This window comes from Mixophyes fleayi, chromosome 4 (assembly GCF_038048845.1).
Source record: "Mixophyes fleayi isolate aMixFle1 chromosome 4, aMixFle1.hap1, whole genome shotgun sequence".
NCBI lineage: Eukaryota > Metazoa > Chordata > Amphibia > Anura > Limnodynastidae > Mixophyes > Mixophyes fleayi.
The window spans coordinates 4,172,720-4,316,898 of NC_134405.1; the positions used below are offsets into that span (position 1 = coordinate 4,172,720).

A 144,179-nucleotide genomic window follows, 5' to 3' on the forward strand; every position below is an offset into this window, starting at 1 on the left:
CTATTGAATTGAGTTCTATTGAGAAAATGTGACTAACGGGGCACTCAAAGGTTTTGTTTAATGTTGATTGGTACAAATTACTGTTAAGATAGCAGCAAACAGCTGCTAACGCAAACCACCTAGACTCCTACTGAATTAGTAATCTCCCCATTACTGCTAATTGAGATATCTAGTATTTTACTAGGGTTTTATAGGATAAGGATTATAAGGAGTAATGGGGAGATTACTAATTCAGTAGGAGTCTAGGTGGTTTGCGTTAGCAGCTGTTTGCTGCTATCTTAACAGTTAATTTGTACCAATCATTAATCTTTATTCACATTTCTTTCTTTTACTATTTCGCTAAGTGTTTTAATAGCACAATTTGTACAATGGACATGATTTTAATGTATATCAATAAAGCTAATAGCATGTTTTATGAAAAACATTAACAAAGCCTTTCCTGTCCCTTTTCTCTCTATTCTTCTCTTTTTTCTGTATAAAAATCTCAGGTCACTCATTTTCTGTATTTAAACATGTAACTGACTTTTTGGATTCTATGTTCTGCGCGGGTCGCAGTCCATGTGTGTTAAACCTGTTTTCTTCAATATGTGAATTCATACAGTCAACTGTTACTTTTTGTTAACGTGACCGTGCAAAAATAAAACTTTAAAAACAAAACAAAACATTAAACAAAACCTTTGAGTGCCCCGTTAGTCACATTTCCTCTTTTTCTCCCATGCACATTTCTGCAAGCACAGTCAATAGTGACTAGAATACAATCCTCCTTGGACTGGGATAATCCACTAGCTGCTCTATTACTAGTCATTCGCCCTAGAAAAAAGCTATATCCATATATTATAAGTTCCTGTGTGATCCATCCGATCATGCAAATGCTAAATCAGGCCTTCCACAGTGGCATGTACATTTTCCTACACGGGAAATAGATCAAATATTTAAAACCCATGGCCCTCAACCAAATTACTTCCTGCATCCACCTATGTGGATATGTTCCTTCATATCTTTCACATAAGTTACCTTTCACAACACAGAAGCTTTATAATAGGCTATCAGACAACTCAAGTTATTCTAAGTGTCAGGAGTCATTGGTTGATGGCTGTTTGTAGTCGTGTCCAATAATAAGGGGTTTTTGAATTTCAGTGTGGAGATTTTTATAAATCTGGGAGAGCTTTATAACCACACTGTCAGACCCTATAAAGGGGCAGATCTGGAAATGGTAACATCAAACTACTTGGTATGAATCACGCATCTATCTGCAAGATCCACCAATGTCTCCCCATACCTCATCACCTGTTCTAGGAAACCATGCTACCTGCTACGAACCCTTGACGTGCTTCTGACCTTCCGCTACCATCCATGACCTTCCGCTACCATCCAATCTACTGCCTATTTCCCTCTCTGCGGTATTGTTCATAAGCTTACACTATGCTTTAAAACCTGGGGGCATCTGAATGAGCGCAACAAGCTTTACAGGAAAGGCGGCTGATATAGGCGAAGACCTCTATTCCTAGTTCTGCAAGCATTTGACAATAGTTGCTAGCTGTAACATTATAACCGGCCATAACGTAATTGGAGGAACTCGCTTTGATGGATAACAGCATGACTAACCCTACCTGGTTAGTCAAAACCAGACCCTGTCCATGGTTGTCCAGGAACTATCACAGTTTGTCAGCACAAGAAGAAGCCTCTCGGGCTCACAAGTCACCTTGGCACCTGCGGTGGAATAGAAGTTAAAATTACAAGACAGAGCCTTTGTCAGGCACCGGACCGGCTGACCACCTGGTTGGGGTTCGGCGCACCCACCTACCTCTGACTGCCACTCTCCTCTCTGTGGGTCCGCGTGGCTTGCTCTGGTGGGCGCCATCTTGCCTGTCTGAACTGCGTATGTGCAAAACCAGCACTTTCAAAACTCCTTCCATTCACCTGATTGATTAATTGCCTGTCAGCCCTGACCTGTCTCCTCACCTGAGTGCCAGATCTTCAGGTCTCCTATCCTATCTAGATGTGTTCCTGTCTGGCTCCTGATCTCCTGCTACTGCAGAGTACTATCACCAATACCTGCTTCCAGCTCTTCAGTGTTACAGCATTATCCTGCTGCAGAGTATTACCACCAATACCTGCTTCCAGCGCTCTGGTGTTACAGCATTATCCTGCTGCAGAGTATTACCACCTTAACCTGCTTCCAGCTCTTCAGTGTTACAGCATTATCTTGCTGCAGAGTATTACAATCAATACCTGCTTCCAGCTCTCCCGTGTTGCTGCAGGGTGTTTCTACCAGTCTCCGTCCCCTGCACATCGGTGCTTATGTTCTCTATCTACCCGCAGCCATTCCTGAGACTGCAGTCATGAAGGAATATGTGCCGGAAAACCTGCACAAAGTGTTTATTAGACCCTCCAAGTCTCTGGTAGGGGTCGGCTTCTTTTTTGTTTCCAAGAAGGATAGAAGTCTGAGGCCCTGCATTTACTACCGTGGTCTGAACAAGATAACATTCAGAAACACTTACCCACTTCCCTTAATTTCAGTCCTCCTTGACCAGCTGAAACAGGCCATGATCTTCTCCAAAACTGGCTTACGAGGAGCTTATAATCTTGTCCACATTAGAGAGGGGGACAACTGGAAACCGCCTTTAATACCCATTCAGGGCACTATGAATATTTGGTCATGCCATTCGGTCTCTGCAACGCCCTGGCAGTTTTCCAGGACCTAATTAACGATGTATTGCGGAAGTTCTTGTGCAAGTTTTGTAGCGTTCTATCTTTATGACATTTTAATCTATTTGCAGTTCCTAATACAACATTGTATGCATGTTTGTGAAGTGCACCTTAAACTCTGTCAAAATCAGCTTTTTGCCAAACTAGAGAAATCCGAGTTTGAAGTCACTCAAGTAACCTTTCTGGGATATATCATTAATCACAAGAGTTATTGTATGGATCCCAGCAAGGTCCAAGCAATCATCGACTGAGTGATTCCTACAAACCTAAAAGCCATCCAGCGATTCTTACGTTTGCAAACTATTATAGGAGGTTCATTTGCTCCATTTTCGTGCTGGTAGCTCCTATCATTGCACTTACCCGAAAAAGGGGCCAACACCATCAACTGGTCTTCTGAAGCTTTGGCATCTTTTTCTGCATTCAAACAACAGGCAGTATTTAAGTGCACACAGGTTCACAAACTAGACTATTGAAACTAATGTGGCTGAAGCTGCTGAAGATCTACAGGAAACCCCAGCCTGTTAAAACGCATTGTATATGAGCTAACCAGCTGTATTTTATGATTACATTCCTGGTTTTATACTAACATTGTTTTATCCCTTGATATACCCACACTTTCATTTGGATTCCAATACCCTAAGTTGGTTGATTGAATAGGTGTAGTAATCATCACATAAACACTCAGCTTATATTCAAGCTGTGGTGCAAGCTAAGCGACATCCCTTACACATAATTCAAGGAGTTTTTCTATGTATTATTTTCGGCATTAAAGGAAGCCTTCATCTCTGCTCTGGTCCTCACACACCCAAATCCAGAACTGCCCTTTGTAATTGAGGTGGATGCTCTAAGGCGGCTGCTATCCTTTCCCAAAAGGATCACAGACTGCACCCATGTGCTTATCTTTCTCAGAAATTTACCCCTGCAGAAGCCAATTATGGCGTCACTGGTTGGAAGGCGCTACGCATTTCATTAAAGTTTTTACAGACCACAAGAATCTCCAATACATTCAACCTGCTAAAAGTCTGAACTCTAGGTCAGCCAGATGGGCTCTCTTCTTCACCCGTTTTAACTTAATCATTACATACCCTCAGGGTTTCAAGAATATCAAGGCTGACGCCTTTGTCACGGGCACTGGGAGTCTTTGCCCAGGATATCACCAGATGATGGACTTACCAGAGTAATATAGCTGGTATTATGGTTCTCTGGTAGCAGGGTGACAACGGAACAGGAGAAACAGCAGATGGTGAGAGAATGCTCAAGGAAAGTCTATGACTAGCAGCAACTGGTAATGAGTAGATAAATGTACACGAGGAACCAGATGGACAAGTAAACGTGAGGAAAGTCAGTGGTCTGCGTATAGCAAGTTGTACCACTGCTACAGTGAGGAGGAATGTCCAGGAGTAGCGAGGAGGTAGTGAGAGTCAGTGGTCTGCGTATAGCAAGTTGTACCACTGTCTATAGTGAAGGAATGGATTCCAGGTGCAGGTAGGTAACGGGGAAGTCAGTGGTCTGCGTATAGCAAGTTGTACCACTGCTTATGTGAGAGGATACTTGAAACTGGTGTCACAGGGAACAGGAGTCAGTGGTCTGCGTCAGCAAGTTGTACCACTGCTATATATATGTGAGGAGGGGCACAAGGAGATGAATGTAAAGCAGAGTATACACGGGGCACACAGAACTGGATCCCACGATGATATCCACAATACAACGATAACTGACAAGCACTGCTTGAAGTATACAAAGTCACACTAGCTATCCAGGCAATAGGAAACAAAGTCAATGGTAACAATAGCTTCAGTGGATAGGAGGCTCCGGAGGAGAACACAACTCAGTCCAGATGGATATGCAATACAAAAGCAAAGTCAATGGAAAGTATGCATACCGCGGTTCAGGAGATAAGGCTGTCAGAGAGACGTGCAGGGATACCTGAACGGCTGAAGGCCGGCAGGAGGAGAGACCACTGGAGGGTAGAAGCGGTAATCAGCGGTAATGCAGTTTTTACTAGGAGGAAGATCAGTAACAAAGTAATATGGGTCCACGGCTTGGAAGGAATGGGTAGTGGTTGAAGCAACCCCGCTGGAGTTCTGCGGGGAGTCTTAAACTGGGAACATAATTCACACGCAGCCACAAAATCTTTGACATCTCTCCTCATAGAAGGCCACCAGTAACTTCGAGAAAGAATTTCAAAGGTCTTGCGTTCACCAGAGTGTCCAGAAAAACGAGAAGAGTAAAACCACGAAAGGATTTTCTTCCTAAGAGCAGGAGGCACGAGGGTTCTCCCAAATGGTAGCACCTTAGTGGAAGAAGCAGCCAGAGAAACACATTTGGGGTCTAATATAGAGTGGTTGGGACCATCTTCAACGTCTGAGGACGTCACAAAAGCTCGAGATAGGGCGTCTGCTTTTTTATTTTTTGCAGCTGGTTTGAAGGTTATGATTAGTTCAAAACGAGAAAAGAAAAGAGACCATCTTGCTTGACGAGGATTCAAACATTGAGCAGACTGTAAATATGACAAATTTTTATGATCAGTAAAAATTGTCACAGGATGACGAGCTCCCTCCAACAAATATCTCCATTCCTCTAATGCTACTTTTATAGCCAGCAACTCCTTGTCCCCGATGGTATAATTCTTCTCCGCAGGCAGAAGACCCCGAGAGTAAAAGGCCCAAGGGTGGAATTTTTGTTGCTCCGATCTTTGGGAGAGAATGGCTCCTAAACCAACATTAGAGGCATCTACCTCTAGGAAGAAGGGAAGCGTCACATCAGGCTGTCGAAGAACAGGAGCAGAGGAGAAGGACTCTTTGAGAAACTGGAAGGCTTGAAGAGCCTCAGAGGACCATTGTTTAGTATTGGCCCCTTTACGAGTTAGGGCCACAATAGGAGATGCAATCGAGGAAAAATCTTGAATGAAGCGTCTATAGTAATTGGCAAAACCTAAAAAACGCTGAATTGCACGAAGAGTAGTTGGCTGAGGCCAATGTAACACAGCATTCACCTTTTCTGGATCCATCTGAAGACCAACTCCGGAGACAATATATCCCAGAAATGGAATCTGGGGCAACTCGAATGAACTTGATCCTGCGAAAAGATCAATATGTCGTCCAGATAGACGACGACACAAACATATAACAAGTCCCGGAAGATCTCATTAATGAAACCCTGGAAAACAGCGGGGGCATTACATATCCCGAAGGGCATTACTAAATATTCATAATGCCCGTCTCTGGTGTTGAAAGCTGTCTTCCATTCGTCACCGGACCTGATTCGAATTAAATTGTAGGCACCACGAAGATCCAACTTGGTAAAGATCCGGGCTCCCTTGATACGATCAAATAACTCAGTAATTAATGGAATGGGGTACCGATTTTTGATAGTTATGGCGTTAAGTCCACGGAAATCTATGCAGGGGCGTAATGACCCATCCTTCTTTTTTACGAAGAAAAACCCTGCTCCAGCGGGAGAGGTAGAAGGTCGAATAAATCCTCGCTGGAGATTCTCTTGGATGTATTCAGATGTAGCTTGAGTTTCAGGTAACGAAAGTGGATACACACGTCCCCTGGGAGGAGTCTTGCCAGGTTGAAGATCAATCAGACAGTCCCACGAACGATGAGGAGGAAGATGTTCAGACTGAGTTTTATCAAATACATCGGCAAAAGAAGCATACTGAGGAGGAAGTCCCGGTGAACAAGGTGAAATGGAGGATTGCTGTATTTTGAGAGGAACCACTTGAGAGAGGCAACGATGATGACATTCAGGCCCCCAAGACGTAACTTGAGGAGTGTGCCAGTCAATCTGGGGAGAGTGACGTTGAAGCCATGGAAGGCCTAATACAATCGGACTGGTAGTAACAGGTAGAATTAAAAATGAAATTTCTTCCTGGTGTAATACACCAATTTGAAGGGTTACTGGAGACGTACACTGGGTGACGAGACCATTAATAATGCGTGATCCATCGATAGCAGTCACAGTAATAGGTATTTTCAAAATAATCACTGGTAGAGACCATTGATTCACAAGGGATCTAGAAATAAAATTTCCTGCAGCTCCAGAGTCAATAAGTGCTTGGGACTTAAAAGATTTGGTAGTAAAGGAAACCGTAACATCAAAAGCGCAAACTTTTAATTTCGTAGAACATGGAGAGGACTCCAGGGACCCTAACTTCACCTCTCCAGAACTGGTTAGGGCCTGGCATTTCCCGATTTTTTAGGGCATGAATTGAGCATATGAGTAGAATCAGCACAATAGATACAAAGTCTATTTTTTACTCTTCGGTCCCTCTCCTCTGAAGTTAATTTGGAGCGACCTATCTCCATGGGTATCACCGGAGATGAAACTGGGCGAACTTGAGGACTTGAGCGAAGAGGTGCTTTAAATGAAGTTGTTTTTTCAGACTCTCTTTCACGAAATCTCATGTCTACACGGTGGCAAAGAGAAATCAAATCTTCTAGAGAAGTAGGTAATTCTTGAGTAGTCAGTGCATCTTTAATTTTATCAGAAAGCCCCTGCCAGAGGACGGCAATTAACGCTTCAGTGTTCCACTGAAGTTCAGAGGCTAATATCCGAAATTGAATGACGTACTGGCCTACAGTACGAGAACCCTGACGTAGACGGAGGATGCTGGATGCAGCGGAAATAACACGACCAGGTTCATCAAATACACTTCGAAACGTGGAAATAAATTTGGCACTATCTTGTAATAATGGATTATTTCTTTCCCACAGAGGGGAAGTCCATGCGAGAGCTTGTCCGGAAAACAAGGAAATGAGATAGGCCACTCTGGAACGATGAGTAGAGAAATTGTGAGGTTGAAGCTCAAAATGAACTGAGCATTGATTTAGAAAACCCCTGCATGTTTTGGGGTCTCCATCATATTTTGACGGAGTAGGCAGGTGAAGCGTGGAAGCAGTAGACACCTGGGATGGCACTGGGGAAACGGAGGAAGGCACAGGAGCATCAACAGTAGCTGTGATAATTTGCACAGCCGTTCTTTGGGAGGCTAACGCCTGGCAACATTGCAGCAAATGTTGTTGGCGAACATCCTGTTGTTCAATACGGGTAACCAGATGCTGCAGCATCTCTTTAGCTGTAGGTTCCGCACCTGGGTCTGTTTTGCCTGTTCTTACTGTCACGGGCACTAGGAGTCTTTGCCCAGGATATCACCAGATGATGGACTTACCAGAGTAATGTAGCTGGTACTATGGTTCTTTGGTAGCAGGGTGACAACGGAACAGGAGAAACAGCAGATGGTGAGAGAATGCTCAAGGAAAGTCTATGACTAGCAGCAACTGGTAATGAGTAGATAAATGTACACGAGGAACCAGATGGACAAGGAAACGTGAGGAAAGTCAGTGGTCTGCGTATAGCAAGTTGTACCACTGCTATAGTGAGGAGGAATGTCCAGGAGTAGCGAGGAGGTAGTGAGAGTCAGCGGTCTGCGTATAGCAAGTTGTACCGCTGTCTATAGTGAAGGAATGGATTCCAGGTGCAGGTAGGTAACGGGGAAGTCTGTGGTCTACGTATAGCAAGTTGTACCACTGCTTATGTGAGAGGATACTTGAAACTGGTGTCACAGGGAACAGGAGTCAGTGGTCTGCGTCAGCAAGTTGTACCACTGCTATATATATGTGAGGAGGGGCATGAGGAGATGAATGTAAAGCAGAGTATACATGGGGCACACAGAACTGGATCCCACGATGGTATCCACAATACAACGATAACTGACAAGCACTGCTTGAAGTATACAAAGTCACACTAGCTATCCAGGCAATAGGAAACAAAGTCAATGGTAACAATAGCTTCAGTGGATAGGAGGCTCCGGAGGAGAACACAACTCAGTCCAGATGGATATGCAATACAAAAGCAAAGTCAATGGAAAGTATGCATACCGCGGTTCAGGAGAGCAGGCTGTCAGAGAGACGTGCAGGGATACCTGAACGGCTGAAGGCCGGCAGGAGGAGACCACTGGAGGGTGGAAGCGGTAATCAGGTTGGTGCAGCGCACGGCAGGTAATCCAGAATCAACGAAGCAATACTCCGGAAGCAGTAGTAAGTGGAACTGAAAACATGAAGAACACGGGAGAGTTGAGGCTGTCTGATATCCAGTAGTAGTGGTGGAGGCAGCGGAGAGAAGGCACGCTGAACACGGGAGAGTAGAGGCGGTCTGGAACCCTGTAGTAGTAACGGAGGCAGCGGAGAGCTGACACAAGAAACACAGGAGCGTTGAGACGATCATGAACTCTGTAGTAGTAACGGAGGTAGCGGAGAGCTGACACGATAAACCCAGGAGAGTTGAGACGATCAGGAACTCTGTAGTAGTAACGGAGGCAGCGGATAGGAATAAGCTGAGTGCAGGCACGATGAACACAGGAGAGTTGAAACGAACAGGAGTCCGGTAGTAATAGCAGATAAGAATCAGCTGAGTGCAGGCACGATGAACACAGGAGAGTTGAAGTGGTCTGGAAACCACAATAGCAGTAAACAGGAATCAGCTGGAGCTGAATACACGAGGAACACAGTTTTAATTTTTATTTTACATACTTGGGTGGATTGTATGTGAATCAGCGGGGGACTGCTTCAATTAGTCCGCGCAGATATACCTGCATATTATTATATTCCTAATACCCCTGATGACAGGCTATTCATTCCTGACCATCTTCGAACAGTGGTTCTCATTGAGCCTCAAACTTGCAGACCTCTGGTCATCCTGGAGTGTCCAAGACTATCGAGAATGTCTCTTGTTGTGTGGTGGCTTTCCTTCTCTGTGGATACCAGAGAGTTCATGCTTTCCTGCAAGGTCTGCGCCAGGAAAGAATCTGCTAGTAGTTATCCTGCAGGACCGCTTATGCCTCTATCCATTCCGGGGAGACCCTGGACACTTGTCCAAGCACTTTACTGTGGATCATCCCACGTCTTCCGGCTATAACACCATCTGGGTAACTGTGGACCGATTCAGTAAAATGACCCATCTCATAGAATTTGATTTGATGGCAGATAAGAACCACTTGGCCCATCAAGTCTGCCCATTTCTTTTTTTATTAACCGACGGTAGCTTAAACCCTGTTTGATCCTTTATTCTTTATAAGGATTGTCTTATGTCTATTCCAAGCATGTTTAAACTGTTCTACTGTATTAGCCTCTACCACCTCTAATGAGAGGCTATTTCACTTATCCACTACCTTTTCTGTGAAGTGGTTTTCCTCAAATTTCTTCTGAACCTACTTCCCTCCAGTTTCAGTGCATGTCCTCGTGGTCTAGTACTTCTCTTCCTTTGAGGAATGTTTCTCTCCTGTACCTTGTTCAAACCCTTGATATATTTCAAAGTTTCAATCATGTCCCCCTTTCATTTCTCTGCTTCAAACTATACATATTAAGTTCTTTTAGTCTTTCCGGGTAAGTTTTGTGCTGTAGACCATGCATCATTTTTTTGCCCTTCTTTGTAAAGTCGCTAACGTATTTATATCTTTCTGGAGATATGGCCTCCAGAATTGAACACAGTATTCTAGATGAGGCCGTACCAATGACCTATACAGTGGTATTATTACTTTCTTCTTTCTGCTACTGATTCCTCTCCCTATGTAACCAAGCAACTGACTTGCCTTCCTCATTGCTTTGTTACATTGTTTACCTGCCTTTATGTCACCTGAAAGAGTGACTCCTAGATCCCTTTCCTCTTCAGTAGTTCACCTTTTCATCTCGTACCACTAGCCGCACTACCATGTGCTAGAACTTTGGCCTCTTTGTTTACACAGCATATTTTCTAGCTTTATGGACTCCCTGTCAATATCGTATCTGACCATGGCTCCCAGTTTGTTGCTACCTTCACTGAATCAAGCTCAGTCTGTCGTCCGCCTATCACCCACAGTCAAATGGTCAAACCTGAGAGGGTAAATCAATCCCTAGAACAATTTCTCTGTCTATATGTTTCTAAACTCTACAATAACGGGCTATACTTCTCCCATGGGCAGAGTATGCCTACAATAATGCTTGCCACTCACCTATATGGGTGTCTTCTTTTTTCTGCAACTTCGGCTTCCATTTTCGTGCCAACTCCTTGGCCAACTTAGTGCCCTCAAGCTCGTCAGATGTTCACAATACTGCCATTTGGCTCATCCAGATTTGGAAGAAGGTGCATGTGGCCCTCAAGCAAGCCTGGTTCAGGTCTAAATATTTTGCTGACCTGCAACGGAGACAATGTCCTTTTAAAGTTGGTGACAGAGTCTGGCTCTCTGCACAAAATATTAAACTTCGTGAACCCTGCAGGAAACTTGATCCCAAGTTTATTGGACCATTTGTCATCATCAATCAAATCAATCCTGTGGTATTTGGGCTGGATCTTCTGCATTCTCTCAGAATCCAGAAAAACTTTTATTGTTCCCTCCTCAAACTGGTTTCTTTGTCTCGTAAATTCAGACCTCACCAAACTCACAGACCTCATCCTGTGAAAGTCAAAGGCCATCAGGAGATCATTGTTGAAAAGATTCTTGATTCCAAAAGAGTCCAGGGCCAAGTTCACTTTTTGGTGCACTAGAAGGGTTATAGTCCGAAGAAACGTTCTTAGGTACCTCAGAAATATCTGTATGCTAACAAGTTACTCAAGGAGTTCTTCAAATGATTGCCTGTTATGAGCAGCCACACTACTTGCGGCGGCTCAGCCAGGTCCTGACTGTCTGACAGCCAGAACATCACTGTCAGTCAGAGCATTCCGGTTGCCTAGGCAAAGGCCAGGACGCTCTCTCTGCTCTAAAGCCGTGCCCGGCAAGCTGTTAGACTGCCGGACGCACGGGCACAGTCTTCTTCCTAATTAATTACCAGCCTGCTGAGACTGATTACACCAACATGGTTGCCCTGCTGTGGTTGGTCTTGACCAGTATATAAGGCAGGAAGGGCTTAGCCTCCCTGCCGGTTATAGCGTTGCTAGCCTGCTTATTACTGTGACCAGTGTACACTCTGTTGCTTTCTAGTTGGACCACCTGTTGTGACCCCTGGCTTGTTAATTGGACCATACCTGTATTCTGATAGCCCTGACCTTTGGATTTGTTCTTGGATTAACTTGCTCGCTGCCAGCCCTGACCTTTTCTCATACCCTGACCATTCTACCTGCTATGGACCCCTGACCTCCACATGCTTCTGACCTTTCGCTACCATCCAATATACCGCCTTCTATTTCCCTTGCTGCGGTATTGTTCATAGGCTTACACTACCATAGAGTTTAAGACCTGGGGACATCTGTGTACCTGTGAGCGTGACAAGCTCTACGGGAAAGATGGCTGCTATAGGCGAAGACCTCTATTCCTAGTTCTAGAAACTTATGACAATAGCCACTAGCCATTACAGAGTGTCAGGGTTCCCAAGGTAAAACCACGAAGAGAAAGTAAGTGAACAAAGTGGTTTTATTAGAAACACAAGTAATACAGGTTCATGATGCAATAACTGGTAAGGCAGTAATATAACCTTGGATCTTAACAGCGAAATAGGCAATACTGTGAAGCACTGGTGAGAGACAGTAGCCAGCGGGTTGCAGGGTGGATACCACTGGAAAAGATGGAGAGCTGAGTAGTCTGCGGATTGCAGGGTAAGATACCTCTGGAAAGGTGGAGAGATAAATAGCCTGTGGATTGCAGGGTTGGATACCTCTGGAAAGGTGGTGAGTTGAGTAGCCTGCGGATTGCAGGGTTGGATACCTCCGGAAAGGTGGCGAGTTGAGTAGCCTGCAGATTGCAGGGTTGGATACCTCTGGAAAGATGGAGAGATGAATAGCCTTGTGGGTTGCAGGGTTGGATACCTCTGGAAAGGTGGTGAGATGAATAGCTTGCGGATTGCAAGGTTGGATATCTCTGGAAAGGTGGTGAGATGAATAGCCTGTGGGTTGCAGGGTTGGATACCTCTGGAAAGGTGGTGAGTTGAGTAGCCTGCGGATTGCAGGGTTGGATACCTCCGGAAAGGTGGCGAGTTGAGTAGCCTGCAGATTGCAGGGTTGGATACCTCTGGAAAGATGGAGAGATGAATAGCCTTGTGGGTTGCAGGGTTGGATACACCTCTGGAAAGGTGGTGAGATGAATAGCCTGCGGATTGCAGGGTTGGATACCTCTGGAAAGGTGGAGAGATGAATAGCCTTGTGGGTTGCAGGGTTGGATACCTCTGGAAAGGTGGTGAGATGAATAGCTTGCGGATTGCAAGGTTGGATATTTCTGGAAAGGTGGTGAGATGAATAGCCTGCGGATTGCAAGGTTGGATACCTCTGGAAAGGTGGTGAGATGAATAGCTTGCGGATTGCAAGGTTGGATATCTCTGGAAAGGTGGTGAGATGAATAGCTTGCGGATTGCAGGGTTGGATACCTCTGGAAAGGTGGTGAGATGAATAGCCTGCGGGTTGCAAGGTTGGATACCTCTGGAAAGGTGGTGAGATGAATAGCTTGCGGATTGCAAGGTTGGATATCTCTGGAAAGGTGGTGAGATGAATAGCTTGCGGATTGCAGGGTTGGATACCTCTGGAAAGTTGGTGAGATGAATAGCCTTCTGTGCTATTTCCTTTATATAACTTCATACAATAAGTTATTTATAAGTGATCCAGATGTTAGTCTGCTTAACTCCTGCCCAGATCCGTTAAATTATCCTTTTACACATATCTGCAGTCGACTATTTGGGCTACAACAGTACCGGCAACATAAAGCACCCTAAGCTGAACACTGTTGCCCCTTTGTTAGGTGATGTTGGAGGGACCGCTCGTATGCTGTGACCGACAGCAGGGGGCATCAGTGAAGTGCTAGCAAGTAAATCAGCCTTGCTATTCAAAAAAAACCACTCTGTCCGTTTAAAAACTATTAAAACCCTCCCTATTTATCCCACACACTAACATACCCTAACTAACCTTACCAATTATGCTACCAGCAAGGATTTTTTGTGAAGAGCTTACAATCTTACTCAGGAAACCTTTGGTTTTCCCTTTATTTAAACTAATCTCTCACTACTTTATTTAATCAGAATTATCATAAACCAAATGATCTCCTTAGTTTCAACTAAATAGCGTTCTAATACCAAGCAAAGTCTGACATGTGAACGCAGAGACATTAACTCATTGGGCCTTAGTCATTAAGGAAAGCTTTTTCATGTAGCACACAAATACTTGATAGCTTTTCCTTTTTACACTGACATTTAAAGTTGATCTAGAACATGCCCTATCCCAACTATAAATCTGTCCCCAAATGTTAAATATACCTCCCCCTCCAATGCAACATGGTTTGGTCCAGGTGTAAAGTTACTCCTTTTTATGCTTTGCTCTCCTTAGAGACTCAGGCCCATTAAGTGTAATTTAATGTGGAAAATAAATATATATTGCTTAAGGTGCAAAACAACTAACAAAGATGACATACAAATATATAATACAATAGTTTCCTGCAAAATAAATAGGACTAAACACAGGAAAATGGTACACTTATGAATGATCAGATTTCTGCCTTCAATGGAACACTTCTCAATAAGAAATTGACTCCCAAAATTGTTAGATTTACAGGATATTTTAAACATACTGCAGGTGTCCACAGTCCCCCTTGAACTGTGATTTTAGAGCTATAAAGTCTGTGTACATGCAAATTCTTTTACAACCGTCTATTCAGAACACCTTTCAAGTCAGGTTTCTTTACACTGGCCTAACTTCTAACCAAAATGTACTAAAAATGATATTCCCTCCACACCACAGGTTATGTTTCTCTTCATTTACATACCAGACATGACTCCTGTAAATATGGTTGTCACGAACGCGCTCCCAGCTGCCGTGACGTTGGGGTGTTTGCTGTATGAGGTTGCACACGATTCCAGCCCGCAGTCTCTCTCAACTATCACACAGGTTATAGACCTACGGAATCGCCCCCAAACACAGCACTCTCACACCCCCAGACACTTCAGGTACAGCCACCACCTATTGAATACGGGCAATAGGACCCCAATATACTGATGCTGGCACACAGGCTTCTAGATATCCACAAACTAACAAGACCCACACCAGCAAACAAAGGGTTAACTCTTCACACCTGCAGACTGTTACACAAATGTAAATACAAGCACACACAACTTGTTAATCAAATGTATCAACAAATCACACACTGGCATTCCAAGGGTTAACTTGGTCCAGCTTTCTCTTCTAACAGGCTAATGGATTCGTTAGAGTATCAAGGACGCAACATTTAAATTATAGATTTAATATACAAAAGTACAGGGCATACAGATATAAAAAAAACAATAAAACAAAATAAACAATTAATAGATTGACATACACAAGAAAAAACAGTTTAAAATAAAAGGGGTTACATTCAGAATAGCACTTACTTGAGTTGCCTAATCTGTGCAATGGGAATTGGCTAGGAAGATGGACAGCTTATCAAAGTGAATTGATTTCCCAAAAAAGTCTGACCCTTGCCCATTCCCAACACAGGTTTTTTAAGCAAAAGAAAGGGGACGGTCTTCACAGGGGCAGTGTTAATGCTAATATGGGGGCAGGGATGTCCCCTGGTTGTATAGTTTTCTCACAAATATTCCCAAAGTTTTGACCTGTGGGTAATTCTTCACAGATATATTTAAGAGACATAACTCCCCCTTTAATAAACATCATAATCTCCTGCACATTTAAATACCAAACATGATGGAATCCATTTATATACTACGTTATATTTGCAAATATATTTTCTGGGGTGTTATTTCCTGTAGTTGTAGAAACCGGTGGTAGTCATTACACCGATGCTGAAAAATCTGACATGGGATACGCCGACATGACGAGACCGAAGACGTCATTGCCGACAGATTGGTAATAGTGCCGCACTCTGATTCCTGCTGTTAAGCTGATAATTTAACGAGGTGCCTCCTGTACAATGTTCTTTACAAAGGCTACTACAATGTACAGGCGGCTTCCATTATAAGGCAGGCAGTGTGGCTAAGTGCTTTACAGCAACTTCTGCCTTATAGCACTGGGGTCATGAGGTCAATTCCCGACCATGGCCTTATCTGTGTAGAGTTTGTATGTTCTCCCCGTGTTTGATTGGGTTTCCTCCAGTTGCTCTGGTTTCCTCCCACACTCCAAAAACATACTGGTAGGTTAATTGGCTGCTAACAAATTGACCCTAGTCTGTGTCTGTCTGTCTCTGTGTGTCTGTCTGTCTATGTGTTATGGAATTTATACTGTAAGCCCCAATAGGGCAGGGACTGATGCGAGTTCTCTGTACAGCGCTGCGGAATTAGTGGCGCTATATAAATAAATGGTGATGATGATAATGATGTTGATATGGTCTGCTGCACACACTTTATTGGGAGGTGTTGGGGTATACCCAGATTCCTCCTTATGATTCAACAATTTTGCCAAGTTGGGAAAGCTGGAATATACAGCAACCCGGATGAATCCAGGGGTCACTTCAATAAGAAACTGCAACAACTATTTTAAGTCCTTTCAGCAACTGAAATCAGAATTTAGGATTCAAAACACATTTTTGTTTAGCTATTTCCAATTGCAACATGCCTTGAATGCGCAATTTAATGCTAAAAACCTTGTCTTGCTGAACTCTCTTCAAAAAGCAATTTGAGTAAGTAGGGCTCACACGGGACATTTTCAGTCCTATACTCAAAACTCCTTTCTCATATTTCAACTGATAGTCCTGAAACCTTTCAAAGTAAATGGGCAGAAGATATAGGACATACAGTATATCAGATGAGAACTGGATACTAATGCTAAAGGCTAGAAGGGAGGCCACTACCTGTTTAAGATAGCAGCAGATACATTTCTGTATTTCACACCAATAAGTCTGCTCAAGATGGTCAGACTCTAACTGCCCAAAATACAGCCCCCCCCCCTCCCTCCCCCATGGCTACATTCTGGCATATGCTATGACCATGCCCCATGGTTACTATCTCTGGGTCTCAATCTGGAAATGTGTGGAGAGTACTCTCCCGGTTGCTACTCCTCTTCTTGCCCCAGGATTTGCCTTTTTGGAGACACTCTAGAAGAAACCTTAAATAAACATCTATTAAGTACATTTTTATCTTGACATCACCTGCTAAAGCAGTAATAGCAGAGAGGGCTGGCTGCTGAACCTCCCGTGGAACAAAATTGCGTGGGTTTGGTTAATGATACAATGAATCATGAGAGATTTATGTACACTAGTAGAAAACCCAGCAAGAAATATCATACAACATGGTGTCATTGGTATAATTCTAAATGCTACACGGGCCAAACAGATGATTAAATTATGTAGAGGTGGATTGCTCTGTCTTCTCTGCACCAATGTTAAATATCTAGGTTTCTTTATACCTGCGCATTTTTACGATTTTATTTACAACAATTTGTTTTGCTGATTGCAACGGTTTCAATAGGACTTGTTATTTCCAACTGTAATGTACAAATTTTGCGCTGAACCCAATTATGTTAATATATCTTTAGTTTGTTGTTAGCTCCTTTTTGGGCGTTTATGTAAGGGGCTGTTTTGCTTTGTTTTGTGTTTTTCTGGAACAATTTTAAGGAACAAAGAGTTCTCTCTTTAACGTAGCCGATCTTGGAAAGGGTCTACACCATCCCAACTCACTCCTTGTCCAAGGGTTACCAGGTGTCTCATAGCTGCTTTCTATGCACACCGGGGCTGCAAGTTGAAGTCCTGATAATTTTCCCAAATGTAAGGGTCACTTTTCTGGTGCAGACACGTTTTTTTATGACACTAAAACCACAAACTCTGAGGAAAGGCACCTATTAGCTACTTCACAGGTTTATTAAACGGCCTGATACCTGGAAGGCGGATCAGTTAATAAATAAGGAGTCAATAAAGAGGACTCTGTCCTAGCCAAAGGTAAAGTGGCTGTGATGATTGTAACACGAAATACACAGAGCATATAAATTAATAATGTAATTTGAAATAATGCAGAAGATTATCTGAACAACAGCACAATGATATGGCATTCAGTAATAACTTTCAATAGAAGAACCAGCAACAACGTTGGAGACAATTGTTGAATCAGCAATGACAGTGATAACTAGTTAGGACACATCACCCTGACTAACCACTCAAGCTCAGGGTGTGGACTTAATGTGGGCAATATTCACAGGCAGACCTAGAGGAACACACAATAAACTGACCAAAGTACCTTTAAGGAGACACGATGACATGGAAAAACACAAGAATAAGAAGAATTAAACTCTGGACATAAACCCATACTCTGAGATGAGCAGCGTGTTGTGGTGAGGATCACTGCAACAACTATAATATGAAGCCAATGACAAAGATATACACTGAACCTTTTTATAATAAAAGAAGTAGACCCTGAAATAAAGAATACACATTTATGTAGAAGATAAGGGAAATAGTAGTATCCCAACAGTGTAAGGCAGGTCCAGCCAAGAGCTCTAGCTCAGAAGGGGCACTGTACTGATGCTCAACCCTGGGTATGGTGCAGTGCAGCATACAGCAGGATCTTCACTCTTGTCGTGGACACTGGCCAGTTTTGGAAAACTTGCGAGCACTAGAAATGAGGATCAAAAGCCCCAGTGGCTCTCTTCAATAGGCCATAAGGTAGAACTGAAACTAATCAGAAGACTCTGTGAACAACTGGACTCCCACTAAATTGAACCTGTACTTCCTTTAAAATGAACCGGGACTCAATCTGTATAGGACCTAGACACCCCCTGGACTTCTTGCACCTTGTAATCCACCCCTGATGGCTTACTCTCTGGCAATGGCAGGCTCCTCTGTGATTTTGTAATTCTCTATATTAACAAGGCAGATTTACCTGTTAGATTGGTAACTCTTTCAGCAAGACTGCCTGATTTCTCTGTTAGACTGGCAGCTTTCTCTGTTAGACTGGCAGCTTTCTCTGTAGGACTGGCAGCTTTCTCTGTAGGACTGGCATCTTTCTCTGTTAGACTGGCAGCTTTCTCTGTTAGACTGGCAGCTTTCTCTGTAAGACTGGCAGCTCCAAGCGGTTGACTAACTCTTCATCTTCTTCAGAATTCTGATAATGGCGTTGCCCTTGATGGCTTTGCCTTTCTCTGCAGCACCCTTTTTCACAGTAATCTCTCTCCCAGGGAATACTATGCTCCATGGCAAGTTCAGTGGACTTAGCAGAAATGGTTCTAACCCTCCATTGGCTCTGTCTGGTAAGGCTGTGGTCCTGGCAATGGCTGCATCTCCATTCTCTCTGGCCACACTCCTATGCTTCTTCTCTGGAGCGAACCTCTCCTGAACTGGCAGGCTCTGATGTCACCTCCCACTTCTTTGGGCATGCAGGGAAGTGTAATTTCCAGTGCCCTAGTAAGCATTAGACTGCCTCCAGCTAGTGGCTTCTCATTCCCTGCCTCTACACTCAATGGACCAATCTCCCAGGACATGTGAGTGCTGGGTCTGGGAGTCACAAACACAGAGGCATCAATTGTATACCTTCCACTCTCTGATGGGGTTGGGTTGTAGCCATGGTTAATTCCTTCACCATCTTGACAGTATACAAAAACCTATATGTTTTACTTTGTTCCGCATGCTTATAAAAATATATTTTAATCCCCCAAAAATATATTTTTTGGGGAATATTATTAATTCTATTTTCATCAAAACGTTCTACGATTTTAATTATTATGTAAAATCCATGAAAATCCATTTTTATATGTAGGTGCTCCTGGAAGTATTCAGGACATTGCATATTCTTCTGCAATGTTTGACAAGTAAAAAATTAAAGGTAAAACCACAATAATGGAATCTACAAATGTGTTTAGTTTGGGTATGTTGTTACGTTGGATTGCTGTTGCTAACTTTAGCCGTGGATGTGACCACTATATTCTGCCTGCCTAACTGGCCTTTGCTTGAATTTGTTCACACGATTGTATGCATCTGTTCTCAATTAGTTTGATTTCAAATTTGTCAAACCTGCCTGTCGAATTCTGCAAAAAGCCTCTTTGACTAATCATTTTTACCCAAGTCCTGTAACCCAGGACTAAGGTGGAAGAGATTTAGCTGTCCACTAGATATATTAATTTCCCTTCTGATACTTATAACATGACTGAGTGTGTTGAGCCAGTGTCTTTTTGCCTTTAATTATCAATAACTCGTAAGATACCTCATATTTTCACCTTCTATTTGATTAAATTGCTTTGCTCTTCTCCAACTCTTGTCCAATATCTATCTTGGTGCAGGTGAACCTTAGAATGATGTTGAAAAAATGAATCCAAAATGTTGAAGAACAATTTTGAATATTCAATTCCTAGGAAGGAATATTAAAGAATTAGTAAGTAAATAAAGATCATGCTACCTGCTATAATATTCACCAGTGCTCCTTCACCTGCAATAAATGTTCAGAAAACAATCTGCTAAGGTTCTTGTGAATAATGGAAGTAAGACACGAAGAAGCCTGCACCTCAATTACCACACATCATCTGTTTAAGTCACAAGCATTTAGGTGCCAACTTTCCCTAGATACATGTGCTGTTGTTGACATTAGCCTCATTTCTGAGAACTGATTGAACTTCACCTGGATATCTGAAATTCGCCTGAATTTGTCCATGAGATTGACTTCTCATTCTGTGCTGTATTCATCCAATCTGGTTCTGTCCTTTTTCTTCTACTATTAGTTGCCAGATCTGCCAACGTCTATAAACATATTAACTCTACTGATGGGGACTCTGAAAGTGCGTAGGAAAGGTTAACTGGATCTGACATTACATTCTACTTATAAAACCAGGGCACGTAGAGACCATAATGTAGTTTATGCTGTGCCAAAACTGTAGACCCTCCCATTGGTACTTACTGGTTCAGGTGGCCACAGACATATGTGGGAATTCTCTATCAGTAACCTGCATTGTTTTTGACCCACGTATGACCCACAACATTATTGCTTGTTTTAATTAATCTATGCAGTATGTCAAAAAAATTCCACGGCAATAAGAGGATCACGTAGAATAGACGCATTCTCATTCATGTTACCTTCCCTGCGATCCCGGCCTGTCTGTCTCCAACAGCTTGGATCAGATCCTCTGTAACTTCTGCCAGTATCAAGCTCTCATTTACTAATTGTTATTACTTCCTGCAGGAAACACATTATTCGGAAAGAGAAGTATTTGGAGCTGAAAACAAACCCTGGGACACAGACGCCACTATTGTCTGGAGAGGGACAGAAATAAAAAGAATAGAATAAAGAGAATTAAAGAATGACAGATGACATGGAAACATAACATTTGACAGCATGTCATACATCTAGACTGCCTATTTCAGGGCCTAATCCTTTTTTAATGGGGTAAAGGATGGGTAAGGGGCAATAGTGATCTGTAATGGGATCAGATGTGCTGTATTCAACTTACATAAATGCTTACTTCTCTAAACTATTTGTTTTATTACTACTGTGTTTGTAGCATGAGATTAGTGGTGGTTAACTTCATAAAGTGGTCACATGACTCTGTGACCTTACTTCATCAATAGATAGAGGCTAAGTCTCCCAGAGTGTATATGCAGATGTATACAGCATAGTAAGAGAGGAACATTCTAGCTCCATGCTTCTTACAGCTGCACTTTTACTGTGACTTGGTTGTTTTATATTTGCTGCTTCCCATTTACCTTGATTCTCTAACTTATCCCAGTTATCACTCTCAGCCACTTCGTTCCACCTTCTAACATGTCTTAACTTATATAGTCCTTCACTACTACAGGCAAATGTCACTGTCACACCTGTGTATTACTCACCTGTCACCTATCTGTATTATCCTGACTACTTTCCATTCTCTTGTTGATGCTTTTTCCTCTGCATTTCTCTCCTGTTACATTGGCATTCTTTCCCTTCACTTGGTTTATTCTTTATCTCCATCATCACACCTCTATCCTCTCACTGCCCTTCTTTCTGAGTCACACTTTAAACTCTTTTTCTCATGCTTCTCTCTATCCTTATAATGCTATGCTCCTCTCCCTCCATCCTTCTGTTTACCTTGTCCAACCATCCTATAGTATCCCCTCTCTTCAACCTCCCTATCCTTCTCCTCTATCGCCACTCTGACTCACTGTTCCCTCCCTCATCTCCCCTTCGCTCCTCCTACCTTCCGCTAACCCTCTAGTCCCCCTTGCTGCTCTTATCTTTGCTTCCTTCTGTTCCTACAAATACCCTCCCCCCTGAATTTATTCCCTCACCCCCCTCCTTCTCACTCCTGTCTCTTTCATGCATGACTCCAAGATCAGCCCCATTTCTTCTATCCTGTGCTATCTGGAATGCCTGGCCCGTATGGCTCCTTGCATAATCTATGTTTTTCTCTAGCTGGTTCAACCTACCTGCCATCACTGAAACCTGCCTATTCCCTGATGACATTACAATTCCTGCTGTTCTTTGGAGGGCTTATCCTTCTCGTGGTGGCATTGGAATCCTTCTTTCTCCCACTGCTTGTTCCAGGTTATTCCCTTTGAACTCACCCTCTCTTTCTCCTCCTCTATACACTCTATGTGCCTCTTCCATCCAACCCAACCCCATGTGGCTATTATCTACCACCCTGTCAGTCCTGTCTCTCAATTCCTCTATCTCTTAGCTCTCACATTCTCTCCTCTGACATTCCATCCTTCATGTTGGGGAACTTCAACATCCTTATTAACAATCCCTCTAACCCCACTGCCTCCAAACTTCTCCTCCCTCAATGGACTTCTTCTCCCTCCCACAGCAGAGATCTAGTCTTTTCCACCTCAGTACTGTCCCTAACTTTAACAATTCACCTTTCCCTCTCTCTGAACACCATCGCCTCTTTGTTTGCAAAACCCCATCATTTTCACCTTCCCCCTCCAATATAGCTACATTTTTCAGGAGCATCCTGGATGACGTTGATCCTACGACTTTCTCCTCCTCCCTTCTCTCACTACTCTTCCCCATCACCATCCATTCATGGGTTGGGTACGTGTTAACGGGGACGAGAACCCCAAAAGGCTTCACACCTACACGAAAATTCTGATTGCAGCAAAAGGAATCTGGACAACTGCCTCATCGGAATGACTGCCTGTCTGCATGCGCTGCCGTCGGAAATCTTCGGTTATCAGGCAAGTCTCTTTATATTGGATTCGTTTTTTTGCTGCAATCTGTATTTTAGTGTAGGTGTGAAGCCTGTCGGGGTTCTCGTCACCGTTAAGACGATTACCACCGCCTTTCATGCTCTGATCTAGCTGTCTTCTTCTGCAATTACACCTTAACCACTGCTCTTGACTCTGCCTCCCAAGCCTAACCAATATCTTCAAAACCGCTCCAGTAGCACGGAGACACTCTCACTCCTTCATTTTAAGTTCATTCTCTCCTCTTACAGTTCTGCTTTATTACTCTCTAAACAGCCCTACTTTAAGGATATAATTTCCTCCCAATCCTCCAACCCCATCTTCTTTTTCAACTCTCCTCTACCCTTCTCTCTCTGCTCTCGATTTTATTCACACTTCACCTCCAAAATTGATTCCATACATAATGACACCTCCTTCCCTCCATTGCCTAATTCTCTACTGCTCCATAATCACCTTGTCTCCCCACCCCTCAGCTGATACTTTTTCCACTACACTCACCACTGCTAAAATCCCTCACAAACCACCTTAGTTAGGTAACAGTTTCATTGGTCCACTAAACGTTGTGTAGAGAACTGCTTTTCCTTATCTCACTTTCAAGTTTCTCTTGATCCAATATCACACTATGGGGTAATTTATCAAATAGCAGCAAAATGAACGATTTTCTATCAACGCTTATGGTAGAGAAAGAAAATCTTTTGCTCCTCTATTAATCAATAAAATATCGCCAAAGCAGCTGAGCGACGATCTGCTCCAATTCTGGCTAGTTACCAGTCGCCAGGCCAGTGCAGGGTCTCTTTGTGGAAACTTCACCAAAGGCTCCCGAAAAAGTCTGACACAGACTATAGTCTTCACCAGCCAGCAGGATTTGATAAATAGGTGGAAGCCATAAAACTGCATGCTTTAGGGCTTTTCTCCCTTTGACATATAGCCATGTTTGTCCACCTGTTCTAAAAATCGTCATGAGTATTACTCTGCTGCCTTCCTAAAATATTTTAATACCTTATATATGATTTTAATATAATATCTTCATTAAACTCTAAACTGCATAAGTAAAACTCTTAATCAATATTATTTCTTGATAAATTACACAATTTAATTGACCTTGGGCTTACAGTTCCACTAATAAAAAAAAATTAAATGAAAATGAAATAGTAATAAAAAAGAAAAGATAACATTATGTTAATATTTCAGAACTATAGCCTTCGTGAACAGATCTATCTAACTCTCCCTACCCATGGAAACATTTTACCACAGTCATTTGTACTTCAACAGAATGAGGCATCGGAATGGAGCCTGAATCAAAACTACAAAAATAGATAAAGAGGAGAGATTCACTCAGTCAGAATGTGATTCTCCAGGGAATTTAGTAGATTCCTTTAGTCATGAATCTGGAGATGAAAGAAACGCCTAGCATGTTTAATTTAGACAGTGTGGAGATTTTGCTTAAGCATATACACTGATCTGCTACAACATTGAATCCACCTGCCTTATATTGTGTATGCCCCCTCATACCACCAAAACAGCTCTGACCCGTCGAGGCATGGACTCTACAAGACCTTTGAAGGTGTCCTGGGGTATCTGGCACCAAGACGTTAGCAGCAGATCCTTTAAGTCCTGTAACTTAAGAGATGGGGCTTCCATGGCTCGGACTTGTTTGTCCAGCACATCCCACAGATGCTGGATCGGATTCAGATTTGGAGACCAAGTCAACACCTTAAACTCTTTGTCATGTTTCTCAAACCATTCTGGAACAATTTTTTCAGGGTGGCGATGTGCACTATCCTGCTAAAAGAGGCCACGACCATAATAGAATACTGTTACCATGAAGGGGTGTACTTGGTCTGCAACAAAGTTTGGGTAAGTAACATCAACATGAATGCCAGGGCCCAAGGTTTCATAATCATCATTATTTATATAGTGCCACTGATTGATACAAACTCCTCACAGATAAGGCCATGGTCGGGAATCAAACTCACGACCCAGAAGAAGACTGTCCAGTGTATCACACTGCCTCCACTGGCTTGCCTTATTCCATAGTGCATCCTGTTGCCATCCCAGGTAAATAATGTACACGCTTTCTGCAGTGGACAGGGGTCAGCATGGCCACTCTGCCTGGTCTGCGGCTACGCAGCCCCATACTCAGCAAGCTGCGATATACTGTGTGTTCTGACACTTTTCTATCATAGCCAGCATTAACTCTTCTTCAAATTGTGCACACACATCAATGAGCCTGGGGCGGCCATGACCCTGTCATTGGTTGACCTGCCTTTTGGAGATACTCTGGTCCAATTGTAGCGGAGCCATGTTTGCGGAGAAGCCTGAAGTACTGGAAACAGATAAGGAATTGTGGACTGGAGAAATAAAAAGATACACATGGAATGGAATAGGGCTGGTATACGTCCTTATTGTTATGATCACGCACCGGACCTGCCGATCGTTCGGCCGAGTCCCTGTGCACTTACCTCGTCTTCCACTGCCCGGCGTTACCACGCTGCAGCCTCTTGCGGTCTTCATCTTTGTTTTCGGTCTGCACATGTGCAGATCCATCTTTTATCTGTTCCCATTCCTTCCCATTGGACAGTGCTCTCTAATGGGCAGGAAATATATTACACCTGGCTGCTTTTTTTCTCTGCCAGATCTTGGGCCTGATTCATTAAGGAAAGTAAGGTAAAACAAATTAGTAAGTTTTCTCCTGGACAAATCCATGTTATAATACAAAGGGGGCATATTAGTTTATTGTTTTGCACATAAGTTACATACTGGCTGTTTTTCCATGTAGCACACAAATACTTGATAGCTTTATTTTTACACTGAAATTTAAAGTTGATCTATCATGCCCTATCCCAACTAAAAATCTGTGCACACATTTTAAATTTACCCCCCCCCCCCCCCCCGCCAATGCAACATGGTTTTGCCAAGGTGCAAAGTTACTCATTTATTTTTGCTTTACTTTCCTTAATGAATCAAGCCCCTTGTGTCTATTTCACCCTGTGTGGATGTGACTTTCCTAGACTCTTGTTTCCATTACTTGCTGCAGATTATCTCTCCTCCTGATCCAGTCTCCTGCTACCACTACCTGGACCCTGGTGCATACCTGCCGCAGATTATCTCACCTTCTACTCCTGTCTCCTGCTGCAAGTTTTCTGAAAACAGAGACGTCTATTTGTCAGAGAAGCAAATATCAAGGCAATTCCTTACGGTGTGATTCTAAAATAAATGCAACTATAACTATTATGCATGTCATGGACCTCCTTCAGGATGATTTCAGCAAAGGTGTTGCTGAATGCAGACACTTGTACTCAATGTACAAGTGTCTGCATTGTGTATGCTCTTAGATACCAAGTTAGATTCAAAAGATTTGATTACTTGCTTCTTCCAAGCAGTAAAGTGGGTCCGACCATTTATTAGGTCCTTTGTGGCCCCATGGGACCTCTATTTAGTGCTCAACCCTCTGATGCCTGAACCCTTTGAACCTATGCAAGAAATTTTGTTAAGATGAATGACATTAAATGTAGTGTTATTGGTCTCGATTACCTCTGCTTCCAGAGTTGGAGAATTATAAGCACTCTGGTGCCCTTTTTGAATGTCTGTTTGTATAAGGTAGTACTCAGAGCCAGTCCAGCGTTTGTGACAAAAATAATATCTACATTCCACATCAGGAGTTCATACCGCCATCCTTTTGTCCACAACCTAGTGATGTCTTTGAAGAAAGACGTAAGAGACTTTGTTCAATCCTGTGAATTCAGTTCCAGAGTGGAGATACCCAAATTTATCCATGGAACAGATGGTCCTTTTATCCCTGCCCGGTGCTTAATAGACGCTAATTTCCATGGACTTCATTACAGATTTGCTTTAATCTACAGGTGTAACTGTATATGGTTGAAAATCGATAATTTCGCTTTATTTCACTACCCAATCTACCCTCTGCTCTGGCTCTACGGATTATTCAATATGTCTTCAGATTACACGGCATACCCACTAATATTGTACAGATAGAAGCACTTCATGGGTTGCCCAATCCTGGAGATTTATGCAATTTATTGAACATGCAACCAAGTTTTTCATCAGCCTATCACCCGCAAATGAATGGAAAGATGGAAAGGGGGAACCAGTCCTTGGGACAATATTTAAGATGTTACATCTTGGATTACATGACAATTGGGTGGAATGCCCTCTGTGGGCTGAATCTGCCTACAGTAATACAACACACTCTTCACCACTTTTCTGTATTTATGGGATACGCAGAAGCCTATTTCATTTTATGTCAACCACCTTGAGTTCGGTAACCTTGCTCGTTGTCTGCTTAGAATTTGGAAAAAGAAACACTTTTCATTGAAGCAAACTGCTTTTCAAGCCAAATTATTTAAGGATCGCTTCCGACATCCTTGTAGGTTCAAGGAAAGGGACAGGGTATGTCTCTCCACTTGGAACACCAAACTTCGTCAGAATTCCTTTAAGTTTGTGCCTAGACACACTGGTAAATTCAAATTCACCAAGAAAGCAAATCTCATTGCTTTTCAATTGGATCTGCCTAACTCAGGGGTGGGGAACGTCCCGTGGGCCGTATAAGTTGATCTGGCCCTTCCAAGGCAACCGCAGGTGGGAGTCGAAATTCAATAAATCTATATGCTTTTGGGCGGCTGCTGTTCTACATCTCTCCCAGCCATCGGTAGCTGCAGACGCACTCAGACCTGGACACTGAGCCTCACTAGAGCACTCCACCTGCAGGATACCCTGTGCCTCTATCTGAGCGCCGCACTGCCATCACCTCTGTGAAACTGAGAAGAGCTGCCCTGGGCAGCAGGACACCTCCAGAGCTGATAGCTGCACTAATCATACCCCGGGCCTGCAGGGTAACACAGTTAAAGGAGCGTCCATGGGGTCTATCCCCCCAGGAGGCGCCTGACTCTGGAGCGCAAGAAAACCTCCGATGGAGCTGATCCAACAGGGTAAGGCTGCAATACTCCTTCTTTTGTCATCTAGGACACCACAGCCCCCCAATACCTCTAGTGCCCCCCGAGGCTGTCACCTTTATTGTTAATTGGGTCATTATAGGTTCTGTGCTAACACTTGATGCCCACTCTCATTTCCTAACCAGCAGCTGTATAGGGCCTATTAAAGGGGAGCCTGACAGTGGGGCGCTTGTTGCATAGCTTGTCATATTTCAGAGCCCACATTTATTCAGTGTCTTTTCAAACTTAAGTGGTGTGACATCCTACAAATGACAACTAAAAAGAAAAGAAAAGTTGATGCAGAGTGTCGATCTTTCCAAGAGAAATGGACAAATGATTATATTTTTGTTGAAGTCAAATGCAAACCTGTGTGCCTACTTTGTGGCAATGTGTTAGCAGTAATGAAAAAAGCCAATCAGGAGTGTCATTACAGCTCAAAACATGCTAAACTCAATGAATTGGAAGGCCAAATGCATCTGGATAAAATCAATGCTCTTCAGTGGAGTTTGGAAGCCAATTTCACTAGGCCTCGTTGTGACACAGACGTTATTCAGAGAAGTTATTTAGTGAGCGAGCTAATCGCAAAGAAGCTAAGGCCTCATGTAGAGGGAGTTGGTAAAAGAGTGCATGGTGGCTGCTGCGGAGTTGGTAGCACCAGACAAAGTAAAATTGTTTCAGAGTGTTAGTTTGTCTCTGAGAACCGTCTCAGATTGGATTACTGACTTAGCACAAGATATTGAAAAAATACTGAAGGATTCTTCAAAAGATTTCCAATTTTTCTCTCTGGCTTGTGACGAGACAATGGACATAACCAATACTGCCCAACTGGCCGTTTTCGTTCGTTGGATAACTACAGAGTTTGACATGTGAAAGGAAGAGCTGTCACTCGTGGCCATGCATGGCACTACAAGAGATGAGGACTTGTTTGAGAGACTTGTTTTATCAATGAAAAAGCTTGAGCTTTGAAAAATGAAGTGGCCTTACTACAGATGGAGTTCCAGCCATGGATGGCTAGACAAAAAGGGTTAATTGCATTTGTCAAGAAAGAACTGAATTGTCTAAGGCTTGATACAAGTGATCCAATTATATGCCACTGTATCATACACCCAAAAAGTATCTGTGCACAGTAGTTGCGGCTCAACAATGTGATATCAACAATAGCGACATGCATAAATTTTGTCAAAAGGAGAGCGTTTAACAGCCGCCAGTTTAAGGAGTTACTGAATGATCTTGACTCTGAGTACGGTGATATTGTTTATCACTGAGAAGTGAGCGGTCGCGAGAACATGCTCCTGCTCTGCTGATGAAGTCAAGCAGTTCATTGATGAAGGAAAATGAAGGAAGATGAAGGAAAAACTTGACAGGGAACTCAATGATAGCAAGTGGCTGTGTGATCTAGCGTTCATGGTGCACATTACCAAGTATCTCTCAGAGCTGAACGTCAAGCTGCAGGGCCCCAACCTATTTCTCACTCCTTGCTTTCAAACGTGAAATCATTTGAAGCTAAATCAACGCTGTAGAAAGTGCAATTCGAAATGAATAACACTGTGCATTTCCCCACTTTGGAAGGACAAAAGTCTTCTACGACACTTGAATATGCTGGTGAATGTGCAAAATTAATTGAGGCATTTAATGGAAGACTCATGGATGTGAAAAGTAAACAAATGGAATTGAACATCTTTGCTACACCGTTCAATGTGGAACCAGCTAATGTGCCTGATAACCTACAACACAAAATAATTCAGCTGCAAAGCGATGATGAGCTGACAGCTAGGTGCAACAACCTCCCACTGCTTCAGTTCTATAAACATTGCGTAAGCAATGAGGAAACATGCACTGAAATATGCATATGTGTTTGGAACAACTTACTGCTGCGAGCAGCTCTTTTCAAAACTTACCATCACAAAGAGTCAAACCTGGAAAAGCCGTTGCAAGTAGCAACGTCATCAATACCAGCTAACATCTCACACCTCACCAAAGAGAAGCAGTTTCAGCCATCACATTAGAGGTGAGTTAATTAAATGTTTGACCAAATATAGCAGGCTAATTTTTAAGTTGATAATTTTGTATGGCCCGTGAATGATAAATATCCAAATGGCCCTTGGCAAACTAAAAGGTTCCCCATCCCTGGCCTAACTCATTGAGGATACCCCAGGCATCCTTATTGTAGCCAGCTCATGCATCCTGGAGATTACCCAGGAAACAGCCAGGCAAACCTGCTCTAGTGATAGTGGATAGGTCATACAGAAAATGCGGGTGGAAAAAATCTTGATTGCAAAATAATGCAAAACCAGCTTCACAATTTGGTCCGCTAGTAATATGGCCCTGAGGAAAGATCCTGGGTACCTACCTACCATAGGTTAAACAATGAGCAGACTAGATGGGACAAGTGGTTCTTATCTGCCATCAAATTCTATGTTTCTATTACCTGTGATAACATTTCCCGGCCACAGGATCCTGGGTCCATTATTCGCTCCTCTATCAGCTGTGATACTCATTCCGTAACATGCAACCCTGCCTCTGCACTTTCACTTGCTCTGTGTGTTGCTCTCCAGCTCCATCTCCACATAGGCAACTGGCATTACTTCTATCCTTTCATCAGTTGTATTAGGTGTTACAGCTCAACTATATGCTGCCAAGCTGTTATACTGGCGGACGTTGGTAATACACATCCCTCTTGCCATAAAGATCTCTGCTCTGCATCTCACTATCGAGTCATCTTTGCTGCCCACTTACCTCAGAAACAAGTGGGTCGTTCCACATCAAATCAACACAATTTTAGAAAAAATTCTACCTTACATTCTCTAATTTCAATTAAATTTGGTATAATAAATGCTGCCATAGGTGTAAAGAAAACCCCAAAAATCTTGAGTGGTTTTCTTTAAAGCCATGGCTAGTAAGTACACTGGTTTACACCCAAGACTGAGAAGTACATTGGTTTTGAAATTATATGACTTTAAAGCTGCAATTTTTTAACAAAAAAATTGATTTTAATTTTTTTTTTAAATTGCATTTGTAGCTCACCCAATGCATGCATGCAAACCTTTACATTCTCAGTAAATCCAGGATTTCTAGAGGGGGTTCTAAATTCCTGATTGCAGAGGGGGTGTTACCATCCCGTGGAGAGGATGTAGACCTCTAGGGTCATGTCTAGCACATGGATTGCCATCTGTCAAATCTGTCATTGCCATCCTCTTTCTGAGAACTCCGAGGAGAAAACATTGCAATTGGATTTGATGGAGGAAGAGTGAGATTCCAGTGCAGAGAGGGAATTTCTGGGAAACTAGAAACCCTCAAAGTACAGGCATGAAATTTCACACTTTTTGCGCAAGCTCCAGAAAGCAGCCACTTCCATTAAATAGGGGGAAGCACTGGCCTTCTAACTGTAAAACAATTATATGGATTTAACAACAAGTGAAAGTAATATGGAGAATAGATATTTAATTAAAGCCAAAGAGAGTTACTTAGCTACTTCTGCCATTGGTTTAATTTGCTATGATTTACTGATAGTTGGCATGATGGTTTCACGCATTATCTATCATATGCAGTGGTCGAAGTGGAAATTTAGAAGTGCTGGTTGTGAACTTCTTCTTTGAAATGTACATTTCAACGTAGAGTTAGGGATTTTGATTGAGTGAAATAAATTTTAACACTATATAGTTTAATATAAATCATATTAAATGATGCAAAGCTATCTACCTTATGTCCAACACCCCTCCTGTGTCCAATTACTTTTACTCTGTGTCCCTCCACCTCTCCCTCTTGTCTCCATTGAGTGCTTACATTTTTCCTCATATCGCCATAAAATATACAGGATGGACCTATCATCATCATCACCATTTATTTATATAGCGCCACTAAATCCACAGAGCTCATTCACACTGGAGCTTACAGTTTAAATTCTCTAAACACACAGACAGAGAGAGAGAGACTAAGGTCAATTTGATAGCAACCAATTAACCAACCAGTAAGTTTTTGGAGTGTGGGAGGAAACCGAAGCACCTGGAGGAAACCCGCGCAAAACACAGGGAGAACATACAAACTCCACACAGATAAGACCATGGTTGGGAATCATGACCCCAGTGCTGTGAGGCAGAAGTGCTAACCACTTAGCCACGTGCTGCCCATGCTTATGCCACAGTGTCTGTTGTTGCTGGGAACCGGCTGGGCATACTTTGCTACCATTCCCTTTTGTTATCCCAAATGCGCCCTCTAACTGCAGTAGGAGGGGCTTACAAACGCCCACACCATTGGACTTCTTACCTGCATTCAGAACCGGGTTCCTTCTGGGTAACTGTCACTTCTGGTGTACCCCCTAGCAGGTACACCTGACCCCTTGTCTTCAGATCAGGGTTGCTGTGGATGGAACCCCCGGGCCTATCACACTGTCCAGAGCTGCTGGGTAGTGGGCAGAGTGGTGGTGCTGGAAAGCTGAGAACAGATTAGATTTTGGGTCTAATCTGTAGGTCACTCTCCACTCTATTGCTAACTTGAGAATTTCCAAACAAAAGTTACAAAACCCCAAACAAGTCATTTCCCTACCAAAATACACAAAAAACTTCCTCAACAAATGCTTATTGCATCAGAAATGAATACCTCAGAAATGAATGCCATTCCTCTACAAAGTGCCACACGACATAGTAAAATCAGTACATTGAAATTATATAAATAAGCGCCCTGCGCTATTTCCTTTAACTAAGTTTATGCCATAAGTTATTTACAAGTGATCCGGTCATAACATGTGACAGAATGGATCTTGTATGCCACCCTGTACGTGCTAGCCGGGGACTGGCTGGGCTTGCTTTGCCATCATCCCCTTTTTGCATCCCAAATTTTACCCCTCTAAATGCTGTAGGAGGAGCCTGCTGCTACCACCACTAGGCTCCTTCATTGGCACCTAGAACCGATTCCTTCTGGGTAACTCTCGCTGTTAGTGTACCCCCTTGCTGGGCACCTGGGCTGGCATCTAGCACTGAGAATTAACTCTTATGGCACTGTACACTGGTTAATTGCCAGTGCTGCCTCGCCAATTCACTAAATATATACATTCATTTATTAAATACATTTAAACACTCTCTTACTAGGCTGTGCCGGGTACACCCGCTGGCACCGCAGTGCACATGTAAAAACATTAATTTTAATTAAATAAAACATTTAAGCAGTCACTTTATTCATGCGGTGCCTAGTGACGGTGAATTAACTCTTCCAGCGCCAAGGTTCATTTCAAGAACTTGGGGACCGGCCAAAATATAATAACAAAACTTTTCAAAATATCTCCATTATATTATTATCCTCTATTTGTAAGGTGCCACAAAATTTCCGCAGCACCGTCCAGAATACAAACAGTAAAGCATACAGGGTAAAAGAGTACAGAACAGTAAACGAATAATACCAAGACTCCAACAGCTCCAAACATAGCTAGTACAAAGAAGCTGGAGTAGAAGACAAGAGGGAAGATGGACCAGCTCGTAAGAGCTTACATCCTAAAGGGAGGGCCAACAGACAGCAGGCACAATGGGGAGTCAGTGGAGGGGATCTAGCGCAAGAGGAGCGAGAAAGAGGAGACAGAGGAAGAAAGAGGTGAGAAGACCAAGCCTGGAGAAATGGTTAGGTGGATGGCTGGTAGGCTTCAAGGAATAGATGGGTTTTAAGTGCATGTTTGAAGGTGCAAAGACTAGGTGGAGACTGATAGAGCGTGGGAGGTCAGTACAGTGTAGAGGGGGCAGTCCGGGAGAAATGTTTGATTCTGGAGTGGGATGAGGTGATCAGAGTGGAGGAGAGGTGATGGTCACTGGCCGAATTTAGTGAATGGGAGGGAGTGTGGATGGAGAGGAGGTTAGAAATATATGGGGCAGTAGAGTGGGAGAGGGTCTTGTAGGTGAGGAGTTTGAAAAGGTTTCTGTAGGAGAAGAGGAGGAAATGTAAGGCAAGGTAGAAAGGGGAAGCAGATAGAAAAAGGAGGATAAGTTTCGCTGCCGCACTGAGCATAGAACGAAGTGGGCGAGGTATGAGCGGGGGATGAGGAGATGGTTATGGTAATCAAGTTGGGAAATGCATGGTCAATGATTCTGGTGGTATCCTGAGATAGAAAGGGCCCGATGCGAGCGATATTACGAAGTTGAAGGCGACAGGATTTGGAAAGAGATTGAATGTGGGGGGCAAAAGAGAATGAGGAGTCAAGGATGACACACAGGCAGCGGAGTTGGGGAACAGACGAGATGGTGGTGTTGTTAACAGTGATAGATTATTATTATTATTATTATTATTATTATTTATTTATAGGGCGCCACTAGGTATCCGTAGCGCCGTACACGGACAGACAGAAACGCGGTACAGGGTGAGACAGCACGGAACAGTTAACAAAAAGCACAGTAACTCAGAAGCTCAAAGTACAGCTAGATGAAAGGTGAGAGGCCCTGGGGGTAGAGAGAGGGGTAGAAGGGCCTCACGGAAGAGACAAGGAACCGGAGAGCAGAGTTAAGGTGGTGGAGAACAGGAGGAGAGGAGGCTCTGCTCGAAGGAGCGTACAATCTAAGGGGAGGGTAGGACGGACAGAGACGCAAGGGTAGGAGGAGGAAAGGGGGAGAGCGGAGGCAAGGACGGAGAGGGGGGAGAGGAGATAGGTAGGTGGGAGACAGGAGGGAGGGCAGTTAAGTGGGGGACTGGAAGGCTATAAGGAAGAGGTGGGTTTTTAAGGCCCGTTTGAAGCTGGACAAGTTGGGTGAAGTTCTGATGGAGCGGGGGAGCTGGTTCCAGTGGAGGGGAGCAGCACGGGAGAAGTCTTGGATGCCAGCATGGGAGGAGGTGACCAGGGGGGAAGAGAGGCGTCGGTCATTGGCCGAACGCAGAGGGCGGGATGGAGCATGAATGGAGATGAGGCTGGAGATGTAGGGAGCAGTGGAGTTGGAGAGGGCCTTGAAGGTAAGTTGAAGGAGCTTGAATACGATTCTGTAGGGGAAGGGGAGCCAGTGAAGGGATTGGTAGAGGGGGGAGACAGAGGAGGAGCGACAAAAGAGGAAAATGAGCCGAGCGGCAGCATTGAGTACGGAGCGAAGGGGAGCAAGGTGAGAGCGGGGGAGGCCAGTAAGGAGGAGGTTGCAGTAGTCTAAGCGGGAGATAATAAGAGAGTGGACAAGAGCTTTAGTGGCTTCTTGGGAGAGGAAGGGCCGAATGCGTGCGATGTTACGCAGCTGGAAGCGGCAAGATTTAGCAAGAGAGAGAATGTGAGGGGCAAAGGAGAGAGAGGAGTCGAGGATGACGACGAGGCAGCGAAGTTGTGGAACAGGGGAAAGAGAGGAGTTGAGTACAGTGATAGAGAGGTCGGAAGGGCAGGGAGAATGAGCGGGAGGAAAGACATTAAGTTCGGTTTTCGCAAAGATAGATCAAGGTGGGGTAAAGATCTAGAATGAGGGAAGACAATGAGTTCAGTTTTGGCAATGTAACTATTTGCTCCATGTTACCTTTATCTTTCCTTTCTCTGTTCCAATGTGCCCATATCTTCATTGCAGGTATCCCACTCTCTCTCTCTCTCTCCCTCACATACTGCTTCTCTCGCTCCCTCCTCCTCCTTGATCCACTCTATCGATCCCTTTTCTTGCTCCTGTTATTCCCTCTCACTAGCGAATTCATAATTTTGCCTCTCCTCTACACTGCAGTCTCCTCCATCACACTGTGTTTTCTCCATTATCACACTGCACCACCTCTACATCAACACACTGTGCCCCTTCATCATCACACTGTGCTCCCACTATTATCACCCCCTCCATATCACTACACTGTACCCCCTCCATATTAAAACACTGTGCCCCCTCCATATCATGACTGTGCCACCTCCATTAGAACACACTGTGCCCCATCCATTATAACACACTGTGCCCTCTCCATCATAACACCCTGTGCCCCCTCCATCATAACACCATGTGCCCCCTCTATCATAACACCCTGTGCCCCCTCCATCATAACACCCTGTGCCCCCTCCATCATAACACCATGTGCTCCCTCTATCATAACACCCTGTGCCCCCTCCATCATAACACCCTGTGCCCCCTCCATCCTCTACTTACCTTTTTATGACCTTCTTTTTTCTGTCTTCTCTTCCTGCTCTTATTTTCTCCGGAGTCCTGGTTTCCCTGTGGTGCACTGCTCCTCAATGACACGGGACGTGATAACATCAGTGTGAATGGAGCAGAGAGGAGAGATGACGCCACCGACCAGATGCAGCACTAGTGGGTAAGTGAGGAAAGCAGAGGGCGCTGAGCGCCTCTTTGGCATGGTGCACCACGCCTTGCCTGCCCCGCTTACCGCCAGCCCTGACACTGAAGCAGTGGAGCAAAGAAGTGCCGGTATGTCATACCAGCACATACCGCCCCACTTCCAGCACTGATATTATGTATGAATCATGCAGTCAGTCACCAATCATGGAGCACAAAACAAGTTATTAGAAGCTCAGTGGTGGCTCCCAACAACCACCCAGAAATGCACATTAGTCAGCTGTTACCATCTTACCTGATGCCTACTTACTTATGAACAGAGATAAAAATGGAAATACTACAGGTCATTTACAAAACGCAAAGTGGCCAAGACGCAGCCCAAAATCAGCTTGTTCCCATCATGTGGCACGATCTACAGACGTACGCCTATATTTCTGGCAAAGCACATGTTTGGAGAGGACTTTTGCACAGTCTGGGGGGGGGATGAGAGGAGTGAGGGTGGATCCTGGATAGGTACACAGTGGACACACCAACTACTTTGCAGAGAGAGAAAACTTCACTTTGGAGAGTGACATTATTGAACAGTGGAGGCGTGGAGAGGACACATATTTTAGGGCTGTTTATTGCCGTGTGGAGGAGAGTACAGATATTGCTTAGATATTATCCTATACATTTAGCGGAGAGGTGACATTTTAGGGTTAGGGTACACAAGGTTAATACATACAATATATACATATCCCCTCATTTTAATGATTAACATAACCCATAAATGCGGCTAAACCCTGCAGTATTTTAGGAGATAATAGAACTATCTTTCAATGGAAGAGGTGGTTTCTAAACAGCAGGCGGCTGGACTTTGATATGAGGCTGACACTTTTGTACAATGTGCCTCTACAGATTCTTTACTCCTCTCCACACAACTAGGTGCACTTACACTTACACACATACAATTTGACAGAAGAGAACAACCTACACATTCATCTATTCTGTGTGTTTCTTTGTTTCGTTTAAATCTAATTTAATTTTTTATCTAAGACTTAACAATATGTGTTTGTCACATAAACTTCTCATTGTTGGAGTCCCCCCCCCCTCCCAATGGGCTGGGTGACCGTTCCATGAGATCACATCCCCAGTTCTAGGCTGCAGAGTGTATGCATTAATGTGTGCATAGGAGATCAGGTGTAAATGAGGTTCAGTGTTTTACCACATGGATGGCAGAGGAAAGGGCTTGTAAATAAAATGTGACTGACATGAACAAAAGATATTTCCACTAACAGACAGGTCACTTTTAACCAGGACCTGGAACAAGTTGTTTTTTTCCCCATGTTATTTCAGAATGATCAGCGAAAGCAACACCAACGCACTAATGCCGACAGCCCTGTAACTCTGCAGGCGAAATGCTGCACTGAATGATTGCTACTCTCTGTATCGATGGTTCTTTCCTATATCTTTATCAATGTAGATATATACACAGTTCTCCCATGGTTGCATATGTATGTAGACCCCGAATTCTCAGAGGGGTGCTGACGTGATGACTTCTGCATTGCCTACTTCCTCCAGGATTTCTTTCCTCAGGAAATCCTCCTAAGGACACATATGTGAATTGGAAAAGGATTCTAAATCACAGCCCCTCAGCACCTTTCTCCCAGTTCCAACTGCTGGTGAAATATTAACCGCGACTGTCTGTCCTGCACACTGCATTCCCCTTGGAAGCCAGAATCTGCACCTTCAATAAACTCCCTCAGCAATATCATAACCTATTTACTGGAATTAAAAATCTCTCTCAAAACTTCATGCTTCTTTTTAACTTTCTGGATATTTACTCAGCCTGGATATAAATCGTCAGGACATCATCACTTTGGCTTCTTTTCCTATGAAAGTAAATCTCCGTCTAATGAGATGGAAAATGCGGGCCCCCTACATTTGAAGATTTGGATATGGGTGTGACTGGTAGGTAATTATTACAGCTTTGGCACCTGGGCCAATATATAAGCCGTCTGCATTAATTGTCCAAACAGTGGATCAGATGATTCGCAGCAAGTGTCCTCCGCATCTATATATAATCCACTGTCTCACACATCACTTTACCCTAATAATACTGCAGGGAATAACATGTGTGTGATCATTATCAGTGTATACTCAGTATTATACAGTGTGATCATTATTAGTGTATACTCAGTATTATTATACAGTGTGATCATTATCAGTGTATACTCAGTATTATTATACAGTGTGATCATTATCAGTGTATACTCAGTATTATTATACAGTGTGACCATTATCAGTGTATACTCAGTATTATTATACAGTGTGATCATTATCAGTGTATACTCAGTATTATTATACAGTGTGACCATTATCAGTGTATACTCAGTATTATTATACAGTGTGATCATTATCAGTGTATACTCAGTGTTATTATACAGTGTGATCATTATCAGTGTATACTCAGTATTATTATACAGTGTGATCATTATCAGTGTATACTCAGTATTATTATACAGTGTGATCATTATCAGTGTATACTCAGTATTATTATACAGTGTGATCATTATCAGTGTATACTCAGTATTATTATACAGTGCAGTGTGATCATTATCAGTGTATACTCAGTATTATTATACAGAGCAGTGTGATCATTATCAGTGTATACTCAGTATTATTATACAGTGTGATCATTATCAGTGTATACTCAGTATTATTATACAGTGTGATCATTATCAGTGTATACTCAGTATTATTATACAGAGCAGTGTGATCATTATCAGTGTATACTCAGTATTATTATACAGAGCAGTGTGATCATTATCAGTGTATACTCAGTATTATTATACAGTGTGATCATTATCAGTGTATACTCAGTATTATTATACAGTGTGATCATTATCAGTGTATACTCAGTATTATTATACAGAGCAGTGTGATCATTATCAGTGTATACTCAGTATTATTATACAGAGCAGTGTGATCATTATCAGTGTATACTTAATATTATTATACAGTGTGATCATTATCAGTGTATACTCAGTATTATTATACAGAGCAGTGTGATCATTATCAGTGTATACTCAGTATTATTATACAGTGTGATCATTATCAGTGTATACTCAGTATTATTATACAGTGCAGTGTGATCATTATCAGTGTATACTCAGTATTATTATACAGAGCAGTGTGATCATTATCAGTGTATACTCAGTATTATTATACAGAGCAGTGTGATCATTATCAGTGTATACTTAGTATTATTATACAGTGTGATCATTATCAGTGTATACTCAGTATTATTATACAGTGTGATCATTATCAGTGTATACTCAGTATCATTATACAGTGTGATCATTATCAGTGTATACTCAGTATTATTATACAGTGTGATCATTATCAGTGTATACTCAGTATCATTATATAGTGTGATCATTATCAGTGTATACTCAGTATTATTATACAGAGCAGTGTGATCATTATCAGTCGATCCGCTGTATTATACACACATTATTATGTGAACCATTGTGAAGTACGTTCAGGTTGTTCCATGCATAAACGGTTGTCAGTGCATCACTGTATGCAATGATATATCTCAGATAGAATAACTCAGATAGAATTACTATATGCACGTGGTCTCAGAACCTAGTTGGAGCATATAGGAATATATTATAAAGCTTCTTACTATTAGTAATACTATTTTGATATCATATAATCTAAGTACTGTTAAGTGTATAACTGCAGTGAGACTGTCTAATGGCAATCAGAGGTTACCAGACACTGGGGACAAACCAGAGCATATCACAAGAGATCTATCTAAGAGAATCCTGGAATTATGGTCCATGTTATTTATCCACAAAGTGCAGATTTTAGTAGATTTGATCAGTTAGTGTAATTCATGGAAATTGTGCCCAATCAGTAAATATGATGATTTGTTCAGGAAGTGTAGGTGATTATGGGTCAAGTTGTGCATGATAATGTAGCAGTTCATAGGTCATTTATCTAGTTAGTACAGGTCATATTGTATAGACATATCTGTATACAGGGGTGTAACTACCGAGGGGCATACACCTGCGGACCCCTCTAAACAAATGATTTAATATGAATAGTAGATTGTCTAACAAACATGTCATAACCAAGAGACCGATTTCTATTCCAGCCTTTATAATCCTTACTAGGACATCAGGTTGATAATAGCACAAATGGAAGTTATTTACAGAGCAGTTGTTGTACATCTTCTCTAACACAAATGTGAAAGCAATGACGTGTGCAGTGATTTGTCCTCATGTAGAACCTTTACTGTGCATGTGCAGTAAAACAACGTGGAATTTTTGGGCCCCCTATTCCTATAGAGTAAACCTGATAGGAGGCATAAGAACAGCGGTTACCCAAGCACGTATCTATAGTGGTGTAAAAATAATAATAACAATAATAAAAACTACATTTCTTCATGTTGCTTGTAGCCTGGGCTGGTTACCGCTAAAGCAGGGGACAAATATCCCCCCCTCCCCCAAAAGTCACAGCCAGCATGGGGTCTATCTGCGAGTTGCCAATCAGAGCTTTTTTCTCACACTCCAGCCAATAAGAGGCAAGCTGTTTTGATTGGCTATTCACACACAGGTACTTTCTAATTCATTTTTTCATCATCCAGCAGGGTTGTGACTGGATCACTTACAAATAACTTATGGTATAAATTCATTTAAAGGAAATAGCGCAGGGTGCTTATTTATATAATTGCAAATGTACTTATTTTTGATATTGTGTATATGTTGGTAAAGAAGATATCTTTATTTCTGAGACCTGGAGAAGAAATTTGTTTGTTTTAACCTTGGTAGAGGAAATGTATTATTTTTGAGGTATATATCTGATACAATAAGCCTTTGCTGAGGAAGTCTTTTGTGTATCTTGAAGTAGGGAAATGACTTGATTGGGGTTTTGTAGCTTTCTCAAGAAAGGACCCATATCAATCTCATGTTAATAAGACCTCTTGATGTGTGAGGGTCCAGCACCTGAAGGCGCAAGAAGGTTCAACTAGACTTGCTACTAGATTTTCTGCATCTAAAGCAAGATCCAGGAAATCACAGCAAGTTTTAGGCTATCAAAGTTAAGTGTGAATATTGTTAGCTTTGCATTGCATGTAAATCCTTGTTTGGGTAAACAAATTGCATCCTGATTCTAAAAATAGCTCAGACCTCAGGGGGCTGGCTTACCCTATGAGACTGTGTCCACATCTGTATAAAAAGCACTGTCTTGTATTGAAAATTGTTCTTCTTGTTTCATCTGACCTGCTCCCTGGTACCTTCAACCAAGTGAGCAAATAAACATCACTTCCTTCAAAGACCTGCTTGGAAACTTCTCTATCCCTGTGACCTACAGATTAAATCTAAAATCCAATCCGTTTCCGGCTGTTTCTGAGGTTTGGACCCAGCATCCAGTACCACCGCTCTGCCCGCTACCCTGCAGCTCTGGTCAGTATGATAGGCCAGAGGGGATCCATCCACAGCAACCCTGATCCATAGGAAGAGGTCAGGGGTACCAGCCCAGGTACACCAGTAACGGGGTACACTCGCAACATCAGTTATCCATAAGGAACCCGGTTCTGGATGCCGGTAAGGAGTCCAGTGGTGGCAGCATTTGTAACCCCCTCCTACTGCGGTTAGAGGGCGCATTTAGGATAACGAAAGGGAACGGTGGCAAAGTAGGCCCAGTCGGTTCCCAGCAACGACAGACAGAGTGGCATAAGCGGTCCATCCTGTCACAAGGGTTTTTAATATTTTACCTGTGGATTACTTCAGGTCAGATGAAATGATGATTACCTATGTATATAGTTGTTCTATAGCCATAGGAATTAGTGAGTGTTTATTTCTAATAAAGGAACTTTGATATGATCTCAGCGTGTTTATTTTATATTAGTTCAGTGTGTGGAACTATAGGTCCCAGCATGTCCTGGCTGTAGTTGTACAAGCCCTGACATGCTATTTAAGTCATGGGCATGTTGGCTCTTTATGTTTGAGCTTGATTGCAATGAAGAATTCAGGCCAGTACAGATCCATTTAGGGCTGCATTATACTATGACAGTGGTCCCCACCTTGCAGGGCGCCCTATGTAATTTCATACAGTAATTCAACTTAAGTTGGCGACACATCAGAATTTGCAGATGTTTGGAGATTTGCTTAGACGGTGCAGATCAATGGCAACTTCTCCAGGTAATGTAGACATCTGGAGATTTTTTCACGGAGTGTTGATCGAGGAAGGCTTCTTCAGGTAGACCTTTGGTAGTTTTGCCATTAAGTGCTAAGTGAAACTTAGCACTTAATGGCAGTGTAGACCTTTGCAAATTTCTCCATGCCGTGCAGCTCAATGGAGACTTGTCTGGAAAGTGAACATTCAGAAGATATGTCCAACAGTGTAGCTCACAGAAGCTTTCTCCGGGCAGTGAGGGTGAAAGATGACTAGGCAATTTCGATGTGACCAAGAAAAGCAGATCCTGGATGTATGCAACGATTTTAATATATGTTGAGCAGGTCCTTTCTGTTTGATGCTGTGCTTCTGACTTTCATTTTGACAATAGATGCTACTTTTATGGATATTAATTCTGATTAAATATCTGATTAAATAATATTTTGTCAGTTCTAGCATTTAAGTCCCAGTAAGTGAGCAAGCGTTTAAAGTGGACAGACATATTGCAGGACCTCAAAACTTTTGGGATGGAAAAAATGGAGTCCGATATGCAATCACAGACATAGTGAAGGGAATTTGTGGCCATCTCCTTGCTCTCTTGTGAATTCTCTGTCATCTCTCAGACGCTAGTCCCTCACTCTCACTGGCCCCTGTGCGTGCTGAATATATTTCCAGATGATAATCCCCAGTGATTTAGATAAGAATGCAGCGATATCAGATGTCGAAGGACGACACGTGTAGACCTTTCCTTATTGCTGAGTAATTGTTTCTAAGCATGTGTTCATTTCATTTCCTCTTCCTGACCTTGTCACCCTCTGCTAGATAGCAGCTCATTCGTGCCTTATAAAACACACGTTTCCCCTGCCTTTACACAATGACATCTCATGTTACTATAGTTATACTGGGCTTAATACACAACCACTAAACCATAAAACCAAGCTTTACATTGTTCTTTTATCAGACATTCCTGGGAAAGGCCTACTGCCTGTATCCTTCAATACACAAAAATACAGGAATTCTTGCATTCATTGGAAACAAATCTCCCTTTACTATCAATGCATAAGCATAAATCACGTTCAGATGAGCTCCTCCAAATTCCACAAATACACTATATGGACAAAAGTATTCAGACACTTGACCATTACACCAACAGGGACTGTAATGACATTGTACACAAATACATATACTGTAATATGGAGTTGGTCCCCCTTTTGCAGTGATAACAGCTTCCACTCTTCTTGGAAGGCTCCACAAGATGTTGGAGTGTTTCTGTAAGAATTTGTGCCCATTCATTCTGTAGAACATTTATGAGGTCAGGCACTGATGTTGGACGAGAAGGCCTGGCTCACAATCTCCGTTCCAGTTCATCCCAAAGGTGTTCGATGGGGTTGAGGTCAGGGCTCTGTGCGGGCCAGTAAAGTTCTTCCACACCGAAGTCATCAAACTATATCTTTGTAGTCCTTTGTGCACTGGGGCACAGTCATGTTGGAATAGAAAAGGGCCTTCCCCACACTGTTGTCACAAAGTTGGAAGCATAGTATTGTCCATGACTTGGTATGCTGAAGCATTAAAATTGCCCTTCACTGGAGATAAGGGGTCCAAACCCTGAAAAACAGCCCCATACCATTATCCTTCCTCCACCAAACTTCAGTGTTGGCATAATGCAGTCAGGCTGATAACGTTCTCCTGGCATCCACCAAACCCAGACTCGCAGATCTGACTGCCAAACAGAGAAGTGTGATACGGCACTTTACAGAACATGTATCCACTGCTCCACAGTCCAGTGTCGGTGTGCTTTACACCACTCCATCCAACGCTTGGCATTGGTCTTGGTGATGCGAGGCCTGCATGCAGCTGCTCAGCCACTGAAACTCATTCTATTATGCTCCCGCCACACAGTTTTGTGCTACATCAATGCCGGTGGAAGTTCGGAACTCTTCAGCTATGGAATCAGCAGAAAGTTGGCGACTTTTACGCACCATGCGCCTTAGCAGTCGCTGACCCCACTCTGTGATTTTATGTGGTCTTCCACTTCCTGGCTGAGTCACTGTTGTTCCTAAACACTTTCACTTTCAAATAATATGATATGATGTGTCTATATCATCATTTATTTATATAGCACCAGAAAATTCCGTAGTGCTTTAGAATTTGGGAACAAACTAATAAACAATACTTGGCAATACATACAGACAGAGAGGTAAGAGGGCCCTGCTAGCAAGCGACACATGTAGCTAAGTGCTAAATATTGCATATTGGCCAAACCAGATTGCAAAGTTAAAAGTGCTTAGTGGGCTATGTGATTCAGTCACACAGTAATGTTGGTCAAAGGGCTGATGTGTTGTGTTAATTGTGTAAAGGATGGTAATAGGGTAACCTAGGGTGGATAAGAGGGTGTTGAGGAATATTATAAGCTTGTCTGAAGAGGTGGGTTTTCAGAGAACACTTGTAGGTTTGAAGACTAGAGTAAAGTCTTATTGTGCGAGGGGGCAATTGCACAAAGTGGGTGCAGCCCGAAAAAGTCCTGTTCACGGGAATGGGAGGATGTAATGAGAGTGAATGAGAGACGCAAATCTTGTGCAGAATCAAGGTGTCGAGTTGGGAGATATTTTGAGACAAGTGAGGAGATGCATGTAGGTGTAGTTTTGTTGATGGCCTTGTATGTTAGTAGAACTATTTTATATTGGATTCGGTAAAAAACAGGCAACCAATGTACAGAATGACAGAGTGGTTCAGCAGAGAAATAACGTTTTGCAAGGAAAATCAGTCTGGCCGTTGTGTTGAAAATATATTGTTGGGGTTTGAGTCTGTTTAAAGTAAGACCACTAAGGAGGGAATTGCAATAGTCAATGCGGAAGATGATGAGTGCATGAATTAGAGTTTTTGCAGTGTCTTGTGTGAGATATGTGCGTATTCTGAAAACGTTTTTTAGATGTACCTAACGATTTAGATATAGTGTCGATGTGGGGAAGAAAGGATAGTTGTTAGTCAAGGATCACACCTAGGCAGCGAGCTCGCAGGGTGGTATATATGGTCATGTCAACTGAGATAGAAATGTCAGGCAGGAAGATTCTGTTGGTGGGTGGGAATATTATTAATTCTGTTTTTGAAAAAATTTGTTTGAGTTGGCGAGAGGACATCCAAGATGAAATATCAAAAACACAGTCAGTAACGCGAGACAACACAGATGGCGAGAGATCCGGAGAGGAGAGAGAAATTTGTGTACCATCCGCATAGAGATGATACTGAAATCCAAAGGAGCTGATTTGTTTTATAAGAGAAGTGGTGTAGGTACAGAACAGCAGAGGACCTAGGACACAGCCTTGTGGTACTCCTACTGATAAAGGAATCAGAGCAGAGGGGGAATTCAGAGAAATTAATACTGAAAGAGCGATTAGATAGGTAGGATGAGAACCAGGATAGGACAGTGTCTTGAAGACCTACGGATTCTAGCGTTTGTATGAGGAGAAAGTAGTCAACGGTGTTGAATGCAGCAGAGAGATCCAGGAGAATTAGAAGAGTAATGGCGTTTAAATTTAGTAGAGTTCAAATCAATGACAAACTTAGTCAATGCAGTCTCTGTGGAGGGTTACAAAGAAAAGCCTGTTTGAAGATGATCCAAAAGGTTGTTTGCAGAAAGAAAGTGTGTGAGGAGAATGTTGGTAAGTCTCTCTAGAAGCCTGGAGTGGCATGGGAGCTGAGAGATGGGACAGTAATTTCAGCGAGTTTCTTTTTTTAGTACAGGAGTAATCACTGCATGCTTAAATAATGACGGGAAGATATCAGTAGAGAGAGAGATTACAGATTTTAGTTAGAGGTGTAATGAGCAAAGGAGTAGGGGAAAAGAGAGTTAAAGTTTCCACCTAAGTGTAATGTTTGTGTGGCAAGATGGCAGCATTTGGAGCTGGGTGACGTGATGGCATACACAGTAGGTGCGGTGTGTGGCTACTTTTGTGCAAAAACAAAATTTCATTTTGTGGACCAAGGGGTGTAATGGGTGCATTGTTAGGGGCATTCTTTCTGATGTGGAAGGATGTACTACACTGCACAAGAACTCCAGTTTCACACCAGATCTTAGCTTGCTGATGTTCACCAATACTGTTAATGAGATGCATTTTACCGCTCAAACTTGCACTGGTCCCTGATCCCTTCCAATAAATGAGTCATTTGCTTACTTTCCGGGTTATCCCTGCATTTTTTTACTGAAGTGATGATAACGGAGGAATGTGCATATGTAAGGAACTGGCGTTAAGCATAGGCATATCAGCTGACGGGTCCAGTCAAGCGTTAATTTAACCCTTAATTCTCCGAGACAGTATTGACAATGCAGCCCGACAATATATATTTTTTCATTAAATTGAAGTAATAAGAGATATTTTATTACCTTCATAAGAGGTGATACAAAAAAATGAACACTCCATTCTGGATTCTATTGATAAAGGTGCTATAAAATGTTTTTTTATATGGTAGAAATGCTCTTTACCATAAAGTGGGTCTGGAAGGTGTAAACGGTGTTAGATACACAGTATCTAACAGATGACAGTATAGTCCAGAGCTAGATCTCCTTCCCCTCTGAGGACAAACAAGGACATTAGCAGGAAGATAAAAGGCTGCACACATGTCAGCAACCCAGGGAACACATTTTACTCTTATTTCCATATTTAAATGAGGATATAAAATGATATATAAAGTGTGTCACAATGAGAGCGATTTTATTGAATTAAAACTGTGTATAATAGAGGATAAACTGGGTTTCTGTTAACGGAGTCAGAGGACGAATCTGTCCTGTTGCAAATATATAGTAACCCCTTAAGTGGTTCTATAAAGAGCATCCTGTACCGTGCCTGCTTTACAATCTTCATAGTAATAAAGGTGTGTGGGATATTTCCACCCATTATACTGTAATTATCAGCTGCCGTTTCTTAACATGTGACCCTGCCAAACTTACCTAGATTGTGTTCTCTGTTTAAACAGTGGCAGCACATCAGGTCTACGCCAGTCCTAAGGCACCGCGCCAGAGGATGTAAAGTCCTTGAAGATTAAAAATAGCAGTCTGGCTATTTATGAACTACGCTTATTAAGAGCCCTTGGGCTGATGCCATCTGGCCCCTGTCCAACTAGTGACTATACAATAGGATTCAAAATATTATGCACATCAATACTTCATGAAAAAAGATAACATAAATCTTCTTATCTCTCCTTGTCACACAAATATTCCCAAATTTCTGTTCAATGTGTATTTATTATCCACAAAAATAACAAGACATTGCGGGTTATCTGCTAACGCTGCTCAAATACGCAATAGTGCAGTAAAACCACAGCAGCCAATCAGATGTTTGCTTTCATTTTTTAAGCTATACTAGACAGGTAAAGGCTATTTTCTGATTGGTTTTGCTGTGAAGTTTCTGCATGTATGCAGTGTTAGTAAATAACCCTCTATAGAGGTAACTTAGAAAAGTGCAAAAATGTGGACATACAATGTATGAGGATAGTGCCAATTAAACCGTCTTGTGAGTGGATAGGTGGTTGATAGGTGACTGAGATTCTGGGAACTGTGCCCATAAAACGACCCTGCACAAATATATTAGTACATTTGGCAGTTAGCTGGGAATGCCACAATCCACCAACGCCCTCACATTAAATGTTTGTATTAACCACAGAAACCGCTATCTTGGTGGGTGAATCCGTGTAATTCTCATAAAAGCAGACATATATGCACAAGCATAGAAAAATAACATGATAACATGACATATGCATATTGTATGTGTTGAGGGAGGGCATTTGTCCAGTTAACTGTAAAGAGAAAAAATAGATAGATAGATATGAGATAGATAGATATGAGATAGATATATAGATAGATAGAAAGATAGATAGATAGATAGATAGATATGAGATAGATAGATAGATATGAAATAGATAGATATATATGAGATAGATAGATAGATATGAGATAGATAGATATGAGATAGATAGATAGATAGATAGATAGATAGATAGATAGGAGATAGATAGATAGATATGAGATAGATAGATATATATGAGATAGATAGATAGATATGAGATAGATAGATATGAGATAGATATATAGATAGATAGAAAGATAGATAGATAGATAGATAGATATGAGAGAGATAGATAAGAGATATATAGATAGATATGAGATAGATAGATATGAGATAGATAGATAAATAGATAGATACATAAATAAATAGATAGATATGAGATAGATAGATATGAGATAGATAGATAGATAGATATGAGATAGATAGATAGATAGATAGAGAGATAGATAGATAGAGATAGATAGATAGATAGATAGATAGATAGATAGATAGATAGATAGATAGATAGATAGATATGAGATAGTTAGATAGATAGCTAGATAATGAATGCACGTTCTGTCTGTAACAAAGTAACCTCCATACACAACCTCTTCCTCTCGAATAACCTCAACCTTCTGGTAATAACAGAACCATTGCTCACACAATCAGACACTGCCTCGCCTACAGTCCTTTCACATGGTGGCCTCCAATTCATTCACATCTCCAGGCCCGGAAGCAGACAAGGAGGTGGCATCTAACTAATCCTTCTCTACGTTGTATAGTCACAGTTTTGCCAAATGTCCCATCACTCATGTTGACATGTTTTGAAGCACATCTGGAATTTATACCCATTCTCTATATGTGTTGCTGTGATCTATCTACCCTCAGGATCATACAAACAATATATTGAACAATTCTGACATCCCCACCATCCTCTTGGGTGATTTCAATATCCCCATTGAGTATCCGCATTCTCTTTCTGCCTCCAAGCTACTCTCACTTACCTCCTCTTCTGGCCTCTCCCAGTGGACTGATTCCTCTACTTATCCAAATGGTCACTTCTTTGATCTTGTTTTCTCTTTACTATGTTCAGTTTCTGATTTCGTTCCCCCTCTCATCTTAATACCTGCAAGTTCTACTCCATTACTTTAACCTGTCTGCTGTACAATTCTACCAAGCCTCCCCATACCTGCAGAATTCTTATTTCTATTAATTATCAACAAATCTCCACCTCTCTGCAACAACTTCTCTCCCCACTTTCTACATTTTCCTCTCCTGATGTGGCAGAAGCCTTCCTTAAGCAAACCCTAGAATCAGCCATTGATCCAGTGTCAGCCGTGGCACACTAAAGAAACACTATGCCTTCAAAAACTTTCTAACAAACTAGAACAACGTTGGCGAATGTCTGAAAATTCTTCCTCACATATTCTGCTATATACCATTCGTAGTGATATGCTCTGGATACTGCCAAACAAACTTACTTCCAATCTCTCATCTCCGCACTGGATTCTAATCCCAAACGCCTTTATAATACATTTTAATCTCTTCTCAACCCTCCCACCCAAAACCCTCCGGCTGCCATCAATGCCCAAGATCTTCCATCCTACTTCAAAGACAAGATGAAAAGATTTTTTCCTCCACCAACAATCCGCTCAATTCAATTCTTCCACCTTGATTTGATATCACAAATGAGGATGAAGTATCTACTCTACTTATCTTCCTACTTCAACTACCTCTCCACCTGACCTATACAATAATAAATCAACCGTTCCCTGTCTGCTGTGCTCATGGTTGCATGTACTTTACAGAGTCTAATCTAAAATACTTCTACAACACTGCACCAACATACATCTCTCCCTTTGCTTTAAATAGCTCCCAGCTCGACTCCTGTTCTGCATAAGATCGGCATCTCACAGTCATCACCTGCTCCCACTACCAGTTACAGCACTTTTCTGAGTACAACAAGAACTCCCTTGTACAACAAGACTTTCCTCTAGCCTCTAAATGTTCCCTCAAAACCCTTTCCTCTTTAGGGAAGCTTATCAAATTCCCAAACTACTCTTCTAGCCTCCCTATGCTATTCTACCCTATTACCACTCCCTCTACATAGATTTTCTCAGATTATATGTGTTCTCTTTCAATGCTCAAACAACCCTCTGACCCCATAAAGCTCTTTTTCCCCATGGCATTTAGATGGACCGACATGCAATACATGGCACTAAGCCTATACAGCAAACTCCTATTGTACTATAGAGTGTAAGCCTGGGAGCAGTGCCCTCTTACCTCCGTGTCTGCCTATTAATGCCCTGTCTCATCTTATTACTATGTTTGTTCCTAATCAGTGGTGGAAGTGGGGGGTATACTGTGGTGTGTCAGTATGTCATACTACCACCTCCCCTACTGCCTTCATTGTAACCTTATCACATTCCAGTCATATATATATACAAGTTAACCCGTGCATGATACTCATGCATTCTAGTCAAATCAAGCTACTTAAGGTCTTAGAAAGGTTCTTGTCATGCATTTGGGCCTAGCCCAGGCCTCCTCAGGGGAAGATCGTTACTTCCCGACACAAGCGCCCTTTTTAATGTGTGTTCATGAGGTAAAATTACCTCACGAAAATAGTTTTTTCCACACACACACTAATGCACGCCTCTACACAGGTGTGTTCATGAGGTAAAATTACCTCACGAAAATGAGTTTGAGCCCTACCAAATTTCAGCCCTTTTTGAATTTTTTCCCCACACACACTAAGAATTTAGTAGGTCAGTGTATAACTCTGCCCAGCAGGTGGCGCTGCAACTTGTTTTTTTTTTTCCACACACAGACGCCACTAAGCATTTATATATTAGATACACACACACAGTGGTGGAAGTGGGGGGTATAGAGGAGTATATTATTCCGCCATTCCTCCTACTGCCTTCATTGTAACACTATCCCATTCCAGTCACTTACATTAATAATAATATCTATAATATAAAAGCCTAGCGGCGTGTGTTAGTCTGTGTGTGGAAAAAACTATTTTCTCAGAAAGGGCTCATCCAATTGACCTGAAATTCGGTATACTGACATTATTTGACCAAAAAATTAGAATAGTGAAGTCAGTTAACTTCCATCATCCCCTCTTCCCCCCGTGGGAGGGGTAGTAAAGGCTAAGTTTACGAGTTGAGGGGTCAAACTCATTTTCGTGAGGTAATTTTACCTCATGAACACACATGTGTAGCGGCGTGTGTTAGTGTGTGTGGAAAAAACTATTTTCTCAGAAAGGGCTCATCCAATTGACCTGAAATTTGGTATACTGACATTATTTGACAAAAAAAATTGAATAGTGAAGTCAGTTAACTTCCATCATCCCCTCTTCCCCCCGTGGGAGGGGTAGTAAAGGCTAAATTTACGAGTTGAGTGGTCAAACTCATTTTCGTGAGGTAATTTTACCTCATGAACACACATAAAAAAGGGCGCTTGCGTCGGGAAGTAACGCTCTTCCCCTGAGGAGGCCTGGGCTAGGCCCAAATGCATGACAAAAACCTTTTTAAGACCTTAAGTAGCTTGATTTGACTAGAATGCATGAGTATCATGCACGGGTTAACTTGTATATATATATATATATACACACACACACACACACATTGGTAGAAGTGGGTGGTATACAGCGGTATATTATTCCTTTTTCATACTGCCACTTCTAAATTTCCAATTCGACCACTGTTCCTAATTGTAAAGCCCTATGGAATGTGCTGGTACTATATAAATAAATGTTAATAATTACAATATAGACCTTAAATTCTAACTTTAAAATGACAGAAGAAAAGTTGTAAATGTAAAGAAAATAAATAAATGGAAATGCAGTAATGCAAGTCAGATATGAATCTTATTCTTAGTTTTCCCATGGCAGCCATATTTTGTAGAATTTTGTTATTGAGAACTTGGTAAATCGCTACTTTGTTCCATCAAATAAATATTTTCTATATTAGATACAATTTATTCCCCGGAGGTTGATGGTGTGCGCCCGGATTACGTCTTAGTGTGTAGTGGCCATATATAATATATTAATACGTCTTTATGACAATTTTGTATTTCAGGGATAGAGCCTCCAAGTTAACTCATTCTCTTTGATAAAAATAAAAGTTGTTTCAAATTTTTCCAAGAGTTTGCAAACCACAGTTGATATCTTTTCCAAATTGTATGAAATTTAGGACGAGATCACTATATGTGCCCAGCATCTGTCTTCATATCCCCTGAAGCAGCTTTTTGTCATTTTTCTGATGTCCAGTACCAGTTATGTGTCACACTGATCGTCTGTTCATTTCAAGTAACAACATAGGGCCTGATGCAGAGTACAACACATTTTGGACATAATTTACTGTAAAAAAAAGTGCATGCAAATATAATTCTGCTGAGACGTTTACATTTCAAGACGCATTCTGCTCTGCACCTGTGGAACATGCGCCAGGTAATCGGCAGATATATTTATACCCATAACCAGCCTGAAAGTGTAATAAAACTTTGAAAAAAATAGTTTTCATACAGAAAAATGCATTTACTATTATACTGCATAGAGTACATCAGACATAGCCTTCCTTCTCGCATATGCATGGAAGTAACACACGTACTCAGATCTGCATTGGTCTCACAATTCCATAAAAACGTCCTTGCTGTACTCGGCCTACGTTAGAAGGCCCATCCCCTCTTCCATCACGCTTCTTCAGGCCCCAGTACGGGTACAAACTGTCAGGCGCCGTCCCCGCTGATCCCGTCAGTCGGGGACGGACGCCTGTGTTCCGGGCCATAGCGCTCTGTTGCTAGGCAACAGACGCGCTGCGGCTTCCGCTTCTGGGGCCCTGTAGGGCGCATGCGCCCTGCCTCGTCCCGTTGCTAAGTATCTCGCAGGGTACCCGCCTCCTGGCTCCTCCAATCATCTCCTACCCTGTATTATTTAAACCTGGCTCTGGTGCCATTAGGGTGCCAGAGTAACAGGTTCTATATAGAGATGAGCGGGCTCGGATTTCCGAAATCCGAGCCCACCCGAACAGTGCGGATCCGAGCACTGTTCGGGAACTTCCGGGCGGGAAATGAAGCCAAACCGAGGCTATGACATCCAAGTCTCGCGTCGGATCTTGCGAGACTCGGATGTCATAAATTCAGCGCTAGCGGCCGCCATCTTCATTCTGGCTGCGATCACTCGTGAGAGAGGTTGTAGTTAGGGAGCTCCTGTCCTGGTTTTCAGTTTAGTGTAGCTTTGTGCTTTGTCCAGTGCTCTGTCCTGCTGAGTCCAGTGGTGCTGTGTCCTGTGCTCTGTCCTGCTGAGTCCAGTGGTGCTGCCTGTGTCCTGTGCTCTGTTCTGCTAAGGGCATTGTTATTTCCAAATTATCCAAAAGTTCTTAAAAAACTAAATAAAAAATTATAAAAAAACTTATAAAAAATAATTTAAAAAATATATAAATTATAAAAAAAATTATCCAAAAATAATTGAAAAAAAAACATAAAAAAAATTAGTTTAAAAATACTAGGTACTGCTGTATAACTCCAGTCCAGTGGTACTCTCCTGTGCCGCAGATAATTTGTAAAGGCTTTGCCGAGTGTGTGTGGTTTAGGGGTACGCTCTCTTGTGCTGTATATAATGGAGTACAAAAATTTGGAGGATAAAGTAGGGAAAGATCAACACCCACTTCCTCCTAATGCTGAAGCTGCTGCCACTAGTCATGACATAGACGATGAAATGCCATCAACGTCGTCTGGCAAGGGCGATGCCCAATCTCCTAGAGGGCATGTAAAATCCAAAAACCCAAAGTTCACTAAAATTAGCAAAAAAAGAAAAATGAAAACCTCTGAGGAGAAACGTAAACTTGCCAATATGCCATTTACGACACGGAGTGGCAAGGAACGGCTTAGGTCCTGGCCCGTGTTCATGACTAGTGGTTCAGTTTCACCCAAGGATCTAAGCCCTCCTCCTCCCCCCCCTCCAAAAAATGTAAAAGAGTTATGCTGTCAGCAACATAACAGAAAACAACTCTGCCTTCTAAACAGATGACATCACAAATCCCCAAGGCGAGTCCAAGGGTGTTGGTGGTTGCGAAGCCTGACCTTCCCATCACTGTATGGGAAGAGGTGACTCCATCCACCATTTGCAGGACACCCTCTGCATATGCTGGAAGGATCACCCACAGTGTAGATCCAGATTTGGATAATCAAGGTGTCAAGGAGACTATTGATATAGCTGGCGCTGAGGAGGAACTTGACGAGGAGGATGCTGATATGGTTATTGTAAATGAGGCACCAGGGGGGGAAAAAGTTGATGTCCATGGGATGAAAAAGCCCATCGTCATGCCTGGTCAGAAGACCAAGAAATGCACCTCTTCGGTCTGGAGTTATTTTTATCCCAATCCGGATAACAAATGTATGGCCATATGTAGCTTATGTAAAGCTCAAATAAGCAGGGGTAAGGATCTTGCCCACCTAGGGACATCCTCCCTTATACGTCACCTGAATAACCTTCATAGTTCAGTGATTAGTTCAGGAACTGGGGCTTGGACCGTCAGCAGTCCAGGGACACCAAAATCCCTTGGTCCTGTTGTATACACACCACCAACACCCTCCTCGTCAACTTCCTCCACGATCTCCATCAGATTTAGTCCTGCAGGCCACGTCACCAGCCAGACTGAGTCCTCTTTAATCCGGGATTCATCCGAGGAATCCTGTAGCGGTACGCCTACTACTGCCACTGCTGCTGTTGCTGCTGGTAGTCGGTCATCTTCCCAGAGGGGAAGTCGTAAGACCGCTACGCCTTTCAACAAACAATTGACTGTCCAACATTCGTTTGCCATGAGCACAAAGTACGACACTAGTCATCCTATGGCAAAGCGGATAACTGCGTCAATAACAGCAATGTTGGTGTTAGACGTGCGTCCAGTGTCCGCCATCAGTGGAGTGGGATTTAGACGGTTGATGGAGGTATTGTGTCCCCGGTACCAAATCCCGTCGAGATTCCACTTCACTAGGCAGGCGATACCAAAGATGTACAGAGAAGTACGAACAAATGTCCTCAGTGCTCTGAAAAATGCGGTTGTACCCACTGTCCACTTAACCACTGACATGTGGACAAGTGGTTCAGAGAAAACGAAGGACTATATGACTGTGACAGCCCACTGGGTAGATGCATCGCCTTCCGCAGCAACAGCAGCAGCTGCATCAGTAGCAGCATCTCCACAATAGCTGCTCGTGCCAAGGCAGGCAACATTGTGTATCACAGGTTTTAATAAGAGGCACAACACTGACAACCTCTTAGAGAAACTGAGGGAAATCATCTCACAGTGGCTTACCCCACTTAGACTCTCATGGGGATTTGTGGTGTCAGACAATGCCAGTAACATTGTGCGGGCATTACATATGGGCAATTTCCAGCACGTCCCATGTTTTGCCCACACCGTTAATTTGGTGGTGCAGCATTACCTGAAGAGTGGCAGGGGTGTGCAGGAGATGCTTGCGGTGGCCCGCAAAATTGCTGGACACTTTCGGCATTCTGCCAGTGCCTAGCGTAGACTCGAGCAACATCAAAAAAGTCTGAACCTGCCCTGCCATCACCTCAAAAAAGAGGTTGTGACGCGCTGGAACTCCACTCTCTATATGCTGCAGAGGATGGAGGAGCAGCAAAAGGCCATTCAAGCCTACACAGCCACCTACGACATAGGAAAAGGAGTGGGGATGCGCCTGAGTCAAGCGCACTGGAGACTTATTTCCGTGTTGTGCAAGGTTCTGCAGCCGTTTGAACTTGCCACACGTGAAGTCAGTTCCGACACTGCCAGCTTGAGTCAGGTGATTCCCCTGATCAGGCTGTTGCAGAAGCAGCTGGAGAAAGTGAGGGAGGAACTGGTAAACCATTATGATTCAACAAAGCATGTAGCTCTTGTGGATGAAGCGCTTTGTACGCTTTGCCAGGATCCAAGGGTGGTCACTCTTTTAAGTCAGAGGAATACATTCTGGCCACCGTGCTGGATCCTCGGTTTAAAGCGTATGTTGTGTCTCTGTTTCCGGCGGACACAAGTCTACAGCGGTGCAAAGACCTGCTGGTCAGGAGATTGTCCTCTGAAGAGGACCGTGACATGCCAACAGCTCCTCCTTCATTTTCTTCCACACCTGTGGCTGCGAGGAAAAAGCTCAGTTTTCCTAAAAGACCCGCTGGCACAGATGCTGAGAACATCTGGTCCGGACTGAAGGACCTGACAACCATTGCAGACATGTCTACTGTCGCTGCATTGGATGCTGTCACAATTGAAAAAATGGTGGAGGATTATTTTGCTGACACCATCCAAATAGACATGTCAGACAGTCCATATTGTTACTGGCAGGAAAAAAAGGCAGTTTGGAAGCCTCTGTACAAACTGGCTCTATTTTACTTGAGTTGTCCCCCCTCCAGTGTGTACTCCGAAAGAGTTTTTAGTGCAGCGGGGAACCTGGTCAGTGAGCGGCGAAGGAGGTTGCTTCCTCAGAACGTTGAAAAAATGATGTTAATAGAAATGAATTATCAATTCATTAATCAAGTACAGCACTGCCCTCCAGATAATAAGAGAGGGACCTGTGGTTGTGGAGTCCAGCGGGGACGAATTGATAATGTGTGAGGGGGAGGTGCATTATGTGCACTTTGGGGCCTAGTTCTATCTCCATCATAGATATTCCTGCAGGCTATGTCACCGGCACAGCTATGTTGGTGTTAGACGTGCGTCCGGTGTCCGCCATCTGTGCAGTGGAATATAGACTAGTTGAAGGAGGTTGCCTTTGATAAAGCCGATTATCGAAATGCGCGTTAGTCGTTTCTGTGCTTCAGCTGTTCCTCTATTTATACACTAAGCTCTTTGTCCTGCTTGTCTGATACAATCGCTAAAGTTGCCGTTACCATACTGTACTCTGTCACTTGCTTTAAATTCACTGGGCATTTCATTTTGATGTACGCAGCAGACCAAGCTCTGCATACTCTGTCTGATTTAGCGGAAGCAAGGCATTGCCCTTGATAATCAAATAGGCTTTCCGTGATATTACATTGTCAGGGATTAGGCTAAACAGGGACCTGTGGTTGTGGAGTCCAGCGGGGACGAATTGATAATGTGAGAGGGGGAGGAAGTACACACTGAAGGGGGAGAGGAATCAGAGGATGAGGATGAGGACGACATCTTGCCTCAGTAGAGCCTGTTTAGTTTGTACAGGGAGAGATGAATAGCTTTTTTTGTGTGGGGGCCCAAACAAACCAATCATTGCAGCCACAGTAGTTTGGTAGGCCCTGTCGCTGAAATGATTGGTTTGTTAAAGTGTACATGACCTATTTCAACAACATCAGGGTGGGTGGGAGGGTCCAAGGACAATACCATCTTGCAACTCTTTTGTTGGCAATATGTGCTCTTTGGGGCCTAGCTCTATCTCCATCAGAGATATTCCTGCAGGCCATATCACCGACACAGCTATGTTGGTGTTAGACGTGCGCTGCATACTCTGTCTGATTTAGCAGAAGCTAGCCATTGGCCTTGATAATCAAATAGGCTTTCTGTGATATTACATTGTCAGGGATTAGGCTAAACAGAGTGTCATGGTATTTGAGATCCCTACCTTACCTACACACAGCGTATACAGCGCTGCAATTTGTTCTATCATACTAATGTTTAGATAGGGTCTCTCCATATTAACACACTCCGATTGCTCACATCACCCAGTGAAGCAAGCGCTATATAAGTGCCTACTTTTATATACGTTAGGCAGCGTCTTTAATGAGAATACAGTCTCTATATAATTGTGAGTGCTTTAAGATCTTACATGACCTTTAATCAGGCCACTTTAATCGCTGCTCTATTACAGATCTCTGTCCAGTGATCATCATGCATATTTTTGCAGAACCAAGTTAAATATATAAACAGGGTCTCCTAGAATACGTACTATTTTATTTAAAGGAGTTTTAAGGGGCATTACACTCTAATAGAGAGACTCATCATTTCTGAATAAACGAAATGATATAATTCTTGGTATAACTTACTCAGTTTATGATGTCTATCAGCACCATCTCATAATAATAAGAGCTGCATAACATATCACACAGTATTGTAATTGGCACTATTCTGGTATTCATTATAGTTGGGAAATTGTGTAAAATTTCAATAGCTCACAAACTCCCCGGACTACTGACATATTACCTACGGCTAATTAGATTGTTGCAGACAGGCACTCCATCTTGGGATCTCTCCTTATTACGAATGGGTACATGAGATTGGTTCATTTTATTATATTTCCCATTTGGAGAGACTATTATGGACTATATAGAGCTCTTATATTATTGAGGATTTGTAATTATAAGAAATATTAATTCTTATTGACGATACCGACAGCAGCACAGTTTGAGCAGTTATACTGCTTTTTAACTCTATTCCTATTTCTGGTTTTCATTCTACATGCACTTTTTAATATTTCGCTCATTATGTAAATATTAATAAAAGTTTATATGTGCACACTTATTGTTAGGTGCATTTTTAAAATAATACTAATAAAGAATATTAAAGATTATATATTTATTTTTCAGATAACATTACTACTCTAACCCTTTGAGTGCCCCATTACGCATACTCTTTCTTCTCTCTGATGATACATAATTACATTATGCAAGAGTGCACCTCCTTCAGTGATGAATTGTATACAATTCAATCTTAATTATTACTAATTAGATAAATCCAAATAATCACTGTTTCTGTAGTTCCAAAAAAGAGGAACTGCCATTTCTATTACTACATTCTTTGTTTTTGTAGTTCCAATAAAGAGGAACTGCCATTTCTATTACTACGTTCTTTGTTTCTGTAGTTCCAAAAAAGAGGAACTGCCATTTCTATTACTACGTTAATTGTTTGTGCAGTCCCAAAAGAGAGGAACCACCTATGTTGGTGTTAGACGTCCATCCGGTGTCCGCCATCTGTGCAGTGGAATTTAGACCAGTTGGAGGAGGTATTGTGGCCCCGGTACCAAATCGGGTACCGGGGGCCACTCCACTACGCAGTCCAGAAAGCAACCTCGGTGCAACGTTTTGGACTAAAAACAATATTGTGAGGTGTGAGGTGTTCAAAATAGACTGGAAATTAGTGGAAATGATTGTTATTGAATGTTATTGAGGTTAATAATAGCGTAGGAGTGTAAAAAAAACCAAAAACTGGTTTTTAGTGCTTTTTAAAAAATAAATCAGAACCCAAAACCCTAAATCAGAACCAAAACCTTTCGTCAGGTGTTTTGGCAAAACAAATCAGGACCCAAAACCTCAAGCTAATCAGAACCCAAAACCCAAAATACTAAAAGTGCCCGGTGCACACCCCTAGTTCTATACCTAGCATCCTGGTTCTCCTGCTCCATTGTTCCCTATTGTGCTTCCACTGTTCCTGCTCTCCGTTGTGACCTGGCTTGGCAACCATCCTATTATCTGTGTGACCCATACTGCTCTGTGACCTTGGCTTGTTGACTATTCCTCCGGATTCTCCCTGGTACCTTGCATTCCCGATTGTCTTGACCCGGACCGTCTGACCCTTTTACACTACACCGGCAACTGGCTAGTAGGACCGCGACCTGCGCAGCAAAGTCCAAACTTCCTTGCTGGGGTCCCTGGCGAATGCCAGTGGTACGTTAGACTCCGCACCTGCTAGTTCAGTGGTGCTAATACCGGTTAGTGTTCTGCTCTATTATAGTCCTCGGTAGGCCTACGGCCTGACATAAACACTTGCGGAGGGTTTTATGGACAAGTGCAGAGCGTAATCATGTATTTTACCCAATGCAAACATTGGGTATGTACAACTCTGCTTCAAGCCGTTAGTTTTGAAATATGTTATTCCATAAATCTTCACCAAGTATTTCCTGTAGGAGGTTAGGCAGTTACAGATGCAAGTGGAGGAGTTTCAGACATAATAATTGAGTTAGTAGATTAATGATATTGCACCTTTTTTGGAATCCATTATTTAAGGGTAAACTTTCAAATGGTGTAAAGTAGTATAAAGATGTCATACTATAATACACTCATCGGCATAAAATGATTCCATTGAAACCAATTATCGTACAGTGTTGTGTTGTAAAGAAATAGTTTTTATTTCAGAAATTTAATTCCAGTTTGCTGTTGTACACTACGTCGCCAACTATACTTATACAATGGTATTGCCAATATATAATTTTCTCATCTGTTGTCAGTGAATAGTGAACTGAACCAATTTAGTGTTAAAACACTGCAAATACATTTTAGCGAAAAATCAACCATTTAGATGATCCCATAGTTTTCATGGATCTTTTGTAGTGGTGTAAAGTGAGAAATTATTGGGCGATCTTTACTGTTTACACAAAACGGGGCTATTATGGAATAGCAATTTTAAAAAGATGATTTTAAGATGATTCTAAATTACACCAAATTGGCTGATTATTTGTTACATGGTGGAATTCTTCTATTTGTTTTACTGGAGCTGGCCAATAATGGTTAATGAGATAGGAAACTCCTAGTCCTCCTAGATCTCATTGGTTATATACATTGTCCATCATGAGATTCTAAAGTGAATGTTTTTCAAAATAAAATTGTGGACTACGTTTTGGAGGGAGTTGAGGCTTTGGCCTTCTATTGGGCTGAAAAGTAATATAATATTTCTGGTAATCGTGTAGTTTTTACTACATATATGCGTCCTAGTCAGGAAATCTGTTTTTTTCCCCAGAATATGAGCAAAGATTTTAGTGTATAAATTTGGATAATTGATCAGGTAAAGTGCAGAAGTATCTCTTGGAATAATTAATATATTATTCCTTCCAAATAAAGTGAATTTATTTTTTAGAATGTATTGATTTTCAATAGATACATTTATAGGTAAGGCCTAAAGTTTTTTCTACACAAGCCTTTTTTCATGAGTCCATATAAAAAATCTAGGTGTTTATGTAGGTTTGCTAAAGAGATTATAGCGTTTGCTACGAGATACGTCATCTGGATAAAAGGTTTAATTTGCAGTGTTAACAGTCGGCACATTTTCATCTTTTCTAACGGTCTCAGGCAGAATTTCCATTGCTAGTGCAAAATATAAAGCAGATAAAGAACATCCTTGACGTATCCACATTGCATCTTAATTTGATCGGATTGACAACCCCTAATTGTCAATCTTGAAATGTGATTTTTGTATTGAGGTCCAATGTATATATAAAAAAAAAAATATCCAACCGGAAAAATACGTCATGACCTGTTCCTAATGGCCTTACATCACTATAGTGTACCAAAAAAGTTAAAACGCTCCGACTACCATCAGTGCACAGGATTCTTGCTTCCTAACTCAAGGAAAAAAATTGATAAGATCAGACTAGAAATGGTATCATCTCCCTCAACAAGCAATCAGCTCAATTCCTTTGTAGCACCCTCTGACACTCTCTGTTTATTTGATCCCACAAATGAATAGGAAGTTTCTACTCTCTTGTTATCTTACTACGCTACTTCCTGTCCTCTTGATCCCATTCCCTCACAAATTGGTAGGTCCCTGTCTCCTGTGGTCATTTAACCTCTAACTAAAGTCTATAATCTATCTCTCTCTGTTGGTATCTTTCCATCACTATACAAGCATGCAGTGATTACTCCAATTCTAAAAAAACTAAATTCTGACCCTAACTCTCTCTCAAATTACCGCCCCATCTCTCAGCTCCCATGCCTCTCCAAGCTTCTCGAGAGAATTGCCTAGACTCGCCTCACACACTTTCTTACAGCAAACAAACTACTGGATCATCTTCAGTCAGGCTTTCGCTCTCAACACTCCACAGAGACTGCGCTGATCAAGGATGTCAAAAAATTATAACCATTACTCTCTTCTAATTCTCCTGGATCTCTCTGCTGCATTTGACATTGTTGACCACTCTCTCCTCATACAAATGCTACAATCCCTAGGTCTTGAAGGCACTGTCCTATCCTGGTTCTCATCCTACCTCTCTAATCGCTCTTTCGGTGTTAATGTCTCTGGATCCACCTCTGCTAAGCTTTCTTTATCAGTTGGAGTACCACAAGGCTCAGTCCTAGGTCCTCTGCTATTCTCTATCTACAGCACTTCTCTTGGAAAACTAATAGGCTCTATGCGGATCATCTCTAAGCGGATGATACACAAATCTATCTATCCTCTCCTGATCCCTCACCATATGTGTCTCGCATTACTGACTGTCTTTCTACCATTTCATCTTGGATGTCTTCTCACCAACTCAAACTCAATCTTTCTAAAACAGAGTTAATAATATTCCCACCCACCAACAAGAGCATACCTGACATTTCTATCTCTGTTGATAACATGACCATAAATCCCACCCCACAAGCTCGCTGCCTAGGTGTAATCCTTGACTCACAATTATCATTTGTTCCCCACATCGACTCTATATCTAAATCATGTTACATACATCTAAAAGAACATTTCCAGAATATGCACATATCTCACACAAAACACCGCAAAAACCTTAATTCATGCACTCATCTCCCGCATCGAATATTGCAATTCCCTCCTTATTGGTCTTCCCAAAATCAGACTTGTTAACCCCTACAATCTATTTTGCACACAACGTCTAGATTGATTTTCCTTGCAAATCGAGCTTCCTCTGCAGAGCCACTCTGTCAGTCTCTACATTGGATGCCTTTTTTTTATTGAATTAAATATAAAATTCTTCTACTAACGTACAAGGCTGTCAGCAAAATTGCACCGACATACATCTCCTCACTCGTATCAAAATATCTCCCAACTCTATTCTTCCGTTCTGTACAAGATATGCATCTCTCTTCCACTCTCATCACTTCCTCCCATTCTTAGTGACAGGATTTTGTGGAATTCCCTCCGTCGCACAATAAGACTTTTCTCTAGTCTAGAAACCTTCAAGCGTTCTCTGAAAACCCACCTCTTCAGACAAGCTTATGATATTCCTCAACCACCCTCTTAATCTCCCTAGGCTACCCTATTACCACCCTCTACACAACTAACACAAGACAACAACCCTCTGACCAACATAGTTGTGGAACTGAGCATACAGTCCACTCAATACTTTTTACCTTTGCATTCTAGCTGGACAAATATTCAATATGATATAGCACATGCCCCTGTGTCTCAAACCATTGTACCATTAATATTATTATTATCATCATTTATTTGTTAGGCGCCACAAGATTTCCGCAGCACCGTACACAAAGCAAACAGTAGACTATACAGGGTGAGACAGTACAGAACAATAAACAAAAATACCAATGCTTCAGAAACTCCAGGCAGGTTAATGCAGTAGAGGCGGAGTAGAAGAAAAGGTGTGGAGACAAGAGGGAAGAAGGCCCTGCTCATTCGAGCTTACATCCTAAGGGTGGGTGAAACGAACCAGACACAATTGAAGGAAGTTGAAGTGTGGGGAGAAGGACCGGGAGGAGAGAGGATAGAGCGTTAGGAGGAGATGCGGGGTTAGGTAGAAGGTTGGTACGCTTTGAGGAACAGGTGAGTTTTGAGTGCTCGTTTGAAGGAGCACAGATTAGGAGAGAGAAGGATGGAGCGAGGGAGGTCGTTCCAGTGAAGGGGGGCAGCACGGGAGAAGTCCTGGATTCTGGAGTGGGAAGTGGTAATAAGAGTGGAGGAGAGGCGGCGGTCATTAGCTGAGCGTAGGGAGCGGGCAGGAGTGTGAATGGAGAGGAGGTTAGAGATATAAGGGGCCGTAGACTGAGAGAGAGCCTTGTACGTGGTGGTAAGGAGTTTGAAAAGGATTCTGTAGGGGAAAGGGAGCCAGTATAATGCAAGGCAGAGAGGAGAGGCAGAGGAGGAGCGGCGTGAAAGGAAGATGAGTCTAGCAGCCGCATTGAGTATAGAGCGGAGGGGTGCGAGGTGGGAGTTGGGGAGGCCAGTAAGGAGGAGGTTGCAGTAATCAAGGCGGGAGATGATGAGTGCGTGTATGATAGTTTTGGTGGCATCCTGAGAGAGGAAGGGACGGATGCGGGCAATGTTGCGGAGTTGGAAGCGACAGGCTTGGGCGAGGGATTGAATATGGGGGGCAAAAGAGAGAGAGAGGAGTCAAGAGTGACCCCAAGGCAGCGGAGTTGGGTGACAGAGGAGATGGTGGAGTTGTTAACAACGATAGAGAGGTCATGGTGGGAAGGGAGTCTAGGTGGGTGAAAGACAATGAGTTCGGTTTTAGAGATGTTAATTTTAAGAAAGCGCAAGGACATCCAGGAGGTGATGGCTGAGAGGCAGTCAGATACACGAGAGAGGAGGGAGGAGGAAAGAACAGGAGAAGATATGTAGAGTTGAATGTCGTCAGCATAGAGGTGATACTGAAGACCGTAAGGAGATGAGAGCGCCAAGGGAGGAAGTGTAGAGCGAAAAGAGTAAAGGGCCAAGAACAGAGCCCTGAGGGACTCCAACAGGGAGAGGGGAGGGGGTGGAGGAAGAACCAGACGTGGATACAGAGATAGAGCGGTTAGCAAGGTATGAGGTGAACCAGGCATGGACAGAACCAGAAAGGCAGAGAGAGAGAAGAGTTTGCAGCAGGAGGGGGTGGTCTACAGTGTCGAAGGCCGCGGAGAGGTTGAGGAGGATGAGTAGGGAGAAGTGACCCTTGGCTTTGGCTGATAGTAGATCATTAGTAACTTTCGCCAAGGCAGTTTCAGTGGAGGGGGCGATAGCCAGATTGGAGGGGGTCAAGGAGGGAGTTGACCGAGAGGTGTCTGGTGAGGCGGCTGCAGACAATCCGCTCGAGTAATTTGGAGGCATAGGGGAGAAGAGAGATAGGGTGATAATTTTCAAGGGAGGTGGGGTCAAGATTGGCTTTCTTGAGGATTGGAGAGATGAGAGCGTGTTTGAATGAAGAGGGGACTATGCCAGAGGAGAGTGATAAGTTGAAAAGGTGAGCCAGGTGAGAGCAGGCAGTAGGAGAGAGAGCGAAGGAGGTGAGAGGGGATGGAACAAGAGGACAGGTAGAGGGTGGAGAGGAAAGAATAAGGGAGCGAACTTCATCACCAGATGTAGGGGTGAAGGAGCACCAGAGCCGATTAATAGCGGGCGGTGAAGCGATGGTGGTGGCGGGAGAGGGATTAGAGGAGGAAATGTTCAGTCTGATGGCCTCAATTTTGGAAGAGAAAAAGGTGGAGAAGTCAGAGGCGGAGAGGGAAGGTGGGAGAGAGGGAGGGGGGGAGAGAGGATCGAGTTAAAGGTGGCAAAGAGGCAACGTGGATTGGAGGACTGAGAAGAAATGAGGGACTTAAAGAAGGATTGTTTAGCAAGGGACAGGGCAGAGCAGAAAGAGGAGAGCATAAATTTAAAGTGGAGGAAGTCAGCCAGGGAACGAGATTTCCTCCAGAGGCGTTCAGCTGTGCGAGACCATTTTTGAAGGAAGCGGGTAAGTTTGGAGTGCCAGGGTTGGGGAATAAGGCGTCGGCGGCGGATAGAAGAGGCCGTGGCGACAGCGTCTAAGGCAGTAGTGAGGGATTTGTTGTAGACAGAGAACGCCTGATCAGGGCAGGTTATAGAGAGCAGCGGTGATAGGAGAGTTTCAAGAGAGGAGGAGAAAGAGATGGGGTCAATGGCATCAAGGTTGCGCCTGGTGAGGGTGGCTTTAGGCAAGGTGGGAGCGGGGAAGGAGGACAGAGTGAAGGAGAGGAGATGGTGGTCAGAGAGTGGGAAGGGAGAGTTGGAGAAGTCAGAGAGACCGCAGAGATGAGAGAAGACAAGGTCGAGGGAGTGACCAAGACAGTGGGTGGGGGAGGAGGTCCACTGAGTAAGGCCTAGAGAGGAGGAAAGGGCGAGAAGTTTGATGGTGGCAGGGTCAGAGCAGTTGTCAATAGGGATGTTAAAGTCTCCTAGTATAATGGATGGAAGGTCAGAGGAAAGATAATAGGGGAGCCATGCGGCAAAGTTGTCAAGAAAAAGAGAGGTAGGGCCTGGGGGACGGTATATGACGGAGACAAGAAGGTGGATGGGGGAGATACCATAGATTGTAAGCAGGGCCCTCTTCACTAACTGTCTTTATGTATTACCCAGTATTGTTTTATTACTGTTTGTTCCCAATTGTAAAGCGCTACGGAATCTGCTTGCGCTATATAATGTTGATGATGATGAATTAAACCCTTACCCAAAATGGAATTTATTAAAATATGCCATAAAAAAAAAGATAACGTGGAATTTCTTTTTCAAACATGACAGTAATTCCAACAAGTAGATTTAAAATAGATAGCAAAAAAGATAGCTGTATATGAAGTCAGCCACAAGATGAACCTCGCTTTGTGCACGGGGGCATTGTCATACTGAAACAGGAAAGGTCCTTACATAAAGTGTCGCCACAAAGTTGGAAGCACACAATTCTCTAGACAATGACTTTAGTCATTGTATACTGTAGTATTAAGATTTCTCTTCAGTGACACTAAGGGCCCCGGACCAAACCATGAAAACCAACCCCATTATTTGTCCTCCACCAAACTTTACAGCAATCTGTTAGGAAGCGTTCTCCTGGCATCTGCCAAACCTGGATTCATCTGTCAGACTGCCAGATACTGAAGTGTGATACATCCCTCCAAAGAAAGTGGTTCCACTGAGTACAATGGCGGCATGCTTTACAATGGTGCTCGCATATTTAAACCCACCCATTAAGCTCCCACAAACAGGTCTTGTGCTGATGTTGCTTCCAGCAGCATGGTGACAAGTGCTGCAATGGAGGACAGACGATTTTTACGTGCCACGCAGTTTAGCGCTCAATGGTCTCTTTCTGTAAGTTTGTGTGGCCTACTGCTCTGCTACTGAACTGTTGCTGCTCTAGATGTCTACACTTCACAATAGCAGCACTTACAGTTGATCGAGGCAGCTCTCGCAGGGCAAACATTTCACAAACTGACTTGTTGGAAAGGTGGCGTCCTATGACAGTGACACTTTGAATGGCACTGAGCTCTTCAGTACGACCCATTCCATTGATAATATTTGACTTTGGAGATTACATGACTGTGTGCTGGATTTTCTCCACCTGATAGTAATGGGTGTGGTTGAAATGGCCAAACACACATAATAGAAGGGGTGTCCGCATACCTCTGGCCAAGTAGCGCAGAGAGCTATCCTTATTGGCATGCCCACAGGTGAAAGTATACAGCATTTGGAGAGAGCTCGAAAATAGAACCCGCTTATAAATTTGTTGTTTTTTTCCTTGTATTCATTCATACTTGCTATTCCTGTTTTTATATATTTCTTTATTGTACTTGATTTATGAAGGGCATTTTAAATCATGGCCACTATTGATACACACTGATTGATTGGAGGAATAAGCCCTACATTTGTAGAGGACCCCATATAAGCTGGTCTAGGAAGAGTTTCTTAGCTGAAGGACAGAGTTCATAAACCTTTCTCTTATTTCCCTCCAGGAAGCTCTAAACTCACAGATTACTAGGAATCACTGTGTTGCAAATAGCAGGTTACTAATATGAAGGGTTAAAGAAACCATGGTCAAGGGCTCAACCTGTTATTGCAACTTACATAGAAAAACTACATCACATACATGACATTCTTACATTTCCATTATGTGAGACATTAAATGGAATTTCCAGATTTGTTCTACATTAATCCACCCTGCAAAGAATGAATGTGAATCAACCATATAATATAAGTCATGTGTTTCTTTAAAACTAAAAGGACATTTAAAGTATTTCAAATGGAAACAACCCTGAGACTATGTATTTAGGCTGTTTGTGTATTTTCTTTTGTATTTTCTCTTGAAGTGGACCCGAGAGGAGTCAGTATAGGTGTCTCAGGGTTAGATGTATAGATATCTCAGGGACATTGCTCGGTTAGTTTTGGTTTCAGCCCTGATTATGATCTGGCTGAGAGACTTTGATGCAAAGTGAAAAATTATTTCGGAATAATATTGAAGCGAGGTTTGTAATATCATGACATGTGCTTCATGGTGTTGAACAAAGATGACCAGTATATTATTTACATTTGAAATTTTCTATTGATTAATTTTTTTCCTTTATGGATTTATTGTTCAAAATCTTAATAGTGTTGAGTATTGTGTGCAATTATACATTGCTTACTCATACTTGGCTATTTTGCATTGAAGTACTTTCTTCAGATCAATAATCTAACATAGCAGGAAGAAATAGAGTTATTTTAACGTTAGGATTGAGGAAGCTGATTTGTGAATTTTGTCAGTGAATGAAGGTATTAATAGATGCAGTTTGTGAATGGAATGGATGGATGGATTAAGTATCCATTTTATTCATAAAGTAAAAGTCACACCATGTCCTGAAACATTTAATTCTTACACTTTATTGTGTGGCTATTCAAATATTGTGGGCTTCCAGAAGGGGCTAGTGATCCCTAACATACTCATGTCAGTATCAGTCGTACAGACCTGTTTTAGCAACTGTTCTATAGCTGGTTTAAAGCATTAATAGCTACACAACACAATCGCATGTCTGTCTTTTCATCAAAACCATCATAATGGTAATGGAATTTAACATTTTAGCTTGGGGATGGACTAGCAAAAAGAGCTGGACCTCAACGTCTACCCATCCAAACAAGATAGTTGTTCTCAACACTGTATGTTGATGTAGCAAAATGAAAACATGAGGTATTGGTTCATATTCTGATCAAAACATTTAAGCATGCATCCCAGTGTCAATGGTACCTCAATGTATGCAAGTCCAACAGGTCCTGATTTTAACTGCATTTTAATGGTGTTTGAAGCATGTAGGTCAGTGTAGGAGCTGCATATAATGAGGTGCCCTTAATGATGGGATGCTGTCTTAAATGTTTTGATCAAAATATGAACCAATACCTCATGTTTTCATTTTGCTAGATACCCACAGATATGCAGTGTTTGGGGACAAGCAGAGAAAACAACTGACATTTTGTTTTGTATGCGTATAAGGTTATATTGTCAAGCAGCTGGTACCATATATAATAGTGCGCACTTATTTCTTCTCTAACCATCCCATGGTGAAATTACAGCCCATTGTAAGAGAAGACTACTAGTGGTGTATTCTACTCTTCCAGTATGTAGCATGAGAACTGTTTGAGCTGAGAGAATGGAGCAAACTCTCTCCTTGAATTAGAGACACTTGGTAGAGAAGGTGTGGTGGTAGGATTCAAGATGTTATGTGTTGCTGTTGGTGGGAACTAAGTTCAGGGAAGGTTGTCTCTATTGGGCACAGATGTTGGTAACATGTACAGTCATGGCCAAAAGTTTTGAAAATGACACACGTATTGGTTCTCACAAAGTTTGCTGCTTCAGTGTTTTTAGACCTTTTTGTCAGATGTTGCTATAGTATACTGAAATACAAATACAAGCATTTCATAAGTATCAAAGGCTTTTATTGACAATTACATTAAGTTTATGCAAAGAGTCAATATTTACAGTGTTGACCCTTCTTTTTGAAGACCTCTGCAATTCGCCCTGGCATGCTGTCAATCAACTTCTGGGCCACATACTGACTGATGGCCGCCCATTCTTGCCTAATCAATGCTTGGAGTTTGTCAGAATTTGTGAATTTTCGTTTGTCCAGCTGCCTCTTGAGGATAGACCACAAGTTCTCAATGGGATTAAGGTCTGGAGAGTTTCCTGGTCATGGACCTAAAATTTTGATGTTTTGATCCCCAAGCCACTTAGTTACTACTTTTGCCTTATGGCAAGGTGCTCCATCATGCTGGAAAAGTCATTGTTCATCACCAAACTGTTCTTGGATGGTTGGGAGAAGTTGCTCTTGGAGGATGTTTTGGTATCATTCTATATTCATGGCTGTGTTCTTAGGCAAAATCACACACTCCATTGTCAATCTTCTGACATCATCAACACTTTTAGTTGCTCCTCGGATATCCCATAATACTAATGTTATGATGTTCTGGATGCTTGCAGCCAATCTCTGGTTCCTCTATGTTCTCATTTATAAGCACTGGTTCTGCCTATAGCTTATATCTGAGTGGTCTGGCTCATTGTAGTGTATAGACTTTGTCCTCAAATACCACAGTGATGAGCCTTTTGGGTCCTCATAGCAAGGACTCCGGATCTTTTATCTCCTTATATCCAATATCATACTCTTCATTTTGATCTTCTGACTTCCCAATACTAATCTTGATAACACAAGTGTGGATTTTCTGACTCCATAGAAATTGCATCCCTATGAATATTTCCTGTGCAGACTAACTTCTTACCAGTGTTCTGTGAGTTGTACCACATTTCACACTTGTGGAGAGTCCTATGCAAATAAACAACTCATTGCACATCCGACACAGCTGACATTAATATTGTGTGTTATATTTTACAGGTTTACTTATCCTGCTACAAATGTTGCTTGTTAATGTGAGGCTTGTTACTGCTTCCCCGACAGCCTGCGATATAGTGGATCAATTCATCCGATCTGCCATTGAACAGGAAAAAGTGATGGTGAGTTAATGTGGGGCTGTTTATCCATATAGAATTATAGCACTAATTATAGAGGAGTCATAAGACGCCATGGGGCGAGTTACAGAGAGCTATATGTAGTAACACGAGTTGTTATAATGAAGGCTTATGTCTTAGGTTGTATAAATAAGTAGATTATATTTTCAAAGACCTTGGGAGAAAAGTATTTGCATGCCATGCTATGTATAACATACATCCAGCTTCAGGACTCCAGGCTGTCCATTTTCAAAGTGAAAAAACCAGTCAGCTCTACTCTGATTATCAAATATAGCTTATACTCTGTCAACTACAAGGGGAATTTCTTACAAAAGAAGTCAATGTATGTTTTGTAAGGTTATAATCAGATCAATTTTAACATGTAAATATTAAACATGAATCCAAAGGACTTCATTCTTACATTATTTTGTAGAATAAAAGTACATTTTATTTTCCTGAACACTGGATCTAATAATTTTTGAAGGTTAACATCATCTTTATCATTTCATAGCAAATAAAATTCCACTGACACAACTTAAGCAGCCTACACATGCAATCATATGAATGAAACTGAACCAGCAAAATCTGGTAAAATATAAATATTGAGCTTGTGTAGAAAGGAAATTTGTTTAGTATTCAAAACTTGAGCAACCCTATTTCGGATGATCTGTAGATCCCCATCTTTTGTACGTTTCATAGAATATAACTGAGTAAAAGATCATCGCACGGGCATCTTAACGATTGTACATTAAACTACCTATCTGCTTTACTTACCTAATTACAGCTATGTTATGTAGCTGTAAAGGCTGCAAGGCCGGGGACGGCTTCTGCCAGCAAAAACCTTCTCACTCAGGCAAAAGGGGAACACGGGACAATCCCACTGCAATAATCAGCCAAGGTCACATGATGAGAATCTGAATGATGTTGGGTGAATGGAGCAGCGATAAGAGTTTGGCAGGTCCTATATTCTCAGAGGGAAAGGTTTTGTGCTGCAGCCAAAGAAAGTCCCCTGTAGCCCTACTAGCATTATGCCCGCACACGCTGACTGTACTTTATGTTGGAAGGTTCTATAGGAAACATTTGTAATACCTTGCCATAGATAATTGCAAAAAGACAGATTATAGGTGGATTTTCCTTTAACTGTGGAGAGGCCGAGTTTCAGTTTCCCCATAACTTTGCAATTTCTTTGGTGAAATAATAATGATGTATCCCAAAGCACCAACATGATTGCAGACAGTACATCAGGTTAGATACTACTCAAGTAAACATACAATGATTCTGTGACAGTATTTTGGAATAAATACATTGTATTTTCTGTTTAATATATATGGAAAAGCGAGGATCTTCTTTACGATAAATAGTTACTTCCAGAGATTCTAACAAGTACTTTTCTGTCAGGCTGATGCAATTACATGTTCTACAAACAAAAGTGCACATTTAGTTTCCCCCTTCTCTCTAACTAACAATGATCCTGAACAGTCCGTTGAAGGACATCAGAGAGACTGTGAGACCTATGGTCTAATCTGGATTTAATAGATGCTGACACTTTAGCTCTTAGACACAGCTTACACTGGATCCATAAGTCAAATTCGGGGAAAACCTGAACTAGGCCTTTTTCTATATCAGCAAGGTTATTTCTGTACATTTAAATCTGAATAAAAGATGAAGGCAGAAAATTGATAATTGCATTATATCCACAAAAGGTCAAAGTATCATCATCAGCAACATTTATTTATATAGCGCCATCATATTCCGTAGCACTTTACAACTGGGGTCAAATACAGTAATAAAACAATACTGGGTAATACAGACAGACAGAGAGGTGAGAGGGCCCTGCTCCCAAGCTTACAATCTATGGGACAATGGGGTTTGGATACATGAGGTTAAGTCTACATATTGCATATTGGTCCAGCCAGATTGCAAAGGATAAAAAGTGATTTGTATGTTATGTGATCCAGTCACACAGCAATGTTGGTCAGGTGGTCAGAGGGTTGTTGTCTTGTGTTAGCTGTGTAGAGGGTGGTAATAGGGTAACCTAGGGAGATTAAGAGGGTGATTGAGGAATATTATAAGCTTGCTTGAAGAGGTGGGTTTTCAGAGAACACTTGAAGGTTTGAAGACTAGAGGAAACTCTTACCGTGGGAGGGACTCTGCCAATTACATCATCAGGGTAGGAAGTGAACAAAACATTCCAGTGAGGTTAACAACTCCATCATCAGGGTGGGAAGTGAACAAAACATTCCAGTGAGGTTAACAACTCCTACAGCTCTGCCCTCTCACTCGCTAAACAATCTTTCTTTAAGTCCCTCATCTTCTCCCAATCCTCTAACCCCCGCCGCCTCTTCGCCACCTTCAGAACTCTCCTGGCCCCACCCCCTCCTCCCTGACTGCCTCCGACTTCGCCTCCTTTTTCTCCTCGAAAATTGAGGCCATCCGACTTGAAATCTCCTCCTCCGCTCTCTCGTCCACCCCCCCCACTCTTCCGTCCTCCCCCTCTAGCCACCTTCCCCTCCACTCCTTCCGCCCCACCACGGGCGAGGAAGTCCACTCTCTCATTTCATCCTCCCCCCCTCTACCTGTCCCCTGGATCCCATCCCCTCCCACCTTCTTTGCTCCCTTTCCCCCACCACCACCTGCTCCCACCTCGCTCACCTCTTTAATCTTTCCCTCTCCACCGGCATCTTTCCCTCCTCCTTCAAACATGCTCTCGTATCCCCCATCCTTAAGAAACCTAATCTTGACCCCACTTCTCCCTCTAACTATCGCCCCATATCTCTTCTCCCCTTTGCCTCTAAAATTCTCGAGAGGCTCGTCTGCAGCCGTCTCTCCTCCTACCTTTCTGAACACTCCCTCCTTGATCCTCTCCAGTCTGGTTTCCGTCCCCTTCACTCCACTGAAACTGCCCTGGCTAAAGTCACCAATGATCTCCTCTCCGCTAAAGCCAGGAGCCATATCTCCCTTCTCATCCTCCTTGATCTCTCAGAAGCCTTCGACACAGTTGAACACCACCTCCTCCTCCACACCCTCCAGTCCTTTGGCCTCTCCGGCCCAGTCCTGTCCTGGTTCACGTCTTACCTCGCTGACCGATCCTTCTCCGTCTCTGGGTCTCTCTCCCCCCCGTCCACCCTTCAAGTCGGGGTCCCTCAGGGCTCTGTTTTGGGTCCCTTACTCTTCTCTCTTTACACCTCTTCCCTGGGTGAACTCATCAGCTCCTATGGCCTCAACTACCACCTCTACGCTGACGACACTCAACTTTACATCTCCTCTCCTGATCTCTCTCCCTCCTTCCTCTCTAGGGTGTCCGCCTGCCTCTCTGCCATCACCTCCTGGATGTCACCTTGAGTCCTCAAACTTAACCTCGCCAAAACTGAACTCATAGTCTTTCCTCCCCCTCACACCTCGCCCCCTTCTGACTTCTCTATCACTGTCAACAACACCTATATCTCCCCTGTCCCCCAACTTCGCTGCCTCGGTGTCATCTTCGACTCCTATCTCTCCTTTGGCCCCCACATTCTCTCTCTTGCTAAATCCTGCCGCTTCCAGCTGCGGAACATCGCTCGCATCCGGCCTTTCCTCTCCCAAGATGCCACCAAATGTCTTATTCATTCTCTGATCATCTACCGCTTGGACTACTGCAACCTCCTCCTTACTGGCCTCCCCCTCTCTCATCTCGCTCCCCTTCGATCTGTACTTAACGCAGCCGCTAGGCTTATCTTCCTTTCTCGCTGCTCCACTTCCGTCTCCCCCCTCTACCTATCCCTTCACTGGCTCCCATTCCCCTACAGAATCCTGTTCAAGCTCCTCACTCTTACATACAAGGCCCTCGCCAACGCCACTGCACCCTAAATTTTCACCCTCCTCTCTATTCATGCTCCATCCCGCCCTCTCCGTTCTGCCAATGCCCGTCGCCTCTCATCCCCCCTGATCACCTCCTCCCATGCGCGTATCCAAGACTTCGCCCGCGCTGCCCCCTTCACTGGAACAAGCTCCCTCCCTCCATCAGAACGTCCCCTAATCTGTCCAGTTTCAAACGGGCTTTAAAAACCCACCTTTTTCTTAAAGCCTTTCAGTCTCCCACTTAACTTCCTACCTTTTCTTCTGCCTCTTCCCCTCTTTCCCCTTCCCTTATCCTCCATTCCTCCTTCTCTCCCCTGTGTCTCTCTGTCTGTCTACCCCACCCATTAGATTGTACGCTCCTTTGAGCAGGGTCTTCTCTCCTCCTGTCTTCACCACTTTTAACTCTGCTCTCCAGCTACCTCGCCCTCCTCCTCGAGGACCCTCTTCCCCTTGTCCCCTCTCGCTCCCTCCTCCCCCCTCTGGGGGTCTCCCTGTCACCCGTGCCCTCCCTCTTGGACTCTGTCTTAGGAGGACCTTCCCCTCTCCCCACCCCCACCCCCCTAGCTGTGCTTTGAGCTCACTGAGTTACTGTGCTTATTGTTTACTGTACTGTGCTGTCTCACCTCGTATTGTAATTTTGTTTGTCCCTGTACGGCGCTACGGACACCTAGTGGCGCCCTATAAATAAAAATTAATAATAATAATAATAACAACTCAAATCTGGTATGTTTTTGGCAAACTGAATATACTAAAATGAAGAGCAGGTTCAAAAGTTGATACCAGAAGAATTTGTTTGCCATTTCACAAATGTAAATAGTTTTGAAGGTTATAACTGACCAGGCTCTGTAAAACATTTGTTGTTGGGAATCTCACCTCTCTGACAGACGGCACTTTTTAACCATGCCCCCACCACCCACGTTATGCACTAAACATCAAAGGACACATTTACAAACAGCGTAAATTCTCTTTGGTGATGACACATGCCTTCTTTGTACCTGTTCATAAGGGTAATCGCAGGAATTTGTAGGGTAAGATAGCACTGCCGCACTGGACGCATATGGGGTGTTCTCCACTGTTTGCCGTTTAGGCGCATGAGCGCGTCTACTATTGTTCTTTGTTTTGCATGACAAGTTTATTACAACGTGACCAAATAAAAACTTTAACACCATCACAGAAAAGTGCAACATGTAATTAAAGACTAATTAGAGGCTAAGCCAGGCAGTATTAGGAGACAGACTGAAAAGTTTATACATTGATGGTTATAAAGTGGTTGTAGTGAAGTCTTCACTCTTCTCACCATGAAGTTCCATGGGCCATGAAGTGGACGTGAACCTTGCACTAAGGGTGTGACTACTGCAGTGCGAGTCAGTGTGTCTTCTGTGGTTTTGCAATCTACATAGTTATTTAAAAACACCCCCTTCTTTTTACAGTACTACATCCATTCTGTTTATTTCTGCAATACACCCCTCACTACAAGTACTAATACTGATTCATTAGAAAGAGATAGGTGAACTGAATAGTTATACAGACTAAATATCATATTGCACTGCTTTCAATTCATTGTTATAGGCTCATCCTTATTCTCCTATATAGAAAGTCCTGTGTCCGTTCCCCGAGGACATCACTGTGCCAGACCCCAGTATGAACGCGGAGTGGCGTAAGCTACAGGTATGAAGAACCTTTACGTAAACAAGTATTTGTAACAATTATAGAACACTAACTACAAACAATTGTGCAATGGCTGTATTTTAATTTTTGACTGAGTGAGGACAACATTGAGTAAGATGCAGTCATTATGTTTAACATATAGTTATCAGTGCGGGAGAAGATGGCCGTACCAGTCAGTCGAATGATGGATAAAGATAGAGAAATATATGGAGTCACTTCTTAGGACATTGAGTAACCATGTTCTGTCAGTACAGACTGTATGGACTGAAATTGTGCAGGATGGACGCAGTGCGATTCTTCCACAAGTCACTCAACTGATTGATGGTGGGGAAAATGCTGTCTAAGGTGTTATTCCAGAATATCCCATGAATGATAAGTAGGGTTCGGATCTGGTGACTGAGAATGGATAACATCAGTGCCATGCTCGCCAAACCATTGGGCGAACACACATGCTCTGTCATTTTATAAGACACCCCTCCAATCAGGAAGAAATGCTCTTACATGGGGGTAAATGTGATCACTCCGTACAATTAGGTCACAATTAGCATTGTTTTCTAACAATACGACGACACCCAAACCAAGCCAGGAATATGCCCCCCATTACAGAATCCAGAACTCAGGGCTGTATAGGTTGGTGCCAGACATGCACTTGTCCATTGGTGGAGATCATTGTGAAGGACGAGTCATCTGACCAGACCACCTCCTTCCACTGCTCAGTAGTCCATGACCTGTGCTCCTCGTACATTACCAGGTGTGAGCCATTTACGCACAACAACTTATATCTTATTCTGCACTTTAAAGCAATGCATTATTTATTATTGAGCTCTCGCCCACTAGCATCCTGCTGATGATTCCCTCTGAGATCTGTGCTGGCATCACCTTAGACACCTTTGTTCATGAAAACTTTGAGCAAGTTAAGCTTTCCTGGACACTGAAGCCCCAACAACCACCCCGCTTTCAAAGTCATGAGGTCCCCTCTTGCCATAGAGATGGGCATCCAGAGCAGTCCAGCGTTTTCATACATCCTGACAATGCTGGGGTGTTATTAGGTTAAGTAACTCATGAGCTTCACCTGTGTAGAAGTTCTCACTCTTAATATTCTGGCTATCCCTCGTTTACCCAGGTCTTTCCAGTCTGTTGGGGGTAGGGACGTAAATAAAGTATTTATACTGGTATTGTATTATTTTATTTATTTGTATATAATATTAATGGGTAAACTGGTAGAGGGGAGAACTATCTTCAGCAATGGAAGATTATATGTAACAGTGATTTAGTGATATGGAAATCATCAGATCAGAGACTCTCCTGGTAAAAAAAAACCATCAAATTAAAATAAAACAAAATTTGGGGAAAAAGAAACCTACAATATCCACCGCCCTCCCCAGAATAGCATCACTGCTTTCAGGAAAACTGGTCAATCTTCAATAATGTATGGTTTGGCATTGTAACCCACTAGGTTATTTTACCGTAATCCTCACATTAACAATATTATATCTGAAGATGTGTAACAAAGACATGTTACAAATGTGCTGTGTAGAGGGGGCTTAGTGTGAGTGCAGGATCTAACGTCAGAAAGGAGGTGGCAATAGGATGGAGCTAATTACCACAATGGCGTCACTTCCCCTGATGACAGTGACATGGGGACAGGAAGGCATATGACGTTGTCACTTCAAAGTCAAGCAGACAGATGCTAACAGCTTTCAATAAAAACAAGACTGGGAGAATCCAGACTTACATAATAATGTTCTCTATGTCTATCAGACATCTGTGAGCTCCACTGAGGCTGGCACTGATGTGCATGGTTATATCCTGGGAAGATCACTGTGTATTATGGAGGCGTTATGTAAATAAAGGTTAATAATAATATTCAGGAGCACTACAATGTGTATCTACAGAGCAGAACTATGTTATTCTTTAATAATTCTGTCCCAACATAACCCATTCATTAAATGTTTCTCACCTAGTGCAATTTCTTTTTGTCATAATCTGATTAACCTTTAGCACAGCTACAAAGGAAATACCTATAACATACATACAAATAACAGTACCATCTGCTTTTCTCGTAGATATCTGAACAGGAAGTCGAGGTTCAACAAGGACTTACCCTAATTCTTAATTCTGTGCCGAAAGTAATGGCGTTCATCTCAGAGTGCAGATTAGAATGGTCACCACAGAAATTCTCCAGCGACGTGCGGACATTAAACAACATCCTGGAAAGAGTCAATACAAAGGTTAGTTGGCGTTTGCCTGCTTGCAGAACGTTCTGCAGTATTCATTAAAGTTTTTATAGCCAACCAAGGTTGTGATGTATTATTATCCTTTGTTTATAAAGCACTGACATATTATGCAGACGTTGAGGAGATTGAAACTTGCTTTATAATTTACATTGTTTGCACTCTTAGGGGCATATTCAATTCTCGTCGGAAATGCCGAAAATCTCGCGGTCCGCGCACGATTACCGTTATTACGGTACCGTTGTTACGGTAATCGTGCGCGGAAAAAACATTAATACGGTAATTTACTCGCTGGATTTCAGCTCGCGGCTCCCTGAGCAGTGAGCTGAAATCCAGCTATTACCGTTTTAACAGTAATAGTATTTCCGCAGCGCGGAAAAACAACAATTGAATATGCCCCACAAATTTGTATTTAATGTTGTCAGCTGAAGACATTCAACAATTTTATTTACACTGTGCCAACAAATAAAGCAATGATAACAATATAGAAATATACATGGGAGAAGACAATTAGTGGGCCCTGCTTACTATAGCATATAGGCTAAAGAAAAGGTGTTAATTGAAAGGAAAGGTACCTGTTTTACACGGTGGACTGGAATAGATAAATAGATAGATATTCTGTGGATTGCTCTAATATTTTAATCAGGATTGCTAGTCTGTTATGGGTTTTTTTAAGCCTTTCTCCAAGAAGCTGTTTCATTACGAATTAGTAACAGATTTTGGTCCCAAGTCAATAAACCATGTCTCTGTCTTGGATTAGTAATTGTCCAGTCCTCTCCACACTTAAAAATTCACAGCTCGTACAACTCTGTGAATCCCCCCGTATAGAGTCTAGTACATGCTGGTGGCCACTAATTTTCAAACAGTACTAATTAGAAATAACTCACATATTACAAAGTCCCCAGAATCATCGGTTATCAAAACCGCAAGAGTAAGGCTGGGTGCACACTACAGAAACTTTCTCCTGATGCGCCACCGTTAATGATTTTACCAACGACTGAAAGTCCCAATGAGCAGCCGATCCATGTGTACACACCAACACCATTTATCTTCAGATCTGTGCTCTTCATCCGTCATAATCATCTGCTGAAAAGATCGTGGTCCTGTAAACTCTATGGAGATCTGCCTACACTGTTGGTCGCGAGTGCGTACACACTTCCACATTTGCACAACATCGTTGACAGCAATTTTTAGTCAGTTTAGTCAAATTAAACGATATGATGAGTTTTGGAATGATAATTGTTCACTGTTGGAGCGTACACACTAATGTGATATCGGACCTAACGGTCATTTATCGTGTGATTGGCAGGATAATCAGGTGAAGACTCTATAGTGTGCACCCAGCCTAAAAGTCCGCATCCCATTTTATGAAACATCCATCCTGTCTTTCCCATTTCAACTACATCACCTTGTTTTTATAGATTGGTGGAGTTCAACTATTTCTTCTGAAGACATTTGATTGAGATTGTTAAACTTTATTACACAATAGGAGCGAAATTAAAACCATGCCCCTTAATTAATGGACTCCAATCAATTCTTATGAATACACACTATTGAGATTGTGTTGTTGCTTGTTGGAAAACTATTATTTTATGTTTGAGACAAAATAGATCGGCAGTGGTTTGGTGATATTTTTATCTTTTAAATATTTAAATAATAAAGTAGTACATTTTATTAGGCTTTTTCTGCTCTAGGCTATAGACATACTTTATCCATCCCCTTGGTTTTCTCGCCTATAGTATAGGAGCAGGGTATCGGAGGACATTTCTTAATGCTTTTCCCATCTGTAGTACAGGACTATTATAGCCTTATTATTTAGGACAGGACATCCCTTGTACATACTATTTATAGTACCCAACTACAATATGATCTGAGTCTCGGTTTAAAGGGTCAAGTTTCCGTATTTTATTATATAAACCACTGATTTACGGTCTGTTTTACAATGTGTAATATTTCCTCTGTCTTTACTTCCTTTAGACCGAAAGACATATTTCACAGAGACAAATAAGAACTCTTGCTGTACGGACTTTCAAACAATTCTTCGCTGTTTACAAAAACTTTTTACAAGGAAAATATAAGACTCTACTACTATCCGGATGTAAAAGGGCTCAGCACAGATGACGCCACCGCCCCTATTCAGCCACCGATAATCCACTCCACACAGTACGGACTGTTACTGGATGTAACGGTCATATGAAGGACGACTGTTTTGTTTTCAATGCTTGTTTAATTAAAGGTGAAAATAAGGACAAGATAGTTTATATTTGATATTAAGTTAAAAATGTAAAGATTTCTATATATTTATCTTTTTAGGTCAAATAAATATATTTTCTGGTGTTTCTGGTGGTGTTTATGAAGAAAAGTGAATGTATAAAAACATGGGTAGTTTGTTGGGATAAAACTGGTATCTGCTTGGTCATTTATCTTGCTTATAACAGTTGCAGTTTAGAATGAAAGGAAATAAAGGAAAAGGACAATATGACGTCTCAGGGCAGAATTCCCAGCCGTACTCTGGCTCCAGAGAACACCAGAGAGATGACGCCAATCTTTCTGCCACTTAGTTTTTTCCTGTTGAAGATGCTGGGCTGTGAGCTGTCTCCTATCGGCGTTATGCCACTTCCTAATAAACATACAGAGACAGTCACATCACAGACACCAATCTGAGCACAGACCCAGCATGCAGACGGAGGGGCTACTTATTACAGGACCTTAAGAACCTCATATATATGCTGAAAGGTGACTGGCTCAGAATACACCAGGGGCTGGAAAAATTAAGGAAAGTAAAGCAAAAAAAGGGAGTAACTTTGCACCTTGGTAAAACCATGCTGCATTGGAGGGGAGGTAAATGTAATATATGGGGACAGATTTATAGTTGGGGTAGGGCATGTCCAAGACCAACTTCAAATTTCAGTGTAAAAATAAAGCTATCAAGTATTTGTGTCCTACATGAAAACACTGCCAGTATTTTACTTGAGAAAAAACAAGTCCTCGCTCGGTATATCCCACATTGTATATTGTACCAGCTTTGTGGCAATATAAATACCCATATATGTATACAAAACAAAAAGCAAAAAGACAGTTGTCAGTGCTTATCCTTTACACTACATATCTGTGTATCTAGCAAAATGAAAACATGAGGTATTAGTTCATATTTTGATCAAAACTTTTAAGCCTGTATCCCAGCGTCAATGGCAAATCATTATATGTAGTATTTTACTTACATGCAAAATAATAAACTATTAACACCCCTTGTATTGTAACATGGTTTGTCCAGGAACAAAGTTACTCCTTTGCCTTACTCTCCTTAATGATTCAGGCCCCGTGTGATTATTTCTATCTTCAAAAGAACTGCAGAAGGAAAAGTATTCATCAGATATCACCACTGTACTATAAACTAGATCACAGCATATCTCCAAAACCTAGGCTTGATATTCACTAGAGGTACAATCAGTAATGAATGAAGATAATTGTTAGTGTAGGCACCGCGTGAGACCGATAACACTGCTCAACCATGGTTTTGTTAAATGAATAATTTTGAGTGACTTTTATGTAGTTATGTGTGGATTCAAAATATGGGGACAGAATTTGTCCTAAGGGCTTCATTTTTTTAACCGACATATTTGTCTTTTAAAATTATACATTTTGCTCAAAACAACCTGGTGTATTAGTAATTTTTTTACTTTTTAAAATAATTTATTTTTGCTTCATGACTTTCATAATGAGCAAGCCATCATGGTTAATGCATTAGCCATTCCATATGAATCATTGATTTGTGTATAAGCAGAAAATAAAGTAGATAAATCTGCTGTGTATATGATGAAACTGTACGAGTCACTCCTCTATTTTCAGTTTATATGTATACGGTGTTCATACTTCCACAAAATGCATTGAAGTTGTATAAATCATCCAATTTTTGTTACGAGTGCAGTGAATAAACCTTCAAGTCACAAAGAAGAAACATTACTCCTTTGGTAAGCAAATCGTATGAGCTCCACTTGGATGTAAAATTGGAGATCAGGACAAATCTTGGGCCCCTCATATCTGTTGTGCTTTGTGTGTAACTGCTTAATAGTTGGCTGAATGGTAAATCTCATCACATGCCATTTGCAGTTCCCATGGTATGGAGAGAACCGGAAGACCAGTCCACAGACTGATAGTTTTGTATCGCAAAAATCAGTGGAATCACAAGTAAGTTTAAGAATTCAGTTAAATAGCCTGATATAAAAGTCTTATGTCTGATACCTTAACCTCTTTACCTCCTTCATCTTAGCACTTATAACCTGAATTAATGACACGAGACCTGAAATAGGGCACAAATAAATGATTTATTCATAAACATGGTGGAGGTGAAATAAGCAGTCAGTCCGACGTGTGCCAGGCAAAACCCAACTGTCCTAGCATATCCTTAGGACTACAAACTGGGGAACAACCAAACCCCTGGGTTCAAGTGGGGGACCAACCAATCAAACCCCGGGCGCACATATCTACCTGGACGGGGCACCACGTCCTGAATCTACCGAACCCGCCCCTCCTCTGGGCTATACTGGAAGCAACCACAGGGCAGCCCACAAGGGCGGTGCCTGAAACCGAGACTAATAGCCGATTCACTCGAAGGGAGGCGGGTTCACCATGCCCAATACCGTAATGTGGGCCCAAACCACTGGCCGTCGACTGCACTGCTTTTCCGGCCACGCCCGGATCCCTAGGATCCGCGGCCCGCCACCATACTAAAACCTTCTGATGCTAAAAACACATAGATATCCCGAACAAAAATAACCATGCCTTCATCGCTCAAATGAACTCCGTCCCCCCTATATAGCGAGGGGCTCTGATAACGAATACTCGGGTGTACAATCCGCCAACCACCCATGGAACGTAAAAACCGTGAAACCACCGAATTAATTTTCCTCCTTACTCCATCAGCAACACGCCCTTCAGGAAACGCACGCCAAGCCATCCTTGGCACAATATCCGACCAGCAAATGACAAGGGAAGGCCAAGATGCTTGCACCCAAGCCAAGTCCTCCTGGATACGCAAAATCAAATCCACCGACTTGCACCCTCCTATGTCATTACCACCCAGATGAATAACTAGGACCTGGGGTACCCCTTGAACGACAACATAACTACTCAGGAGATGCCGAAAACCAGACCATCTAAGACCTCTACGACCTATCCACTGCACTACCATTGCCCCCTTAAACAGAGAAGTATCCTTAGCTGCCCTGTGCAATCGAGCCCAGTGAATATAAGAGTGTCCCAGCACCCAGATGCGCAGCGGGGTCCGATGGTCTGTAGGGTGGAGAAAACCAAACATTAGTCAACAGCAACCATACGTGTTCATACATCCAGGAAACGGAACTCAGAGAGCCCCTATGATGTTGAAAATTTGAACTTGACAAAACCACAGAAAGCACAAGAGCTAACAAATGCTCAGCACACCAGACACAAACACCCAAGAACACGCCCACACCGACAAAAGAAGGAAAAAGGTTTTGGGCGGAGGCACAGACGAAGGTGAAACCATAAAACCCAGTGGGAAAAAAATGGAGAAAGCCCTTCGAGCCCGACCTCCAAAGGCCCGAGCAAGTCTAAGACCTGTGCCACCACCGCAGGAGATAGATAGGTAAAAGATAGGAAGATTTAGGTAAGGAGAGCAGGACGAACATAACGCTTATATACCTTGGTTTTCCACCTGCCAACACCCTGTATGGCCCGTTCTGATGCCCCAGCCAAAGCTGCAGACGTGGCAGCACCAATTCTGAATGAATGAGTGCCGAACTGGGATCCGTCCAAGCCCAGCTTAGACAATGTACGCTTAAACACTGCCGTAAACTGGTACCGGGTGAGGGGGGTACCATCACCATGCACCAGCCACGGAATTGCAGACACAGGACGAATAACAGCAAATTTGTTCATAATAACAACAGGGCAAACTAAGAAACCCACCTTTGGGGCCAATGTAACCCACTGCCCTCTACCTAACTGGTCAGACTTTGATCTCCTGATTTTACAACATACTGAGGAAGGGGAAATAATAACATGCTGCGCCAACATTCCTGACAAAGGACAAGACTTAGAAGAGGCCACTACCTCACTTACTCTAAACGCTCCAAAATAAAGCATGACAAATGCTGCGCGAAATAAGGCTGTCTCAAATGCATCACGTGCTACTTCCTTAATAGCCCCCAGCAATTCCGTCAACAAAGCCTCACCGATGGGCCGTCTTCCATCCGGAAGCGCAGGGCGCTCCCTCGCCCAACCCTTTAATGCTTTGGCTATAATAAAACTTTTCGTGTAATCGACCTCATTCCTAAGCCTGGTAAAAAAGGATATCCCGGCCAAAGCCCATGACACTGCCGCTTTGGACTTACCGGACTTGAAACCTGCCCAAATATACGCTAGCATTAGCTGATGCACTGAGGCCACTGACTCGCGCCCCTGGTCCCGGAACGCACACCAGTCATGCCAAGCCGACCGATACTTCTCCCTGGTAGCGGGTGCCAATGATGATTCAGCCAGACCCTCTACTCCGGCTTGACAATCTGCCAGATATAAGTGGGACAAGGTGAACCCGACAGGGATGCCTGAGGTGCCAAGGCTCGAAATTTCTCCCATTCCCCCCTAGATAATGAATCTGCCAGCGCATTATCCACCCCAGGAACATGTTGCGCCCTGAAGCTAATGTCATCGACTAAACACCTCCATACTAATCTCCTCAAAAGTGTGATGACCGGCTGAGAGGTGGCCTTCTGCCGGTTGATTACTTGCACGACACCCAAATTGTCACACCAGAAAACTATCTGTTTCCCTACTAATCTGGGGGCCCACAATTCAAGGGCGACTATGATCGGGAAGATTTCTAACAGCAACAGGTTAGCAGTCCAGCCGGCCTGCACCCATTCTTCTGGCCACCGCTCAGCGCACCAGTCACCTGTGAAATATGCCCCGAAGCCCACACCCCCTGCCGCATCAGTATGTAGCTCCAGCTCCTTACTAGACACAGGGAGAGAAGGCCACAACCTAACCCCGTTAAAATCCCGCAGGAAAAGATCCCAAACTGCCAAATCCGTCCGGATTTCGGCAGATAGCAGTACTCGACAGTGAGGTCCCTTACGCCCTGACGTTGCCCTTTCCAGCTTCCGACAGAACACACGACCCATTGGAATTACCCGACAGGCGAAGTTAAAAAATCCCAGTATAGACTGAGTCCTTTTCAATGACATCCCTTCAGACCCAAGCGCCACCCCTATAAGCTCCCGCAGTTTCACTACCTTCTCTATTGGAAGCCTACAAAGACCCAAGACCGTATCGATCTCGATGCCTAAATACGCTAAACGGGTAGTAGGACCCTCAGTTTTATCATGCGCGACCGGGACACCAAGTGACTGAAAAAGAGCCCTAAGTGAAAACAAAACATCCCCACAGGTGGGTCCCTGGCTTGGGCCACTACAAGGAAGTCATCCAGATAGTGTGCCACGCCCTGGTGACCGGTTCCGGCACAAACGCACCAGTGTAAAAACGTGCTAAAACACTCGAAGAAGGAGCATGAAACTGCGCACCCCATAGGGAGGCATTTATCCACATAGTAACCATCGCTCAGATGGAAACCCATGAAAGGGAACGAGTCCGGGTGCAATGGAAGAAGCCGAAAAGCCGACTCGATGTCGACCTTCGCCATCAAGGCCCCGGGCCCAAAAGATCTCACCATCTCCAGCGCCTCCTCAAAAGACTGATACACTACCCTGCAGAATTTTTCCGGGATGGCATCATTAACCGATGCACCCTTTGGGAAAGAGAGGTGCTGAATTAGGCGAAACTTCCCCGCAGCCTTTTTAGGAACCACCCCTACCGGTGACACTACCAGGTTCCGATAAGGAGGGTTCGCAAAAGGCCTAACCATCCGCCCAAGCGCCACCTCTTTACGCACCTTCTCCGCCAAGATTTCGGGGAACACCGTCGCAGATTTTAGGTTAACCATCGAGGCGATCTCGACAGACCCCTCGATAGGTAACCAAAAACCATGCCTAAAACCCTCCCGTAAAAATTCCGCAGCCCATCTTATTGGGTAGCGTTCCAGCCAACGGCCGAGATTGACCACGTTAATTGGCGACGCGGCTTTCCGCAGGTCCGGAAGCCGTTCGACTTCCGTCGCCACCCCCTCCTCGACTCTGCCTGTCACAAGTCTTAGCTGGGTGACCTCCACCGCAGCGGGTGCAGGTGTGTGAGAACCTACACGCCGCTCTGCTACCCTCAAAGGGCGCTGCACCCCTGCCGCGCCCCGACGGCCGCCGCCAACCTGAACCCTGTGAAGACTCTCCCCCGCCATCTTGGGACACCTGTAACCATACCTCCACATCCTTGAATCCCAACATGAGGCTCGCATGTCCATCATATTTCTCCCGAAAAGCTTCATCATAGGCCAGCCATACCCCGGGGCGTGATGATGCACACATCTCGTGGATCATGTGTAAATATTTCAACATGTCCATCCACTCTGTAGGGCGCGTTTCTAAATAACACGCCGCAAAAAGGTAGGCCCCCGTAAGCCAGTTCTTGTATGACCTATAACTCGTCTCCCCAGCGCCACCCCGTGTGAGGGCTTGGGCTACCGCTTTTTTCCCCTTATTGGTCATAGCGAACATGTCAATGAGTCGGCCTTTACGAATTCTGTCTCTGACTACCATTCTAACCCCTTGCAGTATCCCGGTACTAGCACAGCGCAGCTCCTCGTCACCTGTAAGACGGGAACCTCTTGCCTGCCTTAAACGCCCGTCAGCCGGCCTAGCCCCAGCGCTCGGTACAAAATGCTTGCGCAATTTCTTAATCAGTTTCTTGGAGGAAGACCCAGACATATCTGAACCCGTACTAGAGCTATAACAATCGGACCACACGGATTGCACATCAGGTACAGCAGACAAATCACGCTCACCTGCCAACGCCGAACCAGTCTCAGAACCCTGCGTCCAGCCTTCGTCCCCGGACCATGCCTGGTGACGGCCGACTTGCTCCACTCCAACGAAACGCTCCTCCTCATACCCACCGGCCACTGCTGAGAAAGAAATGTTACTACCAGAAGCTTGAGACTGGGAACCACGGGACGTTGCTCTATGCTCTCTGCCATGATCTGAACTCACCCCCTGACCCAGCTCCCAGCCCGACACTTCCCTATAATTCTCCGCCCCCAGGGACTCACTCACAGGAACACCCCCATCGTGTGACTCGCGCCGCTCGTCCGAGCCGTGCGTGCCTCTCCTATGCCCAGACCAGGACCGTTGCCCTGGGCTCCTACCCATGACCTGAGACCCCGAAGAACCCCGCACCTGACCCCTATGTTCCCCGGAGACTGAGTGACAGGACCCCCCTCTTCCCACCGGGATGCCCCTAACACCAGAACCCCCAGGGGCCACTGATGCCTCCCCCCGAACCACACTGTTGCCCCTGCTATGAACCCTATGTGCCGCTGAACCTGCTGAGGCACGATCTGCCTCTGCATTCTGCCCCCTTACCGGGCCCAAACTACTCCTGCTACCCCTGATGACTGAACTGGCTCCCACTATGCCCGTTGAGGAGCTATCTGCCGCTGGAACCCGGGATAATTGGAGAGGAGGGAGTCACCCCCCCTCAGGACCAGGATGCCCGCCCGCCCTAACATGGCCGCCATGAACCCGCTGCCCGCGGGACTGCTGAACTCTACCAGCAGCGGGTGGAGGGCCCCCCGCCGCTATACTACCCCCCGAGGACCACCTGTCTCTTCTGGATGCCCTCTGCCCGGGAATAACAAGCCCGCCAGCCACCGGAGGAACCGCCGCGTGAGCTGACCTCGACCGGAAGTGACGGCCGTCACTTCCGGTTCTGCGACCCCCGCTAACGCCACCATAACCCTCGGCGGATGCCCGGGCAGGAGGAACCCTCAGCCTGCCACTGAATCTCCGTGCAGGTGAGGGAGGGGAACCGCTGGGCCTAGCGGAGGAAGGAAGGGGACCAACACCCGCCATTACCGCTGGGGGATACACCCGGGGAATTGGAAGGGAAATTGGGCCAAAATGAAACCCCACCAAAAACGTGAGGGGGGTGGTTAGCGGGAGAGGGGGGGGGGGTAAGACGGGGGCTAGTAAAGAAGGGAGAAAAAGGAGAAGGTTGAATTTCGTAAAAGAAAAAGAAACAGAGGGTTGAGCAAATTAGGTGAGAATGACAAACACGCTAGTGGGAAAAGCAAGAGAAAAAAGGGGAGTACAAGCAGGAAAAAACAGGAGACAGAGAGGGGGAATCAGATACTTATCAGGATCCACGTCTGCACGCTGCAACTTCCAACTGCCAAGGACTGAGCAAACTCCGCCCATCCAACTTATAGTCCTAAACCCCTCCCCTATGACACCAGATGGGCGTACCCAAAGATTAACTGTTAACACTCCAGAGAATAGCTCAGTTAAAGATACAGCAAAGCTTTTATTATCCTTCGGTCCTATGCAGATCTCAGTTCTTATTCCTTCAGCCATCAGACCTGTTCCTCCCCGTGCAAAGCTATCAGTTCCACTGCAATCAGAAGCATGGAGCTTAGATTCAGAAGATGATGGTGATGCAGTTTCCTAGAATAAATGGAGCAAAAATCAAAGAGAGTTTGTTGTTTTTGTTGGTCCACAAATACGAGAGATAGGAAGATTTTGAGAGAAGCTTGAACGAGTCTGATGCAGCTGAATGGGGATCATTCCAAAAAGTTGTGAAAATCTTTCTGGGAAACAAGAAGTCCGAGAACTTCAAAGAACTGGTCAGTGACCATCTTAAAATCTACAGAGAGCTGGGATGCAATATGTCTTTGAAAATAATTTTTTTTGGATTCGTGATTGGACTTTTTCCCCAAAAATCTTGGAGATGTAAGTGACGAATATGGTGACACTTCCACCAGGAAATATCAACGATGGAAACTCGCTACCAAGGAAATTGGAATCCAAATATGCTTGCAGACCACTGCTGGACATTAAAAAAGGATGTTTCTCAAGCTAAATACAGCAGAACAACCGCTAAAACTTTTTGAGAAAATTGCATATGTATTATATTGTGAATATTAAAAGGAAAATCCAAATGTAAATTCTTTTTAAAAGCATGTTACTCTAAAACCTAGCCCTCCGCATAAATTTGGCAAACAGATTTGAAAGAAGTGCAAAAAATACTATAACAAACACCCTATGAGATCAATTTATCATTCGTAAAGTACAATTTTGAAGATAAGTGTAATTAAAACTCGTTTTATTCAACTGATCAAGAAAAACTGAAAAAGTATATTTATATTTGTATCTACATTGTTCACAGGGATAATCCAAACAATGGCACGAATTCAGAAAATAAATGTTAAAAACCCTGCAAAGCACTATTAGCCAGTAATTCACACATTATGAGATTATTTGAACAGTTAGAGTTGGACATAAAGGTGTGATTTGCTGCACTGGGAATGCACTAAAAGAAAGGGCTGAAAGGTAAATAACTTGCTCTTGAGGCCCCCTGTGCTTGGAGAGGCAGATCAGGGACATGTACACACAAGTTCAGAACAGTAAGGACATGCACACATACATGTAGCACAGTCCCCTGGATATGCATCCTAGGAAACCTGTACCTAACACCTATTGTTAGAATAAATTAGATGGCGTGCCCCTACTCCAAATTACCTGGGCTGGGCACCACTAAAGCACAGCGGCAACAACCGTGGGGTCCCCTTCAACAGCACTAACCTGTAGTAGAATGCGCTAAGCTGCTCACAACAGAGAGACCTGCAGTCTGGGATCCCCCTGTCATCATGTGAATTAGCCCCAGCCTGATCAGCACATAAATCCCTAGGGGAATCAGTCTCACAGAAAAAGTGTGGCCCCCGCCATCCCCATGTTGAATAGCACTGGGGGTCTTCCTGGAACCAGCTTAATAGCTATACATTAAAAATAGATTAAATGCTATTGTGGAGGCCCTGACAGCTACTGAATTACTATTTCCCTTAGACCCTACACCAGGGAGGCCTGGAAGACCCCCAGTAATATTGTCATGGCTCCATTCCCATCGAAGGTTGGCTCATATCTCAAAAAACCTCAACCTTCTGGCAATAACAGAAACATGGCTCATGCAATCAGACACTGCCTCACCTGCAGCACTTTCACATGGTGGCCTCCATCTCACCCACACCTCCAGACCTGAAGGCAGACAAGGAGGTGGGGTTGGACTACTTCTCTCCCCACAGTGCACATTCACAGTTCTACCAAATGTCCCATCACTCACGTTCACATCTTTTGAAGTACATGCTATTCGCATTTTTAATCCATTCTCCCTACGTGTTGCGGTGATCTATCGTCCCCCTGGAGCACACCAACAATTTATTGAGGATTTCTCTGCATGGCTTCCTCACTTCTTATCTTCAGACATCCCCACCATCATCATGGGTGACTTCAACATCCCCATTGATAACCCACCTTCCAAGGCTGCTTCCAAACTACTCTCTCTAACATCCTCACTTGACCTCTACCAGTGGATTGAATCATCTACTCATAAGGATGGCCACTGCCTTGATCTTGTTTTCTCTAGACTATGCTCAGTTTCTAATTTTATTAATACACCCTTCCCCCTCTCGGATCATCACCTTATCAGCTACACTCTCACCCCCACTGCTCTAACCTCTCTACTGTCTAACTCAACCAAGCCTCCTCATACTCGTAGAAATCTTAATTCTATTAATCTTCAACAATTTTCCACCTCTCTCCAACACCTTCTCTCCCCTATCTCTACATTCTCATCCCCTGAGATGGCAGTACCTCATTTTCACCTAACCTTAGCAACGGCCCTTGATCAAGTGGCTCCAGCGACACTACATACTACACGTCGACTTCGATGTCAACCGTGGCACACCAAAGCAACACGAAATCTTCAAAAACTGTCCCGTAAAGCAGAACGTCACTGGCGTAAATCTCGAAGCTCTGATGACTTCTTCACATATACTTCTGTCTACCACTCCTATCGAAATGCTCTGGACACTGCAAAACAAACATACTTTCAATCTCTTATCTATGCTCAGGCTTCTAACCCCAAACGTCTTTTCAATACATTTAATCATCTTCTCAATCCTCCCACCCCGAACCCTCCATCTACTATCAGTGCTCAGGATCTTGCTTCCTACTTCAAGGACAAGATTGACAAGATCAGACTAGAAATGGTATCCTCTTCCTCAACAAGCCATCAGCTCAATTCCTTCCCACTACCCTCTGACACCCTCTCTTCATTTCACCCCACAAATGAAGAGGAAATTTCTACGCTCTTCTTATCTTCCTACTCTACCTCCTGTCCTCTTGATCCTATTCCCTCGCAAATTGGTAGATCCCTGTCTTCTGTGCTCATTTCACCTCTAACTCAAATCTGTAATCTCTCACTCTCTAATGGCATCTTTCCATCACTATACAAGCATGCAGTGATTACTCCTATTCTAAAAAAACAAAACTCCGACCCAAACTTTCTCTCAAATTACCGTCCCATCTCTCAGCTCCCTTGCCCCTCCAAGCTTCTAGAGAGACTTGCCTACACTCGCCTCACACGCTTTCTTTCCGCAAACAACCTGTTGGATCCTCTTCAGTCTGGCTTTCGTTCTCAACACTCCACAGAGACTGCGCTGACCAAGGTTGTTAATGATCTGATCACTGCTAAGACTGAACGCCATTACTCTCTCCTAATTCTCCTGGATCTCTCGGCTGCATTTGACACCGTTGACCACTCTCTTCTCATACAAACGCTGCAATCCCTAGGTCTTCTAAGACACAGTTCTATCCTGGTTCTCATCCTACCTCTCTAATCGCTCTTTCACTGTTAATTTCTCTGGAGCCACCTCTGCTCCGCTTCCCCTATCATTTGGAGTACCACAAGGCTCGGTGCTAGGTCCTCTGCTGTTCTCTATCTATACCGCTTCTCTTGGAAATCTAATAAGTTCCTTTGGCTTTCAGTATCATCTCTATGCGGATGATACCCAAATCTATCTATCCTCTCCTGATATCTCGACATCTGTGTTGTCTCGTGTAACTGACTGTCTTTCTGCCATATCATCTTGGATGTCTTCTCGTCAACTCAAACTTAATCTTTATAAAACAGAGTTAATAATATTCCCACCCACCAACAAGAGCATACCTGACATTTCTATCTCTGTTGATAACATGACCATAAATCCCACCCCACAAGCTCGCTGCCCAGGTGTAATCCTTGATTCACGCCTATCCTTTGTTCCCCACATTGACTCTATATCTAAATCATGTTACATACATCTAAAGAACATTTCCAGAATCCGCACATATCTCACACAAGACACTGCTAAAACCTTAATTCATGCACTTATCATCTCCCGCATTGACTATTGCAATTCTCTCCTTACTGGTCTTCCCAAAAACAGACTCAAACCCCTAAAATCTATTTTGCATGATTCGGCAAGACTGATTTTCCTTGCAAATAGCTATTCCTCTGTTGAATCACTCTGTATGTCTCTACACTGGCTGCCTGTCTTCTACCGAATCCAATATAAAATACTTTTACTAACCTACAAGGCCATCAACAAAGCTGCACCAACATATATCTCCTCTCTTGTCTCAAAATATCTCCCAACTCGGCAACTCCGTTCTGCAAAAGATCTGCGTCTCTCATCCACCCTCATTACATCCTCCCATTCCCGGTTACAGGACTTTTTTCAGGCTGCACCCACTCTATGGAACTCTCTCCCTCGCACAATTAGACTCTCCTCTGGTCTACAAACTTTCAAGCGTTCTCTGAAAACCTACCTATTCAGACAAGCTTATAATATTCCTCAACCACCCTCTTAACCTCACTACCTTTAGCCATTTACACAATTTAACAGAAGACAACTACCCCCGGACCAACATTGTTGTGTGACAGGATCATTTAGTTTATGAGTCACCTTACCTTTGCAGTCTGGCTGGGCCAAGATGCAAAATGTATACTTAACCTCATGTGTCAATCTCCCATTGTCCCATAGATTGTAAGCTTGCGAGCAGGGCCTTCTCACCTCTTTGTCTGTTTTACCCAGTTTGTTTATTAGTTTATTACGTTTGTCCCCAATTGTAAAGCGCTACGGAATATGTTGGCGCTATATAAATAAATGATGATGATGATATTATAACAGGGCATGGTTATAACATAGAGGGGCAGGGTTCTCCCTAGAAAATGTTGTCAGTCGGGTGGCATTAAGAAGTGTGGGGGCAGTTGTAATACTTTTCAATAGTGCTGAAAATTTTTGAAACTTATTGCCCACACCTGTCAGGACTGGTCAGGAGTGGTCTAACACACACACTGCTGGCTGTAGAGATCACATAGTGCCTGTTCCAAAAGGAAAAACAAGGGTTTATGCTATTATAATAGGACTCTGTGGGGTTACAAGAGCCGGGTGGGAAATAAAACAGTCGGGTGGAGCACCCAGGAAATAGGTGCTGGGGAGAATACTGGAGGGGCGGGAAATGATGAAGTGATCACACCTACAGCGACCTAGGAGGATGCCTACTCTTCCGGGAGGCCTCACCGAAATTCCGGGAGAGTAGACAAGTATGATCGCAAGATACATGCAACTCATAATTCACAACACACTGCCAGCCCAAAAGGAGTGCTTAGTATGTACTGCAATCATCTGACATGATAACAGCCCTGGAGGTAATTGATCAAGCTGCGAGTTTGAAAAAAAAGGGAGATGTTGCCTATAGCAACCAATCAGATTCCAGCTGTCATTTATTTTGTACATTCTACAAAATGACAGCTTGTCTGATTGGTTGCTATAGGCAAAATCTCCACTTGTTTTAAACTCGCAGCTTGATCAATTTACTCCCAGGTAGAGAGCTTAGTATGTACAGCAATCTCTCGGCACAGTACAAGCTCACATGTAGTACTTAGTATATACACCCAGCTCAGGGCACACTACCAGACCACACAGAGTGCACAGTATGTTCAGCCTTCTCGTGGCACACTGCCTGGATAACCACCTAAAGTGTCATAACAATTTAAAACCACACTAAATAAAGACATTTAAAAAGAAAAGGAAAATACATATATGTTGATATACAATACTGTAATGATACTATATAAATACATCATATATTATTTGCATGATCATATCTAAATAAGGAAGCTAAAAAACACTAACAACACATTGTATGTTCTAATGAATGTTTGAGAATGCATGCCAATGGGAGACCACCGACGCTGGAATAAAAGAGCCTGGGAAGTTTCACAGGGAGCATGCATCCAGATCTACAAGAAACAATTTAGAGGGAGATTCTCATTAAGCCCATATGGAGCCACTGTATTTAAGAGATGTATTCAAGTAGATTCCAATTACATTAATTTATTATCTCTATCTCTACCTCTAAACAATGGTGGAACATGGTCAATAATTTTATACAGGAGCATAGCCATATTGTGTCTAGCATTCAAAAAATGTCTACTAACTGGTTGTTCACTGCTGTGTTTTTCGGTGGCCATTTTTACAGCTGATCCGTGAAGACCCATGCTTTCTTTGAACTCCCGAGATGTTTTGCCCATTTGTAAAGTATATATATATATATATATATATATATATATATATATATATATATATATATATATATATATGCACACATATATACACACATATTTTTACAGTCAAGACCAAAAGTTTTGAGAGCGTTGTTAGTAAAAGAGATGTTTATTTCTGAGACCAAGGGAAGAAATTTGTTTGTGTTTTAACCTTGCTAGAGGAAATGCATTATTTCTGATGTATATATCTGATACAATAAGCCTTTGTTTAGAATGTCTTTTGTATATCTTGGTGTAAGGAAATGACTTGCTTAGGGTTTGAAACTTTTCTTGGGGAACTCTTTTATTTGGAGGAAATGTGTATTCTGCAAATGTTGGAACAAAGCACCCATGCTAATCTTATGTTAATTAGTCCTTTAGATGTGAGTGTCCAATGCCCCTTAAAGGGAAAGGAAGGGGTAAAGGAAGGGGTAATTAGATTTGCTGTCAGATGTCCACTGTGTACAAAATAAGAAGCAGGAAATCACAGAAAAGTTTTAGGATATCACAGATAAGTGTAAATATTGTTAGCTTTACATTGCATGTAAATCCATGTTTGGGTAAACAAATTGCATCCTGATTATAAAAATATCCTGTAAGGCTGTGTCTAAAACTGTATAAAAAGAGAGTCCTTGTAAACTGAAATGTATCCTTCTGATTTTCCATCTGACCTGACCACTGATACCTTTAATCAGTGTAACTGTCCTTGTCAGGACACCTGAGCGAAAATAAACATCATTCTCTGCTTCAAGACCCTGCTTGACAACTTCTTCAATATTGCTGTAATTCTGTGAACTACAGATTAGACCCTGAATCTAATCTGTCCTCTGGTTGTTCTGAAGTTTGGACCCAGCAGTAAGCGGTCAGGGGTACCAGCCCAAGTGTACCAGCACAGGAGTACACTAGCAGCAACAGTTACCCAGAAGGAACGTGGTTCTGGATGCCATAAAGGAGTCCAATGATGGCAGCTGGCTCCTCCTACTGCGGCAGGAGGGGCGTATTTGGAATAACGAAAGGGGATGGTGGCAAAGTAAGCCCAGCCGGTTCCCAGCAACAACAGACAGGGTGGCATAGGCGGTCCATCCTGTCACACTCAGTTTTTATGATGGCAATTTTTTGCCATGACAATGAACTTTATCCCAAAAGCAACATTTCTACTGCATTTCAGCCATGCCACAAAAGGACCAGCTGACATCAGGGGATAAATGTATCAAGCTGAGAGTTTTCCAGCAGGTTTGAAAAGTAGAGATGTTGCCTATAGCAAACCAATCAAATTCTAGCTATCATTTTGTAGAATGTACTAAATAAATGATAGCTAGACTCCGATTGGTTTTTCAAACCCGCCGGAAAACTCTCAACTTGATACATTTACCGCCAGGTCACTGATTCTCTCGTTAACACAGGTGAAAGTGTTGACAAAGACAAGGCTGGAGATCACTCTGTCATGCTGTTTGAGATACAAAAAATAGACTGGAAGCTTTAAAAGCAGGGTGGTGCTTGAAAGCATTGTTCTTCCTCTGTTGACCATGGTTATCTGCAAGAAAACATGTGCAGTCATCATTGCTTTGCACAAAAAGGGCTTCACAGGCAGGGATATTGCTGCTAGTAAGATTGCACCTAAATCAACTATTTATCAGATCATCAAGAACTTCAAGGATAGAGGACCAATAGTTGTGAAGAAGGCTTCAGGGCACCCAAGAATGACCAGCAAGCACCAGGACCATCTCCTAAAGTTGATTCAGCTGCGGGATCGGGGCACCACCAGTGCAGAGCTTGCTCAGGAATGACAGCAGGCAGGTGTAAGTTCATCTGCACGCACAGTGAGGCGAAGACTTTTGGAGAATGGCCTGGTGCCAAAGAGGCCAGCAAAGGAAAAACATCAGGGACAGACTGCAATAGGTACAGAGAATGGACTGCCGAGGACTGGGGTAAAGTCATTTTCTCTGATGAATCCCCTTTCAAATTGTTTGTGGCATCCGGAAAAATGCTTGTCCAGAGAAGGTAAGGTGAGCGCTACCATCAGTCCTGTGTCATGCCAACAGTAAAGCTTCCTGAGACCATTCATGTGTGGGGTTGCTTCTCAGCCAAGGGAGTGGGCTCATTTACAATTTTGCCTAAGAACACAGCCATGAATAAAGAATGGTACCAAAACATCCTCCAAGAGCAACTTCTCCCAGCCATCCAAGAACAGTTTGGTGACGAATGATGCCTTTTCCAGTATGATGGAGCACCTTGCCATAAGACAAAAGTGATAACTATGGCTCTGGGATCACAACATCGAAATTTTGGGTCCATGGCCAGGAAAATCCCCAGACCTTAATCTCATTGAGAACTTCTGTTTAATCCTCAAGAGGCGAGTGGACAAACAAAAACCCACAAATTCGTAGTTCCGGTATTTCTGATCTGCGCTAATAATCTCTATGCTCTAGCAAATGCTCCAAGGTGGTTTAGATTTTGTTAATCTTTTTAATTTTTTAAACGGACTTTATCAAGTCCGTGAAAAAGCTTAGCACCAGCGATTAACTCTAGACATAATGTAATCCGCTTTCAGCAACTGAGTCATCAAAGTTATTACTACAGCAGTGTTGTAATGAAAATTGGTTACAACAGCGATATTTTATTCCTACATTATTATAAAGCTTTTGGAAACACTATGGATATAAATGATAAATAAGAATCCATAAGTGATTAGGAGGACATTCAGAATACTGCAGTTTCGTTTTAGTACACAATCTGCGATTAATTTAAACACACTCCAAGCGGTGGTTTTGTAGAATCATAGTTATTGTGATATAAACCAAGGATTAATTTAGGAATAAAGGAACGTAGAGCAACCGAAGAAATATATAGGGAGCTACTGCAATTCAAACTGATAAATTTGCCTTTATATCAATGAGATATATGTGTTATAGATTTTTGTTATAAAGATTGGAGACTAATCGGTGCATCCAGTTATTTTATTACATTTATTGTCACTTATTCACTTGCATATTTTGCTGACTTTTAACCTATGATGTTCTTTAGCATTGAATAATAAAAGCTATATTTTAATTATCTTTCACTTATAAACTGATGGATTATTAATTTGGAGTAAAGTGTGCATCAATTCTAAAATAACCTTCTGTTCCTCTTCAAACTAGTTTTCAGCAAGAATCAGACAATTTAAACTTATCCTCACCCACCGCAGAGAGCAGAAAGCTTATTGATGGCTTTCTCTTTAATGCTTCCTGCAGTCCTCTGTGCTTTAATCAGGACACTGTATGCTAAACATGTGGCGGGCTTGCAGAAGACAAATCTGAATGATCTCAATGGTATTTAGAATAACAATGATCCTGTTTACTTTTAAAATAAAGAAATACAGAATGACATGTTACACAAATAAATATCTCCAGGCTCCAATGAAGATCACTAAGCCTGATGACGCCTCATGGTGCCAGGCAGTTTCCCCTTGTCGTAGCCAACTGTTTCCTGCTTGGAGGTCCGGCTTTCCTACTGATCACCCAGAAGGACAGTCTCCGATCATATATACACCAGAGAATCGGTGTATTATGTGTATTATTATTTCAGGTTATTAGGTACATTTTGCCATTGCTATTACCTGCAATATTGTATGCATTAGAAATATTAAGAATATTGCCATATTGTGTAAAAATAACAGGACAGCAAAAGTCATTTTGCTTGTGTTAGCTGATGCAATTACCATTTGTCTCAAATGTCCATTGTTATGAGGTGAGGCTTAGATTTGGTTTGTAATCAGAACAATGTCTGAGTTAACTAGATAGCAGTCCAAGTTAACTAGCTAGGTCAACAGGTAATCTGAGAGGTAATGAGGTTAGAACTTCTAATGATAGCAATGTGCCTCCACAGTAACATATTGTCTGAAATAGCATTGGGAAATGTATTAATATGTATCAGTATAAATATTATTGTATCAAAATACATCATACATGCCAACTCTCCTGGAATGTCTGGGAGACTTCTGAATTCCGAGTAGGTCTCCCGGCATGGAGTTGTGTATGGGCGGTGGGGGAGGGCCTTTGTGAATTGTGGCATTACCTGCTTTGGGTCTTTTTTACCACTGTAAAAAGAGACCAAAAACAGGCATTACATCATCATTTGCTTCACAAATTGCCCCACCCCCTTCCGCCATCACTCTACACCCCACTTCAGTGATCTCCCGTATGGAGCCAGTCAAAAGTAGGCAAGTATGAAATATATCAGACTCAGATTGTGTAACACTGCTGATACAATGTGTCAAATGTCTTGTTGTTTCACGCAAGCGTGAAGTGTCATTCCCTGATGTTATATTTTAACCCTTTGTTTAGTGTATTCAGCTAAATAGCTAATTGAGTCAAGCCATTACATTGTATAATCAAGGTAACAGAGACTGTATGTCTAACAGTTAAAGTGTCCACTGATAGACCCCTGCTGTAAGGGGCAGGATTGAGACATTTGACCCTACTCCCTTTGTATACAGCCAAGAATACAGGGAGAGCAGAATGTCAAGAGAGCTATTCAAGCTTGGAGGATCCTGGTGTACAAGACATCAGCATAAAGGACTCTGGGCCAGGCATCGTGGTGCCGCTGGAAGAAACCCTACCAGGACAGGGTCTGTGTGAGCCAGTATCCCAAGATGGGGGACAGCATAACTGTCTAGCTAAACGGTAGTGGTAATATTTGCGGGAGGATAAGACTTTGATGAATACTGAGATTATTATTTTTGAGTGCTCACTGAAAGAGGCTGCTGGAGGATAGATGCTACCATTTACCCTGTATCTTGTGAACGTCTGGTGGTGTTGTGCTGTCGTAATGAAGCCTTATTTTGGATATATTCTGGTCTACTCGAGTGAGTTGAATACCACAGAGGGTAACTGCCAATCCAGCTAAGGGTGGTATCATCATATACTCTTGTCCCAATCCAATTTTAATTTTTAGTAAATCTACTCTTCAATGTTTACCCAGTCCTGACCTGATTAGGACTGCCTGATTTCTACAAAACATTCACTTCAACCCTTGACATTCAGCTCCAAGCACAAAATATACTCTGATTATTCAAACCACACCATAGCACAGCAAACATATCCGCTATCTGCAAAAAGTGATCCTGCACTGCTGAGCACCAATGGAGGAAATCTCACTTCTATCCCGACTTCCTTCATTATAAGTTCATCCTTTCATCTTACAACACCGCCCTTTCAGTTGCCAAACAATGTGACAGGATGGGCTTGTTTTGCCACCCGGTGTTGGGCTTTGGAGAGAGAGGCCTTACACAGTTTATCTGGGTTTCCCTTTATGATCAGTAAACAGCTGTTACTGGCCACTACTACAGGTATCACCTGCCATCCCACTTGCTAATTATGAATGCCAACTGCGCACTAGTTGTAGGACAGTGCTGCCACCACCAGGTTACTTCACTGGCACCTGCAGCTGGTATAGCTGCTGCAGCACATCTTTGCTGCGGGCAAAATGAGGACACAGACGCTGGGTTCAACACAGAACAGATGGGGAGCTTCTATCTGTTCACAAGACACAACAGGCAATAGAAATAAGGTAGATACTTGAAGCAGTGGTGGTTTATTGGTCTTTTGTCCTTGCTAAATGTACATCTAACATGGACAAATCAGATCTTTTTATATAGATCTGGACACAAAATCTGAAGTATTCCAGCCTCCAACAGTTAACAAATCATGGTTGATTCATGCAGATAGCATATGAATCAGCCTGGAGAGGTTTCACACCATTAAGATTTTTGCTAGTGGAAGGGGGAGTGTACTTTCCCCCTATCCATGAGCTGTCAGCCTTCAAGCCTTCTCTAGTGTGACCAAGACTAGGGTTAAAGAAATATTTCTAGGGCTGCCTCCCTCCGTAGCTGAATTTGGCTGCACCTCTTGGAGCTTCAGGATGCTTCCTTGCAGGCTGGAACTCCCAGGTTTCCCCGTGCCCCCTGAATTAATTTGAGTAAAGGAGGAACTACTGCAAGTCCCTTTGGTGGGATCTCTGCTCTCTTCCCCACTGTATGCCGACATCTTTAACATGTCTCTCCCCACTGGCATATTTCCACCCCTCTTAAAACATGCACTCATCTCACCAATTTTAAAGAAAACCTCTGCCAGGCACTGTCCCCACTGTACATGGATGTCCGCATGTTCCTTCCGGCCTCGCCAGGCCAGCTCAGCATCTTCAGACGCATGTGCACAGCACACGTCCCGTTGCTCTTAGCTCTGATCTTAGTGGTCAGTAACATCACTGACTGTCAGGGGCTTATTCAATCATTCTGACCCCTATAAATAGAGGAGGCTCTGATGCCTTTAGATTACCAGAGTATTAGGTGATTTCCTAACTCCAGCACACTTCCTGTTCCTGCTTCCAGTCATCTCCTGTGCCCTGCTACAGCGCTCCCTCTGGCTCCAGACCCGGCTTGACTCCTGACAACTCCTTTGTATTCTGATTTGGCTCTTACACTCCTTCCTGGTTTGACCTTTAGCTTCCTCTGACCATTCCAAGACTACAATTCAGTAATTATGTGTACCAGCTGGTTTTGAACATGGATTGTCTAACTATTCTATGTTCACCTACTACTTCGCCGATGACTGACCTGGAGAACTGCGACCTGCGCATCCCTTGCAGCAAAGCCCATACCACCTTGCGAGGTTCCCTGGTGAACACAAGGGGTGCGTTTCATTCCCGGTCCTCCTAGCTTAGTGATGCTAATACTGGCAAGTAGCCTCCATCCTTCACCTGCTGCCGTGACATCCTTGTTTGACCCTTCCTCCCTCTCCAATTACCGCCTTATTTCTCTCCTCCACTTTACATCCACGTGGCTTCTGTACAACCTCGTAACTTACTTTCTAACCTCTCATTCCATTGTTGACTCCAGGTTTCCGCCCCCAACATACCAAATTTTAAGGGTCACTTGTCCATACTTATCCTCTTGTCTCTAACCAAAATGACCAGGAACTCCTACCTTCTGCGTAGGCAGCAATCAACATCATACCCTTCCACAAGCATAGGTTGTAGACAGTCCAAACTGTCTACAACCTTTAGTGTCTCAGCCTCTTGAAAAACCTCCCCTCCACTTCCATAACCTATTGGGGTACTAAAGGCCCTATTTTTTGGCAGTGTACACCTCCTCTTGACGAACTAAATTGCTGATTCATTCTTCAGTACCTCTACATTCAAAACACGCAAATCTAGCTCTCCTCCCCCCTCTGTACTATATAATAAAAACAACTGTAACTGCTATCACGCCATGGATGCCCCAAAGCTACCTAAGGATCAACAAGTCCAAAACAGAGCTTATCATCCCTTTTCTGTCTCCCAGGTCTTCTTCTTACTGTCAACCTTGATTCTGGTCTTTCTCCCAGTCCTGTTGCCTTCATTGATGAGAAGAAGGTGTCAGGTTACTGAAACTAGGGGCCTGAACCATGCTTGAACATACGTCCATTTGAGTAGTGTGTCATGCGTGAAATACCTCTGAACACAAATGACACTTAACTCTGCCTACGACTTGAGAGGTGGTATGGGGGAGGGAAGGTGCAGACTAATGTTGGCCATGTACAGTACATGCAGATGTCACCTAGTCAAATCCTGGTTTTTTTATAAGTATGCTTGGTTTGAGTCATATTTGCACCAGCTACTGGGTCTGGTACACAGTAACGCAGGAAATGCAGAACGTAGTCAAACAAGCCAGAGGTCTGTACACAGGAAGAGCAGAGAGTAGTCAGCCGAGAAATAGGTCTGGTGCCCAGGAATCAACTGAGGCTACAGGGAGGCATGAGGGCACAGAATGCTGGAACAGGGTGTATACGAGTTTCTCTGTCACCGAACGAGTGTCAGAGCGGAGTTTAAATTCAACATGCAGTCATAAGACTGCCGATATCCAAAAGCAATTTCAGATGCAGAAAACGAGGATGGCGCTGTAACGTAGAGAGGTAAGTTCATGACAAGGATCCCCTATTGATAGTACTAAGGGAACGGGTCAGCATTAAAATTGTATAAACATAAATTGGTATTTTAAGAGCATACAGAACAGTTGAACAGCCTGAGATGCATGAGAACATCTCAGTCTGCCACTGTTTCTATTCCAGCCTCTGTTACAAATCCTGACAGTACTAGTTACAGAGCCTGACCCAATGGGTACAGGATTTATCCGTTGAGGTAACTGCTCTGGAAGAATTATTCAGAGACCCTCAAATTGCTGCTTCACGAGTCCTACAATCTAACATTTTCAAACATTTAAAAGAAAACAGACCTGTTGAAGACTATTGAGTGGAGTCCAGGCAGCAGTCCACTGAATGTAGTTTGAATGACCCAGCAGTTTAGTTAATATGTATTGAGTCTATGAGCAGATTAAGGTTTTTCTGTTACAGTTTCCAACTCCTGATAGTTTTGAGACTTTAATGCAGTTGTATACCAATAAGGATAGATGCATAAAAGACAGGACAGTTGAGCGTGATTTTCACTTCACTACATCCTCATATCATGGAGCCTATGCAGATTTGGACATTACGGTTGTTAGCTGAGGAGAAAGAGAGGCTTAGATCAACAGGCCTCTACATGTAATTTGTAGAAGATTTGAGATATGTACAAGGAAGTACATCTAGCTCTACAGGTATTTCCTTACACACAGAACACATTGTTAGTGCCTATCAAGTTAAGAAACGATTTCTCTTTTCCTGTGACGCTGGGATTTTCCATTATATACACATAATCCAGTGATTAACTGGAAAGAGAAAGAGATAGTAAGATGGGGTGGGGAGTGTAAGAATGTATGTTTATCCTGCACGTATTAAGATTGTTCCTGTACAATATGTCAAATTTAACTGTGTTCTGCAAAAAATTGCAAGAATTTGACTGTACCATTGAACTCATGTCATGCTCTAAATTTCAACCATTTTTTTTATTATCCAACCGTGAGCCCCTGGCCATGAAAACAAGGAGAAACATATCAGAATTTGGAATGAGGATTTATTAGACATCGCCAGTGGGGAACTGGATTTTTTTTTTGGTAAACAAAGATGGGGAATTACCCCCATGTATATACAGGGGGCTTAAACAAAGAAGACCCTCTTCCATCAATCTCTGAGCTCTTTGACCAAATTCAGAGAGTTATAGTATTCTCTGACATTGACCTTTGAGGGCATATAATTTTATAAGGATCAAAGAAGAGGATACTTGGAAGACAGCATTTAATATCCATGCAGAGTATTAGGAGTACTCAGTGTTGCCTTTCTATAACTGGAATTCCCTTCCACTCCCTATCAGACTCTCTCACAGCCTTCAAATCTCTGAAAACCCACCAGAGCTTACCCTACTCCCACCTATACTACCCACGTTAATGCTCTCTCACAACTGTCCCAATCTCCACTCGGAGCCAAACTCGCTCCTGTTGTTTCAGATGTGCTTTCTTCCAAATAGAACGCAAGTTCTCCAATACCACTTTTATACTGCTGCCCTGGCAATATCCCGGGTATATGAACTTGGGATATTGCCGGGGTACAGGCTCCCAGACAGGCAAAATCCCGGGTTGACCGAGTTCACACTGAACTCGGGCAGACCCGGGTCTGACAAAAAAAACAAAAAAACAAAAAAAAAACAAAGCAGAAATTGAAAAAAAAAAAAAAGAATTAAAAAGTCATTTTACCTTAGTATTTCCTCATCGCTGCCTTACGAATGTATAATTTAATCCAGGCGTAGGGTCCGCTATTTCCGCTTTGAATGCATAACTTTCTCCCCGACCAATAGGAATGACGTAATTTCTTCATGTTACCTGCCGGATAGGCAGCGATGAGGAAATATTAAGATAAAAGGACTTTTTTATTCTTTTGTTTTTTTATAAATTCAACTTCAATACTTTTTTTTTTTTTTTTTACACTAGTCGGTGAGACCCGGGTTGAAAAACCCAGGTCTCACCGATCATAGTGCAGGCGTGACGGACCCGGGAATTCCCTCACCAAAAGACCCAGGTCTAATTCCCAGGTCAGCCGACCTGGACCCGGGAAAATCCGGATAGAGTGTCACGGTTGTCTTGGCCGAGCTGTGGATCCCCAGACTCTGCTGGATATGACAAGGCTCACTTACAGGTGCGGAGACTAACGGGTAGGTGGTATTCACCAGGATCCCCCGCAAGGGAATATGGTCTTAGCGGCACCTATCCCGCAGGTCGCCGCCCTGTGAGAGAGTATACAGCAGAGAGGCACGGAGGACCCAGGAGATGATGGGAGACAGACACTAACACCAGAAGGTAAGTGGTGGAGATACTGGAACAGCGGTGGTTCAATGCTAGCCACAGAGAGGCGAGCAGGCTGACCCAACGGTTGTAACTCAGGACAACAGCTGATGAGTCACAGGAACAGCGGTAGCTCAGAGAGGCAGTGGAGATAGAACCGAAGCTGACACAATGTAGTAACTCAGGAGGTAGTACCAGATACTGGAACAGCGGTAGTTCAATGCTGGCCACAGAGATAAGAGCAGGCTGATGCAGCGGTGGTAACTCAGGACAACAACTGAGGAGTCACAGGAACAGCTGTAGCTCAGAGAGGCAGTGAAGATAGAACCGAAGCTGACACAATGTAGTAACTCAGGAGGTAGTAGCAGAGATACTGGAACAGCGGTAGTTCAATGATGGCCACAGAGATGAGAGCAGGCTGATACAACGGTAGCAAGACACGGAGGAAGCAGGAGCCAGATTCTACTGCTGCAGGAAGTGAGCTTGAAGAACAGGCGCCAGACAGATAAATACAGGTGGTTTAAATAGCGCTCCATGATCCTGCGGCCAATGAGGGAAGAGAAGAGGTTTCAAAGGAGGACTGCGGTTCTGCATATGCGCATGTCCGAGATGGTGCTCGTAATGGAACTGATGCCATGATATGCCGGGACCACCGCCGGCGAGAAGGTACAGACGCTGGTACTCATATGCGGGGTCTGGAGCGTGACATAGAGACTACAGTATGAAAGGGGTATAATTGGCAGGGCCATCCATGTGTGCATTTATTTTGTCTACCTTGTATGTCCATGTTTTATATATGTCTTGTTTTCCCGGAGCACTGTGTAGCCTTACAAATAAATTATAATAACAGTAAAAATGAACACTTTTTATTTTACAGTATGGGTTTGTATGTTTCATGAGAAGCTGAATTGTTATTGAACAAATCATTAAGAAATGCATCCCATGAATTTTTCACATGGCCAACGATAATTTTAACTCTCTATTTAGCCCCTGCTATTTATTATTTGGAGCATTGCTTTCTAAAACGGCTAAGCAGTAATGTAATCTGACTAACTATTGGTTATGTCTATACCCTAGGTTCCCAAACTGTGCGCCACGGCTGCCAAGGCGCTGTCACAGGGGTGCCGTGGACAGGAAGAGAAGAAAAAATAAACAAAACAAAAAACTTACCAATCCGGCGGCGTGCGGGAGCCAGCATCCTCCTCCCTCCTCGAGTGTGACGTCATCACGCCCGACTTATTCAGGGAGAAGCGGCAGGAGAGAGGATGCTGGGTCCCGAGCGTCGCCGGATTGGTAAGTTTTATTTGTTTGTTTTTTCTTTTCCTGGCCACAGCGGGAGCAGAGCGAAGATGCAGAGGGGGCACAACGCAGATGCAGGGGGCGCAGAGTGTGTGGATGCAGGGGGCACAACGCAGATGCAGGGGGCGCAGAGTGTGTGGATGCAGGGGGCACAACGCAGATGCAGGGGGTGCAGAGTGTGTGGATGCAGGGGGCACAACGCAGATGCAGGGGGTGCAGAGTGTGTGGATGCAGGGGGCACAACGCAGATGCAGGGGGCGCAGAGTGTGTGGATGCAGGGGGCACAACGCAGATGCAGGGGGTGCAGAGTGTGTGGATGCAGGGGGCACAACGCAGATGCAGGGGGTGCAGAGTGTGTGGATGCAGGGGGCACAACGCAGATGCAGGGGGCGCAGAGTGTGTGGATGCAGGGGGCACAACGCAGATGCAGGGGGTGCAGAGTGTGTGGATGCAGGGGGCACAACGCAGATGCAGGGGGCGCAGAGTGTGTGAGTTGTAAATTATTCTTCGACAGAAATATAATTGAAAAAATTTATAAAAAAAATTATTTTCCCTTGGATTTATGTGTATTATTTTTGCATATAACTTAATAAGTATTTCTGTCCTGACCTAAATACTTATTACGTTTTTTTGACTACTTATAAAATGGGACTGCTCGGTAGTTATTTTGGAGGGGTGCCTTGAAAAGATTATGGAGACTCGAAGGATGCCACGAACTGCAAAAGTTTGAGAACCACTGGTCTATACGTTTGTATCCATACAGAGGGAGGGTGTACTATGATAGCTATTACATAGGTTTCTGAAATAGATAAAATAAAAGGTTCTAGCGTCAGTAAGGATTAGTGTTTAAGTCTAGGTATTAGCTAATTGTAGATAGCTAATTAGCTAAACGTTTGTCCCGAGTGTTGGTAAAGGGAGGTATGTAATAGGCAGCCTAGTACTTTACAACACTAGGCAGCCTTCTGAGGGACATGACCACAATATGTCCGCGGCCACATCCCGTCCCACTGGTGGGGACAGACGTGTTGAGAGATGTTACATAGGTTGACTAGGTGACAAGATACAGGGAATTCTGCAGTGCAGGACCCCCCAGCCATCAATGTCAACCAGCCCCAAGAGCGCATGCAGGCGGGGTTTCTGGAGACCCAGAAACCCCTCCTCTCCGCTAAGGAAGTGCCCCACATAGCAGCACTGTACTATATAGCAGCCGCGGCACTGTCAAAGAAGCGGCAGTGCTGTATTGCGGACGCTTCTTTGACAGTGCCGCGGTTGCTGTATAGTACAGTGTTGCCGAAACGGAGCTGCTGCGCATGCACCCGCTGTTTGGTTTTTTTAAAAAAAAAAAAAAATCCTGCGTGGGCCCCTGAGCCCTAGTGCATTCAGCACACGGCTGAAATCACTTGAGGAATGGGATGCAGGGAAAAAAACAACAGCAACAATAAAAACGCTGGGACCTGTGGTTCATCTATAAGATGAATACTGAATAAACACACAGACACTGTGACACCCCAGATCTCTTTCACCCCTTTCTCGTCCAGATCCACGTGGTGGGGGGTCCTCTCTCTTTCAAAACAAAAACAACTCCGCAAAGGGGTTAAACATTGACTTTGCGCGCAAAACACTCGCAATTAAACCATGCGACAGCGGTTGAGGGCGCAGGCACACTAATTATAAGGGGAAAACATATGGTGTGTGTCTGTATGTATGTATATGTACGTGTGTATATGTGTATATATGTGTATATATATATATATATATATATATAGACAAGTTAACCCGTGCATGATACTCATGCATTCTAGTCAAATCAAGCTACTTAAGGTCTTAGAAAGGTTCTTGTCATTTGGACCTAGCCCAGGCCTCCTCAGGGGAAGAGCGTTACTTCCCGACGCAAGCGGCCTTTTTAATGTGTGTTCATGAGGTAAAATTACCTCACGAAAATGAGTTTGACCCCTCAACTCGTAAATTTAGCCTTTACTACCCCTCCCACGGGGGGAAGGGGGGATGATGGAAGTTAACTGACTTGACTATTCTAATTTTTTTGTCAAATAATGTCAGTATACCAAATTTCAAGTCAATTGTATGAGCCCTTTCTGAGAAAATTGTTTTTTCCTTACACACACACACTAACACACACACACACACTAACGCACGCCTCTACACATGTGTGTTCATGAGGTAAAATTACCTCACGAAAATGAGTTTGAGCCCTACCAAATTTCAGCCCTTTTTGAATTTTTTTTCCCACACACACTAAGAATTTAGTAGGTCAGTGTATAACTCTGCCCAGCAGGTGGCGCTGCAGCTTGGTTTTTTTTCCCACACACACACAGACAGACGCCACTAAGCATTTATATATTAGATATATACATTTATATATAGATGTCTTTTTTATGTGGAGTGATGCACCCACAATTGTGGATTATTCCAGACACTGGAAACACCCACAATACAGACACTTTTCCTGCGCACCCTGTACTACTGGACACCATACTCTCACAGCGCTTTATACATGCCCCCATGTACAGACTATACCTCAGAGACATGAGAATACTTCATCTATCCTGACAGATAATACTCTACACAGTAATGTCGGGATAATTTACCTCATACACAGCGTCACAGCGTGTGAGGAGCCGAGACATGGACACTTCCCAGAGTTCACTGCGCGGTGTGTGACAAACACGTTGGTGACCGTTACCTGCGGGTTACCTCTGCGGATCGGCACTGGCGCCTGTGATTGGCTGAAAAACCTGCCGGTCAGCCGGGACACGACGCTATTGGTGAGAGCTGCTACAGGGGAAACGCGTCTATTGGCTGATGTCCGCGCAGAGGTGGATGGGAAGTGCAGTTCACGCTGTATGTAAGTCAGGACGTTCTCGTGAGACATAGAAGCTCCAGGACTACAACCTCCACAATGCCGCTGTGTACAGTGTGTGAGTCTCTTCTGTGGTTCTACAATACTACTATGTTTATTATGTGTGATTTATAACACTGTCTATGTGTGGTCATTTATATTATGTACTACAATGTACACCTAGTGTATAGTATGAGAACACATATACTACACTATATATATATATATATCTAGTATACAGTATGAGGACATTAGTGTGTGATATATACTACACTATATATATATCTAGTATACAGTATGAGGACATTAGTGTGTGATATATACTACACTATATATATATCTATTATAAAGTATGAGGATATCAGTGTGTGAATACTGCGTATATAATGATAATAATACTGGGTATACACTGATAATGATCACACTGCTCTGTATAATAATACTGAGTATACACTGATAATGATCACACTGCTCTGTATAATAATACTGAGTATACACTGATAATGATCACACTGCTCTGTATAATAATACTGAGTATACACTGATAATGATCACACTGTATAATAATACTGAGTATACACTGATAATGATCACACTGTATAATAATACTGAGTATACACTGATAGTGATCACACTGTATAATAATACTGAGTATACACTGATAGTGATCACACTGTATAATAATACTGAGTATACACTGATAATGATCACACTGTATAATAATACTGAGTATACACTGATAATGATCACACTGTATAATAATACTGAGTATACACTGATAATGATCACACTGTATAATAATACTGAGTATACACTGATAATGATCACACTGTATAATAATACTGAGTATACACTGATAATGATCACACTGCTCTGTATAATAATGCTGAGTATACACTGATAATGATCACACTGAATAATAATACTGAGTATACACTGATAATGATCACACTGCTCTGTATAATAATACTGAGTATACACTGATAATGATCACACTGTATAATAATACTGAGTATACACTGATAATGATCACACTGTATAATAATACTGAGTATACACTGATAATGGTCACACTGTATAATAATACTGAGTATACACTGATAATGATCACACTGTATAATAATACTGAGTATACACTGATAATGATCACACTGCTCTGTATAATAATGCTGAGTATACACTGATAATGATCACACTGAATAATAATACTGAGTATACACTGATAATGATCACACTGCTCTGTATAATAATACTGAGTATACACTGATAATGATCACACTGTATAATAATACTGAGTATACACTGATAATGATCACACTGCTCTGTATAATAATACTGAGTATACACTGATAATGATCACTGTATAATAATACTGAGTATACACTGATAATGATCACACTGTATAATAATACTGAGTATACACTGATAATGATCACACTGCTCTGTATAATACTGAGTATACACTGATAATGATCACACTGCTCTGTATAATACTGAGTATACACTGATAATGATCACACTGCTCTGTATAATAATGCTGAGTATACACTGATAATGATCACACTGTATAATAATACTGAGTATACACTGATAATGATCACACTGCTCTGTATAATAATACTGAGTATACACTGATAATGATCACACTGCTCTGTATAATAATACTGAGTATACACTGATAATGGTCACACTGTATAATAATACTGAGTATACAGTGATAATGATCACACTGCTCTGTATAATAATACTGAGTATACACTGATAATGATCACACTGCTCTGTATAATAATACTGAGTATACACTGATAATGATCACACTGTATAATAATACTGAGTATACACTGATAATGATCACATGGCTCTGTATAATAATACTGAGTATACACTGATAATGATCACACTGCCTCGTATAATAATACTGAGTATACACTGATAATGATCACACTGTATAATAATACTGAGTATACACTGATAATGATCACACTGTATAATAATACTGAGTATACACTGATAATGATCACACTGCTCTGTATAATAATACTGTGTATACACTGATAATGATCACACTGTATAATAATACTGAGTATACACTGATAATGATCACACTGTATAATAATACTGAGTATACACTGATAATGATCACACTGTATAATAATACCAAGTATACACTGATAATGATCACACTGTATAATAATACTCAGTATACACTGATAATGATCACACTGTATAATAATACTGAGTATACACTGATAATGATCACACTGCTCTGTATAATAATACTGAGTATACACTGATAATGATCACACTGTATAATAATACTGAGTATACACTGATAATGATCACACTGTATAATAATACTCAGTATACACTGATAATGATCACACTGTATAATAATACTGAGTATACACTGATAATGATCACACTGCTCTGTATAATAATACTGAGTATACACTGATAATGATCACACTGTATAATAATACTGAGTATACACTGATAATGATCACACTGTATAATAATACTGAGTATACACTGATAATTATCACACTGCTCTGTATAATAATACTGAGTATACACTGATAATGATCACACTGTATAATAGTACTGAGTATACACTGATAATGGTCACACTGCTCTGTATAATAATACTGAGTATACACTGATAATGATCACACTGTATAATAATACTGAGTATACACTGTTAATGATCACACTGTATAATAATACTGAGTATACACTGATAATGATCGCCAGGCCCGGCGCTCCCATTAGGCAAGGTTAGGCACTTGCCTAGGGCGCCGGGCTCTGGGGGGCGCCTGGAGGGCGCCACAGAACTGGAAATTAATTTTAAAACTGTGCGGCGACCGCTGACCATACCTGTCACGGCCGACGCACAGCATTCAGATACATGGGGAGGGGGGGGGGGAAGAGGCTATTGCTCACCACCGCCGCCTCTCTGCTCCGTCTCCTCCCCTCCACTTACTAGTGTCAGTGAGTGGAGGGGAGGAGATGGAGCAGAGAGGCGGCGGTGGTGAGACAAGGTAAGAAAATATGGGGTGAGGGGGCAGGAGGGCGCCGATTTTTGCGGGGGGAGGGAGAGGGCGCGGATTTTGCCTAGGGCGCCATGGACCCTAGCACCGGCCCTGATGATCGCACTGTATAATAATACTGAGTATACACTGATAATGATCACACTGTATAATAATACTGAGTATACACTGATAATGATCACACTGTATAATAATACTGCGTATACACTGATAATGATCACACTGTATAATAATACTGAGTATACACCGATAATGATCACACTGCTCTGTATAATAATACTGAGTATACACTGATAATGATCGCACTGTATAATAATACTGAGTATACACTGATAATGATCGCACTGTATAATAATACAGAGTATACACTGATAATGATCACACTGCTCTGTATAATAATACTGAGTATACACTGATAGTGATCACACTGTATAATAATACTGAGTATACACTGATAATGATCACACTGTATAATAATACTGAGTATACACTGATAATGATCACACTGTATAATAATAATGAGTATACACTGATAATGATCACACTGTATAATAATACTGAGTATACACTGATAATGATCACACTGTATAATAATACTGAGTATACACCGATAATGATCACACTGCTCTGTATAATAATACTGAGTATACACTGATAATGATCACACTGATCTGTATAATAATACTGAGTATACACTGATAATGATCACACTGTATAATAATACTGAGTATACACTGATAATGATCACACTGCCTCGTATAATAATACTGAGTATACACTGATAATGATCACATGGCTCTGTATAATAATACGGAGTATACACTGATAATGATCACACTGCCTCGTATAATAATACTGAGTATACACTGATAATGATCACACTCTATAATAATACTGAGTATACACTGATAATGATCACACTGTATAATAATACTGAGTATACACTGATAATGATCACACTGTATAATAATACTGAGTATACACTGATAATGATCACACTGTATAATAATACTGAGTGTCATGAAACGTGGTGCTACTGGACACAGAAATTTTTATTCATTACCCGTTTCTCACTTTAATGTAGTTTTTAATCCTTGTCTAAGTATATACACCACAGTATTGGTGTATTAAGTGTTTATTATTATTATTTAATGTTATTAGGTACATTTTGCCATTGCTATTTCCTGCAATATTGTATGTAGTATAAATATAAAGAATATTGCCATACTGTGTGAAAATAACAGGACAGCAGCAGTCATTTTGCTTGTGTTATCTAATGTAATTACCATTTGTCTCAAATGTCCATTGTTATGAGGTGCAGCTTAAATTTGGTTTGTAATCAGAACAATGTCTGAGTTAACCAGCTGGCAGCCCATGTTAATTAGCTAGGTCAACAGATAATCTGAGAGGTAATGAGGTTAGAACTTCTAGATCATATGCAATGTGCCTCCACAGTAATATACTGGCTAAAATAGCATTGGGAAATGTATTCATATGTATCAATGTAAATGTTATTGTATCAAAATGTATCACAGCCTCAGATTGTGTAACACTGCTGATACAATGTGTCAAATGTCTTGTTGTTTCACACAAGTGTGAAATGTCATTATTTGATTTTAAATTGTAACCCTTTGTTTAGTGCAGGGCCGGACTGGCCATCTGGCACTTCTGGCAAATGCCAGAAGGGCCGATGGCTATATGGGCCGGCCCGACTCCCCCTGTCTTCTTGGTGGCTGGAGGAACCAGCCACCTCTGCTGCGCGCTCCCCAGCTCCGTTATGCTGTGCAGCCAGTTACACTGGTGAGTTTCCTGTCTTTTTTAATTTGTTTTTTTTTTTTACTGAAGACGGGGGGGGGGGTCGCGGGGGTGCCGCGATTTTCGGGGGGGGGGGGGTGCCGCGATTTTCGGGCGGGGGTGCCCGCGATTTTAAGGGGGGGGGTCGCGGGGGTGCCGTGATTTTCGGGCGGGGGTGCCCGCGATTTTCAGGTGGTGAGAGCCAGGGAGTGCTGGGAAAGGGGGTGAGAGCCAGGGAGTGCTGGGAAAGGGGGTGAGAGCCAGGGGGTGCTGGGAAAGGGGGTGAGAGCTAGGGGGTGCTTGGAGAGGGGGTGAGAGAGCCGGAGGGGGTGCTGGGAAAGGGGATGAGAGCCAGGGGGTGCTGGGAGAGGGGGTGAGAGAGCCGAAGGGGGTGCTGGGTAAGGAGGTGAGAGAGCCGAAGAGGGTGCTGGGAAAGGGGGTGAGAGAGCCGAAGGGGGTGCTGGGAAAGGGGGTGAGAGCCAGGGGGTGCTGGGAGAGGGGGTGAGAGAGCTGAAGGGGGTGCTGGGAAAGGGGGTGAGAGAGCGGAAGGGGGTGCTGGGAAAGGGGTTGAGAGCCAGGGGCTGCTGGGAGAGGGGGTGAGAGAGCCGAAGGGGGTGCTGGGAGAGGGGGTGAGAGAGCCGAAGGGGGTGCTGGGAGAGGGGGTGAGAGAGCCGAAGGGGGTGCTGGGAGAGGGGGTGAGAGAGCCAGGGGGTGCTGGGAGAGGGGGTGAGAGCCGAAGGGGGTGAGAGAGCGGAAGGGGGTGCTGGGAAAGGGGGTGCTGGGAGAGGGGGTGAGAGAGCCAGGGGGTGCTGGGAGAGGGGGTGTGAGAGCCGAAGGGGGTGAGAGAGCGGAAGGGGGTGCTGGGAAAGGGGGTGAGAGAGCTGAAAGGGGTGCTGGGAGAGGGGGTGAGAGAGCGGAAGGGGGTGCTGGGAAAGGGGGTGAGAGCCAGGGGGTGCTGGGAGAGGGGGTGAGAGAGCCGAAGGGGGTGCTGGGAAAGGGGGTGAGAGCCAGGGGGTGCTGGGAGAGGGGGTGAGAGCCAGGGGGTGCTGGGAGAGGGGGTGAGAGAGCCGAAGGGGGTGCTGGGAAAGGAGGTGAGAGAGCCGAAGGGGGTGAGAGAGCCAGGGTGGTAGGGGGTGCAGGAAGAGGAGTGAGAGCCGGGGGGTAGAGGGTGCAGGAAGACGTGTGAGAGAGCCAGGGGAGTAGGTGGTACAGGAAGATGTGTGAGAGCCAGCGGAGAAGGTAGTGCAGGGGGTTAAGTGAGAGGGACAAAGGAGAAGATGGTGCAGGGGCATAGGTAAAAGAAAGTGTAAAGGGAGAGACATCTTAAGAATGGGAATGTCAGGGATGCAGCCATCATAAAACACAAGTAGTAATGAAGAATGGAAATGCACAGAGGGGACAAGTGTTAAAAAAAATAAAAAATCAAGCCTTCATACTCCATTCACTTATATTTTCTATACCCCCACTCCTAAATTTCTGCTTCGACCACTGCCCTCTATTCCTGCTCCCGACTGCCTGTGTGAGCTGACAGCTGCTGATCCCTCCTCGCCCAGCGCGCCCACTAGGAGAACAGAACACAGGATGCCATAATCAGGTAAGTTCATATATTTTCTCGTGTGCAATATGTTTTTAACCATCCTTTCTTGAACTGGGGACACTACAGCGTATCCAATAATGTTTAACACTATGTATTGCTCATTATTGCGCTGTAATGTTTTTTGCATATTTATCTGTACAGAGATTTTTAATTAAGAGGAAAAAACATTGCTTGTCATAAATTTTATCTGTAATTGTGTCAATATATCTATTTTTGTTTGCATTGTAAATGATGTATTAAGCTGCTCTTGGGACTCACACTCAGTATCTGATATGCTGTAGCAATTTTTATTTGTGAATGAGTTTTTATCTGAGCTTTACTAATGATTTGGGGGCACTACTATGCCATAATATGATTTGTGGGCACTTCTGCATGACCAAATATGAATTGAGGGTAATACTATGTGGCATAATATGACCTTGGGGCACTACAATGTGGCATAATATGAACTGGGCACACTACGGTGTGGCATCATATGAACTTCTGCCAAAGGCAAGTCTTTCATTGTTGAATATGATGGGAGCCCAAAGAAGTTGCTGTATCGGGGCCCAAAATTCCTCTTGTCAGCCCTGCCTGTGAGTCAAGGGGGTAGACGCCTCCAGGTAAATAATCTAAATGTTTCCTATCTAATCAAACTGATGGATCACATCCAATTATTTCTCACCCACCTCCTCTATCCCCCTTAATTTATATACTGTGTTATTTAAAATGAATAGAAAAGACGCATATCCAATTACTGTAGTAAAACAAAAATATTTTTCTCTGACATTTTGCTGTAGATGGAAATACTTTTAATGTGGCCGTGTGGATTCAACTGATCATTCAATAGTTATGTTTTTTTTAGATATATGTTAGTTTTATTTCATGTGGAATGATTCATGAAAATTCTGCCATTACTATTTAATTGAGGGAAAAGGGTACCTGTTACCTATATGTGTGTAAGTACTCTGTTCGTTGTTGCTATTTTGTGGGAGATTTGAAAAAAGCAAAACATTGTTTCCTACAGTGGCGTCTGTATAATTGGTGGTATTGCTGTAGTATGGGGTGGCGTGCTGGTGGCAATGTTGTAGTGTGTTTGGTGCTTAGTATTGCTAATAAGTAGGAGAGGGTATTGCTATAATGTGGGGGTGATGCCGGTTGCTGTAATGTGGGGAGTGATGCCGGTTGATGTAATGTGGGGGGTGATGCCAGTTGCTGTAATGTGGGGGTGATGCTGGTTGCTGTAATGTGGGGGGTGATGTGGGGGGGGGTGATGCTGGACGCTGTAATGTGGGGGGTAATGCTGGACGCTGTAATGTGGGGGTGATGCCGGTTGCTGTAATGTGGGGGTGATGCTGGTTGCTGTAATGTGGGGGTGATGCCGATTGCTGTAATGTGGGGGTGATGCCGGTTGCTGTAATGTGGGGGTGATGCCGGTTGCTGTAATGTGGGGGTGATGCTGGTTGCTGTAATGTGGGGGGTGACGCTGGATGCTGTAATGTGGGGGGTGATGCCGGTTGCTGTAATGTGGGGGGTGATGCCGGTTGCTGTAATGTGGGGGTGATTGATGTAGTATGAGTGTGTGTGGGGGGTTATTTATTGCTGTAATTTGGGTACTAATAATGTATTGTCATGGTGTTTATTGATGTAATTGGGGTGCTAATAATGTAATGTTGAGGGTCATTAGGAGAAATAAATACCCCCCCCCCCACACACACACTCATACTACATCATGTTGTACTGCGCCAGCATCAGTGTGCAACAATATAGTGCATGGAGCCCACAACACGTGGGCCTGTGTGCTTTAAATGCCAGGGCTGATTTTTAGTCCCAGTCCGGCCCTGGTTTAGTGTATTCAACTAGATAGCTAATTGAGTCAAACCATTCCATTGTATAATCAAGGTAACAGAGACAGTATGTATAACAGTTAAAGTGTCCACGGATAGACCCCTGCTGTAAGGGGGAGGATTGAGACATTTTACCCTAATCCCTGTGTATACAGCCAAGAATATAGGGAGAGGAGAATGTCTCCTAGCTTGGAGGATCCTGGTGTACAAAACATCAGCATAAAGGACTCTGGGCCAGGCATCGTGGTGCTGCTGAAGGAAACCCTACCAGGACACTGTCTGTGTGAGCCAGTAACACAGGGTGGGTGACACCGTAACTGTCCAGCTAGTCGGTAGTGGTAATATTGCGGGAGGATAAGTCTCTGATAGAGACTGAGATTATTATTTTGGAGTGCTGACTGCAAGAGGCTGCTGGAGGATACATGCTACCATTTACTCTGTAACTTGTGAACGTCTTGTGACGTTGTTCTGTTATAACAATGCCTTATTTTGGATTTATTCCGGTCTACCCAAGTGTGTTGAATTCCTCAGAGGATAACTGCCATCCCAGCTAAGGGTGGTATCCTCACACTGAGTATACACCAATAATGATCACACTGCTCTGTATAATAATACTGATTATACACTGATGATGATCACACTGTATAATAATATTGATGTACTGATGTACAGCACAGAGGTTAGTGACATTTTGCTGTATAATATTACATGTTGTATGTTGAGCACATTGATCTTACTATATTTTCCTAGTTGTGGGTTTGTATTTGATTTGGATTCAGTTCTCTTGGCCCCATCAGACCTGCCCTGGTGGACGTGTAGATGTGCTGTGGAGCCTGGGACTTGTGTTTGCAGAGGTTGCAGAAGTCAGAGGTTGAAGCAATTTGAGTTTGTCAGGTTCCCAGAGACGTGCAGAGTGTGGGAGCTGTGTGCCAGGAACTGTCCCGTCATCGTCCCGGGGTCTGACCTGGTGTCCCTGTCAGATCAATAGTCATACCACGTGGGAGAGGTCCCAGAGCTCCAGCATGGATAGAAGCGAGGGAATACCTGGGACAATGTTATATATTATATACGCTATGCTTGTATTCCTAGAAATCTCCCTATGTTTTCATATTGACAACACACACAGTACAGTTTGTTTATAAAGCCCAAAAAGAGGAAATCACCCTTGATCCAACAGCGTGCTTTTATTTGTGTTTATTGATTATTTGTATATGTTATTATGTATGTTGTATTATTATGCAATATGGTATTAGTATATCTTATTTTCCTATATGTATCTGTAACTGTAGAGTACACTTCTCTTGTTCTATGTTATTAGTAGTCTAGATTATTTATCCTATATGTTATTATCCTGTATATATATATGAAATTGCAGAGTACACTTCTCTTGTTCTATGCTTTTAGTATATATTATTATGTATGTGTAAGTACAGAAAACACTTCTCTTGTTTTGTATGTTATATGGTATACTTTTATGTCCTCTGTATGTTATTAGTATATGTAATTCTGTGTATTTGTGTAAGTGGGGAGTACATTTCCTACTCTGTTATCCTAAACTTGCAATATCACAGTGCCACTTGGTGGACAGATTGGAAAATTGAAGAAAACGTGTAACATTTAATATTGAGCATATGAAGATAGCATGGCGGCATCTTTCCTAAGTAGTATTACCCTCTGTAAAATCCAATCTGCCAAATATGTTTTACTTCTGATAGCATGGATAGAGATTTTGCTTCCTGGAGCATGGCTGAGCAACTATACTGGCCAGACCCTCTGAGACTGAGCTCCGAGACTGTTTAAGGAAATCCACCTTAATCGTTGCAAAAAATGTATATAAGTAAAGTTCTGGAGCTGACTTCAGGTTTTGGTCTAAAGTGTGACCTGTAGTAGGCGGAGACGGCTCTTGGCCTATTGCCCTGCCAACTGCCATGTGGCACCTGGGTTTTGCATCAAAGCTGTACCTCTACTACTATTATCCCCCCTGACTACTACACGCAAGGATGATTCTCTCCTAATAATCCGCTATCAAAGTACCCAACTCCACAACCTATCATAAATTGTGGATTGAAACTATCCTGGCACACTGGTGCCCCTGTCTACAGAGGGGACCCCGGGGCCACCACATACTGGCCTGCACATAATAAAAGTGTCTCACCAGCACCTTCTATAGTGAGTCCTTGACTTAATCAAGTAGCACTCCAGATGGAAACAGAGATCAAACCTTGAGTGTCACAGGTTAGCCAACACTGGTCTAGGGGGTATACTGTCTCCTATGCAGATCTTGTACCATCTGGGGTCCTCCACCTTATTAATACTGTCAGAAACCTATTATCAGGGCACTTGTACTATTGTATGTAATAGGTTTTGGCAACATTGGTGGCAAATGTTAAACTACAAGAAGCTTTTAGACTTAAACCAATTTGTTGGTTTTATTTCAGAACTTGTTGTAGCAGATGATCTATACATATCTCCAGTTGATACTGACTGTGGCAGACAGGCTGTATGCCAAGCTTAAGCAGCTCCAGTTATTGTCACACTTCTGGTATCACAAATGGAACCCACTAGCCAGGTAGTTCTATAGTAAACAGGATTTATTTTGATATCTATAAATCTCAAGTATCCAACAAGTGAATTCCACATTGTCAAGACAGATAAAGGTCTGGTAGAAATATCAAGCAATTGTATTCCAAATCACAAGAGGGAGCAAGGTTCTGTAGATGCATATAGTTCAGATACAACCACAATACTCAGGCAAAGGCTTCAGAACAGGAAGTGCCTTTTCTAGGCCCAAACAGGAAATGAGATTCAAGATGAAGTATTCTTGAGACAGGCCCGACCATCTTTGATAAGAGCAATTCTAAGGGCAAGTTCATAACATGCAAGTACATAAGTTATATACATCTTTACAATACAACGGTCACTGGAAGAACCTGCTGAGAACTGAACTTCCTGTCTGTGTATGCTCGGTAGAGCGATGCGGACTGCTGGAGGCTGCCCCACTTCCTTTCTTCACTAAATCACAGTGGAGACCACTACCAAGATGGGAGACAGAGCGTAGCGCTCCATATTAACAAATAAAGGCTCTGACTGAGGCTCATATTATCTCCCAAGAGGTGCCACAGCCTTTAAGCTTCTATTCTTGCTTTCTCACTTACACCATTAGTCTAACTGTGGAAACTTCTAATTGTTTCTCTGATCTCTACTAATATATCAGCATCATAACTTCCAAAGCCAATAAGGGAGCTCTGAGTACAGTATTCACTTCTTAAGAAATTAAAGCATCATTTCAAAACAGACTCTTAAGTTTTGTGCTGTGCACTGCCAACTTTGCTATTACAGTTAATTAGAAGAGGGAATTGCTCCCTGAGTCTAACATCATGGCTTGAGTTAGTAATAACTAGCCTTCATAACCCATTATTGTTAAAACTATAGATGAATGTTTGTAATCAATACCCTCACCACTTGTAAGACAATAACAGTGTGAATCTGCACAGGCTTGGGGTCATACAGCATGACAACATAAGAACCAGTAAAGGCAACACATGAACTGACAAAGGCTGCTGGAACAGGCAGGCTTTTACAGGCCAGGGACAGGTGCTAAGCATCCTGGCGTAACAAGCTTGGCTTTGGCAGGTAAGAAAGCAGTCTAAGTACCACAGTGGCTCCTTTGGCGGAACAGTGGTACTACAAATTCGATACATATAAATGCAAAAGTCCAGCATAGTACTTGGCAGACAAGAGCGGCAGGAGGCAGATCATGACACTGGGCTCCTTAATGTTTTCAGCAGTGTAAGGGTTATTCTCTTTCCAATAAAAGGGTACACTTGTCTATGGTTGCCGGGATTGAGGAGAGATGCCTCCCTCATCTTCTGTCTTTTTAACATTGCCTGTAGTGTAGTGGACTCATCCTTGGCACTTTTAATATATACGCTGAAGATGAGTCCATCTCACCCTTAGCACTGAAGGCTAAACAATCGGTGCTGTGCCTCAACAATCGCTCTTTCACAATGGTCGAGGCTCTATGCCTATGACAAGCTTCTATCAAAGATCAAGAGTCAACACTACACACCCTGTTAATTAAGCCAGGGGCCACTCCAAAAGAGTCTTACGTCCTAGTCTTGGTTTCAGACCTGGGAGAGCTCATGCAAGAGGTCTGGTCTAAAATTCAAAAAACAGAGCAAACAAGTGAATGCCTACATGTTCCCGTTTCACTGATAATATGTCCCAACAAGATTACATTGAATTAATTCTGATATATCAGACATCTGTTGACGAGGCTGCTCTGTTGTCAGCGCCTATCTTCACATCTGGTGGCAATGTCCCAAGTTGACTCCCTTCTGGAAGGACAATACTTTTTTAATAAGCTTGATCCAAAGCATAAACGTTCCTTTATCTCCAAAATATTTCCTTCTTTCCTTGGGTGTTCCCTCGGCTGCTCGCTACCAAAACAAACTGATTAGACACATAATATTTGCTGCCAGCTGGCAGCAGCCTGGAGATGCCCCATAGCCCCATCTAGACAGGCAATTCATAATAGAATGTGGTATATATATATGACCAGTATGGGAATACATCCTAATAGTTTTGGAGAACTACTTCCATGCTCTTTCTTTTTACCTAACCATTTCATTTTCCTGCAATAGGCAGACTCTCTCCTAGCCCTCATCCACATGCACTTTCCTCCATTCTCATCTCCCGACCTTCTCTTACTCAGGTTTTCAGTATCTATTTGTCTTACTATCATGTTGGTGTGTTCTACTTCTGAGTGGTAATAAGTATATATTGCTGATATCATGCCCTGTATTTTTCATGTCGCCCAATGTACAAATACAGTTTAAAGAAAAAAGGCTTCACTGCAAAAAAACGCGTGTATAAAACTGAACAATGTAACATTCTTTGGATAAAACAAAAGCATTAAGAAAAGAAATTGTAAAACTCCTTCCCAGCAAAATAATTGTCTGGAAATAAGAAAGTATCAGTTTCGTTGGTGTTCAGCTCCTTTACTCATATTTAGCAGGTTAGATATCCTGAACCAAAGTCTAAAACTAGTCAATAATGATAATGCAAATATTAGTTTTCGCCTTGAACCTTTGGCTAAAACCCAAAATAAACTGGATATATTGACGCCAGATGTGCTGTAACATATAGAATGTTATTACATCATATAGTACATCCTCATATTGTATTGTGACACTACCCTGGCACTTCCTCCTTACTCTCTGCATCTGAATGTCTGTTTGTTATCCTGATCCTTTATTATTTGTTATCTTGACCACTGTGATCTTATCCCTGTATTCAATCAGTCTAGTAGGGTTACCATAGATGCTGCAACTTGCAGGTGTCTTGCAGAAACATTCAAACACCCTGGTGAATTTTAGGATGACTGTTAGACCCAGCACCTCAAGATGAGAGACCACACAACTAGTGGTACACAACAGTCCATTGTTACAGCTAGGCCATGATGACTAGTTATAGGAGACGTTTCCAGTTCAACTAACATCAAATTCCACTGTCGCTTGTGTGTTCCAGGGGTCTGTCCGGCCAATCCGCTGCCTGAGACCCCCAGCACCCCTCTCATATATGATTATGTGTTCGGAGCACTTTAAAATACACATTGTCATTTTTTTATTTTTTTTTAACTCAAAATTTTTTTGCAAATCAAAAAGAAAAACAAGAACATACGTGACATAAGCAGAAAACAAGAAGCTTGAGCAAAACATTCGAGATACATGTATCCAGCAATGTCACCTTCATAACAGAGATATGTATTGCAATATAACAGGTTAGTAATGGATAAGGAAGGGAAAGGTAAGGCAGTGGGCTTTAGAGGGGTATGGGGTAGGGAAGGGGGAAAAGTACAAGGTCGTCAGATGAAGTAAACTAAGAGAAGCGTACTTTCTCTCAAGAGAGAGCGCTACCTGGACTGTGAGGTGGCCTTTTTAGAAAAGTGATAGGCTCAAATTAATGTGGGGTTGTGCAAGAAGGAGATTAATCAGAGGGGTACAGACTGCAAGACTCTAAGCATAGAGCCAGGGGGCCTAAACCTGGTGGAATTTGTCCTCTTTGTCCCGTAGTAAGGAGGTGATCCTTTCCATGTTGGCTATAAACCATATATATGATCTTAAAGAAGAGATGCGAGGAGGCTCCACCTGCTTCCAAGATTTAGCTATCAGGCATTTGGTGGCCGCCAACACGTGTGAAGCTAGTTTCGCTGAGTGGGTATCAAGGTCTTGTATAGGATAACAAAGTAAGAATGACCACGGGTCCTTCCTAATAGGGCATTGGAAAAGGGAGGAGAGAAGTCTCGCAACCCTATCCCAGAAGGAGGAAATGACAGGGCAGGACCACCAAATGTGTACGAGAGTGCCTCGGTGACCACAACCTCTCCAGCAGTCGGGAAAAGCCGACTGATACATCTTTGCCAGCCTATCAGGTGTAAGATACCACCTATAATATACTTTATATGCGTTTTCCTTGATAAGTGTGGAGATGGAACTAGAGGCCACATTCAGTCTAATGGTTTCCCAGCAGTCCTCCTCCGGGGGCGGGCCCAGATCCCTCTCCCACTCCCTCTCATGTATATTCCCGGCCGTCACCAGTTTCTTTAGTAGAAGACTATACAGGTAGGAGATCATACCTTTTTGCAGGGGGGAGGAGAGGCAAAGAGATTCAAATTGGGAGGAGAGATGGGGCGTACTGTCCGACAGGAGTGACAGGAGGAAATGCCGAACCTGCAAGTATTGGTAGAAAGGCGGATGAAAGTTAGGAACTCTAAAGCAAAGAACATCATAGGGTATAAGCCTTCCTCGTTCAAGGAGGCTTCCTGCAAATCGAAATCCCGCCCTGGTCCACAACCGGGAAAAAGATTGGGACATACCCGGGGGGAAGGAGGGATTATGCCAAAGGGGTATAATATGCAGAGGAGTAGGAAAGATAGAGAGATGGCTCTTGCAGGTCTCCCAGATCCGGGCAGCAAATTCCAGAGTTGGAAAACGTTTAGTTAGAGCCTTACGAATACCGGGCGGAATTCCCCAAAGGCCAGATATACCAGGTATGGAGAGATAGGCAGCCTCCAAATCTGCCCATGAGTGAGATGCGGGAGGAGCAAATGAGGAGACAATTGAGCTAAGCTGGGCTGCCCAATAATAAGCCTTGAGATCCGGAAAGCCTCTGCCTCCACAGCCTCTGGGTTTTTTGAGCACTGCCAGGCGGAGCCTGGGAGACCTGCCCCGCCACACAAATTTAGAAAGGTGTTGTTGCATGGAGTATAATTCAGCTAGGGGTATTCTCACCGGCAATGTCTGAAAAAGGTAAAGAAGTTGAGGAAGGATAGTCATTTTAACCGCGATGATCCTGCCCAGCCACGAAATGATTAGGGTCCGCCAGGAGAAAATATCTGACTTGAGTTTTCGGAAAAGAGCTGGATAATTCTCCTGGTACAGGGATTCGTATGAGGTGGTGATATAGACCCCCAGATATTTCAATTTTTTTCTTCTGCCATCTGAAGTGAAAATGGGAGGTGAGATCACAGCAATCCTGTGAAGGCATATTAAGAAATAGGGCCTCAGATTTTGTTATGTTAATTTTATACCCGGACAGGCCGTCGTATCTCGAGAGGAGGCAGAACAGATTGGGCAAAGATGTTCTTGGCTGCCGGAGAGTGAGGAGAATATCGTCAGCAAACAAAGAGAGCTTACTCTCCAAAGACCCCGTCTCGACCCCTCTAATGTCTGGGGAGGCTCGGATGGTAGCCGCCAAAGGTTCAATGACCAAGGCGAAAATTAAAGGGGAGAGTGGGCATCCCTGGCGGGTACCGTTACTGTTTGGAACTGGGTCGGAAGGAGAGCCATTAACCATGACCTTAGCAGAGGGATGGGAGTATAAGGCCTGGACCCCCGACAGGAAATCCCCGGAGAGGCCAAAGTGCTTAAGAGTATGAGTCATGAACTGCCAGGAGATCCTGTCGAAGGCCTTTTCCGCATCTAAAGATAAAATGATGGAGGAAGTTTTCCTGGTGTTGAGTATGTGAATAAGGTCAATAGTTCTCCTCGTGTTGTCCCTGGCCTGTCTACCGGGAACAAACCCCACCTGATCATAGTGAACTAGCCCAGGGAGCACAGTGTTTAAGCGATTGGCCAGGATCTTGGCATATAGTTTCAGGTTATTGTTAAGCAGAGATATTGGACGGTAGTTAGCACAATTATGGACATCTTTACCCTCCTTGTGGATCAGAGTTATCCGAGCCTCCAGAGATTCCTTGGGCCAAGAATTGCCCTTCAGGATAGAATTAAAAAGAGTAGAGAGGCGAGGGGCCAGAAGAGCCGCAAACTTTTTATAGTAAGCTGCCGAAAACCCATCCGGGACAGGAGCCTTACTCGCTTTCTGAGCCTTAATAACCTGCCCTACCTCCTCCAAGGTAACGGGTTCACTAAGACTATCCGCGGCCTGAGGAGTAAGCCTTGGGAGTCGGGCGTTCTCCAGGAATTTGTCTATATGCTCCGCCTGATTCCGTTGGGCCAAAACGTTGGGTGGTTGGGTAAGATTATACAGTTTCAGATAGTATTTCTGAAATTCCGAGCGGATTAATTTGGGATCATAAACCAGGACCCCTGATGAATCCCTAATAGCAATAAGATTGCGGGCAGAAATTTTAGTCCGCAGCCGAGTGGCCAGGAGCTTATCCGCCTTATCACCCTTTTCATAAAAGCGTTGATTCAGCCATTTCAGCTTGTTGGCCACTCGGTGGGAAAGGAGCAGGTTGAGCTCACCCCTCACAGAGAGACTCTGTTCAAGTACGGCCGGATCAGGGTTGGATTTATGTTGTTCCTCCAACTGCTGGAGGGACGTGGAGAGGCGCACAGTTTCAGCTAATCTTACTTTTTTGGCATTTGCGGCCAAGGCTATTAGATGGCCTCTGATGACCGCCTTATGGGCATTCCAGAGAGTAGAGGGTGAGATATCTGGTGACTCATTTGTTTCAAAATATTCTGATATTAGGGATTTAAGATGAGCTACCGTATTCTGGTTATGAAGGAGGGATTCGTTGATTCGCCAAGAAAAGGTAGTGGGGCGAGTAGCTGCGGAGGAGAGGTCTGCCGAAACTGGGGCATGGTCAGACCATGTAATTGAATGAATATTAGAGTTAGTGAGTTTAAGGGTCAGATCGTGGCTGAGCAGGACCATATCGATTCGAGAATAGGTATTATGGACTGGGGAATAAAAGGAATAATCTCTGGCCAGAGGGTCAGAGATTCTCCATGTATCGTACAGATTATGGAGCTTCATAAAATCCTGAAATGCCCTGGAGTTCCTCCCATCCCTCCTGTCGGAAAGAACCGTTGAAGGGGCAGATCTGTCCAGATGGGGGGTAAGAACCGTATTGAAATCTCCACCTACTATCAATTCTCCTCTACGGACCTGAGAGAGTATAGTTCCTAGGTGTTTAAATAATTTGTGCTGGTCTTGGTTCGGGGAGTAAATATTCACTAATGTGCAGGGGAGATTATTCAGTTTACCCACTATAATAAGATATCTACCTCCTTTGTCTCTATACGTATCTGTAAGATCGAAAGCAAGACTACGGGAGAAAAGGATTGCCACCCCGCATCTCTTCTTAGTAGTGTCACAAGCATGATAGGTGAGGGGGAATCTTTTAGACTTAAGTTCCGGGTGTAGGTGTTTAATGAAATGGGTCTCCTGTAAGAATACTAGATCACCTTTAAGGGCCTGTAGTGAAGCATGGAGTTTGCCCCTTTTTTTGAGGGGAATTGAGGCCTTTGACATTAAAAGATATCAAGCGAAGGGTCATTAGAAAGTCAGGGGAGAGGAGTCAGGAAGAGAAAATATGTATAGGAAGTAGGACATCTGACTTGCTAGAGGAGTAGATACCGGGGACGACCAGGACTGGGGGTACATTGTAGAAGTGTGGGGAGGACAGGGGTAGGAGGGCGAGTGTGGTGCGGAACACTCGTCCAGGGTGCTGGTGGGAAAAATGGAACGGTACTCTAGGTACCCGGGGACCAGCTGAGAGCAAGCAAGCTCTATGGGGGGTATAGCTAGGGGTTACCAGCCGAGAGGGCGACAGGTAAATCGCTGACAGGGGGGGGAGGTGGGTCCGCATGTGAAGGGGGCGGGAAGGGGATGGTGGGTTAGGGCACCTCCTAAACGAAGGGGCAACTGTTGTAAACATATACAACAGCTATGGTACATTGTCTAGCTAGAGGGTTCAATGATAGCAGATGGATTATAACATAAGCAATTAAGTACCCTTGTAAACATAGAAAGGGATCCCAAAAGAGGGAAAACAAGGAACAAAGATACAACAGACTGAAACATATACGATAACTATGGCACCTTTTCTGGCTAAAGGGTACAATGCTAGCAGACAAAATGTAACATATGCAAGTAAGTACCATTGTAAACATGAAAAGGAGTCCCAAAAGAGGAGAAACAAAGAGAGAGGAAACAGAAGACAAAAACATATACAATAACTATGGTATGTTGTCTAGTTAAAAGGTACAATGATAGCAGACGGGTAGTAACATATGCAAGTCATAGAATCACAAAGACACACAGACAGGCCTGTTAATGATCCAAGAGGATATACAGCCTTCCGAGGGAGGTCCATGTGGGCAGTCCGCTGTGGAACTGAAAAGGCGTCGGGCGTGAGGACGAACCTGCAAACAGAAAGAGCAGAAACAAAGAGGGCAAACAGAGCCGGCCGACCTAAAGCCTGCCAAAATGACATTAGAAACTAGACAGCATATAAAAGTCACAGCAAGGGACAAGTCTCCATGTAAGCCCAGTTCCTTGGAATGCCACCTGCTAGGGTTGACAATAAACAGGCAGATGCGACTCTCATTAAACCCAAATCCCGATGCACCATCCCTGAGTGAGAAATTTCCCATCCTTAGGAAACAGCCAGAGAGTTAATTTACGAAGTCTTGCGAGGAGTGGAAGACTTCTGGACTGTGGACCATTCACCTCGCGGTGCTCTTTGAGGTCGCGGAGTCGTATCCTGACTACCCGAAGTAGGAGATTGAGAAGTGCCTGCGGATGGGGCGGGACCAAGACCCAGCCGTTGGAGAAGAGCCTGAGCCTCCGGAAGTGTGTGGGCAGAAATCTGATGTTCCTGATGCCAAAGGAAGAGGCGGAAGGGGAACCCCCACCGATATCGCACATTATGATCCCGTAGAACTTGCGTTACCGGGGCGAACTCCCGTCGCCTGGCCAGGGTGGTTGATGACAAGTCCTGGAAAATCTGAATGTTGTGACCTTCGTATGTTAGGGTATATAGCTTCCTAGCTCCTCGCAAGACCATCTCCTTGGCCGTGTAGAAATGGAGCCGTAGGATAACATCTCTAGGCTGGTTCTGATAGAACGATCTGGGCTTTAGGGCTCTATGGGCTCTATCCAGTAGCAAGTGGTCCTCCGGGACCTCGGGGGCTAACTGGGAGAAGAGCTTCTTCAGGTATTGGTCTAGGTGGGCAGATTCGACCGTTTCTGGGATGCCCTTCAAACGTAGATTATTCCGCCTAGCCCGATTATCCATATCTTCCTGGTGTTCCTGTACAGATGTCAGATCACTTCGAAGGCGTACAATGCGGGCGGCACTGCAATCCGCGGCTTCAAGGCCCAGACGTGGAGCGCCGGGCAGCGCTAGTCCAGGTGAGGCTGTGGGTCCGCGATCCAGCGGGGAGATGTGCGGTGCCAGGCGGGGGGAGAAGCAGAACCAGGTCCGCAGTCAGGCCTCGTGTGCGCTGCGGGGATCGCGGCCGTCTCAGCGGGGGTCCACCTCGGCAGCAAGAGGGTCCCGCAGGTGCCTGCTTATGCGGGCTTCAACAGTGGGTGAGGTTGGTAGGTGCAGGAAGGGGGTTAACAGGCTAAAATCGGTCTCCTGTTCGGGAGCTCGTCACACTGGCACCCTCTCGATATGGCTTCCAAGCCACGCCCCATTGTCATTTTTTTTTAAAATCATTTTAGGTCCAATACTTAGGTAAACACAGCCAATTTAGACTTTTTCAATAAAGACCATTGTCATTTACCCTACTGCTCCACAAGACTAGATACTTGTAATTACATTTATGAAACAGCTGACAGCTTTGTATCAGAGACACATGAAGAGACTATCGGCTTTATCCCCAGTGTCGCTCTGTTCAGTTTGAAGTGCAGTTAGTGTTTGTTTGAATTACCCTTTGTTAGGCTACGTACACACTATAAGGTCTTCAGACAATTATCATGACAATTACACAATAAACCACAGATTGTCTCAATATCGCATTAGTGTGTACACTGCAATGGATGAACGAGTATCATTCCAAAGCTCATCGTATCGTTTCATTTGGTTTTTAAACCGGATTAAAAATGTCGTTCAACGATGGAACAGTGTCAGTCCTGCGGTGTGAACACACTCCCAACCGGCAGCCTCCATAGATCTCTATGGAGTGCGCAGAGTCAGGATCTTTTCAGCAGATGGTTATGACAGATGAAGAGCACAGATCTGAAGATAAATCTTGTAAAAGGTGTTTAGTGTGTACACAGGAATCTGCTGCTGATCGGGACTTCTTTTTTTTTTTTTTATAAATGTTTGTAAATCGTTAAGGATATCGCATTGGGAGAAGTTTTCTGTAGTGTGTAGCCAGCCTTACTTGTACAATGAATATTTTCTAGCACTGCTGCCTATTCTGCCCTATAACTTTGCTGAAGCCAACTTCATGGCTTTCTATGCTGGTGGTATATCTGTGTACGTTGTTTCTTAATATTCAGGATCTCTCATCTATATGAATTACTAATTCACAGAGTGATAGCTGTGGTTGTGTAACAGATCTCTTACATTTATACAATTAAATAGTAAAATCTGTCAAGCATGTATTTAAGGGGGGGGGGGAGCAAATCAGTCAAGTTAAACCTAAAAATTGTCTACCTTTTTTTTCTACTCCTAAATGTATGAATATATGTTTTGTGCTATCCTTACTGTTCATTGCTGGAACAAGTCCTTCAGGTATGTTTACTAACCTGCCCGTTTGGTTGCTATAGGCAACATCTCTGCTTTTCAATCACATTTTAGTTATCATTTATTTAGTATATTCTACAAAATGACAGCTAGAATCTGATTGGCTTCTACAGGCAACAACTCCACTTTTTCAAACCAACAGTTTAGTAAATATACCCCCTTGTGTTATAAGCTATCAATCCACAGATTCCTGGGACTAGCCCTTGTCTTCTATTTGTGATAAGTGATGAGGTCCTGGGACAAGTCATTCTCGTCATCAACATTTATTTATATAGCGCCAGCAAATTCAGAAGCACTTTACAATGGGGGACAAACACAGAAAGGTAGGAACGCCCTGCTCCCAAGCTTATGGGTCAATGGGAGTCGGATACATGAGATTAAGTCTACATATTGCATATTGGACCAGCCAGAGTGCAAAGATAAAAAGTGATTTTTATGCTATGTGATCCAGTCACACAGCAATGTTGGTCAGAGGGTTGTTGTCTTGTTTGAGTTGTGCAAAGTAGAGTAATAGGGTAACCTAGGGAGGGTAAGAGGGTGGTTGAGGAATATTATAAGCTTGTCTGAAGAGGTGGGTTTTCAGAGAACGCTTTAAGGTTAGTAGACCAGAAGAAAGTCTTATTCTTTGAGGGAGGGAATTCCACAAAGTGGTTGCAGCCTGAAAAAAAGTCCTGTAACCGGGAATGAGAGGGTGTGATGAAAGTGGAAGATATTGTGCAGAACGGAGGTGTTGAGTTGGGAGATATTATGTGCAGTTTTATTGATAACCCTGTATTTATTATTAATTATTATTATTATTATCATTTATTTATATAGCGCCACTAATTCCGTAGCGCTGTACAGAGAAGTCACTCACATCAGTCCCTGCCCCATTGGGGTTTGCAGTCTAAATTCCCTAACACAGACAGACAGACACACAGACTAGGGTCAATTTGTTAGCAGCCAATTAACCTACCTGTATGTTTTTGGAGTAAGGGAGGAAACCGGAGCACCCGGAGGAAACCCACGCAAACAGGGGGAGAACATACAAACTTGGTTGGCAATTAAACTCATGACCCCAGTGCTGTAATGCAGAAGTGCTAACCACTTAGCCACGGTGCTGCCCTATTAGTAGAAATATTTTTATATTGTATATACTGTATATTAGTTAGAGATGGGCGGGCTCGGTTCCCCGAGAACCCACCCGAACTTTGGGTATCCGAGTACCGCCCGTTCGGAATCCAAATTGAGGCCGAACGTCATCGTGACGTCGTCGGATCTCGGGGCTCGGTTCTCGCGATACTTGAGGATTATAAATACCTGCCTCCAATCCATCACCATTTGACAGAGGGAGAGAGAGCAGGGTGTAGTCACAGGCTGATTAGAGCAGGGACAGAGAATACAATATTCTGATTCCAATTGTGCTAACAAAAATCGCTAGAGAAGAGAGGAGGATAGAGGAGTTTTTTGTTTTTTTTCAATATGCGGCACTCAAAGTGCTTTTTGGGTGTCCCCCATTATTTTGCCTAAATATGTCTGGCTGTCAAAATTACTATCTGTCAGCAGTATCTTACCAAATAATTTTTAGCACCCCTCAGTGCTTTTGGGGTGTCCCCCATAATTGTGCATAAATATTTCTGGCTGTCAAAATTACTGTCTGTCAGCAGTATTTCACGAGCCGCGGCGGTACTCACAGCCGCCGCGGCTCGCATCCTGTCGGTCCCGGCCTTCGCTATGACGACCGGGACGTCACTTCCTTCCAGCTCCCAAGGCAACGGCCGGGCAGCGTCGCTGCAGCCAGGCGTGCCTGCGCATTAGGGGCTAATAGTTAGATTCAGCCTGTGGCTGAATTAGCAGTCTTTAGCCTGCAGGTGTGACGTTCAGGGCTAAGCCCTGATTGGCCTTTTAGTATCTGCCAATTAGTCTGCAACTGTGTCTCTGTTTGTGATTGGCTCTTGGCTGCATTTAAGGCAATGAGGGCTGAATCCTCATTGCCGGTTATAGCGTTCTGTCCTCAGTTCTGCTGCCTGCTTGTTCTCCCTGTTTGGTTATTATTACCTTTGATTGACTACCCGTGTATGACCTTTGCTTGTTCCTGGACCACTGAACCTTCGCTTCTTACCCTGACCATTTGCCTGAACTCCGGATTTTGCTCCTTTTGCCTGTGCACCTTTCGCCTGTCCCTGGATTTTGTACCTGTGCTAGTGACCTTTGACCTTGGATCACCTCCTCACTACGGCCTGCCAATCACTCCACTCCTGGGTTCTCCTTTAAGTCAGTATACATTACTCGACCCTCGGTCGGCCCGCAGCCAAGTCTGTCCCCACCACTAGGGGCTCCAGCGAACACCGGGCCTTCAGAGTAGTCCCCGAGTTTCACTGTACTGGCTTGGGAGTTCCTAACACAGTATCTACCAAATAATTTTTAGCACTCCCCAGTGCTTTTGGGGTGTCCCCTATAATTGTGCATAAATATTTCTGGCTGTCAAAATTACTATCTGTCAGCAGTATCTACCAAATAATTTTTAGCACTACAAGTGCTTTGGGCTGAGAATGGATTTAAAGCAGTCCACATATGAGCAGAATGAGCAACCAGGTTCTGTCACCAGTCCTGATGTTAGTGTTCCCAGTATGTCATCTGGGCAAGGCGATGTCAAACTACACAGTGTTTCGAAATCAGTCCAAAAAACAAAAACAAAAAAAAATGTACTGTGCTGAAGTGAAAAAGAAGTGTTACTGAGCAAAAGTTAAGTGCCGATAAAAAAAAAAAAATGCCAACATGCCATTCTACACACGCAGTGGCAAAGAGAGAATGAGGCCTTCACCTTTGGCTATTAGTGGCAGATCCCAAAAAGTTACCAAGCCTACAATTGGTGCACAACTACTGTTACGCGTCAAAGCCGAGCTGCAAGATAACAGTAAGGCATTAGAGGATAATGTTTGCTCTGATTCACAAATGACACCAATCCCTGTGGAGAGTCCATCCAACAGTGGTATGTCTAATCGTGAGCATTCTGTTAGTGTACCCATAAAGAAGGGCCCTTTCAGCAGTTCTGCTGATGTGTACCTGAACAGCCCGAGTGTAGCCGGTGATACACAAATTGAGGATGCCACTTTGGAAATAGAAGAGGATGAGGGGGAGATTTGTGGAGGTGATGAGGGCGCTAATGAGGATGTTGATGATTATGATGCATACAGATACCAAATGGCCTTTCTCAATTTCTATTTATATTCTAGATTATATAATGGCTGAATAGTTTTCTATTTTACTCCTAGTGGAGAGGGGATCTGATGCAGACAGATACCAAACTGCCTTTGTCCATTTCTTTGTATATTCGAATTTCTAGTTCTACAGTCTATGCAGGCTGCTTTTTTTCCTATTTTACTACAAGTAGATGGGGGGGGTCTGATGCAGACAGATACCAAACTGCCTTTGTCCATTTCTTTGTATATTCGAATTTCTAGTTCCACAGTCTGTGCAGGCTGCTTTTTTTATATTCAACTACAAGCGGAGGGCGGGGGGGCTTAGATAGCCACCAACGTTGTCCATTTAATTTTACTTTATAGTTCCACAGTCTGTGCAGGCTGCTTTTTTTATATTCAACTACAAGTGGAGGGTGTAATATACGATGGCTACATTGCCAATAATCAAAGATGGAGGAGGTAGACACCCAGGTTTGTCTGTATAATTTGCAGACAAGTGTTCGAATTAAGGACGGCCTACCAGGGATTAAACTGTTTTTTTCACAATTTATTAGCTTTAGAATTACCTCACTTATCTAAGAAACTGGTGGAGCACTAAATTAGGTTATTTTAGACCAAGAAAATTGATTTTTTTTTTAAAAATAGCAAAACAAAACCAAAACACGAAGGTAATCCAAAAACAAAAACAAAACACGGGGGTCAGTGACCATCTCTAATATTAGTATAAGTATTTTATATTGGATTTGTTGAAAAACAGGCAACCAATGTAGAGACTGATAGAGTGAATCAGCAGAGGATGAACGATTTGCAAGGAAAATCAGTCTAGCTGCTGCGTAATTAAATCGTAGGAGTGAGAGTGTGTTTAGGGGAAGACCAGTAAGGAAGGAATTGCAATAGTTAACACAGGAGATGATGCTGCATGATGTGATTTATGGTCCTGTTGTTAACAGAAATAGAAATGTGAGTTATCTGTGATAAATGAACCCACAGGCTCCCAGGACAAGTTCTTATGTTCTGTGACAAATGATGAAACCAACAGAGACCCAGTCAAGTCCTTGGGGTAAATGTATAAAGCTGCGATTTGCCTTTTTCAGCGATTTTCACAGATCAGGGCAGGGCTTTGCTCGGTTATGCATGCCAGCCGTTTCTCTTGATGATATGATGTCATCCAACCGACTCCATGAAGATATCAGAGAGGCTTGGGGACACAACTGTTTGGAGGGCCACATCTATTCCATGGACCACCACTTGGACACCCTTCTCTATATAACATATTTAAAATACAAGAGAATTATTCCAGTAGACGACCAAAATTGAATTTTCCAAAATATATACAATTTTCTGAGACCGACTAAGGATTGTATTTTTTTACTAAAATGCTCAACATATTGACTATCAGTCACTAGAATGCTCTAATGTCATTCACCGTTCCTGTTTTCTTGCTGCTGAGCAGAAACGGTCACCTATCTTCTACGGCCTGGCACATCCAGTTGCTCAGCAATTTATGATGCATGCCGCGATCCTGAGCTCCAGCAGCAGTCTATGGCGACATCAACTGCCCGAGACTTCCTAATTAGCCTCTCTATTTAAAGAGGACTGTCGCACCGTTAAGGTGCCAGAGTATTAGGCCTCACCCTGCTCCAGTACTCATCCTTCTTACAGCAAGCTTACCTTCACCCCGTTTCCAGCATCCAGTTATTACTTGGTTCTTGACTCCGCTTTGATAGTGACTATTCTCTTGCATTCCGATTCCTGTACTGCTGCTACCGCTCAACTTTTGACCTCTGGCTTCCCTGACCACTCTTTGGATATCGATTCTGTACGTCGCTTCCAGGTGGCTTGAACCCGAACCGCCTAACTATTCTACTTCGCTAGAGAACTGCAACCTGCAAGTCCCTTGCAGCAATATTCAAACTTTCAAGCGGGGGTCCTTGGTGAATACACGCTTCCTACCTCAGCAGTGCCAATACTGGCAAGTAGCTACCATGTCATGCCTAAATTCATGACATATTCATCTATATACTTAATATTATCTCTAAATTGCAGTGTGTATTGGTCATTAGAATGCTCTGTGCATTGTATTTTCATTGAACATTAGAATGTGCTCTGCATTGAATAGAGGTTCACAGGATGCTATTTGTATTGTAGAAAGGTAATTAAGATGTTCTCTGTGTTGTATAGAGTTCACTTGGATGTTCTCTGTATTTTAAGTATGTTACTAGAATATTGTTTGTATTGTATATTATTCACTAGAGTGTGTTTATAGAGTTGACTAGGAATTTTTTTTATACTATAATAGTCATGTGGATGTTCTCTGTACTGTAAGTACTATATGTCCCTAGAATGTTTTCTGTGTTCTATAGAGGTCACAAGGATGTTTTCTGTATTGTAAATATGTCACTAAAATGCTGTCTGTATTGTATATCATTCACCATAATCTCTGTATTCCATCGAGGTTACTAGGGTGCTCTCTGTATTCCATCGAGGTTACTAGGGTGCTCTCTGTATTCCATCGAGGTTACTAGGGTGCTCTCTGTATTCCATCGAAGTTACTAGGGTGCTCTCTGTATTCCATCGAGGTTACTAGGGTGCTCTCTGTATTCCATCGAGGTTACTAGGGTGCTCTCTGTATTCCATCGAGGTTACTAGGGTGCTCTCTGTATTCCATCGAGGTTACTAGGGTGCTCTCTGTATTCCATCGAGGTTACTAGGGTTCTCTCTGTATTCCATCGAGGTTACTAGGGTGCTCTCTGTATTCCATCGAGGTTACTAGGGTGCTCTCTGTATTCCATCGAGGTTACTAGGGTTCTCTCTGTATTCCATCGAGGATACTATGGTGCTCTTTGTATTCAATAGAGGATGCTATGTGTATTATATATTAGTCAGGCCTTGTACGTATTGTATTTTGTTATGTCAAAGAGAGTTAATGACATACTCATTGGCTATATAAAACCACACCCACCCGCGTAGTGTTCCTCATTCTTATTTTTCCATTGCGGAGCACTGATGGAAGGGCCCCCCAAGCCAAAAGTTGCCAGCTTTCCCCTGAGTGTTGAAGGAGCTTGAGATCACTACTCTGTGCTGTTAGAGGACCCTGCTACTTCAGACTATCAGTCTGAGACTTCCTATTTACTTTCCAATCCCCTTCTCACATCATGTCACTGCTCCTGTCACGTGCAGTCTTCTCCTCTATAATGAATGGACAGGTCACCGCCAACCATAAAATCAGCACATTCATCTCCTAAAGTACTCTCTGCTTTGATATGCCTTCTTATGAGGGGATTGGCTGCATGTTGTTCTATGTCTGCCCTCTTCAAAATAGGGAATACACAGGCTTGCTGATGAAGCCAAGCAGAATGATTGTGGAATAACGGGCGTGTATTCATATAGCACATGGTTTACATATGTGTCAGAGCTGACCTTCATCTGAGGATTTCAAAGGGCATATTCAATGGCACAATATGAGGAAGAGAGCTCTATCCAGTATTGGTATCCCCCCTGGTGTTGAGTTATAGTATTACACACTCCAGAATGTTACCAGAGTTTATAATTGAACCGGTATACATTTATTTATATCAAACAATATATGTGCAGACCTATAATTGATAATGTTCCTAAAAGGATAATAACTATATATATATATATATATATATATATATATATATATATATAAAGCCCCCACCGGAGACAAATGGGGGGTAGTATCTGTGAGGATAGATAGAGATAGGGACAGCGTATTTCCTCCAGCGGTCAGGGGGCGGGTGGATTTGCAGCTGGCCGTGGATCTGTAGTCGATGTTCCGGAGGAGATGAGGAAATGTATGAAGCCAGTGCATGAGGATTAACAAACTCGTCGTCATCACCTGTACAAAGAAAGAACAGGGAAGTCCCATCAATGTGGATACAATGCCGGAAAGCGCCATTAACCTGAAGGCAATGCCGGAAAACACCAGACTTCACTACAAATAACCATTTTCTAATCAAATAACAACAAGATAGGCATTCGCACCAGACGTGTTTGTTACTTTTTTCTGCTGGCAGAGGGGCATATTTATTTAAATAGATAATATCATTCTGATAACAATTTTGTCTGCATTTTGCAAAAATGTACAGCTGAGCAGTTTTGATCTTTCAATTCCTTTGTTAAAATAATGTATAAAAAATAGTGAAAATAAAGTATTAAAAGGACACACAGAACCGCACATATACAAACAACATAGTTTATAATGTACAACTTAAGTATATAAAGTTTTTCTATTTAATGAGAAACAACAGAACAGCCCTGCACCTTATCATAAGTGAATTGCAATTGAGTATTAACATAGGTTAATTATGGCATAGTTATTGATATAAGGGTTTGGCTGAAAATGTTGTATACTGTTTGTGCTCTTTAATAGATAAAATGATTTAACAACCATGTAGGTAAATGAATAAAACATCAATAAAAGACAATATGGGGGGAATTTGAATGAAACACGACCTGCGCACTATAACTGATATTATGGTAATAGTGCGTGTAATTAGCGTTAATATGGTCATTTCAACGCCGACTTTTTGGTCGCGGCTCACTGAAAGCGAGCAAAAAGCAGGGTTAAAATGAGCTTATTAATGGTAATATGTTAAGTGCAGTGTTACTCTGGGGGGAATTAAATCCCCCCCCCTAAGACTGAAATAATGTCTTCACACTGTAAATACAAACCACAGGACACATGTATTTAATAGCTTTCATAGTGGAACAAGACTGGTCATTCAAAACTATAATCACAAACTCTATGTAATAAAACTCACTGTGTAATTAGGGGCACTAAGCCACCATAAAAAGTGTGATTAGAGACCCTCTATGGCCAGTATTGACTATAAGGAAATGCTTGTGAACTTAAAGAGCTGTGTCATTTTTTTATGCCATCTAATTAAATAGGCTGAGGTTATGTTACAATGTAGCAATTGCTCTATACAAAGCTATATCAAATGAAAATAACTGAATAATGCATAGAAAACACAGAGTAAGAGCTCATGTACCAATTTGCAGCAGTGTAACTATATGTATTTACATTTCTTGCTTGGTGTGGCTGAATCACGTAGAAATAACTTTTATTGTAGATATTTATTTTAATTGAGGGAGCAGTGCACCTCTGTACATCATTGCAAATGTACTGATTTTATTATATTGTGTTGTATTTCTGTATAGGGAATGCATTCATTTGCGAGGTATTGATTTGAAACATTTGAGACAGTATGTCATGATTTGGTTTTGTAAGTTTAAAGAGAAAACATCTGAACAATGCAACCAGAAGGTTTTAGGGAATCACAGATTGGTGAAATTTCGTTAAAAGTATAAAATTGCGTTAACTCCAAGTCTAGAGGATTTTACAACCTGAGATCTGATTTAATATTTCAGACGTTGTGGTGCCACAGGCAGCAATGTAAACAGGTTGCTTTATTTGCAGTGTGCATGAATCAGTCTGGATTGGCTGTATGGGGCAAGAGGCTGGATTACCTCCTGCCAAGCTAGTGTCCAAAATTGTATTTAAAAAGCACTGCTTTACACTGAAATGTATTATACCATCTGTACTTCTGGATATCGCTAGTACCTCATACACTGTGTATGTGCCTATTAGGACACTTGAGCTAATAAAACATCACTGCTTCAAGATCCTGCTTTGACTCCTACTTATCTGCTGTAATTCCTGTGACCTACAGATTAGACCAATCTAATCCGCTATCCGGCTGTTCTGAGGTTGGGACCCTGCATCCATTACCAATGCTCTGCCCCCTACCCACAGCTCTGGTCAGTGTGATAGGCCAGGGTGAAACCATCCACAGCAACCCTGATCTGAAGGAAGAGGTCAGTGTACCAGCAAAAAGGTACACTAGCAGCGAGAGTTACCAAGAAGGATGTGGTTCCAGGTGCCGGTGAAGGAGCCTAGTGGTAGCAGCAGCAAAAGCCTTACCTACTGTGGTTAGAGGACACATTTGGGATAAGGCAAGGTGATGGTGACAAGCCCAACTGGGCCCCAGCAACGCACGGACAGGGTGGCATAGGCAGTCCATCCTGTTACGCTTGGTCTGTTTCTTCAGTTTGCTATAATAGTTCATACTTCTACACAGAGTCATGTGACTACCACGACAACTGCAGTAACAAAGCACATGATGTAATAGGCAGTGAGACTTTGGAACGTCCCTCTGAACTCTGCGCTGCCTAATGTAAAATCCTCTACTTCATCCTCCCCTCTGCCTTCAAATGACATGCTGAGAGCTATGAGCCTCTGGCAGCAATATAATCTTCACCCTCCAGAGAGATTTTGAAAAGGAAATACTAATCTGTAGGAGGATAACTTAAAAGGGACTTAACTTGCTATTTAAAGAAAAAAACCTATGTGGGATTGCTGCTTTAACATATTTTAGTAAACAATGAATTGTAAAAATGAAATATTATTTGAACTGTACTTAAGAATAGATATATTACAGGATTGTTGCTGTAAGTGACGCATTTGATGGATTGGGTAATGCGATAACAAGACCTGTCTCAGACAAAAACATTCATTTTTTACTGGCAACAGAGTCTTCACAATTGCATAGAGGCCCAAATGCCAATGATATATCAGACGGATGAGAAAGAGGGGACAGACTCATCTATATTCTAGAGGTTTAAAAAGAAAGATGGACACTGCTAGGACAGTTTCCAGGATGGGAATGAAAAAGAGATGGATCTATACTATATTTCTTCATCAGTATACTTGGATGCATCTTTCTTGTGTGTTCAATTTCATAAACATAGGATTATTCCTTTTAATAATGAGTATTGAGTATCAGGTTATAACTATAAGGCATTCTTCGGTTTCCTGACCTGGTTTTCATGTGAACATTTTAGTTTAACAAAAGAATGAATGCATATTGGAAAACAGAGGGCTGTGGACCAAATTTTCCATCACCAGAAATCAGAAGTGGGGTCGGAGCCAATGTCCCCCAATTCTCTTATTGTCAGTGTGTGCGAAATACGTTGGTCTCTGCACATATGTGAACTAGGCCTAGGCAAACTCTATGAAGACCACAATTTTTCTTAGAAGAAAAAAAAAAAAATTAAGAAGCATGATTCCAAGACTACAGAGACTTTAAAAATATTTTACTATAGTCAATTATTGTCTTCTTATTTTTATGGAGAACAGTATTTATATCTTGTGTCCTGTCGGTGAGAGAATTCTATCTGCAAACTCAAACGGCTTCTATATGAAATTATTTACAATTATTGGGTACCACTGATTTGTTTTGCTATAAGGTCTAATTTTGTCTCCTAACAGTTTTTGGTGTTCAGTATAAAAAGTAAGTGTATCACATTAGAACAGATGGAAGACCTAATGGGGAAAAATGAGAGACTAGTGAAGAATGTTGCCAGAAACAGGCCGGTCAGTGCCGGCCAGGTCAGACCCCTATAAATTGTATTACAGCCAGCCGTGTTGTAATGATTACAGTTGTGTGCCAGAGTCCCAATGTCTGTCTGTCTGTGTGTATGTTAGGGAATTTAGACTGTAATCTCTAATGTAGCAGGGACTGATGTGAGTTCTCTGTACAGTGCTGCGGAATTAGTGGCGCTATATAAATAAATGATGATGATGATATATTGAATGATGAGGCTACAATGGCTGAGATCAATAACGTGATCAATAATACCTTGTATATAATTATATGGTGTTGTTGTTGTTGTTGTTATTTATTATTAATATTTAGAATTGAAAGTATAGAACTCTGAGCCCCTGAGATCTATACCTAGAAGTATTTTTTTCAGGATGGGCCGCTGCTTATAACCAGTGCTGTGTGCTGGACCACCGGGATAAAATTTGCCAGCCAGACCCTGAACATTGCATATGTATTTGTAAATTTCATAGACATCTTTGGACCTTGTCTCTCTCTGCAAAGTGTATTTAAACTGGGATCTGGAAACCAAGACCTAATAGTTTTAACTGTTAGCCAGGGATTCAACCGCTGATATAGACAGTGGAGATTAGTGATGGGTAGTTCACGAATGATTAGTTCAAATGCACTAATCTTCAAAGTGAACTAAATCATTTAGTTCACAGCTCTGGCAAAGATTAGTTCACCAGGAAGTAAAACAAGTGGGAGGAGTTAGAGATAAAGCCGAGCAGCTCCAGCAGCCTCACTCACTGTCTCATGTACACTGGCTCTTTTGTTTCTATTCAGCTCTCATTTAATACTCATGAGTCAGTACCTCTAAACTGCCAAAGGTGGCGCTGCTGTGCTCAGACATTGTGTGAGACTGTGGAGCTGATCACTGAGCTATGAGTCATGAGTCATTCTCTCAGGAGTTCATTAGTTCATCTAGTTCATTTCACTCAGTGACTCATACGAGTCTTCAAATCATTTCACTCTTCAAATCATTTCACTCTTCAAATCATTTCACTCTTCAAATCATTTCACTCTCTGAATCATTTCAATCATTTAGATCATGAGTCACAGGGTACATTCCCTTCCCTGTCAGCTCCAGACACACTGCACTGCTGAGTGCTGCATGCTATATACTGTAGTTCTGTTTACTGCACCATATATACAGGGGAGATGTATTAAACCTTCAAGAGAGATAAAGTGGAAACGTTGCCCATAGCAACTAATCATTTTCTGCCATTTTATAGACTCTGCTAGATAAATGACAGAAGCTAATTAGTCATAATTCCTGGAGCGGGGTATGGGCGTAGGGGGCGGGGCTTCGTGAATAGCGCCATTTTGACCCCACCCCCAGTGACGTGATGCCTATTTTGGGTGTTTTTACAGCTGTAAAAATTCCCCCTAAGGTTTGATACATCTCCCCTATATCCTGATTGCAAAAAAGTGACACTTTATAATACTCTGAATTTGGGTCTTTTTCATTTGCATATTATGGAAATAAAAAATGAAAATGTAATTAACTTTGCAGAGCTCAACATGTCACTACTAGTTTTTGTATAAGTGATTGCCCTTTTTAAAATATTAAAAATGATCTGACATATTAAACTTATCTGATAATTTTAACAGGACTATAACTCATCTACAGTATGTGTAATAGACTAATTCTATGTCTCCAATCACTTCTCTCAGCAGTGTTCCAGAGCCAGTGATCTAACTGAACTAACTGAGCTAAATGAACTAAATAAACTACTGAGTCTAATGAGTGAAATGAAATACTGAGTGAAATGAACTAATCTTTTGTGTGAACTAGATCAAAATTAACTAGATTTCCCATCACTAGTGGAGATTACAACAAATTACGTTGCTAATATCAAATTTGTCTGAAGTATGTGGTATGACGTGATAGATCATATAGAACATTCATGTATCACTCTCTCATGTCAAAGTGACACTGTGACAACTCACCTTTGAATATATATTTGGCCTCCGGACACCGGTAATGTACCCACTCCAGAAAACACCGCTCTTTAAGAGACAAGTTGTGGTGACTCTCCAGGAAGTCCCACAAAAGGGTATCCTCAAACAAAGAAGCCTCTGCTATCAGCCTCTCCATCTGTCTCTGACTTCCTGAATTTGCAATTAAAAAGATAGGCTTTAGACTGTACCCCTCAACGGTTCTCTCTTTAGCCCAAGTCCTTCGAAGGACATCTCTTTGGTCAGTAGCTGCAGGGTGGGATTTCACAGCCATTAGAACCAAGGGCTCTCGTGTGCGGCAATATCCTAATAACCCTATAACAGCTCGACACCGGTAGTTCTGGAGAGCAGGGTATAACTGAGAATACTCAGCTAAGTTCAGATAGAAGCTAAAGTTTGAGTCATAAAGAGTTGCTGATCGGCGGAGTGATGGAGGGGAACTGAGGTTGGCTGGGAAAGGATGTTGGAGGTCTGGAAGTTCAAGAAGAGGCTCATTTTCCAACACAGTCCAGGTGAGGAGAAAGAGAATGCAGAAAAGAGAAAATGAGAGGAATCTGATGAATGTACGCCGTCTTCTTACTATGTGCTGCAAAACAGAGATACAGTCCTGTAAGTACAAATTGTGAGATCTAAAGTCATTGCTAATAACCAATGAGCTCTGTCATAACTTCAAAATAAATATATATATACCGTATATACCCATGTATAAGCCGAGTTTTTCAGCACATTTTTGTATGCTGAAAAAGGCCCCCTCGGCTTATACACGGGTGAACTTACCTGGTGTCCGGTCCCTCAGTTGTTAAGTTCCGCAGTGGAACGCATGTGCGTTCCACTGACAGGAAGTTCGGCATTTGGAACGCAAACTTGCGTTCCAAATGCCGAACTTCCTGTTGGTGGGACGCACATGCGTTCCACTGCGGGGGAAGGAAAAGGCTGTAGCCAGAAACTCGGCTGTGGAGCTTTGCTCCCTAGAGACTCTAGGGCGCAGCGCAGTGCCTGCTTGAGATTTACTGTAGCTGTTCCCATCGCTGCCTTCCTTTTTCGTGGAACTCTGGAGCATGGAAGGCAGGCAACACCCCCAAGTCCCACGGAATCCACACTGAACCATAAGGATAGAGGATTTCCGTGGCACACCACATACTGGAGCGATGGCCCAACGCCACTCAATGCACCCTGAACCCCCTTACACCACCAAGGTAATTGTAACATCTTTCAACCATTTAAACATGTTAAAGCCTTTTCACCACAGTGTATAGGTGCGCTAAATATATTTTGGAAAGTCATAAATTGGTTAACAATCCATTACTTAGACGACAAGCAAACAACACACATGATATAAAAATGCATACAGAGATGTAAATTAAAAACATAATAATGAATAAATCTAAAAAAATTACCAG

General features: G+C 43.0%; 2 protein-coding genes and 1 long non-coding RNA gene across 4 annotated transcripts; 1 reads left to right on the top strand and 2 right to left on the bottom strand.

Moving 5' to 3' along the window:
* Positions 1–37,756: 37,756 nt before the first annotated feature.
* On the top strand, positions 37,757–80,328 carry EPO (erythropoietin). The gene is made up of 5 exons (XM_075206170.1): positions 37,757–37,844; positions 70,146–70,264; positions 75,689–75,763; positions 77,830–77,994; positions 79,975–80,328. The coding sequence occupies exons 1-5, from the start codon at positions 37,832–37,834 to the stop codon at positions 80,116–80,118; spliced, it is 516 nt and encodes a 171-aa protein (XP_075062271.1). The 5' UTR covers positions 37,757–37,831; the 3' UTR covers positions 80,119–80,328.
* Positions 69,174–108,831, bottom strand: LOC142150963 (uncharacterized). The gene is made up of 3 exons (XR_012691114.1): positions 108,700–108,831; positions 77,868–77,973; positions 69,174–71,138 (listed from the first exon to the last, which is right to left on the bottom strand). It is a non-coding gene; the product is annotated as an uncharacterized LOC142150963 (long non-coding RNA).
* Positions 82,304–87,603, bottom strand: LOC142150961 (integrase/recombinase xerD homolog). 2 transcript variants are annotated; one of them, XM_075206168.1, is made up of 2 exons: positions 86,930–87,603; positions 82,304–83,289 (listed from the first exon to the last, which is right to left on the bottom strand). In XM_075206168.1, exons 1-2 carry the CDS (start codon positions 87,291–87,293, stop codon positions 82,700–82,702), a joined length of 954 nt encoding a protein of 317 aa, XP_075062269.1. In that variant the 5' UTR covers positions 87,294–87,603; the 3' UTR covers positions 82,304–82,699. The 2 variants fall into 2 exon arrangements, with proteins under 2 accessions (XP_075062269.1, XP_075062268.1); XM_075206167.1 differs by having other exon boundaries at positions 82,304–84,542.
* Positions 108,832–144,179: the final 35,348 nt, after the last annotated feature.

Coding starts and splice junctions, on each gene's coding strand:
- EPO (XM_075206170.1), top strand. Junction 70,265..75,688: donor TTGAACAGGAAAAAGTGATG/GTGAGTTAATGT, acceptor TCTCCTATATAG/AAAGTCCTGTGTCCGTTCCC. Junction 75,764..77,829: donor CGGAGTGGCGTAAGCTACAG/GTATGAAGAACC, acceptor CTTTTCTCGTAG/ATATCTGAACAGGAAGTCGA.
- LOC142150961 (XM_075206167.1), bottom strand. CDS start 87,293: ATGGGTAGGAGCCCAGGGCAACGGTCCTGGTCTGGGCATAGGAGAGGC. Junction 84,543..86,929: donor GACTGGTTCGGCGTTGGCAG/GTGAGCGTGATT, acceptor TATATCTGGCAG/ATTGTCAAGCCGGAGTAGAG.